Here is a 144,179-nt window from a genome sequence, read left to right on the forward strand (position 1 = left end):
CAGGGACACCAGGCACAGTAGATCTCTCCTGTTATTTGTAGATAAACAATTTAGCAGGGTGGGAATGTGCCTAGGAGTGCTCTGTGGGTCTTTCCAAGGAGAAGGGTCACACCCCCTTCCTTGGACAGGCTTTACTCTGAGATAGGGGATGGTTTTTTCACTTGGAACTCCTCCAGTAACAGATCAGTCTTGTGGGATTGAGCCTTTAATTGTAGGATCCGATACTAACTCCAGGTAGACAGTATCAGAATTTAACTGAATATCTGGTTCATTGGAGAATCAGAAAAGTGGCTGGTATTGGAAAAACAGTATACATTTTGTGTCAGGAAGAAAACATCCTCAGGAAAATGAGAAGGAAGGAAAAGCTTCATTGGCAAGCAGGGGGTCTCATGGTGTTGAGTTCAGACACTCCTTGGAGTTTTCTGAATCCCCACTCCTGTCCTTATTCCAGCTTTCAGAGCCTTGATTTTTCCTGATTCTACTTCCTAACTTTTAGTTATATGACTTGGGGACAAACTGATAAGAATAAGTCAGCAACCCTGAAGATAAAATTTAGATTTTTAGTTTATAGCCACTTTAGCCTTAGGGTTGGTTTGTTTGTTTAGTCTTGTTTCTATTTGTTTTTAGAAATCACAGAAGAAACAATATATAGTTGAAGACCCTAACAGCACATAAAATAAACTGAATACAAAAGGATGAGAAAGGATTGAAAAGGATGAAGAAAATCCTTATTAATGTGGGAGGCCGCCATGTCATGTGACCAGTGTTTTCCTCTCCTGATTGGTTGAGGCCTTGTTGGTCACTTCCAGCGATCTGGCCCCATCGTAAAAATGACACAAAAATGTCTTCATGCATGGGCATGCCTTCCTGTATCCCCAGGGATCGAGTTACCTTACCTGTCCTTGTAACCTGCCTCTCTCGACCTTTTTTGGATGGAAATTTCTAAGAACCAGAGTTCCCCCAATAAAAGACTACTTCTGAATGTTCTCATATTCATTCTCTCTCTCTCTCTCTCTCTCTCTCTCTCTCTCTCTCTCCAGCCTCTTGTGACATTAACCTCGCTCTCCCATTTGGGGAGCTTGAGGCCAGGGCAGAAGAGCGGCCCCCGGGGCTGAAATTAAAGGTAAATTGTATGTCTGTGTTTTATTTGATACCACAGGAAATTCACTGGAGCAACCTCTAGTTTAGCTGCCCAAACTGGCCACAAGCAGTATTTTAAGGAATGATTTATCATTTTAAAAGAAAATTAAAAGAATCCATAGACACAAAGTTAGAAATGGAAATAAAAGAGTTTCACAAGGTGGACAGGGATAAGGTTATTATACAAAAGTCAACTGTACTGCTTTACATCAGGTGAGAATCCAGACCAAGCATGTGATTTATGATAAAGGTGGCATCTCAAATTGTGGGTCCCAATAAACATATTAAGACAAAATGTTAGCTACTTGGAAAAAAATATACAAATGAATCTTACATAAATTGTTTTCAGAAATACAGTACTGAAGATTTAAAAAGAAATAAAATATAAAAGTAGTATAAGAAAAAAAGTTGAATATTTAGATGGTTAGAGTAAGAGGGGGCTTTAGAAATACGGCAGAAAACTCAGGTGCCATAGGGGATTTGACCATTTGATAACTTAAAACTTCTTTATAGCATACAAAAACCCTCCACAAATGTAAAAGATAAAAGACAATTAGGGAGATGGTGTATTAAAGTTTTTGATGTACTTTTATTGTCATTGAGGCCAATTTGAATGCCAGCTCAACCAACTGTGAATTTGGGCAAATTCTTCAACCTCTTGGAACCACAGTTTTCCTTCTAAGAAAAATAAGATTATCTACATTCTATAAGATTGATATGAGGATTGAGTGGGATAGAATATGTACAGTATTTGGTACAGAGCCTAGCATGTAGTACATATTCAATAAATGCAGGGGAAAAGATCTGTAATATTTGGTAAAAACACTTATAGTAACTAACAAAAAACTGCATGTTTTAAAAATAGGGCAAAGTATTATGAATAGTCAGCTTGAATAAATAGAAATAACAGTGATTAGTAATCATATGAAAAAATATATAACCTATTCATTAAAATAAGCAAACAATAAGATAGCTGTAGCTCTTTGTGTAGCTTATATCTGCTGGATCTTGACTATATCAAGAGGCCACTTCCAGGTTTTAGCCTTGACCCTGTAGGTATGTATGTGTGAGTACAACTCACAATGTTCAACAATGAAATTGCCTAACAAGGAATTCTCAGAAGGCATCTCCTTCATTAACTGATGAATGATTTCATAGGATTGAACCTATTAAACTGGCTAAGATTTTTTAAAAATTGATTATGTCCAAGCTAGTAAGAATACAGTGAAAGGGGCTGGGGATGTGGCTCAAGCGGTAGCCTGTGGGAAGCCAACCTTATGGGTGACTGAGTTACATTCCCCAGCTGGGTGCTGAGGCCCTCAGTCACAGAAATGGGTGTATCTTCCTACAGCCCCATGGGTGCAGCTATGCTCACCTGTTGCTTTGTAATATAACCCCTTGCCCTGTTTAGGATAGAATCTTCCATGGAAGTGCCTTGTGTGTCCCCTTCTCTTACTGTGCCCTTGGGTGTGGCCTACCCAGGTGTCAGTCAACCTGCTGACAGTGGACATCATGAAGATAGACTCAGCTCCTGAAACCTGACCCCTTGCCTCATTTGAATAGCTTCTCCTCAATAAAAGGGGTCAGCCCGTGCTCTAGCTCTCTCTCTTCCTGCGGACCCTTAAGGTCAGAGGAGCCGTCACAGCGACCCCAAAGAAAAAGGTATTTGTGTCTCTTGTGTGGTTATTTCGTGCAGCCCAGTTAGCCCAGTTTAACTAGAGTGACCCCTGAGGCTCTTAGTCGCGAGAACAGAAACCCGGCAGTAGCGCGCTCGCCTGGCATGCGTGCAGCCCGGGTTCGATCCTCAGCACCACATACCAACAAAGATGTTGTGTCTGCCGAAAACTAAAAAATAAACATTAAAATTCTCTCTCTCCCTCTTTCCCACTCTCTCACTCTTTCTTTTTTTTTTTTAATATTTATTTTTTAGTTCTCGGCGGACCATCTCTGTTTGTATGTGGTGCTGAGGATCGAACCCGGGCCGCACACATGCCAGACGAGCGCGCTACCGCTTGAGCCACATCCCCAGCCCTCTCTCACTCTTTCTTTAAAAACAACAACAAGAATACAGTGAAAGATTCACTCTCTTACATTTTACTGAGGGCATAAGTTGTTATACTTTTAAGGTAATTTGTGGGTATGTATTAAAATTTAAATTTCACAACTGTTTGTCCTCACAGTTTCTTGTCTAGATATTCATCCTACTGAAATACTTTTTCAAGGAACCAAAAAATATATATACCATCTCTAAGGACTGCTAATGTAGCAAATCAACATTACAAATAATGAAGTAAGTCTTTAAGTACTATCATGGAAATTCAAGATGTACACAAAGACAAGTTGTATGTACATATAGTGTGATTCTCTTTGGGTAAAAGAAGAGTAATTATAAATATATGTTAGTGTGTTCATCAAAAACTACCTATTTCTAGAAGTTAAGGGTATTGATTTTTTTTTCAAATTTAGTGTTATTTTGATTTAATCTTAAGCATTTATAAGTGGTAATTATATATTAATAATAATTGAAATATGTGGAGAAAGGGGAGGATACCAAAATATAAGAGGTAGTCTCTTAAGAAGAAAAGAGCATCTCAAGCAAAATGGAGGCCAATACCATCCTATAAAAATCATTATTGGACAAGCTGTGTACCAATAGTTAATATGCAAATTAGATCATCATATACTCATTGAGAAAAGTGGCACAGTCATCAAGTTCTTCATCTGCAGATTCAATCCATTGCAGATCAAAAAATGTTGTTAGGACTGAAAGTTTGGACCAGCCTGGACAACTTAGGGAGATCATCTCAAAGTAAAATTTGAAAAGGAGTGGGGATGTAGCTTAGTGGTAAGCTTCCCTGGCTTCAATCCCCCATACCAAAAAAAAAAAAAAAAAAAAAAAAAAGTCAGGTCCACAATGGTTATGTCTGTACTGAATGTTTTCTGGTCATTATTCCTTAAACAATACAGTATAGTAACTATTCACATGGCATTTATATTCTCTTAGGTATTATAAGTAATCTAGAGATGATTTAAAGTATAGGATAGAATGTACAGAGGTTCTATGCAAATATTATGGCATTTTATATAAGGAACTAGAGCATCTATGGATTTTGGTATTGTTGAAGATCCTGGAACCAATCCCCTGTGAAAAAAGAGGGATGACTGTATAAATTAACTACTACAATAACTTTAACAAATTGCACTGCAGTGTCATGTATATTTAAAGAGAAAAACTAAAAAATACTGCACTGCTTTTTCATAATTTAAACTTTCCATTAATCCTCAGGAGGTCCCTCTCTTACTCCCCCGTTTTACCTGAAATTAACTCGAGAGTATAAATTCAAACGTGTCTATGCAAATGCTTTGTAATGCTATGGAAGAAAAGCATATAGTAGATCGTGCATATCTTTCAAGTAGACTAGTGTGCAGCAGTAATAAGCATACAAGCTGTTTCAAGGAAAAGTGAGTTTTACTGCTCTGTGACAGTAAACGCACATATGCTTATTTTAATAATCCAACAAGAAGCTTTATATTTTAAATACTAAGCATCAAAACACTGTTTTAAAAAATACTATTTTTAAACCCAGTAGATTTTCTGAATGCAGTATTCTTCACACGTTTACTATCACTGCCTGAAGCTGCAATTTAGTTTTGCTCCCAACACAATCTCTCCCTTTATATACTATACCTCTATATTCATCCTTCATTGAGTTTAGGCCATTTACATAACATAGGCCATTCCCTGTTTAAGTTGCCAATCCAAGTCTTTTATTCCTAATGTTAAAAAATGCCTCATTTTAAAAAAGCAATGGAGGGGATAAATGCATGGAAATGGAACTTCCCCACAGTTTGGTAAGTAGGCAGATACAAAAGACATCTGTGTAGTAGTGATCCAGGAATCAGATTACTCTACTTGTCCTTGTTTTTTTCAAGGATGGCAGAAGGAAACGGTGTAACCATGGAAATGTTCCTTCCAAAAACACAAACCTTAAACAAAACCCCAAAGCCTACACACAGGAAAGCAGGAGCTCCAGCCTTCCAACAGATTCTAACAGAGAACTGGGCATTACCAGGTCAGTAGCCAAGGAGAACTATCCTTTCCAGAATTGAAAAAAAAGTGCTAAAAAGACACAACCTTTTGTCTTGCCCCAGGCAAGATTCTTTTATTTTGTAAACTAAAACACTTGTCAGCAACTGCAGAATTAACTATATGTCTAAAATTTTCTTGAGGACATTCTGAGGCTAGAATCAGTCACTTTCTGTAGATAATTGTGGTGTGGCATTTAAATCCTAAATTAAAGCTGGATGCTCCTTATCTACTGGTTGAAATAGGGGTGATCCTGTGGCAGGCACGGATCATTCTTGCACTAAACTTAATTGGAAACAACTAAAATTTGAACATAGTCATATGAAAACATCAAACAGCCAAACTGGCTAAAGTATAGACTAACAACATGGAAATTAAACAAATATTTGTCATATGCTAAGCACTGTCAAGTACTAGGCAAACAGCTGCCAAAAAAAAAAAAATAGACAGGATCATAGATTTTAGAGAATTTATATCTAATTGGTGACCAATTATTTAAGTGAAAGGGACAATCATATACTGCATAGTTTTAAGTAGTGAGAAGGAAGTAAAAGGGCATGAGACGAGGTCGACTTGGGAGCTAGAGGTGGGAGGCTACTTGAGACTGAAAGGTCCCAGAAAATGTTTCCGTTGAGCTAAAGTTTGGATGTCAGGAAAAGTGAACCATCACCGACGTGGAGGAAGAGAGTTCTAGGCAGAGGAACAACCCATGCAATGGTTTTGAGACAAAAAGATGCTCAGAGAACTTCGATAAAAGAAAAGGTGGCATGGCTGGAACTTCAAGAGTACAAGAGAGACTCAGGGAGGGACAACCATACCTGGCCTCAGAGGTCACGTAAGGAGTTTGATTTTAGTTTACACATAATAAGGAAACACTGATGGCTTTTTGCTCTGATTCATGTTTTGAAACTTCACTCTGCTCTTTCAGGGAAATGAACAGAAACAAAGAAACCAGATGGGACATTTTGGTAGCCTAGAATAGAGCAGCAGAAGTCAAGATAATACAAGAGAAAGTTTTATAACACATAGTGAACAGGCACTTGCCTTCTTTTAATCTAAATTAGTTGAGGAAAAGAACCAATTGCAGGAGTAGGAACAGGCTGACCTCGCTCAGCTCTTAGAGTTAATGTAAACTGGTGGCAACAGATCTCCCCAACCAAGAAGAAAACTCTACTTCTAGGGCCAAAAAGAAACAACTTAGGAAATTACAGTAAGAAATTCATAACCATTTCATAAATGCTTAAAGAGAAAGAGAGAAAGAAAGAAAGAAAGGAAGGAAGGAAGAAAGACAAACCCAACAACAAAAACACTTCTGGAGGTTTGAGAAAATAAAAAATTTGCAAGTGTTTTTCATTTTAATTTTTTAAATAATGCTTTCAACAAAGCTGCTTAGTGAAAGCCAGTAACTAGTATAAAGTAAAAAACCAGAAGGTCAGATTATAAAAAATTAGCCATTTAATGTGAGACTCTAGTCAAGACTGAATATGTAAAAGACAAAGCTCAGAAGATACATGTGTATTTTAGAAGTGAAGAAAGAACATAAAGAACTATGAAAACAGATTGGAAGACAATGCAGTCCAATATACTATTGCAACTTAAAAATCTTCATTTCAAAAGAGAAATGAGGGCTGGGGATGTGGCTGAAGCGGTAGCGCGCTCGCCTGGCATGCGTGCGGCCTGGGTTCGATCCTCAGCACCACATACAAACAAATATGTTGTGTCCGCTGAGAACTAAGAAAAAATAAATAAATGTTAAAATTCTGTCTCTCTGCCCCCCCCACTCTCTCTTTAAAAAAAAAAAAGAGAGAAATGAATTGAATGTCTAAATGTAAACAGATACAAACCAATGGATTCCACCTAAATGCCATGTTTTAGCCTATAGAAGGAAAAGTCTGTGTTCAGGTATGCTTTGTTTATAAATTAGACTGTTACATGTTCAAGCCTCTAGTCCAATAAGTGTATATTATTACATTAATTACAGTGATAATTCCAGAGACCTATTTCCCATGAAAACCTACAACCTCCTAAAGGCATCATAAAATTTCAAAGTAGTCTGTGTGTGTGTGTGTGTGTGTGCGCGCGTGTGTGTGTGTGTGTGTGTGTGTGTGTGTGTGTGTATATATATATATATATATATATATATATATATATATATATATGTTGTACCTCAGAGGTAGAGTGTTTGCCTAGGATGCACAAGACCCTGTGCATGTTTAATATCCAACATTGCAAAAAATAAAAATAAAAAATATACACATATTTAACAGAAAAACACTTTTTAATTAACAAATTTTTATTTAAAAAATTAAAATGAGGGCTAGGATCCTCAGCATCACATAAAAAATAAATTAATTAATTAAATAAAAATAAATAAAATAAAGATATTGTGTCCATCTATAATTAAAAAAATGAAAAACACTTGCAAATAAATACTTTTTAATAAATTACTAATAATATGGCAGATTATGATACATTCAAGGATGATATCCAAACTTTTAAAATCACTATTAGGAATGCTGATCAATCCGAAATCAGGTTTGCCACAGTACTGGAGTAGGATCTGGAGGCCCCTGATGGGCCAGATGTTAATACTTTAGCTGCTAGAAAGTAGAGGGGATGACCAATGAGAAGACATTTAGAGGGCTCAAGGCAGCAACATTTACCAAATAGTATGAATGTCTTTCCGTGTTTTAACAACCAGGATGGCTGTTCTAGCAGTGTGTAAGGTACTAGCAAAGCATCAGTCCTGAGCATGTCCACATAAGACTCTGCAGCCATTATATTCATTAATATTTAAATTTAATCACATTGACAGTCATCTGATAATACTTTATTCTACCTGAATAAGACAGATAAAGTGTGCCTATTCGGACCCTCTAAGTATGCTGGAATGTGTGTGTGCAACAAACTGAGATTTTATAGACTCTTGGAGGATTATGGGCAATTCTCTTTTCCTTCCTTCCACCCTTACCACTAAGGATTGAACGAACCCATGGGCAGCTACATCACCAGTCCCTTCTATTTTGAGACAGGGTCTTACTAACTTGCTTAGGGCCTCACTAAATTGCCTAGACTGACATCAGACTTGCAATCCTCCTGATTCAGCTTCCCAAATCACTGGGATTATAGGCATACTCCATCACACCTGACAGAACCATGGAGTTTTAAACCAAGAAAAACCCTAAGAAGTACATGGTCTCTGTGTTGATGTTGGGCAGGTTCAGGCATATTTGAAAGGAATTTATCCTACCCTCTGCTAGGTGTGTTAAAATTCAAGAATTTGCTGTTTACTGACAACATAAAATATTTCCTTACTGTAGGTTTTCAAAGAAAGAATAAAGGAATAAAGTTTTTCTATGCTTATCAAAGGTTTAGTCTCAAAACATACATTCCATGGAGCACTGCTCAGAAAACGTGGGGTCTGTCTGTTCATCTAATGTATAATCCATCCTTGGATCACACTATGCATCCAAAGGGTGACACATCACCATTACAGAACATTGGAGCCAGACACAGAGGCACATACCTATAATCTCAGCAGCTCAGGAGGCTGAGGCAGGAGTATTACAAGTTTGAGGCCAGCCTTAGTAATTTAGTGAAGCCCTAAGCAACCTAACAGGATCCTATCTCAAAAATTAAAACAAAAAGGATTGGGAATATGGCTCAGTGGTTAAGTTCCCAGGTTCAATCCCTGGTACCAAAAAAAAAAAAAAAAAAAAAAAAAAAGATATTGGCTCTGCATAGATTTCTCGTGTTAGAACAACAACAACAACAACAAAACAGCTTCATACTATTTACCGGAGGCTTGTTATGAAGTGTTCACAATATCACATGGCATCAACTTTATAAATATCTGAAGAAAAGAATTTTTCCCAGGCCTAACACCTGAGAAAGTTATACTTCTTCTAAGCAACTACTTTCTGTCCTGAAGGTCTTGCAAATAACCATGCTTTTTTTGACTTCTAGAAAACTCTAAAACATTTTGGAGCCTAATTTACAATGTGCATTTAAAAAAAAATTTTTTAGTTGTAAGTGGACACAATACCTTTATTTTATTTATTTATATGTGACTCTGAGGATCAAACCCACGCCCTCACACATGCTAGGCAAGGGCTCTACCACTGAGCCACAACCCCAGCCCACATGTGCATTTTGTGTATTAACCTTAATTGGTAGCTCTGATAATAATAGCACATTGATTCTGAGCATGAAATTCAGAGCTCTGACATTTACTAACGATGTGACCTTGGGCAAGTCACCTAACTTCAGTTTTCTTAATTGTGAAATGGGAATGTAAAACCTATCTCATAGAATTGTTTTGAGAACTAAATGAGTAAATACATATAAGCACATTCAACAGTGCCTAGCACACAGTAACTACTATTATAAATCCAGATTTTTTTCCTTTTTTTGCTCTGAAGAAATTGATAACCAGCCACATAGATCTTCTTTTTCAAATAAAATCAAGGTAATCACATATACAAATAAAACAAGAAGTTGCTTGGGGGAAGTGCAGAAAACAGAGTTAATTTCTTCCTTCATTTCCTTTCCTTCTCTCTCTCTCTTCCCTAGCATAAACGATAGGCACATATGAAAGCAACAGACCTACAAAAAGCACAAAAATAGAGCAGAGGAAAAGAAGCTGCTCTTGTTATCGATTTTATTAATCCACTGGGATTACAAGCATGCACCACTGCACCTGGCTCCAATATCTTCTGATTCTGATGTGTCACCCTTTGGTTGCAAGGTATGATCCAAGGTCTGATCAGATAACAGACAGACTCCCTGTCTTCTGAGCAATCCTCTATGAATGTGTGTTTGAGACTAAACTTTTGATAATGTTTTAGAACAAAAAGATGTTTTAGAATTCAAAGAAATAACCATCACAAGCCAAGCATGGTGGTGCACACCTGTAAAACTTAGGAGGCTGAGGCAGGCAGAGCGTAAGTTTGAGGTCAGCCTCAGCAATTTAGTGAGACCCTGTCTCAAAACAAAATATAAAGGGCTGGGGATGTAGCTCAGTGGTAGAGTGCTTATTAGCATGTGTGAGGATTCAATCCCAGTACCAAAGAAGAGAAGGAAAAAAGAAAAAAGGAAATAACCACTCAGAACTGAAGAAGTGCCAAAGAACTTGGAAAGGTTGATGATTTTTTCCCTTGGAAAGTTTGAAGAGGCACAGAAAAATATAATGAATGTTTCCTTCTTTTTCTTTCTTGGCATGTATGGATTTCTTTTAAAGCAGTGAAAACAATCTAATAAAAATCATATCTCCACGTTTCATATCATTAGCCAAATCTAAATGGAATTTGAGACAAAGAAGCTTGAAATTTTCTAGAAATTTCAATCATACTCAATGTGCAATTGAACATATTGCTGGAGACTTTGAGTCACATGTGACCACCAATTTGCTTTTGAATTTTAATGATTTTTGTACAGGTGGACAAAAACCAGCAACTGCTGGATAGCTTTGTCAAAAATCTTTGTCAAAAATTAATGAACAAGTCATGACAAAGAGTTATTAATCAGGAAGCTTCTTTAAAGTTTGGAATTATAATGAATTCTTGAATATTACCATAGATTTTAAATGTATTATTTCTCCTTCATTTTATTGTTAAGACAATTTATAGTTCTGATGGCCTTAAGAACAACTTCAATGATTTTAGATAAAAGGCCTGAGAACACCCATTTAAGAACAAAAGGAATGAAGAGAAGGGTTTACAAGGGACACAAGAACTGAACCCTGATAAACACCCAAGCACACTGCCATAGTTTGAAAATGTTCCCCAAAAGCATGGATTGGAAACTAAGCCTAATGAAACAGTATTGGGGAGTGGACCTATTGGGAGGTGTTTCAGTCATGAAAGCTGCTCTCTTATACATGGATTAATGAGGATTATAAAAGAGTATCAGGCTGCAAATTCTATCTCCTCCCTCTTGCTCCTCTTCTACTTCAAGCCTTCTTTGCTGAGTCTTGCCCCAACACAGCAAGACAGCAATAACCAGATGCAGCCCCTTGACCTTGGACTTCCCAGCCTCTAGAATTTATAAAGACTTCTGGTCTTTATAGATGACCTAATCTGTGGAATTCGGTTAGAGTAGGACAAAATAGACATGCTTAGATCCTCCTTCAAAAGACTGCCGGGAAGGAGTTCAGTTCTCAGAAACTTTGCTATGTACCTCACCCGCAGAAGCTATCTTGCTCAGGGCAGCCCCATCAGGTAACTAGGCAAGGCAAGGGTGTAAAGACCAATATGAACCCAAGAGAAATACTCCAGGGCCGGCATCATAGCTTCACTTCTTACACCTCACTTCTTCATTCCTCCTTTGAAAAATAGTGACATTGAAAACAAATCTTGTATTCCAAACTCAGTGTCTGCTTTTGGAAAACCTAAACTGTGTCAGTGATCCACCTTTTACTGTTAAGTGAGAAATATAAGTTCTCAAAGAGTATGTGTTGGATAGTATAATACCACTTAAATAAAAAAATGAACTTTGACATACAGTAGGAAAAAGTATTAGAAACTTACACACTAAATTGAACTGCAGTCATCACTGGAAGAGTGGAATTACAGGGGACTTTTTGCTTCTATTTTACACCTTTATAAAAGATCATACACATGTGAGATTTAGATATAGACAAGCTGGGCTTCAACATCCAGTCATAGATGTTAGCTCTATGAAAATATAGCACTAATTATTAAAGAATGATAAACTTTTTAAGAGAGAGAGAGAGAGAGAATTTTAATATTTATTTTTTAGTTTTCAGCGGACACAACATCTTTGTATGTGGTGCTGAGGATCAAACCCTGGCTGCACGCATGCCAGGCGAGCATGCTACCACTTGAGCCACATCCTCAGCCCAAGAATGATAAACTTGACTATTAAAATTAGGAACTTCTTCATCAAAAGATATTTACAAGATAGCAAAACAAGATAGTCACAAGTGAAGAGAATATTTAGAATTCACATGACTGATAATACCAAGAATACACAAAGAACTCCAGATCAATAAAAAATAGGCAAAAGATATTAATAGGTATTAAGGTGATACAACACATATGACCAACAAATAAGGGATGCTAAACTTTGTTGATAGCAGAAGAATTGCTAATCAAGTCTACAATAAGGTAATTTTTACCTTTATCAACTTGAGAATATCCAGTGTTAGAGAAGATCCTGATCACAGAATCTCATTCATTCCATGGATTCTAAATTGGTACAACCACTTGGGAGAATAGTACTATTTACAGACACTTAAACATTCATAAGAATTCTATTCCTTGCTTCAATCCCAAAGGAAATAATTATTGAGTATGACAGAAAGTAAGAAAAACCTTGAAACAAGTAAATGTCTACCAATAGAAGAATGGAAAATAAACAATCCAACACTGTCCAAAGAGCCCATGTAGTCCTGAGAGATTACATCAGCATGATTCTTTTTCAAAATAGAATTCAGGGTTGGGGTTGTGCTCGCCTAGCATGTGCCAGGCCCTGGGTTCGATCCTCAGCACCACATAAAAATAAATAAAGGTATTGTGTCCAACTACAACTAAAAAATTTTAAAAGAACAGAATTCAAAGTAATTATTTTCAATAATATTTTTAGGAAACAGACATAACTTGGATATGCCAAGTGCAGGGGAGCAAGGAAAGAGATGTGGGCTGATATAAAGATTCTGGCTGCTGAACTGACCAGCAGCTTCACAGATACTTAATCAGTATTAAAAGTAAATAAAAAGTAGCCAGGCATGGTGCCACATACCTATAATCTCAGCAACTTGGGATGCTGAGGTAGGATGATCACAAGTTCAAGATCAGTCTGAGCAATTTAGTGATACTCTGTCTCAATAAATAAATAAATAAATAAATAAATGGGAGCTGGTGATGTAGCTAGCAATTCCCAGCAACATACATACATACACAGTAAATAAAAAGTAAATGGAGGCTCTGACCACTAGTGACAATGTGTCATGAACTAGAGATTAGTCTGTTTCTGTGTACCACTTGAGGTACATTTTCAAAAGGTACAAATACAACAAACAAAAATTAATAACCTCAGAATAAAATTTTTATTTAGTAAAACACAGACATATCATAATGGAAGACTAGGAAAAAAAATCAAGCTAAGCTAAATATTTATCTCTTAATTGAGTGTTGCAGAAGATTAGATACTGATTAATTCTCACTATTGATAGAAAGGCATATTTCGAATTTAAGCACAAGACAGAAAAGAATCATTATCAATAATATTACGGACAAAGGGGGAAAAGAATCAAAAAAAGCTTAAGTGAAAAGTAACAAACATCAGAAGGAGAAACACATCAATTATCACAATAAATTTGTGAGAAGAGGAAGATACAAACTCAGTACCTTAAATATAATTATTTATTCATTTAGATAATAAGAATGACCAGGTTAAGATTTGCCATTTGAGACGGTAATTTTTCTTTTTGGTACCAAGGATTGAATTCAGGGGCACTTGACAACTAAGCCACATCCCCAGCCCCACATGGTGGCACACACCTGTAATCCCAGTGACTTGGGAAGCTAAGGCTTGTATCCAGGTAAGGAAGACAGAGAAGCCAGTTTAGTGGGGAGAGAGGATCACAGGTTTGAAGCCAGTCTGGGCAACTTAGAGAGACCCTTCTCAAGATAAAAAATAAAAAGGGATGGGAATGTAGCTTAGCGGTAGAGTACACCTGGGTTCAGTTCCCAGTAGCGTGCAATGCATACACAACCATCTATATAGTTTATTAAATATATGTGAAGTAGGCATTGTTATTCTCCCCCCAACACCCCCCTTTTTTAATAGATGAGGAAACTTTGGAAAGATAAAATAGTCTTTCCAGGTCAAAAACTAGCAAGCCATTTTCTTCACATATTCAAACTCTTGACAACTGACCCAGAGCCAACACTTAACAACCAGGCCATCACTAATTCTTCAGTCCCTGTCAGATATTCTATCATGCAGTACAAAGAAAAAAACATTTTAGACCATATAAGACAACTTAGAAACAAAGTAAAACTCTTTTCCCTTCTACCTGGAAGATTACACTGTGAGCCAATCTCTTCCATGACATTGCATAAGAACTAATTAGGATGGTCCTTTGCTGCCCTCTTATGGAAGATACACGCAGATACACAAATATCCCCAGCAAATAACTAGTCTGACTTTGCCATAACTGAATTATTTCAGGCATACCTAGCTTTACATGATAGAAGAGTTTCTGGAACAAAGCAATTTGTACCTAAGCAGTACACAATGAACAAAAATACACAACAAACTGAAAACTTTACCCACTGAATAATTGGTATGTATTAAGCTTGATTTTGTAAGAATCCTGTGCTTATTTATTTAGTTAAATAGCTAATCACCCTCCAGTTTAATCTTTTTGGTATACATATTTCTATATATTACATTTATTTAAATTATAAAATTACATCATGTAGTCTATTAACTCTCAATAAAGATATGAGTTGAAAAATATCATCATCAAAAATTTTCAGTTTAATCATCTGTTTCAAGCACTTTTGCCTTTTTTTAAACTGACATTTAACAAATAGTCAAAGTGAATGGTTAAAGTTCCTTCTAATTTCAGCCTTTTAATTTCTTGCTGGTTGGCCTTGACCATAATCTCTCTCAGGAAAGACTAAGTAACTTGAACTCTGCAGTAAATAGGGCCTGATCAGTTCTCAACAAAATCTGTAAGGAACAACATTGCTGAAAGTTTTAATGTTATCTTCCTAGTTGTTTCAGTTTTGACAAGGCTGTTAATAATTAAACATTAAAGCCCACAATCTTATGGACTCAAAACAGTGAGTTATTTTTATAGCTAAACAGTAACAGGAATTGTTTCACTAACTCACAGATGAGTGATCTTCCATGGATGATCTTATACAAGGAAACTTCTTCAGACTCTCTGCTGGAATGGAGTTTTTAGATCCTAGGAATTAGACTTCACCTGGCTCTCTTCACCAGAACTAGGAAAAGCTATGGATATCATGTGCATATCACGTGTGTTCTATGTCACTCCCAAATATTGGGTAGATACTACAAGTATCTCTTCCACATACTGGGAATAATTCAAATTAAAAACAAAAACAACAAAACAACAAGATTGCTGGTACATTGCCTAAAAGCATTTCCTGGATTCCCCCAGTAGCTCTATCACAACCCCACAACAACCCATGACTAATTCAGTTCTTCGAGGGCTTTGTTATTTATGTTTTCCTTCCTTTTTTTTATTAATATGTTAGTTCAAACATTCTTACATTTATTCATCAAATACTGAATTCACGAGTAAACACCTACTATTATGTGAAAGCAGTGTGTTAGGACCTAAGTCCAGAATGGTAATCAAAAGAGGATGGTCCTGGGCTGGGGATGTGGCTCAAGTGGTAGCGTGCTCGCCTGGCATGTGTGTGGCCCGGGTTCGATCCTCAGCACCACATACAAACAAAGATGTTGTGTCCGCCAAAATCTAAAGAATAAATACTAAAAAAATTCTCTCTCTCTTAAAAAAAAATAATAATAATAAAAAAGAGGATGGTCCAATCTCACGTAGTTTATAGAGTCTAGTGAGAGAAAACAGACACCAAATCAACGTGCCAATAAACACCCTGACAGTCTGACAAGGTTTTATTAGGGAAAATAAAGTTGCTTAAAAAAAAAAAAAAAGGTATGGGAAAGATAAGATATTAGGATCTATTTGCCTTTAACATATTTAAGATATTAGGACCAGAAGAATAAGTTGTAGTAATCAAGGTGACGAGTGAGAAAAGAGAAATCCAGACAACAGAAACAGCAAAAATCCCTTAAGCCTTAAGGTAGGAAAAAAGGAGAGCATTCTTTAGGATTAACATGAGGACTGTGTGGCTCAAAGATGAAACTTGAAAACAGGGCTTAAATCAAGACCTTACAGGCCATGTTAAGAAGTTTGACTTTCTTTGAAATGCTAAGCACCATTAACTGGTTTTAAACAGGGAAGTGACATGATCTAATTGTTTTCAAAAGCTTACTCCAGTTTTGGGGTGGAGAAAAGTTCTTGGAGTGTGACCAAGAAGCAGAGAAATCATAAAAAAGGCAACTACAGGAGTTCCAACAAAACAGAGGCTAGGATTAAGGTGGTTACAATGGAGTTGGGGGGGAAAAAGATGAAATATAGTAGATTAAATATATAATATAGTTGAAAGTTTAACATAACAGAGCTTGAGAGTCAACTAGACTGGCTTGTGCAACTGATAAAGGTGCCAATGTATCCAGGTAAGGAAGACAGAAGGAGCCAGTATAGTGGGGAGAGGACATGTTTAATTTAAGATTTCTATAAGGTTATCTCAGTAAATATGCCACATACTCACTCAGCACATAACTGACAAAATGATAAGATCACTTAAAGAGAACATAAAGTTAGAAAATGCTCAGCACTAAGACTTAAACGGGGAGAATACAGCAGGAAGAACCCCCAAGATCAACACAAGGAGAAAATTCATGGGAGTATTACACTATCTAAATTTATATTTAGTAACTGGAGCTGTTTACTTAATGTGTGAATAGTAGGTCAGTCTATTTGACCAGTTTTTCCCCATATTTTCATTGGTGCATTATAATAGTGGGATCCATGTTACATATTCATACATGCACATGATGCAACAGTATAATTTGGTCAGTCTCATTCCCCAGTACTCCTCCTTTCCCATGGTCCCTTTACTTTACTCCACTGGTTTTTCATGAGATTCTCCCTACTCCCACCCCTTTTCTTTCCTTTATGCTCTCTGACTTCCACATAAGAAAACATATGACCCTTGACTTTGTTTGGCTTATTTCACTTAACATAATGCTCTCAAGTTCCATTCATTTACCTGCAAATGACATATTTTCATTCTTCTTTGTATACTTATGCCACTTCGTCCATTCATTCACTGACAGACACCTAGGCTCATTCCATGGTTTGATTATTGTGAATTGTGCTGCTATAAACATAGGTTTACATATATGGCTATGGTATGCTGACTTTAATTCTTAGGATAAATACCAAGGAGTGGTATAGCTGAGTCACAGTGGTTCCATTCCTAGTTTTTTGAGGAAACTTCATACTGATTTCCATAGTGTTTGTACCAGTTTACAATTCCACCAAAAGTGTAAAAGTGTTCCTTTCCCCCCACATGCTCTCCAGCATGTACCGTTGACGGCTGTCATTCTAATTAGAATGAGGGGAAATCTCAGTTTTGACTTACATTTCCCTAATTACTAAAGATGTTGAGCATTTTTTCATGTATTTGTAGACATTTGTATTTCTTCTTTTGAGATATATCTATTAAATTCATTTACTCATTTATTACTTGAGTTATATCTTTTTGGGCAGTGAGTCTTTCTATATATTGTGGATATTAAACCTCTCAGAACAGTACCTAGCAAAGATTTTTTTTCTCTCATTCTGTAGGTTCTCTGTTCACATTCTCGTTTCATTTGCTGGGCAGAAGCTTTTTAATTTGATGTCATCCCACTTATTAATTTCTGGTATTATTGCCTGAGCTTTAGGAGTCTATTGAGAAAGTCATTGTCTGAGCCTGGATGTTGAAGTGTTGACCCTATGTTGTCTTCTATGGGTTGCAAACTTTCTGTTCTAATTCCTAGGTCTTTAATCCATTTTGAGTTGACTTTTGTGCAATGGTGAGGGACAGGAATATTGTCTCATTCTTCTACACACAGATAACCAGTTTTCCCAGCACCATTTGTTAAAAAGGCTACCTTTTTTCCAGTCTGTGTTTTTGGCACCTTTACATTTGACCAGTTTTCTTTTTTTAATATTTACTTTTTAGTTGTAGTGGGACACAATACCTTTATTTATTTTTATGTGGTGCTGAGGATTGAACCCAGGGCCTTGCATGTGCTAGGCAAGCGCTCTACCACTGAGCCCCAGCCCCAGCCCTTGACCAGTTTCTTATGATCAGAGCTTAAGGAAGAATTGTTTCAGATAGAAATAACAGGTATTCTGGAATTCTGAATGCCTGTTGAGCCTTATCTTTGTTCAGGTCAGGCCCCCCACAGTGTTTTCATACTGCACTCTTCCTGCTTCCTGCCTTGGGGTCACACTTCTATAGTAAACCTAGCATTTGCTGGGGCCCAACCCATGCCTGGTTATGACACCTAAACATGAAAATAAACTATCTTCTTTTTTATACATAATCACAATATTGATTGTACCAAGGAGTCGTGGATGCTCCAATCCTTCCCATGCCAAGAGCTAAAAAAATATTAATTCATCAAAATTTTGTGATAGATTATTTACAAACTGATGTATCACTTACTAAGGAAGAAATAACCTGTTCTCCAAAGAAAATTCTAATAAAAGTGAAATTGTCAACTAGACAGATACTGTTAGCAAAAACTATAAATGTATATAGTGCATACTTACAATTTTTAAAAAAATCGATATACATTTGTTCAGAAAACATTTCCTCTCTGTAAAAAATGAAAATAAGAAAAAGTACCAGAAGTCAGGTATATTGGCACACGACACAGGAGGATTACAAGTTTGAGGCCAACCTCAGCAATTTAGTGAGGCCCTAACCAACTTAGGGATGAGATGCTACCTCAAACATAAATAAATGAATAATAAATAAAAGAGCTGGTGATGTAGCTCAGTGGTTAAGTGCCCCTGGGTTCAATCCCCAGTACCAAATAATAATAACTACTACTATTAATTACTTTTTAAAAAAGGAAAAAGTACCAGAAAACATTTCCTAAAAACATACTTTATACATATTCTAAAACATACTCTACCCTGACAATCATCTACATATTTTTAGAACACAGAAACATACAGTGGAAAATAAAATTATTTTTCATAAAAAGTATAATTTATATTTATATAAAATTTTATAAAAAGAAAGCAATAATTTATATTGAATAATGGATTTTTTAAATATTTTAAATGAATTAATAACATTTAAAATTTCAATTTTAATGTTTATTAAAAGAAATATCAATGGATATAAGCCAAATATATAAAAGTTCTTGTGATATTTTATGTATCTGGGAGGTTTTGTCCATAGTTCCTCACTTATAACTCCCTTCCCAAGGCAGCAGGTCATAGAAACTCTTATCTCCTCCTGCCTTTCTGATGGGAACTGGCCATAAAAAAATTATCTGACCTACATTGTCTAATAGTAGGTTATAAAACCCCCATTTCAGAAAGAAGCTGCCCCACAGTTGGAAAGAAAGAATTTTACACAGAGAGGTCAAGAATCTAAACAGACAAGCCTTTCTGGGATGCGGTGTATTAGTGTTAGACCTGACCCTTTGTGTCCAGTCATATTTCTACATGGTTGTCTATGCTTTCATCACGTTTATACAACAAAGTCCTCAGAAAACTCCAAAAAGACAGGGTTCAGAGAGTTTTCAGATAGCTGAACACATGGATGTGGCTGGAGGCTGGTGCATCAGAGGGCCTGGAAACCCCACCCCTCTTCCCACATACCTCACCTTACACGTCTCTTCATCTGAATCCTTTGTAATACTCTTTATAATAAACCAGGACATACAACATCTCCCTGTGTTCTATGAACTACTAGAGTAAATTAATAAAACTCAAGGAGGGGGTTTGGGGAACCCCAATTTATAGTAGTTAGTCAGAAGCACAGGTTTTTACAACCTAGGGCTTGTGATTGGCATCTAAAGGAGACAGACTGTCTTGGGGACTGAGACTCAACCTGTGAGATCTGATGCTATCTCAAGATAGATTGTGTCAGAATTGAGTTGAATTAAAGGACACCCAGCTGGTGTCCACTGCAGAATTGACAAATCCACGTATATCTGGCGTCAGAAATTTTATGTATATAAAGGGATCCTCAGACCAAAATGTTTAAGAAGCACTGTCATTAGTTCAGGAAGAGAATAAAAACAGAAAAGTAGTATAGGAAGATGGTTTTGTCAATATGAACACCAGATTTAATATGAGGACTATAAAGGGAATGGGTTAAATCTGAGATAATATGGATTAAGGATATTAGTAGCTATGTAAGTCCATTTCATGCACTATAACAGAATATCATGGACTGGGTAATTTATAAAGAAGGGAGATTGGTTTTTTACAGTCCTAGAAGCTGGTAAGAACAAGATCAAAGGCCACATCTGGTGAGGACATTCTTTCTGCCATAACATGGTAGAAGACATCACAGTATAAGAGAGCAAGAAAGGTCTGACTCTGATTCTATAAGAAACACTCTTGCAATGATAAGCCTACCCCCATGAAGATAACATTAATCCATTCATGTGGGCAGAGTCCTCATGACTTAATCACCTTCTAAAGGTCCCATCTCTCAACATTGTTGCAAGGGGGATTAAGTGTCCAACACAGGAGCTTTGGGGAACACTTTCAAACCATAGCAGCTACTCCTATTATGTGTTCAAAATAAAACCATAATAAAATATGGAACGAATATTTAAGAAACCCAACAAATCTCTCGGATTTATCTTATTTCAATGATTTCTTCGAAATATCCAATAATAATATTTCCCGTCAATCCTCATATACTTTAGATACTCTTCCTTTGATGTTACCCAGAATATGTGCTTATTTTATATATTGAGCAATAAGTTCCTTGCCAATAATTGAGGCCACTAACCAGTAAGTAGCACCAGCATCTCCTGGGAACATGCTAGAATTGTAGAAAGTCAAGCCTCTATCCAGACCTATTAAATTAGAATACAAAATGAACAAAATATTCCCCAGAAGATTTTCATACATAGTAAACTTTGAAAAACGCTGGATTAATATTGATCCTAAGGAATTAGCTATTGATATTAGATTTGTAGAAAAAAAGAAAGTTCAAAGGACTAATAAAATGGACGGTGATTATAAAGTTAAATTGACCTTCTTTGGGGTCAATTTACTTCAACCTGGCATATAAATTTGGTACTTTGTGATTATATTAGTCAGCTTTTTGTTACCCTAGAGAAATATCTGAGATGAGCTTATAAAATAAAGAGGTGTATTTAGCTCACAGTTTTGGAGGCTGAAAGTCCAAATATCCTGGCACAGGTTCTGGTGAGGGCCCAATGACAATGGTGAGGCACATATTAGAAAAAGTATCAAATTTCAAACCAGGAAGCAGAGAAAGAGTGAGGAGCAGGCATGTGTGTTTTTATAACTACACTCTCTGGCAAATTACCAAGGAGTCACCAGAGAACGACTTTAATCCTTTTGGAGAGTTAAGTCCCCCAAAGAACCAAGGACCTCCTGCTTGGCCACACCTCTTAAAGATTTCACTATTTCCTAATACTGCCTTGTTGGGCCTTTCATGCATGAACACTTTAGGGACACTAAAATCATATCTAAATCATAGCAGTGACACACTTAAGAAAGCAAAATAAAGATATTCCTCCAACTACACAGAATGTACAACATAATGGATATGGATAATGGATAGATTTTCAGGATCTACATAATAAATGTTTAGAATCCATGCTTATGTCATTTAAAAAGTCATGAGAGTTTGTGCTTCTTGCTATATGGAATAACCAAATCTGAATTAATCTGCTATCTTAAGAACTAGAAAACTGGACAAAATACAGAACTATTTTCAGATGTTGGGCAACAGCACAGAATTGTTGGCCCTCGGAAAAGACAATCAAATGAAGAAAGTCCTATCATTGCCACAGCTTTTGATCTGAAAGCACATTAAGACTACAGGAAAGAGAGGGAGTTTCAAGTAGATCATAGAGGTCCTACTAAGTTGAGAAGCTGGTGTTTTGAAAGTCTGAAGCAACTGGGAATCACAGAGTAGGGTTCTGGAGAGCAGGGAGGTAGACAGAAAAAGAGTTCTAGAATCCTTCAGGGGGTCCCTGGACTCTGCTCTACACTATGATGCTCATGCATTATGTGAGTCTACAGGAGGCTGCACAAAGAGGAAGCGCCCAGCTGTGAGCTAGAGGGATGTGAGAGGATGGGCAAGATAAGGATACCTACACTGGCTCCTTCTACTCAACACAGTGCCAGAAATGCAAGCAAAGAGCAGTTAAGCAAGGAAAAGAAATAAAAGGCATCCAAATCATACATGAAAAAGTAATTTGGTTGTTGCCATATGACATGATCTTACATGTAAAAAACTCTAATTCTACCAATATTAGAAATAATAAATAAATTGAGCCAAGATGCAGGATTTAAAATTAAATATGCAAAAGTCAGCCGGTTTCTACATACTAACAACAAAGTATCTGGAAAAAAAAAAACTAATAAAAAAATCCAATTTACAATAGCATCAAAAAGAATAAAAAACTTAGGAATAGTTTTAAGTAGGGAGGGTAAAGATCTACATACTAAAAACATCTAGTACCTTGATGGAATTAATTCAAGACAAAAATAAATGGAAAGATATTCCATGTTCAGGATGGGAAGAATCAATATTGTCAAAAATGTTTATACTATCCAAAGCAATCAACAGGTACAATACAATGAGGTTTTTCACAGAAATAGAAAAAAATTTCTAAAACTCATGTGGAGTCACAAAAGACCCAGAATATCTAAAAATAACCTTGATTAAGAACAACAAAGCCAGAGGCATTGCACTTCCTTATTTCAAATTATATTATGAAGCCACAATAATCAAAACATTGTTACCCACACAAAACAGACACATAAACCAATGCAACAGAATAGAAAGCCCAGAAATAAATCTATTTTATTTTATCAGCTGACCCTTAATAAAGGTGCCAAAAATAAACAATGGAAAAAGGACAGTCTGTTCAATAACTGGTGTTGGGAAAGCTGGACATCCATATGTAAAAAGGTGAAATTGGATCCTAACCTTATATTTTACACAGTATCCACTTAAAATGGATTAACGACTTAAATGTAAAATATGAAATGGTGAAAATCTCAGAAGAAACATAGAAGGAAAGCTCCATGACATTAATCTTGACAATGATTTTTTTTTTTGATATGTGAACAAAAGCAAAAAAAGACAAGTGGGACTATATCAAACCAAGAAGCATCTATATAGGAAAAGAAACAATCAACAAAATGAAGATACAACCTACAGAAGGGGAGAAAATGTTGGCAAGCCATATGTCAGTTAATAATCAGCCAGGTGTGGTAGCACACATCTGTAATCCCAGCAACTCAGGATGTTGAGGCAGGAGTATCACAAGTTCAAGACCAGGCTAAGCGACTTAGAAAAGACCCTGTGTTAAAAGAAAAAAAAAAAAAAAAAACCTGGGGATGTAGCTCAGTGGTACAGCATGCCTGGGTTCAATCCCCAGAGCCACAAAAATATATTTTTTTAAAAAAGGTCAGTATCCAAAATATATAAGAAACTCATACAACTCAATAGTGAATAGTGAAAAATAACTATTTTTTTAAAATAGGCAGAGGACCTGAACAGACATTTCCCAAAGAAGATATACAAATGGCCAACATATATGAAGAGGTGCTTCGCTGTAATCATCAGAGAAATACTATAAAATCTATAATGAGATACCACCTCACACCTATTAGGATGGCTATAATCAGAACATCAAAAAAGTAACAAGTGTTTGTGAGATAACTCTTATACATTATTGGTGGGGATGTAAAATTGGTAAAACCATTATGGAAGACAATTTGGAGGTTCCTCAAAAAACTAAAAATAGAACTACCATATAATTCAACAATACCACTTCTGGACATATATCCAAAGAAAATAAAATTATTGTATCAAAGAGATACCAGTACTCCATGTTCAATGCAGCATTCCGTAGCTAACACACAAAATCAACCCAAGCATCTAGTGATACTCAAAGAAAGAAAATGTGATGCTCAGCGGTGAACATACTCCCACCCCATGCACACACACATACACACACTATAATATTATTCAGCCCTACAAAGGAAGTCCTGCCATTTGAATGAAACAGGAAGATATTTTTGCTACGTAAAATAAGGCAGAGACAAAAAGATAAATACCACATGATCTTATTGACATATGGATTCTAAAATAAAGTCAAAATCACAGAAATGCAGAGTAGAATGATGGTTAGCAGGGGTTAAAGGTAGGGTTAATGCAGGCATATTGGTCAAAGGGTAAAAACTTGCAGTTTTAAGAATAAGTCCTAGAGATCTAATGTACAGCAGGGTGACTACAGTCAATAACAATATATTTTCTAATGTTTTGCAAATGAAAGAGAGTAGATCTTAAGTACTCTCCTCTTCAAAAGAAAGGAATAGTCATAAAGACAAGAAAAAGGAAGCAGGGAATAGAGAAAGCAAGCAAGCAAGCAAATTAAGATGATGGATATGAATGATTCATTTTTGAAGCAATTATTTCACATATATTAAAATATCATATATTAAAATATCACATTATACATCTCATATATAATTTTGTCACTTATATATTAATAAAATTGGGGAAACTGGTGATAACTGACAAATACAAATTTGTTAAAAATCACTGAGATATATACTTAAATTGGATGATTTTATAAATTATACCTTGATAAAACTGTATAAAAATATATACCTAAATAAAAAGCAATTATAAAGCAATATTTATACAAATGTTTTGTTAGGCCTAAGACATAAAGAAATGTAACCCACTTTTTAAATAATAGCCTAAATGAGATGGGTAGGAGTGAAGCTGTATTGAGTTCAAGAAATGATTCAATATGGTAACCGAAGTCCCTAAAAACAAGAAATGAACAGAACTAAAATGATAAGTAAGAGAAATATAACAAAAACTTCAAATATACATTTGCTCTCCTTTGTTCTTTCATTGTCTTTAAAAAATATACAAAAATATAATAATGCATTGTTGGACTTGGAAGACTTATACCACAAAAAGCAGGAGCAACCATTAAGTCACAAGAGCAACCATAAAGTCAAAAACTAGGAAAAAAACATTGAAAAAAATCACTAAAGAAATTAAAATGCTACATTACAAAATATTCACTGGATGCAAAAGAAAGAATAAAGGAGGGACAGAGGAACAACAGCAAAAAAGACATAAAAACATACAGAAAACAAAACAAGGATGACAAACATAAAACCAACTATATAACAGTAATACTAAATGTGATTGGATCCAACAATCAAGTCAAAAGGCTAAGACTGTTAGGCTACGTTTTTTACAAAAAGCTAATATCAACATGACGATTTCTAAAGGAGACACACTTTTGAATCAACTGTACAAATCATTACAAAGGAAGCTGGAATGGCTGTAACTAGGTTCAGACAAACTAACTTTAAAATAAAAAAATATTATAGAGAAACATAGGTACATTTTATAATAAAAGGATCACCTCACAAGGAAGACATAACATTCATACGCATACACACACCTAATAACAGAGAATCAAGATACTGTATTTATAGCAAAAAAAAATTAAATGAAAAGACAAATAGATACCTCAGTAATAGTTGAAAGATCAAATTTTCAATTAGACTTCTAATAGATTCTGCAACACAAAACATGACTGAAGAACTCTTCAGTGTCCCCTCACCCAAAATGTTCTCTTTTAGTCTATCTCAGTTAAATAGCAATTGCATCCATCCAATTGCTCAGGCCAAAAATTAAAGTTGCAGCCAGGCATGGTGGCCCACACCTGTATTCCCAGCAACTTGGGAGGATGAGGCAGGAGGATTCCAAGTTGGAGGCCAGCCTCAGCAATTTAGCCAGGCCCTAAACAACAATTCTCTCAAAATAAAAAATTAAAAGAAACTGAGGATGTAGCTCAGTGATAAAGTGCTCCTGAATTCAATCCCCAGTGCTAAAAAAAGAATAAAAGACAAACTTTTAAGTTGCTTTCTCTGACATCCCACATACAATATAATAACCTATACCTTCAAAATACATAAGCATCAAAACATTTTTTCCTTTTTAGACACTGGTCTAAGTAAACATCATCTCTCACTGGAATTACTAAAATACTTTCTAATTGAATTCCTCCTTTCCTCCTCTGACCCTCCACAGTTTCTCTCCAGAAAGCAGCCAAGTGAACATTCTAAGACAAATTAAATCACATCCGTCACTCCTCCCCCTCAACTTACTGTCCAGCAATTTTTAATGCAATTCAAATTCCACAAGCTCTCTTTCTAGCTTTCCTACTCTCTTAATCACCCTACTGTCATTACACTGGACTATTTGCTGCCCTCAGCAAGAAGCCAAATTTAAAATATAAGCCTATTTTAAAAAAATCACTAATATATATGCATAACAGTGAGAAAGGGTAACTCCAAACGTGAATAAGAATATGCAATACTGCAAAACTGAAACAATCTGGAAATCTAATAATAAGGGAAATGGTGTAGATGTAAAAAAATGTTTTCCTGAAACCAGAATTACATAAAAGTTGACACTTTACACGAAAAAGCAGACTATCACGTTTTACATGAAAGCAAGACAATTTAATATTTCATACGAAAAAAAAGCCAAACAAGCGAACATATTAATGTTGGTTCAATGTGAGGAATGGAGGGTGGGTTTTTTCCTTTTGCTTTGTATAATCTTCATAATTGCACCAGACTTGCTTCAAAAACATAAAGCTAAATTACATCTTTATGGACTAAAGAAAAAAAAAAAAAAACCGTGTTAATATTTTGCAGCATGTCCACACAAATAGCTCCTAATTTTAGGACTAGGTCTAAACTAGACAGGTTAAGGTATTATCTAAATGGGGATCTACATTCTCTTAATTGACATCTGGAGACTAAAGATGGGCCAATACATTTCTTCAAAGGATTTTACGATATTCCTTATTTTAGTTTGTAGCCTTTGTTACAAACTAAATGAGCCTGCCGAGGGCTTATTGAAATTGATGATGGCAACGTATCTCAGAGGGTGCAAATTTAACCCCTTTCCACGCGAGGAACATAATTCAAAAATATTTTCAAATTATTTCTGTTATGCGCATCGTTTGGAATAATGCTTAAAAGGAAGCAAGCAAAGACGGTAGGGGAAAAAAATCGACATGTTCACAAATGCACGCTTGTCCCCAACACCTTATCTCCGAGCCAGTAAATTTTTTGTATTGCTTTCGACGACGGGGCGCCAAGTGCGGTGGTTTCCATGGTCTCTGTTAGCAAACAGGGCTGGTCTCGGCTTTATCACACAGGAGGCGGCGGGGTCCAGCCGAGCCTGCCAGACAGAACCCCGGGCCAGGGCTGTTACACCCACCTACTACTCGGTGCCGACAGGCGACTGCGGAAAAACAGCCTCACTGAGACGGTGGCAAGTGCGCCGCTGCCCTGAGGGGTAGAAGAGTACGGGCCGGGAGCTCCGCGCGCGCGAGAAAACGCATTGGGTAGGAGCGGGCCGCGCTGGCACCAACGGGAAGAAGCAGGAAGCGCTCCGCGACAGCAGGCAGGCACAGCCGGAACCGTAAGTCCGGTGGCACATCAGATCCGTCCACGCCGGCCCAAAGATGCTAGCACGCATGCGCCTCCCTAGACCTCCGAAGGCTTCCGGGGGTCTATTTCCGCCGCTGAGCTGTCGGTCCCTTCCTCGCCGGCCGGCTTAAACGGCGCCTGCTTTCGGGTACACGTGTTCCTGAGTTCCGAAAGAGATGCAAGAGTAGAATGCTGGGCATCAGTCTGTCGCTTGTAAACGTTTGATGAGTTAATTAAGTTGATGTTTACTGTGGCTTAAAAAAAAAAAAAACTTTTCCAAAACAAAAAGCAACGTAGTTTTGGGGGAGTCCCTGAAATCTTCGCATTTCGCTCGCCCAAGTGGTATTACCATGCAAGTATAGTTGGTGAGGAAGTTTTAAAGGAAGTTTTTGCCAGTATGTTCTTACATGTTTTTTCTTCTTTAAAAATTTGGTTTGCGGAAGTCTGGAAATGGCTTCAAAATCACAATCTAGCATCATATATAAACTTGTGTGCTTGTTCTTCTCCCCCACTTATCCTGTCCTATCAGGATGCTTAGTCTCCAAATTAAAGACCAAAAGGGGACCTGGGAGATAATTCACATCATGGTTGAGAAAAGTAAAACCGGCCTATGAGCCCTCCACTAATCAAACAGCAACAAGGAAGAGACAAAAATGTTATTTATTCACCCAACTCTGGGCCCATACTGAACTAGCTCTCAGAACTGCACACACGAAAAGAATAACCCACTCCCTTTGTTTCCCTCTCCAGCAAGTTCCGAGAACTGCTCCGTTACAACATTGAAGGTAGATCAAGCACCGCAAATCACTCGCCTTTAGTTTCAACGGACACCGCCCCCACGGGCCCGGAAGTTACGTCACGACGCTCCGTACTCCGTCCCCGGATGTAGGGTTTTATATCCGGATTCTTAGCGCGGAGTTAAGAGTACCGCTTTCCCCTTCGCGCGTTGCACATGCGCTACGGCTTTTTTTCACCCCCCCATTTCCACTTCCACTAGCTTCCACCGTCCGGGGAACCGCCGCTACTGCTGCCGAGGAGTCAGGAAGTTCAAGATGGCTGCCGCGGAGACTCAGTTGCTGCGGGAGCAGCCAGAGTAAGTAGTCTCTGTTAGTGGGCTGGAGGCCGGAACCCGGGGAGCCGCGGAGTGGGAAACCGTGGAGACCTGCACTGACCGGCGGGAAAGTTCAGGCCTAAACGGCGAGAGCCAAACTTTGCGTTTCTAGGAGTGATCCGTTGTGGGGCGGGAGGCGTGGAGAGCAAGGCTGGCGGCCTTCGAGCTTCGCTTTCCCAGAGGCCGCGGCTGTTGGGGCAAAGGCGGCCGCGGCCTGTCGCGCGTCGTTGCCCCGGGAGGCGAAGGCGCGAGCGGCCTCTACAGGTCCGGTGCGTGTGGCGGCTGCCCAGGCTCTGAGGTCGCGCCTTCCTACTCCTCTCCCTGGGACGGAGCCTAGCTCTCCTGTCTGAGCACTCGGCGGTATGGTGTTGGGGACTCGAGGGGCAGTGGAGTCAGGCGGGGCAAACCTTCAGTCTTTTCTTCCGCATATAGTTCCCCGCCTCGACCTACTACTTCTGTCAGTTTTAGGACCTAAAAGGATCGAGAAAGGGGTGCTAGGGTCGCACTCTTTGACCGTCCCAGAACTGGCCCTGTCTAGCCTTAAACCTTCTCTCTCTACCCAGAACTTTTATTGCAGCAGCCACCTCGGTTTTGTTTTTTTCTTCCCCTGCCTATTGGCAACTTGCAAACTTGAGGCAAAGTAAGATCGAGGCCTGCTTTTTGGTTTGGGGGTTTGTTTTTTGTTTTTGTTTTTGCCGGATTTTATAGACTCTCTTTAGGAGGACGAATGAAAGAAGAGTGGGAATTGCAGCTAACTGCTTACAAACCGAACTGTACTTCTGTAGTTAAGCTAGTGTTAAGAATCCTTGCAACCGTGTGAAAACATACTTAAGCAAATAGTTGCTTAACTAAAAGCAGTATTTTGTTTTTCATGTTTATACTGGGAAAACTTAAAACAAGAACCTAAAAGTGGATTTTAAAACAATATTCCTGTAGCAACCCTCTTTTGCGTCTATATTATTTGATTTGTTTCCAGCCATCTTAGGAAAGAGGTAGGTGTACCCTTCCAGCAACTTGCGAAGGGGGAAAGTTTTGCCACCAAACAATCTGACACTTCTTTGCTGTGCAGCCAGTTCTGGGCTCCTTAGTCATTTGATTTTCTCAGCTAGATGGAGAATTGAACCATTTTATTCTAGGCATTTGAAAATTGCATTTTCCCCCCATAATATGACTTAGCAGAGAAAAAACGGACTCTAAAAGTTTTAACTAGACTTACAGCTTCTTGTTGTTTTTCAACGAGTTAACTGTGGCAAAATTAGAATACAAATCTTATGCTGTATAGCATTTTGAGGAGTGAGTCAGCTATATTTCATTTACATATTTGAATAATACTTAATTTTAATAATATATACCCTTTGTTTAGTCCCTTGCATTGTAAATAAGCTGAGATAGTTTTGGGTTTCCCCTACCTTCTATACAGAATGCTTTGTGTAAATGAAATATTTAGTCTATGTGTCCTACTTTCACTAATTTGAAAATAGTTAAAATAACATTTTGATGTGAAAGCACCTACTATGCTTGGTGATCATGGTGAGTGTTCAGATATAGCATCTAAACAGTTTTATAGTTACATGAAATGTATTCAAAATGGAAAATTTAGAATGAATAAATAAAAAGAAGGGGTTAACTCCTCAAAGGTTTTTTAAGTAGTGGCTTTTACATTGTTAGACTCTTAAATTCAAGCTTTTTAAACTTATTTGCATAAACCAAAGATAAGATGTTCCTCAAAGCATTGAACAAACTTATTTAATTCATGTAAAACCTAAATGAGAGTAGATACTGTTATTTTCCATGTTTTTACAGATGATGAAACTGGAGCACAGAGTAACTTGCCCTAGGTCACACCAAGCAACAAACTCATTTAAACCTTGGCAGTCTGGTTCTAAAACACTGTTCCTAGTTATTGTATTGTCTGGCCTTCCATTATACATTGTGGCTCCTTTTAAAATTACCTTTAAGGTTTTCAAATCATTTTTACTTCTTGTCAGTGTCTCAGAAAGATCCATAGGAAAGGTGGCAGGTGGTGCTGGGCATTAAAAACAGGGTCTTGGTACCTATTAAACAATATCCTCCTCTACTGACCCCAAGCCAAAAATGATTTTTTGCTGTGACATTTCTAATTTAATGAAATTTAGATTCCCAAACTTGATTTGCAAGAGGTGTTTGTTTTAAGATTGGTCTTTGGGTTTACATCAGTATTGATTCTGAATCAGAGGTGTTTCATTTTGTCAGAGAAACAGACTTAATTACTTATTTTTTCTTTTTTTTAAGCTGTGGCCTTCACTTTGTTTACCATTAAAAACATTTTTAAGAAAAATTTTCAAGCTTAAAAACTGTTCCATTTATGCACAGAATTAATGAGTTCTGTGTGTTTCCAAAGCTAAATTGAATGCTTCCCAGATAATTCATTAACACTAATCTCTAGAAAATACATGTGAAAGGGGAAGTAAAAATAAAAACAATGATTGGTATTTGGTACTTTGTTATTTTGAAATTGTTCCATCACTGTTTTTATTGGATAAAGCTTAAATACTGTTAAAATACCCAATATTGTCTGCACTTCCAATTCATCTTTACTCTCAAATGATGTGATTCAAAGTATGTTACCTAGAACTTAATAAGTTCTCAAGAAGTATTTGTTTTATGCCAGACCTGTTGTGGACAGGTTGGTATGCACATCCACCTGCTAAGTGTTTAAAGTTAAATTGGAAAATGTAAATACAAAACAAAGCATAAATTTATATTTGTGGAATTTATATAGTGGATACTGTCAGTGTTAATGTCCAAGACCATCAGTTTTCTTAACAAGGGAACTTTTCCCAAGACTTTAGAAGAAAATTGTTGATAACGAGCCTGATTCAGCTGCCTTAGCACAAGCTTATTGTATATAATATGCCATGCCACTGTCATGCTGAATTCAGACTACCTTTTTTGTGGAGCTGAAAAAAGGAATGGAAACCAGGGCATTGTGCATTCTAGGCAAGCAAGCACTTAAACACAGAGTGTAATTCTTGTTTTCTATGAAATTTGCTTTAAGAGATCAAATGAGGAGTGCGACAGTTTGCCATATGCATAGGCCAATACAAGAGAATGCTAGGATTGATTATTATGGTTAACAAAGGTAGCCCTTCAACCTCCTGGAACTTGGAAACCTCATCTATCACATGGAGAGACATTTCATTATTTTTTGACATAATAATATTCAATAAATTACAGTAGAAACTGGAGTCATTGATGAAAATTGTTCTTTTGGAGAGGGGCATCATGATATAAATCCTGATTCCCAGAAGCACTAGGAACTAAATTTTTACCTTTCTCTCTATGGGCAAACTTTTTAAGAATTTTGAATTGAAATCAACTAAGACTTTTGTAAATTAATTGTAGAAAGCATTAAAAAAAAAGATCAAAAAGCAAACTTTTCTTTGGGGAAGGGGTGACTATATAAATCAGTTTAGTATTCTACATTAAATAGGTGAACATGTATTATGTCTGTGCATTCTGAGGTTGGGATTGGGCAGACTTGACTGAGAAATTGCTGATATAACTGAACAAGAGCAAAATCTTAGCTTTCAAGGAGTCTGTTAAAGTAAAAAAACAGCTTTAGTTTGGTGAATATAGCTTTTGCAGGTTGTTCTAGAGTACCTGCTGTAGATTAAATCATCTTCTAGGTTCTAGGGATAGAGCAATGAACTAAGTAGATCAAAAATTCTGAAGAAAAGAGTATCCATCAAGAAGTAGATTAGGAATGGTGGTGGTTATTGTAGGGAAAATTTAAGCACAGAAAGGGAGTATGTGTGGGATGGGAATTGCAACCAAAATGGAGTTGGGCAGACTTAACTGAGAAAGTAACATTTCAGCAGATACCTGGGTAGACAAAAGGAACAGGTCATACTTGTATCTGAGGAAAGCATTGCTGGAAGGAGACAACCACAAGTACAAGTACCAAGGCCCTGAGGTGAGAAAATACTTATTGTTCAAGTAAAGCAGTTTGACAGGATGAATGCATGAGGGGAGTAGTAGATTCAAGACTTGGGGAGGTGGGGCAGTAGGATAAGGCCTCACAAAGGATTTTAGTTTTACTGTGAATAAGATAAGCATTAAGTTATATGAAGAGTAGCAACATAATCTGACATTTTAAAAGCATTTTCAATCAATTGGTGGAGCTTCTGACTGGCAGAATAAGCCTTCTAACTGGGTTGTTGTATGTGTGACCTTAGACAAGTCCCTTAAACCTTCTCAAAACCTCAAAGTCACATCTGTCATGTGAAAAGACATTTCTTGAGTACTTAGTTTGACGACCTTTTATAGTGTGAATATTTCTTGTTGTTGCAGCAAACTTGATTTATCTGTAGTATTATTTCCCCAGTTTTCACAATTGAGGACAATGAAGCATAGAGAAGCAACTTACCTAAGGTTACAACAGTTATGTCATGTTAGAGCATTTTTAACCAGGTAGTTTGACTATAGAATCCATGTTCTTTGATAACTTATAACAATCAAAGTAACTGCCTTGTCTGCTCCACATAGTTATGTGAATAAATAAATGTATGTATCCAGTATCTACTCACTTATATCAGCTTGCTTTTGTAACACTTTGGAGTTCATATTAGGTAGGATTGTAAACCTCACAATACCATTTTAGATAGATACTGTTATTTTCTGCAATTCATAAATGAGATACCTAAGGATTGATCCTTACCAAAGCCTCACAATTAGTAAGTTGTAGAACTAAGATTTTAACCTAGGCATTTTGGCTCTAGAGACTGTTTAATCTTCTCAGCTATCTTTTATCTGGAGGACATTTGGAGAGTATCTAGGTAGTTTGATTTCAAGCTTAGTAACTAGAATTATGTGCTTTAGGTACTTAGATTTTATGTGCCTGACAACATTCTTGATCTCTCATAATTTGAATTACTCTAATATTTTTCAGACATTTCCCCTGTAAGTCAAGGTTTAGGAAAAAAGACATATACCCCATCTTCTGGATTGTAGGATAAGAGATTTCTGGGAAAAGGAGATGGATGGCTGTGTATCCTATATCAGGAACAAAGTTGAAATGTTTCTGGATCTTCTACTTATATCTTTGATTCTTTTTTCTTCTGTAAAAGAGCAGTGTTGGCGTTTTGTTGTTGTGTGTACAAAGATACTGCATTTTCTTTTTCCAGGTCTTTGAGGAAAAAATAATGATCCAGAGAACACTAGTATTTCTCCTTTATTTTCTCATACTCCATTAGAGTTGGCCCAGGTTAAAACCTGATGTTTTATCATAGGACACAGCTTCCTCTGCACATCTGTCACTACTGTTTGCTTTCCTATACTCTGGTACCAAAGATGGAGATTGGCAAAGAATAAAAGTTCTTTGCATTTGATGTCTGGTGGTGGCTATGTGTTCTCCACTGCACTCCCCCTTTGTCACCTAATAATTCTCAGTCATATCTCCATTTTCCACACCCTTACAGCCACCCCATGTTTATTGAAGACTGAGACCTGACTGGAGGACCACACTCTATACCTAACTCCTGCTGTAATTCTCAGAAATGTCAGTGCCTTAATAAACAATCCCACCAGCTGCCTAGTCTTGCAGTTCCTGGGCCTCTGTGACTCTAGAGAGCTTTTAGTTCTATCTCAACCTCTCACTCCCAAAATCAACTTATTTTGTCTCCTGGAATTGATCAACTTGGAGATCTTGGCTTCTCTTAGACCATGTTCTTCTACAAGTCTGATGTCCTAGTCACATGGTCTGTTTATAGTTTGCTGTGTATGATTAAGTTTTTTGCAACTTTTCTCTCTGAAATTCTTTTAAATTCACTTTTCTTTAGAACAGTCATACTTAGCTTTTATTTTTAAATCAACACTTCTTCTCAGTTAACAGCTTTTCTCTTTCTTCAAAGTCCCTACTTAATAAATCACTTTGGGTTTCTTTTCTGTGATCTACAAAATACACCCCTGACCATTTCTAAAAAAGTTTTAAGTGATCCTTCAGTGTTTCCCCACTAATGCCTTTATTTGTGCCTTCATCATTATCATTGCAGTCCCTCAGTGTATTATGGTTATGTCATGTAACTTTGTATTCCACTGAACTGTAATTTCCTTGAGGAAGGCAGATAATTGTTTTGTATATTATTGTTTACCTGATACCTAGCTTAATGCCTACTGTGGTGATCTTTTTTTTTTTTTTTAACTACAAGTTGGCTCAGTAGTGCATACCTTGTAATCCCAGCTTCTCAGCTGTCTGAGTTAAAAAGATCACAAGTTCAAGGCCAGAGTGGGCAACTTAGACACTGCCTAAATTTTCTTGAGACAGGGATATAGCTTGCCACTGGGTTCAATCCCCAGTATCACCTCCCATCCCGTGCCAAAAAAAAAACTCAAGGATTGCTGAATAAGCTTGTGAGCTCTTACAACAATTTTGGCTCATTGGTACAGAGTTTTCAGTCTGGAATCACTTGGCCTCTCCCTGTGACTTGGGATGGAGGGTGAGGTGGACAAACCTGCTTACCTTGAGGCTGCCAGGAGGGACAGAGAGTGGCTGGGGACAAAATAAACCCTTCAAAGGCATTCCCCCAGTGACCTAATTCCTCCAACTCAGCCTACCTCCCAAAGTTTCCCCTACCTCCCAGTAGCACCAGCAGCTGGGAACCAAATCTTCAACATGTGAGCCCTTGGAACACATTGCCAATTCAAACTATAACAGAATATATCATTTGAAGCCTTAACAAAATAATCCATATCTTCCTCTAAAAATAGTGTGATGTCCTGAATCCAGTTTAAAGTTTTGTTTTGGATCTTATTTTAGGATATGATTTATTATGAAATCACTTTAAAGGGGAAAATTAAGTATAGCATTTAGTAAGGTTGGTGTATAAGTTATATTTTATAAAAAGAATGTTTTGAATTTAGGGTGGGCTTATCAAGGCATAACCCCATCATAAGTCAAAGAGCATCTGTAATACTGTTGAACATGTAGTTAACCTGGAATTACTAAGCACTGTGGGCTTAATAAATTTAGAATCAAACTCTTAAACCCAGTACAACTCAAACATGTAAGCACACAACTTCCCTTGGCTTTGTTTTGGTTTTGCATAGCACCTGATAATATGAATATAGTTTGAGAAACCAATGTCTCATTTGGAAATCAGAAAGATTAAATAATTTGAACAAATATTGAGTCAAACCATATAAAATTGCTTAAACTAAAGTGTAGTTGATTTGTAAAATGTTCTTTAATGTCACATAGTTGCTTTGTGGCAGCTAAGGTCAAGAGTCCTCACTCCTGTTACTTTTCTTTGAAGTTTTAACCCTTGGGGATATTTTAATCTGCCAACATCAGCAGTGTACATTGATTGTTTATTTTGGGACCAGCTCATTATTGGCTCAAGATATTTTTTTCAGGGTGTGCAAGGGTTGATTGGGTGAAATATGCTCAAAACAAATGACCTGCTAGATTTATTATAGAGGAAGTTTTCTGAACTTCAAGTTGGAAAAGGAGATTTGTCTCCCAATCTACCCCATTATTTGTTTGCTCTAATACTTTGTGGGTGCAACCGTGAGCAACAAGTTAAAGAAAAAATAGAGAAATAAAATGTGTTTCCTGCATTTACAGGCTGGAAGATGCTGATAATTCTGAAAAGAGTATAAATGAAGAAAATGGAGAAGTATCAGAAGACCAATCTCAAAATAAGCACAGTCGTCACAAAAAAAAGAAACATAAACACAGAAGTAAACATAAGAAACATAAACATTCCTCAGAAGAAGACAAGGATAAAAAACATAAACATAAGCATAAACATAAGAAACACAAAAGAAAAGAAGTTATTGATGCTTCTGACAAAGAAGGTATGTCCCCAGCAAAAAGAACTAAACTTGATGATTTAGCTTTGCTTGAAGACTTGGAAAAACAGAGAGCCTTGATTAAAGCTGAACTTGACAATGAGTTAATGGAAGGAAAGGTCCAGTCTGGGATGGGGCTCATTTTACAAGGTTATGAGTCTGGCTCTGAAGAAGAAGGGGAGATTCATGAAAAGGCAAGAAATGGAAATAGATCTAGTACTAGATCTTCAAGTGCAAAGGGTAAACTTGAACTTGTGGACAATAAAAATAGTACAAAAAAAAGAAGTAAAAGCAGATCCAAAGAACGGACTAGACATAGGTCAGATAAAAAGAAAAGTAAGGGAGGTATTGAAATAGTTAAAGAGAAAATAACTAGGAGCAAGTCAAAGGAAAGGAAGAAGTCCAAAAGTCCATCCAAGAGAAGTAAGTCTCAAGATCAAGCAAGAAAATCAAAATCCCCTACCCTTAGAAGGCGATCTCAAGAGAAAATTGGGAAGGCCAGATCTCCTAATGATGAGAAGATTAAAATTGAAGATAAAAGTAAGACAAAAGATAGGAAAAAATCCCCAATTATAAATGAAAGTAGAAGTCGTGATCGAGGTAAAAAATCCAGATCCCCAGTTGACTTACGAGGTAAATCCAAAGACAGAAGGTCGCGGTCCAAAGACAGAAAATCAAAAAGGTCTGAAACTGATAAAGAAAAGAAGCCAATTAAATCTCCCTCTAAAGATGCTTCTTCTGGGAAAGAAAATAGGTCACCCAGTAGAAGACCTGGTCGTAGTCCTAAAAGAAGAAGTTTGTCTCCAAAACAACGTGAAAAATCAAGAAGAAGTAGATCTCCACTTCTAAATGATAGAAGATCTAAGCAAAGCAAATCACCTTCTCGAACTCTGTCTCCGGGTAGAAGAGCAAAGAGCCGATCCTTAGAAAGAAAACGAAGAGAACCCGAAAGAAGACGACTTTCTTCTCCAAGGTAATGTCTTTACAAAATATTAATGCTTTTTACTGATATGCTATATTTTAAATGGGAAGTAGAACTTAAGGATAGTTAAAAATGAGGAAATCGTGAGTTCACGATTTTATAATCTAGTCCTGTCGTTAACATTTATGCTTTTGACAGTGAGATTAGATGTTTTTTTTTTCCAAGTTCTTGGTTTAATTTAGTATCTAATTTGCTAGGTCATTCATTTAAATCCACGTAATTTAACTATTGAATCTTCATGAGATTATCTAAAACTCATGTGGTGGGGATGGAAGATTAGATCAAATTTTTAAATGATGTAGAATCAGAAGCTATGTGATTAGGATCATAGAACTAAATTTGGGGATGTGTGTAGGGAGATTCAGACCATTCTGAACTACTTTAGAAACTGGTTTTATTAATATCTGCTATATATTCAGTAATTGTATAAACTTGCCGGCAAAGATTTGCTTATTAGGAAAATGTTAGTTTATAAGAATATTAATTCCTAGCCATTTACTATATTCATATTAGTTTTTTATTGTATGGGTATCAGTATAATTTTAGAGTTTAAGTCATCACATTCTCAGAAATTTCAAGAGTTGTTTTTACAGTGCTTTTAGAGATAATTTTGATTCTTTGCTCTTCACTTCTAAGTGGTATGTTTTAATGAAATAGCCTCCCTTTAACTTTTTGTGTTGAAGCCCATATTAGTCTTGTTGATTGTCGATTGTCGAATTGAAAGTGTTTCTTAGTTATCCTGATAGTCTTTCAGTTTGAAGAGGCAATTCAATACCAGACCTGTGTATTTGAAACAAGACAAAATGCTTTTAATTATAAAAGTGGTATGTGCTAAAGAGAAATTCAAATAATGCAGAAACCCATAAGTTCTCTCCTCCATCCTTCTATAACCACTCCAACAATTTTGTGCCTTCTAACCCGTTTTCTATGCAAATGTAAGTGTTTTCTTATAAAAATGGAGTGATTATTTACATTAACATAGTATTCTTTTATGAATACTTCAGTGACATTACATATAGAATCTTTTTAATTCTTTATAACAACATGGTATGTATTTCACAGGGTATATGTACCAAAAGTATCCAGTTTTGTTGAAACTGATGAAAATTTAGATTGATTCACGATTTTCACTGTTGGGTGCAAAGATCTTCATAGCTTATGTGTGAGGCTTCAGCAAATGATTCTGAGAAGTTGACTTGCAAAATCTCCTAGTGTGTGCATTTACATTTTAGAAAGTCTTACTGCCAAATTTCCTTTCAGGAAAGTTAAACGACCTTCTGCTTCCAAGACTATGCAGACAGTCCTTTTCCCCAAACCCTTATTAACTAAGAAATCATATAATTACCAGTTTGTCACCTTAAAAAGGGGAGGGGACATTTTAAATTTGAATGCCCTATCAATAAAGGTTAAGCATTTTTATTTTCATTGCATTTAAGCAAATAATTCTCCCTGACTGCTACATTCTTATCCTATCATTTACAGTTTTTAACTGGTCTTTGAAAAGAGTGTGTAAACAGAATATATATGAAAAACAATTTTTCACAGATGGCCCTATCAAGAAGTACTGCATTTCTGAATCAAAGTCTACTTTGCTTATTTTGGCTAGATCAAAAAAAGATTCTTTTAGGTTCTGTATACCATGTCCAAACACATAAGGCAGGTTGTGTTTTCATGTTTTTATCCAGGGGGAAATACTATAATGTTATTATTTGTTAAGACAAACCTATTTACAAGTTGTCCTGATTGTTTGGATTGACTAGTTCTATGCAAATCTGAAAGAGCATCTGAAAGAAATGTTCAAAACCTAAAAAAATGAAGTTGCAGAAAGGCTTATAATAACATTGATATCATGTTGAACAGACTAAAACTTAGGGGAAAGTTGATTTTGGAGAGGCTGAGGTATTTCCTCAATTTTGAGGTTTACCATTGTAAGATACTATTATACAAAATTGATATTAAAGGTACAATTCTTAACTGCAGAAATGTCACGTTATAGAAATAAACTTCCAGCTGATGAAATGGAATGATATTACCCTTTTAGGAAACTTTTGTTTGAGTTGTTAATTTGAAATTGTAATCAATGGCTTTATGAATGTGGATAGGCTTTAACATTCTTCAAATTGTGAGGCCTAGCAAACAGACTTTTATTGAATGTTTCATAATACCAAAATGTCATTGTGGTCCTCAATTGAATTTAAGTTTTTATTTAAAACACATCAGTTTGTATCATTATCATTGGATTGATGTCTTAAGATATTCTTTATATGTAGAACAGATTCTTTTAGGTCGATTTGTTATTCTGTTAACTTGTATATTTTCCCCTTAAGAACACGACCTCGAGATGATATCCTCAGTAGACGTGAAAGATCAAAAGATGCCAGCCCTATTAATAGGTGGTCTCCAACCCGAAGAAGAACAAGTAGATCTCCCATTAGACGAAGGTCGCGCTCCCCACTTAGACGTAGCAGATCTCCAAGAAGAAGAAGCAGGTCTCCTCGGAGAAGGTAAATATAATTAATTACATATGTTATTACTGATTAATTAACCTTTGAATGTTTTTGAAGCTCCATTTAGCTTAGTTAAGTTTTCCTATAGAGCATTTTTCTCTGAAAATTTTTAGCTGAGATCCCGTATTTTGTGTTTGCCAAAATGTGATGTTTCATAAACATTAATTTGTCTTTAATATAGTTTCCCATCAAATCATTGTTCATTAAAAATTCAGTCTTTTAAGGGCTGAGGATATAGCTTGGTTGGTAAAGTGCTTGCCTTGCATGCACAATGTCCTGGGCTCAATCCCCAGCACTACCAAAATATATATATATTTTTTTTTTTTTTTAAGTAGGACTTCCCTTTTTTTAAAGAGAGCTAAATACTAAATGAGCTAAGTTTAAAGATCTTGGTGTTTTAGCTGACAGGCTCAGGGGGTGGTAAATAAGTAACTCAGTTTCTTTTTATAATTATTATGTATAATTGACTCCTGAGGAGTCTTGGTCAAAAACCTATGTAATTCACTGTTAGAAAACCATTTTTTTCTAACATACATGTAGTTAATCAAAAAGAATGTTTTTAAAGCAGGGAATCATGTTTTTAAATGCATATGTACATTAAACCGTAGATGAACATTCACTTGCCAATCTTATAATATTTTTGATTGAATATGATTTAAAGACAACATATCCAAGGCTTATATTTACATATCTGAAAATTTTTGTATACTATATTCCTGGATGTAGAAATACATGTTCTGAGAGTACTTTCGGACAGTGAGGGCTTTTTAATACCACCCTTACGCATAATTCTCTTCCACCCAATTTTATTGTATTTTGTATGCTTTAAGAGTCAGTGTAAGCATTATCCTGTGTTGGTTCACTGCTGAGCAAATAGTGGTGGGAGGAGAGAAGAGGGGACCTTTCTTCTAATTCTCGTTGTTGACTTCTCCACATCGTTCTCTATGACTGCTAATACAGTTATCCTTGTATTGCTTTCCTACTGCCATCCTCTTGGTATTCCCTCTTTATTTCATGTGATCTTTTTCTAATCATTCCTGTGTTTTGGTAACCCATCTTTAATAGCTATGTGAGCACATAGAAGGGACATTTTTTGGAGCCTTTCATCTCTAAAAAGTACCTTTTATTCTCATTGCTGATTTAGAAAGGAATAGAATTCCTGGTTGAAGTCATTCTTTGAGAATCTTTAAATCATTCTATTGATCTGTAGTTTTCAATATTGCCCTTGAGAGCCTAATTCTGATTCCTGGGTGCTTTTTTTCTTTCTTCATCTTTAAATTTATAATAAATGTCTTGTTTTATGTTTGTTTTGGGTTTGTTTTTGTTTTTTAACCTGGCATTTAACCATTAAGCCATATTGCCAGGTTTCTGTTCTCGCGACTAAAAGGCTCAGGGGTCACTCCAGATAAACTGGGCTAATTGAGCTGCGCAAAATAACCACACAAGAGACACAAATACCTTTTTCTTTGGGGTCGGTGTGACGGCTCCTCTGACCTTACAGGTCCGCAGGAAGAGAGAGAGCGAGAGCACGCGCTGACCCCTTTTATTGAGGAGAAGCTATTTAAATGAGACAAGGGGTCAGCTTTCAGGGGGCTGAGTCTATCTTCATGATGTCCGCTGTCAGCAGGTTGACTGACAACCTGGGTAGGTCACAACCAAGGGCACATTAAGAGAAGGAGACATACACAAGGCACTTCCATGGAAGATTCTATCCTAAACAGGGCAAGGGGTTATATTACATACAAAGGAACAGGTGAGCATAGCTCCACCCATGGGGCTGTAGCAAGACACACCCATGCATGAGACACAGACCCTCGAACCCCAGAAGGGTGGGGAAAGCTCTACCACATTTCTGTGACTAAGCGCCTTAGCACCCACCAGGGGAGGTGACTGAGTCACTTGCAAGGTTGGTCTCCCACACCATATTCCCAGCCCTTTTTAATATTTTGAGATAGGGTCACACTAAGTTGCTTTAGGGCCTTGCTAAGTAGCTGAGGCTGGCAGTTCTCCTGCCTCAGCCTTGGGATTACAGGCATGCACCACTGTGCCTGGCTCTCTCTCTTTCTCTCTTTTCTTGCTATTGTTTACATTTTTATTTGAAGACTTTCCTCAGAAAGCTGCATCAGTCAGCGTTTTTCTGTTCTAATTTCATAGTTAGACACTTAAAAAGCTGAATGGAAATTGTCTTCAGCTGGAGACTACCACTTCATGGTATCACTTTAGGAACTAGAGACTTTTTAAAATACCAGTCTTTTCTCTGGGCCTAGTAAGTTTTTCAGAATTCTCTGACATCCTATATATAAACCTGGTACAGTAGAGTTCTGATTCTTCATGATGTAAACTTTCCCTTCACCTCTGTTTTTGGTAAAGCACCACCAAGTGTCTTGTCAATTTTTATAACAACCTCAAAGTAAACTTTTTAAAAGTTTCTTTATTTTTTAGTGGTGGGGATTGAATCCAGGCCTTGTGTGTATTAGGCAAGTGCTCTACCACTGAGTATACCTAACCCTAACCCTATTACCAGCCCCAAGAAAATAAATCTCCCACCCCTGCTTTGGTACCAAGGATTGAACCCAGGGACACTGTACTAATAAGCTATACCCCCAGCCCTTTTGTTGTTGTTCTTGTTATTGCTGTTGTTTGTTTGAGACATGGTCTTGCTAAGTTATTGATAACTGATCTCATACTTGCAATCTTCTGCTTTAACCTCCCCGTCACTGGAATTAAAGGTACATGCCACTGTGCCCAGCAAGTATCTTTAAGTATTCTGTCACATTATGAAGGGAGTGTTTGGCATTTTCCACTGAAGTGGGGAGGGGAATATACAAGAGTCTGTTTCTATAGGCTTTCAACCAATTATTTCCAACTTTTACCTTATACTCCATCCTTTAGAGTTTACGGAGTTCCTGGCCTCTTTAGAGTGTTATGCTCAGATTTGTCTCTGTCCTACTTTGTGTGTTTGAACTCATGTTCAACTTTATTTGATTTGTTACTCTTCAATTCAGTTTGCACATTTCAAAGCTGGGCATGATGACACATACCTATAATCCCAGCTACTCAGGAGGCTGAAAAGGAAGGATCAAGAGTTCCAGGGTAACCTGGGCAACATAGTGGGACTCTATCTCCAAAACAGTAATGATGATGATAATAATAATACCTAATTTGCACATTTGATGATTTTTCTTGGCATCTCTGCAATCATGTATTCGCATTCTCTTTATATTGTGTTTATTGAAACGTAATTTTTTAATATGTAATTTTTAGGTGTAGTTGGTCACAATACCTTTATTTATTTTTATGTGGTGCTGAGGATCAAACCCATTGCCTTACACATGCTAGGCGAGTGCTCTACCGCTGAGCCACAACCCCATCCCCAAAACATAATTTGTATAAAATAAAAGTCACCTTCTTTTGTGTAGGTTGAGTATTGGCAGGCACATACAGTCACAGGGTAGAGAACATCTCCCTTAGTAGTCAGTCTCTTCCTTCATTCCAGCCCTGGGTAACCAGCTGTGTGTTTTCTGTTCCTATAGTTTCAACTTGGTTTTCCTAGAAAACCTTTTTTATATTTTTCATAAGCTTACATAATTAATCATGTAGTTAAAAATGAGTATGAATAATAGCGTAAACAGCTTAGAGAATGGGGTTGACTTTTGGTAATCATACAATTCAACTGATGAGACCAGAGGAAAACATTTTTACTGTATTCATTGGTATGGATTCATTAGCTTTCGGTGTACCACACAACCTTGGTACTATAAGAATACAAAGAAGGGCAGGGGAAGCCTCCGGTGGTCCTAGCGGGCTGGTACTCAGTGGGACACAGAGAGAAAAGCAGGTGAAGTTGGTGGTTGGCAGGAGCCTGGCACCCTACTGATGGCCACAGCAACACAGGGACCCTCTGATTGGGTAGACACAATGCACACAGCTTCCAGAGAGATCAAAAGCTGCAGGGCCTAAGAAGGTGGAGCGCCAGGATGGACTTGCGCCAAAAGCCAGCATGAGGCAGGCAAAGGTGCAAGCTGGGCAGCCACTGTGTGTACTCAGTACACACTCCCACCATGCAGCCAGGACAGCACTGCCACACCCTCAGCCTTGCAGCCACTGCTGGCACCTCTTCCACAGAGTGAGTTAGAAGATGTGCCCAGTTCTGCTGTGTGTTCCAGAGCCTTCCTGGAGAAGTGCCTCCTGTCGGGGTCACAGCAGCTGACAGCCCAACCCACTGGCCACCGATGGAGCACCTCCTGGACCAAAGGATTTTCATTTGAAAGAAAGGGAGGACAATTCCCAGCCTCCCTGTTCTGCCCTCTCTTCTCAGACGGCCAGGCCATGCCATGTCATGACCAAGAAGGCGGCAATGTCCAGAAGAAGAGACTTTTCCTGGCAGCTCCACAGTGAGGATCATGGACTGAGTTTGTTCTGCTGGGGTTCATGCTTCCTACAAGCTTTCTAGGAGGCCTTATGCCGCAGCTCTTCCTCAGGACCAGAAGAGCCTCCAGTGTTCTCTGTATTATAGGTTTGCTCCCACACTGCCCAGGCTCCATGCCACAGCCCAGTGCCTTCTGACCTTGATGGTGATGGCATTATGGTGTGGGGAAGGCACTAGGGCCAACTGAGTTACAGAGTTGGTAGTAGCAGATTCCCCAGTGGCATGCCAGTGCAACCCCATCCTCATCCCCACGTGATGGCTAGCGCCAGCGCTGGAAAACCCACCAACCAGGCTGTCTCTCCAGCACCTGAGAGCACCTTCATTAGGGCCAGCTCACAGCCACAGAAGCAGCTGGTGACTGCTACTACTATGAGGGCAAGTTACAACTGGTAGCTGACCTGCTTCTGCTGTCAAGCAAGGCTAATATAGTACTTTTCTAGGGCCCAGCCTCTTGTGCCGGTGCAAGTCCTTTGAGTAGTGCCAGGACACTATTGCATGTGTGAAGGGCTCTCCATTTTTACCCATGTGGTGCAGAAACAGCTTAACATGGCCACTTTGGAAAAGACCAAGACAGTCAAGTAGAGCTGGTCAACCTGTTGGTGTTGCTGACCGAATGGTCAGCCCACACAACCTATCTGGCTGTGATGGCCACAGCAGTCTGCTCAGCCAGGCCTGGTGGACCGCTACCGAATAATGACACACCGTTGCCATGGGGTGGAGCAGGTATTACTAAAGCTGCTGCTGGAGGTGTCACAGGGCCTGTCACTCAACCTCAAATTCTTGATGGACTCGTGCTCCATGGCAGTGGCTAGTGACAATTCACAGTACTACTGTTCACCTTCGAGGTGGGCGTCAAGTGCATGAGCACTAGCGCATTAGTACTGCTGGCCTATGAACGCTAGGGGAAGGTGGCACCCAGTTAACTACTAGGCAGTCGTTGTGCGCTCTTCAGTGGGCCCCTGGTGTAGGCAGGGAGAACACTGGTGGGCTTCACCAGTGAGCTGTAGTTCCTGGATCCGTGGCCGATGTAAGCACGGAGGCTAGGGTGGGGCAGACTGCCATCTTGGGTGGTTGATATTGACCTGAGTACTTCTAATCCAGTGCCTCAGGGATCTGACACTATACCCCAACGAGGTGCTAAGATGTGGGACCACAGTGTGAGGCTGAGGACTTCGGCCTGCACCGTGTCTGAAGGCTGTACCCTGCTGTCTCAGGCTTTAAGAGAGAGTATTTTCTCAGGACTCTACTGCCAGTGAATTCCAATTCTGTGAATTAGCAAATCCACAGCCCACATCCCTTCTTCCACCACCAGGCTAAAAGGAAGAATCTTATTTTCTGCCCCTCTCCATTTATACCTAAGAAATCATAGGTGAATACCCATCCCTGCCCCCATGTTAAATGCCCAAGAGGAATCTTCCAGAAGTCAGAGCCATGCACGCACACAGCTCACAAACCCAGAAGGCCCAGGTGTCAAGCAGCCCACATAGGAGTGGGGAACAGAAAACTGGTAATCTGCTGATTGTGGTTTAACCCCCTCCTTTCATCAACTGAATTTTGTTATTAATTGGGCAGGAGGGAGGTCATGTATTCATTTCTTTTTTTCTTATTCCTTTTTTGTTAATTTTTTTAAGCAGTCTCGTTAAATTAGGAGTATACTCAGTGTGGAAAGAATATTACTTTGCTGGGTGATTTAAAAATGGGGGAAAGCTACTGTGAGCATATTTTATATTAATTCTTTTTAATTATTATTTTCCTCTAACTTTTTAGTTTACACCACAGAGTGTTGTTACCCCAATGTCAGTTTCAAGTTTTTATTTTGCATGTATTAGAGTATTTCATCTTTTAAAATATTATGTTTCTCAACATCAAAAAAAAAGAATGCAAAGAGGGGCTGGGGATGTAGTTCAGTGCTAAAGTGCTTGCTTAGCATGCAAAAGGTCCTGGGTTCAATTCCTGGGGCGGGGGGGAGGAATGCAAAGAAACATATTTATTCCTCATAGAGCTTAACATACAAGTCTTTGTTCATGAGAAAAAAAAATTTAGTTTAAAATGTTTGCTGAGAACAGTAGCTAGTTCTGTTATGTTTAGTTACACTGTTGTGATATTGTTATTTTTCTTAAATTACCTTTTTTTTAAAGTAGATTATAAAGGAGTTTGGGGTTCATGATAAAATTGAGCAGGAAGTAAAGTTCTCTTATTTCTTCTCCCCACACATGTGCCTTCCCCCATTTTGACATTTTCAAAATGTGTATATATCTTCTTTACCTTCAAATAGAGACAGAGGTCGTAGGAGCAGATCACGCTTGAGAAGGAGGTCTCGTTCACGAGGTGGTCGCAGACGAAGAAGCAGAAGCAAAGTAAAGGAAGATAAATTTAAAGGAAGTCTTTCTGAAGGAATGAAGGTTGAGCAGGAGTCTTCATCTGATGATAAGTAAGAATAAAATTTAACCATAATTTTTCCTGTTTAGAGAAACTGTTTGACTAGAAAATTTAAGTGGCCACTTGATTACTTTAAGTGAATCAGTCATTTTTTCCTGAGTTAAAAGTTAACCTTTTGTAATGATTGGGCAAATTTATGGTGTAGGTGACGGTTTTCCAAATTTAGAAATGTCCACTTTGGCTGGTGTGAATTCTGGGCCATCATTTTATTGTGAGTCTTCCCTTTATTTTGCTTGGGAATAATAGACATATTTGTCCTGCCAATCTGAGTTACCAGTTTGGGGGAAGAAATTTATGACATTTCATTTTATGTTAAGTGTTGCCTGCTTGGTAGTTGGAGATAGCTGGTGGCAGGTAACAACCTTTTACAATGTAAAGATGGAGAAACTTTTCAATGACTAATAAAATAACAAACTAAGTTTTAAAACACACACTTGGTTGTCTAAATGGAATACCGTAAACATAAAACCAATTTAGTGCAGTAGTTTTCAAAAGGAGCTATTTACTTCCTTGGAGACATTTTGGCAATTGCTATCTAATGGCAGAAGGCATCCTCCAATGCACATGCTAATTCTCCACAAATTATTGTCCATACCAAAAACAATAGCACTAAGGTTGAGAGACCTTGATGAAAGTTTGATAATTAAGAAAGTTGGGTAGGGAATGGATGCTCAACATAGATCCTGATATCATCATAACAGTTGGCTTTTGTTTCTGCACAGCACATTTAGCAGTTAGGATAATAGAAAAGTTGCATTGAAAAGGATCAAAAAGCTGAGGAGGAGGTCTTTGGAGGGACAAGAAGGGAGGGACTGGGCCAGGGACAGTATTCAATAATTGAGTCACATTACCTTTCAGATTACAAACAAGTGTTTGCATGTGTATTTTTTATATGAAAGGGGCCAATACCTTTCATAAGCGTTGAAAAGGTTCTGTGACCCAGAATAGGTCCTAGACCTCTTTGTTATAGGTGATAAAATTGAGTATCAGTGAGGTAAAATAAACTTTCTAAAGCCCTGAAAGAGCCAGTGGTGCTTTTTCTAAATTAGGGATCTTTCTTGTTCCCAGTTTGGGTACCATGAAATAAGTGAGAAGAAAATAGACAGGAAATGTATATTACTAGCATTCCATATCAGAAAACTGACACAGTTGAAAAACAAGTAATGTGGCTTATGGCTTTTTTTGCTCTTACTTAATGACATTTTCCAGCTATAATATTAAGATGTAAAAGAGTTACAGTTATAGAATATCTTAAGGATGTTTGAAAAACGTTTTTGGTGTTTTTTTGGGTTTTTTTTTTTTTTTAAGTCTCGAAGATTTTGATGTAGAGGAAGAAGATGAAGAAGCTCTAATAGAACAGAGAAGAATACAAAGACAGGCAATTGTCCAGGTATGATATTTATTTATTTATTTTTAATCAGTTCTCTTGAGTAGTCACTGCTCTAGTGCAGATTTTTTACTTTAATAAAGAAATGACATCTGAAGAGGTCTTCAGAAAAGAAGCACACAAACTTAGTGAGACTTGAAGGAGTTACTTTAGTTATTAAAATAGATGTTTCTCTTTATTATACATGGAATTTTGATACAAACTTCCTTTGTAAGACATGAGAATTTGAGGTTTCATTTTCTAAAAATGAACATAAATTCTAAATAGATTAGAGGAATTTTATTTAGCAAAAATGTATGCCTTTAACTGTAAAAGCAAACATTTTAATGTTTATAAAGTAATGGCAAGCTTTCTAGTGCAAATGTGGTTGTTTATGAAACATTTGAAAAATAATTTTAAGACTAGAGTGACATAGGGTTGGGGATATAGCTCAGTTGGTACAGTGCTTGCCTTGCACACACAAGGCCCTGAATTCAATCCCCTGCACCACAAAGCAAAACAAAAAATTAAATGGAGGAAGACTGGAGTGATGGAGCAAATTGAATGGGAAAAGGGTGTTATACACAGATCGTGATAAAGTCCTTCATTGATGAGATTTGCTACCATAGAAAACTCTGTTTCTCCTTGGCTAGCCTTAGATAAAGCTATGTACAGTAGGTCATTTGTGGGCTTCAGTCCTTCTACAATGCCTTCTCTCATGACAGATGACAAAAAAAGAGCTACTATGATAGTCCTTATCTCCAGTCCTTGGGGCCAGAGGTGCTTCAGAACTTAGAAATTTTTGCATTTTAGGAAGGTAATATGGTGCATCTGTGTATATCATTTAGCACCTCAGTGACATCTGAAGTGACCCATGATTATTACATTAGTATTTCTAAAATGAGATGTACTGATGGTTACACTGAGGGAATAAATAAGATGATAAACAGCATCTCATCTGGTCTGGTCAGGTCAGGTTTTGCCACATGGTTAATGTGCACCAAACAGGCAGGGGGCAAACTTGAGAATTCTTTTGAATTTTGAAATTACATAAGGGATCGTGGATCTGATTAAACAAAGGTATAAATATTGTTGTTTTACATGGACACTGTTAACTTTTCAGTGCAACAACTCTTAACAAATTAAGTAGTAAATTCATTTAGCATCCAATTTCATGAAAATATGTCATATTGTTAATTACAGAAATATAAATACCTTGCTGAAGATAGCAATATGTCTGTACCATCTGAACCAAGCAGCCCCCAGAGCAGTACTAGAACACGATCACCTTCTCCAGATGACATCCTAGAGCGAGTAGCTGCTGATGTTAAAGAGTATGAACGGGAAAACGTTGATACATTTGAGGCATCAGTAAAAGCCAAGCATAATTTAATGACTGTTGAACAGAATAATGGTGAGTAAAATAGATTTTTGTCCTGGCCATGCATTTCTCTGAATTTTCAGCTGTATAACATTTTAGAGAGACCATACTTTCAATGAGATTTGGGGTTGAGGAAAAGTGAAAAGGAATAGAATTGTTGCTCCTGCTAACTATATCACAATAATATATTAGATATATTGTAATGAATGTTTTGTATAAATGTTTCTTTATTCATTCACATGTCCCAAAAAATAGTATAATGAACTCCCACATTTTCGCCACCTTCTGTTCTGCTTGCTGAGGCATTTTAAAACAGATTTTCAGGTGAATATGTATATGTAATGAAATGGATAATCTTTTAATATTTATTATCAGTATCTATTGACAGTTGGATGGTTTGACTCAAAATCCAATCATATGGGATAGATATCTCTTAAACCTTTCTTCAGCTTTAGTAGTTCTTTCTTTCTAATCCTGTTTTGTTTTTCTCCTCTTGCTACTACTCATCAGGGTACTGAGATTTCCTCTAACTCCAGTATTTCTTGAAAATTAATAGCTTACATTAGAAACCAGTAGATTTAGGTTTAATTTTTTTGGCAAAAATATTAGTAGTGTTGTACTGTTGTATCACATGTGGTGTATAGTTGTCCTGTTTTATTGCCATTGAAAGAACCACATCTATTTGATATAGTTTGCCTTTGGATGTTTACCTAATGATTTTAGCAGTCCTTGATCATTACTAAGGTACATTATTTCATTGGGGGTTCTAATATGGTGATTTTTTTTCTATCATTCTTTTTAATTGTTAAATTTTAGTTCTTCTATGAAAGAAACTTCCACTTTTGGTTATTCCAGAATATAGTTTGTACAGGAAAAGCAGGATGAATGTATGGTTATTTCTGTGTATTGACCAATTTTTATAATAAAAAACAGTGCCCTAGCAATCTCCAGAGAAAATTCATTAGTATTCATTCAGGTTTTTTTTTAATATTTATTTTTTAGTTTTAGGTGGACACAATATCTTTATTTTAATACTTCTTGATTTGGGGCCAGTATTATAGGTGAGAACTGATACCACATTGTAGTTTTAATTAATTCACATTTCTGTATAGTAACTGAAATTAGGTATATGTTCATATTCCAAAAGCTATTGCTTTTATTTATTTTATTATTTTTTTAAATACTGTGGATTGAACCTAGAGGCACTTCACTGAACCACCCCAGACCTTTTTTTAGTTTTTATTTTGGCCAGGTTCTCACTAAGTTGGTTAGGGCCTTGCTAAGTTGCTGAGGTTGGCTTTGAACTTGTGATCCTCCTGCCTCAGCCTCCTAAGGTCATGGGGTTTATTTTTGTGCAGTTTTCTGTGGAAATTTTTTTTTAACGTGTTGCCGAGAATCAAACCCAGTGCCTCACACATGCTAGGCAAGTGCTTTACACTGACCTACAACCCAGCCCCTTAAAATAGTTTTTGTTTGGTGGGGGTGGGGTGGGGACATGTATGTTTTTAAAAGAATACTTTCACTTTAATACAAAATTGTTCAGCTCTTTACTTGCTTACTTAAGCTTAACAGTGGCCAAAGTTAACTACTATTAACTGACTTTCCATTGACTTATATTTCAATTTGTATGTTTTCATCTTTCAAATACTAAGGCTTCTTTTTTTTTTTTTTTTTAAGGTTCATCTCAGAAAAAACTTTTAGCACCTGATATGTTTACAGAATCTGATGATATGTTTGCTGCATATTTTGATGTAAGTAATTTTTAAATCAACTACAGTAAAATTTATATAAGAAATACATGTGTGTATGAAGCAGGACATACCCGTAATTCCAGTGACTCAGGAGACTGAGGCAGAAGGATTACAAGTTTGAGGCCATCCTCAGCAGCCTAGCAAGAAAGAAGGTGTATAGCTCAGTGGTAGGGTACTCCTGGGTTCAATCTCCAGTGCCACAAAGTAAAAATATGTGTATGTCTGTTTACATACACGCAGAAGTGAGCATAACACTAATATAATAAATGTTAATATCTGAGTGAAGGGTACCTAGTTTGGTACCTTTCCTCTAAATCTGAATTTGTATCAAAATTTTAAAGCAAGCACAGCAGAGTAATTTGAGAGCTTCATGAAAGTCACGCATCAAACGACTACATGTATAATTATGTGCATATGTGTGTCTCAATACACATGTAAATAAGCGTACATTCATATATGTGGTGATTAGGTGAGATAAAGTGATGTCAGTATTTCCCAGGCCTTTTATTAGTCTACTTTTTGACTTCTGTGTTGTATGCAGTTGAGAACAACTATCAATACACTCAAAAGTGTGAGGCTATTTTCAATATAAATTTAAAAGGATATGAGAAATATAAGGTCTTAGTAAGAGGAAGTAGGGAGGATAAACACAATAGGGAAAATTAATGGTGTAGAAATAGTGTATGAACTCATTGGCAATTGCCTCCGGTAATCTGTGATGTATAAACTATAAGAGAGATACCAAAAAATGGATTAAGAGAGGATCAAATGAAGTATTGAACCAACTGAAGTATTGTTAGCCTTCATTTGCCTAGGTGATACTTGTGTCATTCAGCTTTCTGTTACTATAATGAAATACCTGAGATAACCAACTTAGAAAATGTTTAATTTTGCTGCCACTTTTGGGGAGTCCAAGGTCACATGGCCTCATTGCTATGGCCCTGTGTGTGGTTAGGCTATACAGCATGTACAAATACATGGTGGAACAGATTCTCTCACCTCATGGTCAGGAAGGGTGGAAGGGAGTGAAGAGGGCCTGGGATTCCGCATTTCCCTTCAAAGTCCTGTCATCAGTGACCTAAAGACTTCCTAATAGTGCTGCCCTGGGGACTAAGCCTTCAACACATGAGCCTTTTAGGGGACACTGAAGATCCAAACTATACCAGTATTAAAGAATCTTCTGGATATTTGTTCATATGCCAAAAGCTATTGCTTTTATTTGTTTTATTATTATTGAAGCAAAGTTCAAAAGAAGATTGATCCCAAGTAGTAGATTAATTTTCCAGATAGGCTCAACTGGTGCAGCCAACAACTGTCATACATTTCATGCATAAGTGAAAAGAACACAGTGTCTTCATGGAGAGGGCAGTGAAAGAAATGATTAAAGTTGGTAGGAAAGAGTTGGACATTATAACATCAGCTAAAGAAAGCCAGATCTGATTTTGAGTTTTTTTTTTTTTTTTAAATAATGAACTAATCATACTCATTAGTTTTTGGGGATTCTTTGTTATTTTTTTCTCCCCAGAGTGGTGTTGTAATATAAGACAATTTGGTAATCCTATTTTAGCTATATTGTATTTATTTAATTTGCGACAAAATGCTAGTTTTGTTGTTAGTTATAAAGAAAGTGCTTTGAATGTGTGATTAAGTGAGTAAATAATGTATGTCTCCTTAATTTCAGAGTGCTCGACTTAGGGCTGCTGGCATTGGAAAAGATTTCAAAGAGAATCCCAACCTCAGAGATAACTGGACTGATGCAGAAGGCTATTATCGTAAGTTCACGTTTCTTCTTAACTTAGGAGTTTATTGTAACCAAACACTGTGCCTGATGTAGTCACATATTGTTGGAGAACTTCAAAAAATCCCATCACAGTGCCATCACTTAAAAGTATGGCACATGCACCTATTGCATGAATCCCTGTTGTATTCTAGTAAGCAGCCAAGAAGCATTGCAAATTGAGGTGAGATATAAAGACTTGATATACAACCTAAATCTAATCAAAGTGATTTTCAGCCACAAAATAATGCCTTTGAAGGAAGAGGTCTATCACTTGCTTTTCTTGATCTGAAACCAAGAAAAATGACATAGAAAGAACTTTGAATGCCAGTAGTGCAGTATTTGATAGGCAAGAATACAATTTAAAATGTTTCATGGGACATTTCTTCCCTACTCAGTGTTAGAACAGAAACTCTTCTTGTAGTTATCTAAATGGGCATATAACTTCTAACTACATTTTTGAAAGAATGACTTTCAAATCCTGATTTTCCCTCTTGTAGAAAACCGCATAGTACAGTTTTTACACAATTTTTAAGTGATTGTTTTGTGTTTCCAGTTTTCTGTTCATTATTATAGTAAGACCTCTAAATTTTTAATTTGTTTTCTTAGGTGTGAACATAGGTGAAGTCCTAGATAAGCGTTACAATGTGTATGGCTACACTGGGCAAGGTGTATTCAGTAATGTTGTACGAGCCAGAGATAATGCAAGAGCCAACCAAGAAGTGGCTGTTAAGATCATCAGAAACAATGAGCTCATGTAAGTTCAGGAGACAAATGAGTTGGAGCCTTTAATATTAACACAGATATTTATGAATAAGCATTTTTTTCTAATATTTTTAAAAATGTGACACAATTTAAAATAAGTATTGCCTTTTTAAAGTAATGGAATCAGTTCTCTTTTACTGGATTTTTTAATTTGTTATGTGTAAAGTACTAGAACCATAGTAATAATTAATTTTTCAGTACCGTCTATTATGTAGTAATTATAATAATTAATTTTTCAGTACCTACTATGTGCACTAGTATAATTGTAGGCACATACCTTCTACTGCTTAATTTATATATAACTATCTTAACTCAAGACCAGAGGTGAGAAATGAAAAGATCATATCAAGTGTCACTGAATATATGGTGACAAAATAAAAACCGATTTATTAGGGGCTGGGGATGTGGCTCAAGCGGTAGCGCGCTCGCCTGGCATGCGTGCCGCCCGGGTTCTATCCTCAGCACCACATACAAACAAAGATGTTGTGTCCGCCGAGAACTAAAAAAAATAAATATTAAAAATTCTCTCTCTCTCCTCTCTCACTCTCTCTTTTAAAAAAAAAAACAAAAAACGATTTATTAGCAAATAGTGGGCATTATTGTATCTTATGTTTTTCCTTTAATAGAATAGATAATTGCCTTACTTGTGTTCAGTACATAATCTATACCACACTCTGAGCTGGGATTAATGTCAGCTTTCTGGTTTTGAAATATTACAAGTGTTGTGCATTTTTACTGATGTCTTAGAGGGTGTTTTGTTGGGAAGTCCCAACTTAAAAAATACAAAACTACTGGGCTGGGGATATGGCTCAGTTTGGTGGCTCAGCACCATTAAAAAAAAAAAAAAAACTACTTTTCCACATCACCAATGGTTGCACATGGTACATCAGATTGGGTCTAGCAAATGTTATTCTCATAAATTCTGTGTATGTTTAGTTTAGGCCTAACTTTCTTTTTCATTGCAGGCAAAAGACTGGTTTAAAAGAATTAGAGTTCTTGAAAAAACTTAATGATGCTGATCCAGATGACAAATTTCACTGTTTGCGACTCTTCAGGCACTTTTATCACAAGCAGCATCTCTGTCTCGTATTTGAGCCTCTCAGGTACAATGTCAAAGCCTATATATTAAATTTTTAAAAATGTAGCTTCTTCATCTCTACCAAACTCATTTTAGATCAATGCTGTGACAATTTTCTGGGTATTTGATTAGTGTTTTTCAGTCATTTCTTGTTTTTGTTTTTTTTAGCTTTGGTTAACTTCTTGACAATAATTAATATGTAAACTAATAGTTGACTATATACTATGTACCTGACACTAATCTCAGGTAGTCTGTAGGTCAGCGTCTTTGAAAACTAAATACTTCAAGGGAAGGATTAAGCCAGAATGAAAGAGTAAAAGTGATTGGGTAGAAATACAGTTTTTATCTTCAACTGTGGTTTCATTGTAGAGATTTTAAAGGTAAAAGCTCATTCTAAAAATATGAATTTTATCATGCATCTTTCCGTTTGTAGTGCTAGGGATTCAATCCAGAGGCGCTCTACCACTGAGCTGTATCCCCACTCCTTTTTCATTTTTGTGAGACAGGGTCTTGCTAAGTTGTTGGGGCTGACCTCAAACTTGCCATCCTTAGGCCTCAGCCTCCTGCATCACTGGGATTACAGGCATGTGTGCCACCATGCCCAGCTTCTATTTATTTTCAAAGTTGACTTTGAGAAGTTGTGTTGTGTATGCACAGTGTGACATGCTCTCATTTCAATGTAAAATAATTTTTGTCAAGGATTGGGAGGGGGATTCTGGAACAGAATATTTTAAATGTAAATCGTGTTTTGTACTTCATTTTAACTTACACTTGAAAATGTTTTACCTTTTATATTTCCAGTTTGCATTTTAATTCCTTTTGTTTTTGTTTTTTCTCTCCTAAAAGTATGAATTTACGGGAGGTATTAAAAAAATATGGTAAGGATGTTGGTCTTCATATTAAAGCTGTAAGATCCTATAGTCAGCAATTGTTCCTGGCACTGAAACTCCTTAAAAGGTGCAATATCCTACATGCAGATATCAAGCCAGACAATATCCTGGTAAGTCAAAACAACCAGGCTACTTTTTATATCCATTTTTTAAAATAGAAATATGATTATTACTATTTCAGAAAAGACATCTTTGAAATGTAAGTCAGAGTATTAATAACACCAATTATGAATGACTTGACCAAATTGTACCTTTTTTGGAAATTGGGCCCTGAAGTTTTACAGAAAATTATGAAGAAAGAGGAAATGGGTCTTTGTCCGTGCCCCCCCACACCTCTTCTGATTCATTGATTCAGAGTATACAATAACCCCGAGAATGCTTTTGTAGTAATAGTTTGTTTCTTCTGGTGTCTTTAAAAATTGCTATACATGTTGCTGTTTTGAAATAAGAAATTTTCACTTCTTTGTTCTTTAGTTTTTATAAATGGATGGAGTTAGGGATATTTAAGGGAATTACCCTCTCTTGAGCAGATATATGGTTCTGGGTTTAAAAGGTACCTAGAAGTAATCCCCCTCCCCGCTTTTTTATTATTTATTGCTCTAGAAACTGGCTCCTGGAGCCCAAACAGAAAAGCTCAGTTATGGTTTTAGGTGTAATATTGAGAGGCATCTCTTGAAGGTTTGACTTTCACTATTAGTGACTTCTGTTTTAACAACATGGGTTTCACAATGTTTGTAGTGTTTTTGAAATTTGAAAATACATCCTCATGGTACTGTGATTAATACTTTCACACACCTGTCCTTGGCCCCTTTTTTACCTTGCTCTATGGTGTTCACAGTTGTAAGCATATTCACAACTTGGAGAATTCCTGTATTCTCTGCCAGCAACATGTTCTGCTTTTCTGCCTCTCTTTCTTTCTCTTTCTTTCTTATTTTAATGCACACCTTAAATGCATCCAAGAGAGCCTTAGGAAAGGCCAAACATGTAAGGTGTCCTTTACTAGGAACTGTTTAAATTATGACACAGTAAACTCTTAAAAAATATGACTTTAACATTAAAGTTTCAGAACTCCTTAGGCTCTTTAGTTTAGGCTTCTTTTTCTTCTTTTTAATATCTTGATTATTCCTTCCAGATTGTTAATATTTATTCCTTTTTCACATGTGGTCTGAGCTTACATTGTGTTAATAATACTCTATCTAATTTAACTTGGGGTTAGAGTTGCTGAATAATTACAGTGAGATAGAAGGTACATTTTTTAAACAGATTGTAAAATTGAATTGCATAGCCAACTTCATAGTTGTTTTCTTTAAATGTTTCTTTCTGTTTAATTGTGAAATGTAGTATCCACATCAAAACATGTAATTTAGAAGATAATTATACAGTGAACACTCGTGGAGACTAAAGATTCAGACACTTGTCAATATCTTAAATGTTCTCGGTTTTAGTGCTTAGTTTTTCCTTGAATTAGTACTAAACTAGTATAGGGTTTTAGAAACTGAATACTTTTCCTTTTTTCTGAGGAAAAAATAGACCCAGAAAACACATGGAGCTCATGTTTGTTAATGAAAATCTCAATGTTTTAGCCTGTGGTTTTAGCCATCAGTGTGGGAAACTACCATATTCCTCCTGGAGGGAGTAGAAGTTGTATAGCTCACTTACATTCATATGAGGGGCTGTTGGTAGAGCCAGTGCTTAGTTAGCATGCTAAAGCCCTGGGTTCATTCCCTAGCACAAAATAAGCCCACAATATTAAAAAAGCTTCTTAAAAGAATTTTTCCATTTTTAAAATATCTATTTTCCTGATTCCCAAAATAAAGAAAATTGTAATTTATGGCAATTTAAAATAATCATTTGTTATAGTTTAGTTCTGAGGATATTGCTTACAATAGCCAAGTCTGTAAACCAAACATGCTTATGATACCTTCCTATAAAGTCCCTAGGGCTAAAGTGTTATGTTTCTTTGGGGTGGGAACAATAGGGCCAAGTTCAAGTCCCAACTCGGAATTTATGTGTGTCTCTTTTGAAGGGGGGAAGGGACTCTGGAATATGAATTATCTTCACTTGTTAATCCTGCACATGCTTCTGACTCATGAGTGGCAGCAGTCATGGGAGCAGCTCCAGCCTTTCTCAGCAGATGTCACTGTTACTGTGTATGTGAAAGTATTTACAAAGGAAACGAGAACAAATGACTAATATAGAGTTCGTGTTTATCAGTTTTGCCAAATATTTAACATTTCTTGACTAATATCTTCTTTATATTTTAAGGGATTTGATATTTTTAAACTTGACATGATTGCTAGATTGCTAAATCTAGACCAGCTTCATATAAAAAAAAAATTTTTTTTTCCAGTCCAAATTTAACCTGAATCACCCTTTTGCTTTCATTGCCATTGTAATTTTGTGGCAACTGAAAGTTAACTGAAATCAAAGTTATTAACAGATGTTTTCATGTTTCTTTAGAGAGCAACTTGACTACTCAGGTATTCAGGCTATTTCTAGAAGATGCTTTGTCTCCTGAAATTAGATATTTTTTTTCTCTCAATCCTACCCTTTTTTAAATGCTCTTTGTTAAAATTAAATATTTAGTTTTATCCCATGATTCCTCATTGAAAAAAGTTTTTTACTAATCATAATAAAATATTTGTGAGAGCTTAATTTTTCATATTTAGGAAAATTAAGTTATAAATAGAATAGGAATTTTTATAAATGGCTCTTGTTCACAGTATTGGAATTAATAAAACTTCTTAAAGCCATTTTAATTATTCATTTGTGTTTGTTTTTCCTGACATGAACTAAATTTTCTTTAAAAAATGTCTTGCAGGTTAATGAATCAAAAACGATTTTAAAGCTTTGTGATTTTGGATCGGCTTCACATGTTGCAGATAATGACATAACACCTTATCTTGTCAGTAGATTTTATCGTGCTCCTGAGATCAGTAAGTTTCTCAAAATGTTCTTTGACCTGGGCCATCATATGCGGTGGAAACAGCATATGTAATGTCTAAGCACTGTTTTCCATCACACTTCAGCAGCTGCTCGAGTTCATTCATGAGGAAGGGAACCATAGCAAGTTCATCCTCCTCAGGTGGAATGAAAGTAGTTGTGGCAGGAGTCTTGATCATGTCAAGCAAGAGTAGCAAAACAGGTGTGGAAAATCCTCGACTTTAGAAGACTGCTCTTGGTTATTCAAGGTCTGATTATTACATTTATGGATTGTATGGGACCTTTGTTTTTTCTCTTCCTGTTGCCTTGGTTGAGGTTGGTTAGCACCTCCACCAAAGGTGAAGTGAAAAAAAGAATATATATTTTCTTTTTGACCCTTCACTTCTCCCATACCCCTACTTTTGAAGTTTTAAGAGTCTTCGTTAAGAATTAGTTGGGAAGAACACAAAATTAATTGCCAAACTGACGTGTTCAAGTTATGATTATAATCAAAGTCAAGATAGTCCCCTGTTAATGGAAATAAAAAAATTAATTTAAGTGAGTCATTGATATATTAAAAACTTGCATTTTGTTTTCAGTTATAGGTAAAAGCTATGACTATGGTATAGATATGTGGTCTGTAGGTTGTACCTTATATGAACTCTACACTGGAAAAATTTTATTTCCTGGCAAAACCAACAACCATATGTTGAAACTCGCCATGGATCTCAAAGGAAAGATGCCAAATAAGGTAGGACATTAGCTTAATTTTTCAAGTTTTTGTATAGACTGATGGACATTTACCATTATAGCTGTGAAATAAAAAATTTTAGAGAGGTAGATAGATGTCTACCTTCATTCCTTAGCTCTTTTCAAGTTTCTGATGTTCAAATTAGTGGCTCTAATCACCCAAGAGCTATTAAATGAACTTTTTTTGTGTGTGTGTGGTGCTGGATGGAGATTGAAGCCAGGACCTTGTGCATGCAAGGTAAGCACTCTACCAACTGAGCTATATCCCCAGCCCTATCAAAAGAACATTTTCAGTGATGGGGAGAGGAGGAGTTCAGTCTTGTTATGTGTTTGGGAGATAAAATGAAAAAAGATGTAGACTGGTTTAGTTAAAATGAAAGAAGTGCTTGGTGGTTAGAGAAAGAATAGATGAACTTTGAGCTTAATAATTAGCTTGTTAAAGATTAGAAGTCATTGGGAAAGGAGGATACCAAGAAAATTCACTTATTAGAATATCTTTTGAACATAAAGCTCACCCTTAGTGCTTCAGCTATCCTACTAGTTTTCTGTTTAACATGAAGGAACAACTTTATTTATGAGAAAGATATTTATGAAAATATGAGAGGGCTTTCTGTATCTTAGCTGTTCTAAGATTTCAGCTTGTTTATTGAATTTCTGAAACATTTTAACAGATTTTTCTTATGGATCAGAATCCATTATTATTTTTAGAATTGTTCAAATTCTATTACATCAAACTTGTTTAGAATAAGTTGTACAAATTAGTTACGTTGACACTTGTTTTAATGAAATCTTACCTGTATCATAGCAATTGTTTGTCAGTAACTGTGAAAATGTCATTTCATATTATTAGTAATTTAGGTATAGCATTTGGATTAGTTATTGCAAAGATGTTAATAAGTTCTGAAAGCAAGAAACTAATACCAAGAGAGACTACATAATAAACTTATGTAAATATTGTTAGTAGGCCCAGGCTGCTTTATAATTTTAAGTTTAAAATCCAGATTTTTCTGTCTTGTTTTATAGATGATCCGGAAAGGTGTATTCAAAGACCAACATTTTGATCAAAATCTGAACTTCATGTATGTAGAAGTTGATAAAGTAACAGAGAGGGTAAGTGTTTTTAAGTGTGCTACATTAAATGAATTGAGTACTCTGTGGTACATGGAGCTGTGAATTAAAAAAAAATAAAATATTTTTAAATTTCCTTTTTCCTGTCAAACAGTTTCTCAATAAAATATGTCAGGTTATGAAAGGATGATTTTCAGTATCATCATGAGTTTCTTTTTGTGATAGGTCATATTCAGGCCTTCATTACCTATGCTCTTGGATCACTTCCTAGGTCTCGCTTCCCATTCAGCTTGTGTTCTGCTTCTAGAGTGATCTTTCTGAAAACAAATCTGATTATGCTAATTCTTATTGCTTAAAATACTTTGTTGGCTCCCTACTATCTATGATATTTGAGTTTTTCAGAATGACAAAGTTCTTTTTGGTATGAACTCCACTTTCAGCAGTTTCTTTTATCCCCACCATTTTACACTTGAATGATAGGGACATTGGTTCAGACTTCCCTGAGCTAATTTAATTTGCCTCCTCATCTCCTACAAAAAAATTTATTCAAGCCTTAGCAAAAGTACATGTTGTATACATGTACTGTGTGCATAACTTTGTCAAAGCACATGTTTGTTATCAGCTTGTTTACATGTCTGTTTCCTGCCACTTAAGAGTAGGGAAAGTACAGTTTGACCAGTTTTTACTCTTTGTCTTCATTGCTAACTTGGGGAGCTTTTCCATCTAAGATTTTTTTTTGGTTTTTTGTTTGTTTGGGTTTGTTTTGTTTTTGGTCGGCTTGTTTATTTGCGGTTTTTGTTTGGTTGGTTTTGGGGGAATTTTGTTTGGTTGGGTTTTTGTTGTTGTTTTTGATGGGGGTGTTTGTTTTTGTTTTTGATGCTAGGGATTAATCCTATGGACACTCAACCGCCAAGCCATATGTCCAGCCATTTTTATTTATTTTTTATTTTGAGACAGTATCTTACTAAGTTACCTAGTGCTTTGCTATGTTGCTGAGGCTGGCTTTGAACTTGAGATCCTCTTGCCTCAGTCTCCTGAATTGCTGGGGTTATAGATGTGAACCACCCACATGTCTAAGTTTTTTTATTACTTATTGAAAAGATGTAGAGGATAAAGAAAGCCACATAAATTTTAAAAGAGCAGTTGATTGTGATTGATATACATATTCTTAATATTTTTGTAGACAAAAAAACAGTCTGATGTAAGTCATTTTTGTTTAGTAATTTATTTAGAGATACGCATTGTAAAAATTATTTTTAGGAGAAAGTTACTGTCATGAGCACCATTAATCCAACTAAGGACCTGTTGGCTGACTTGATTGGGTGCCAGCGACTTCCTGAAGACCAACGTAAAAAAGTACACCAGCTAAAGGACTTGTTGGACCAGATCCTAATGTTGGACCCAGCTAAGCGAATTAGCATCAACCAGGCCCTACAGCATGCTTTCATCCAGGAAAAAATTTAAACGAGATGAAGAAACTCCAAGGGTTTGAGTAATTAAATACAAAGACTGAAGAAATTTCACAGCAGTTTATTATTAATGTATATAAACTTATAAATATTTCTCCAGCAAATTTGAGGAAGCATGATATATTTGAATTAACACCAAGGGTGATATTTCTTTTAGAAATGTTAGTTAATCTGTTTTGTGTCTTATGTGAAATTTCACTGTAGAACTGTTTTAATTGCCAAGACTGCACAAAATTACAGTGCTAATGTATATGGTTGCAGTTCACATAAAAGACAAAAGCATCTGTTATAAAATGAGTAGTAATATGGGTGGTTGATTCGTTTTTAGCAGAATTGGCTTCATTTTGGTCTTCAGATAAAATGGCCAGCATAAATGCTGTTTATATTCACGTTTTCCTAGGTGTGTGTGTGCAGGCCACAGCAGCATGCCCTTGGTGTAGTCAGTGCCGAAAGGGGTCTGTTCCTTCTTGAGCCTGCCTGCAGGGACGGTCTCCTCTTTTAAAGCAGGTTGTGTACAACATTCAGTACACTGAAGGTAAGCTAAACCATCAACATCACTGGTGTTTTAAGATGTTATTTTATTGGAATAATTGACAAATGAGGGATAATAGCTTTGTGGCAGAATTCCCTGCATGTGTGATAACTGATCTTGTTTTATTTTTTGGCATTGCAACTGTGGCATAGTTACAATTTCTGTTCTGTTCATCACATTTAAAATTTGAAGAGTACGCGCTTGATGGATAGAGCGCCTTCAGTGTACTGTTTCTTATTAACTTTACTTTTTTAAAATCAACTTGCTATAGACTTTATATACATTTTGTTAAATACAGTTCCTAGTGACATAGAAACGATGCATAGTTTTCATTTACTAATTACAAATGTTGAGGCCTAATTCTCAAAGTCCTCATATTTAAAGGTTAGATAGACAACATAATGAAATTTTTAACTATTTGTATGTCATTTTGAAAGTGTACTGCTTTATGGTAAAAGTGTTTTTTCATTTGTTCATTGTTTTCATTATTTGTGATCATGTTGTCTTTCAATACAGGCATAAACCTTCCACTCTTGAACAAAGCAGCTGCTTTTTAAAAGCGGTAATTGCTTCTTTACCTTTTATTTCTTTTGTAAATGAAGCTTTTCTTTAAGATTGTGACTTTAAAGTGTTGTCTATTGCATAAACAGTTGACACTCACTTATTGTAAAGTGAAGATTGTTCTACTGCATGTGAAGTGGACCATGCAGATTTCTGTATGTTCTCAGTATGCATCACTAGATAATAAAGTCTTTTGTGAACAAGGCATTTGTAGCCATTTTTAAAAGTTTTTGTCTTCAGTGCTGGTAAGTCAGGTAAACCATAAATAGTTAAAAGCAACCTTTCTTTTTATCCTGAAGTCTTTAATTGAGAGTATTGTTGAAAGAAGTAAATCTAGCCAAAAGTTTATCAATTTATTAATAATTAGGATTCTAATTATTTTTATCCCCCACCCCCCAAAAGCCCACAATATTGTCAGCTTTCAGTGTAGTGAGATTATTCCTGTAGGTTATGGGGTATAATGCAGGATTTAACTAATGTTTTTGCTATTTTCTCACTTTTCCTTTTGATGGTGCGGAAAGAGAAAAAGGAAAACGGGGCACAGGCCATTCAACGCCTTCTGCAAGGGGTCTGATTTGCTGAGACACCAGCTTCACCTTCTTAACAAGGTTATTTCTGACAGCATGTGTAGATAAACATTTAGCAACGATTTAAAACAAAATCATGTAAATCAGCTTGGTTTTGCAAAACAGAGGAATTCGTATTTGTAACTTGATACGATTTTCAAAAGCATATGTAATCTTTTTCTGTTTGGGGGGTAAAATTAATGCTTGTCTCCCTGAGGAATATGGAAAACAATCAGATTTTAGGGATTTAAATAGTATTTTAAAATTGTAAATGGGATTTTTTTATTCACCCAGGCACCTAATTACAACAAGCATGCACATTTTGGTGCATTCAAGAATGGAAAATCAGAATAGCAGCATTCTTCTGGTGGGTTTTGCTCCAATTAAAGACATGAAATGAACTGCACAGCCAGGAAGGTGATAGATGATATAATAAGCCAACTCTGAATCTACACCCCGACTCTTCATGGTTTAGACTTACTAAAATAAAAGCAAGGTGATTTTTCATCTTCAGGTAGAGTGAAGCCTTTTAAATAAGGCATCACATGCAGCTTTTCTACCTTAATAATATGGATAGTAATTTTCCCACCATTATGTACTTTATTTTGGTGACAGTATGCTGCATATTCAAGTCTTTTGTAGTTATTTTCACTCAAAATAGTTGACATTTTGATGCTTCTGGTGATTTTCATGACTTCATTTTATATAATTATTTAATAAGTAAGTTAATTTCCACTAGAAACAGTTCATCTTTTACCTTCAAAACTATTACCTGTTCTTTAAAAAACAAAGTTGCTTGTTACTTGTTCTTTGTGTTTTAGGTGCAGCTCAGTGGAAGATGATGACAACCAGAAGACATGAGCTAAGGTTTCTGTCCTATAAAAGATTAAAAAAAAAAAAGGCTCCATTTAGTTTTTGTCTAATTTTTTTAGTTTTCAGCATTATGATTTGGGTTTCATTGGTGTTTGGTATTTAGAATAGTAGTGCTATTGTGGTGTTCATCTTGTAAAGTGCTTGTTTTCTCATACTTCCTGCCTCTTCTCCCCTATACCCCTCCTCTAAAATAAAAATAGTACTTAAGTTTAGTGATATAAAAGGCTCTTGGGTGCTTAAGATCCCACATAACACATGGTTGTAAAAATTATATGCTAAGGATTATTAGAAAAACAGCAGCATACATCTAAAAGTAATCTTCAGCTTTAAGCAGGTACAGAAGAGTAGAAGCAGGAATTTTAAGAATGTATTTAACTCCTTTAGTTAATCTATTCTCTTACTTAACCTTTAATAACCTTGTTTTAACAAGTGCTCCAGTCATGGTCTTAAAATAGATTACTCAGAGCCATTGTCAGTTTTTCTTAAGGGAAATGAAAAAGGTGATAACTAGTTTTTCATGTTCCAAAATTTAGCATTCCTATTTTTATCTACTTGAAAAAAACCCTGTAAAAAACATCTTACATACATATACATGGTTTTATTTGAATTTGTAATTTTGCTGAGGCAGAAATTTGGAACTTTTTTTAAGACCTCTGTAACATTGAAGTCGTTTAGTTAATGATCTTATTTAACAAACCTGCATTCGTGTTTCAGAATAGCTTTATAATTTTCAAATAGAAGTATCTGTTATGAAGTTTCAGCTTTCTTATACTTTATGGCAAAAATAATATCAAGTACCTGAGAGTTCGTGAAAGTCTTAAACATAGTTCCAAAGATGTCGTAGTTCTTTCTAGGGCTGGAGGAGAACTGGAAAGCATATGAAGTTTAGGTACATTGTCTCTGGGTAGGTTATTCTCAAAGATCATCAGAAATAAGTGGATTTTGAGCAAGGGGAACATCTTGTCATAAATAAGATCCTCCTGATATTTGTGTTTATCTGTAAATCTGTATTGAAAACTATTTCTTCATTTCCCAATGGCTATCTCACTCTATTTGCTGGACTATTTTGTTGTATTTTTAACATAAGTAATATTTATCTTGACATTATAACTACCACATTTTCCTAACAAAAATAAACACTAAGGACATTTTTTTACAATACAAAATATGTAATGTTTTATAGTATGTGATAGAGGTATTGAAATGTTCTCAGTTTTGTTCCAGACTTGCATTCCTCTTTTCTGCTTTACCCATACTTTATCATCATTCATAAGCAGAACTCCCAGCTATATAGGTAGAGATAAAATCTCTGAAATTAAACAGGAATCACATTCATTAAAATTTAGGTTAAGCAATTAGGGAGTGTCCTCTTAAGTGTTGGAGATACAAAATAAGTCACATAATCAAATATGTAATACACCTTCTTCAGTTAAAATGACATCATTAACAGTGGGCTCCATAACTATGTTTTTTTAACAGTATGCTAGTTCCAAAATGAAATTCAACATATATTTTATATCCTTTATAAAAATGTCCCCCAGCAAATTCATTTGTGATTTTTGTTTTTATTTTTTACATGTCAAATGATGTACACTAATTTGACTTTAAGATATTTTCCAGTTATTTTGAGATACCATTGTAGCATCCTTAATTTTTCTTCTCCTTCTATATATAGGGTAAGGGACAGTTCTGAAGAACCTTTCCATTTAGCAATCAAGATATGGAAGCTGATCTCTGAAAATACTCAATGTGTATCCTAATTGTTCATGGTATTATTTGATTTGTAACTTGCATTTTAGCAGCATATGTCCCCAATTGACTTATTGGAAAACTTAATAAAATAATGCCTCTTGGTAGCATATTGTCTGCTGATTTTTTTCCCCCCCTTGGCTTAGGTTTGGCATTTTACATTTAGTTTAAAGTTACAAACATTCTTACCTGAGGTTTCTTAGCTGCCATTTCATTAAGGATAGATATGATTTGAAAAGTATTCTGGCTAGGTGTGGTGTTGCACACCTGCAATCCCAGTGACTTAGTTAGCTGAGGTAGGAGAATCACAAGTTCAAAGGTAGCCTCAGCAGCTTAGCAGGCCCTAAGTCACTTAGTGAGACTCTATTTCAAAGTGAAAAAAACAGAAATGGCTGGGGATGTGGCTCATTGGTGAATCGACTGTGGGTTCAACCCCAGACCAAAAAAATATATATATATTCTGTGCTCAAATATAATTAGGGACTGGTGGGCTGAAGCTATATAGAAATCCTAGAAAAATCTGAAGATTTTGATGTGCATCTCAATGACTGGAAAAGGTATGGGGATAAATGTGGCATATATCCTCAGATTCTGGAACCTGTACCTTGAAAACAACCAATGTGGTAAGATTTTCCTCACAAACAGCAATACAAAGTAATGAACTAACTTCCTTTTTTTCAAGTAACAAGTAAATCGGTTCACTGCCCGTTTAGAACACTGACATATCAGGCTCTTAGCCCTAGCCTATTCATTCCTTTCTTCCTTTAAGGAAATGTTTTCAGCTTTTAAGAATAAAATAAGGCCAGGCACAGTGGAGCATGCTTGTTAATCTCAGTAACTCAGACTGAGGCAGGAAGGTGGGAAGTTCAAAATCAGCCTCAGCTATTTAATGAGGCCCTAAGCATATTAGACTCTGTCTTAAAAAAAAAAAAAATGCTAAGGATATTGCTCAGTGGTTAAGTGCTCCTGGGTTCAATCCCCTTTACCAAACATAATAAGAACGACCAAAGAGGTTGTGTAAATCCCTAGTGCATGCAAAGTACGATTAGGTTATTCGGGCAAGGGTAGAAGTGTCTGGCTTTGTAGAATACATCCACCCCAGCTGGAGTTAATCATCTCCAAGTGGCAGGTAAAGACTGATTCTGGTTGCATCCTTTATAAGAAATGGGATGAATGTTAGTGTCTTAAAGGACCACATTCTAATTTGCTTGGGGTGTCAGGATAGAGCTACATAATTGTATACCACAAGTGGTCATGAGGTCATTGTTTCTGGTGCATTTGAGAGAATTATGCAGAGTGGAAGGTGGAAACCAGATCTTTCATATGTCCATCTGTGGCTCATTAAAAAAGCCAAGTCAACCTTGCTAAGATCCAATGAGCTGAGGAAAAAAGTGAATAATGGAGAGCAAAAAACCGGATTTCTGAGCAAGTTAAATTTTCTTGAACAAGAATACTTTCTTTTTTTATTTTTATTTAATTTTTTTAGTCATACATGACAGTTGAATGCATTTTGATATATAATACATACATGGAATGTACATACATCAATCATATTGTCTATTCTATTCTGCCCTTGAACAGGATTACTTTCGACAATAAACTTTGCCAAATACTTCCATCCAAAATAATGGCTAATGCATGACCAATGTGATTCTGCAACATGCACGATCAGAAAAATGAGAAATTATATCCAATTTAAGTATGATATATCAAAGTGCATAAATGTATTCTACTGTCATGTATAACTTAATATTAAAGTTCACCATGAAAAGTAATAATATTGGCAGAGATAGCTGGGTGGAGTGGTCGCTCATGCCTGTAATCCTAGCGACTGGAGGCTGAGGCAGGAGGAACATTACAAGTTCAAAGCCAACTTTAGCAACCTTGGCCCTAAGCAGCTTAAGTAGATCCTGTCTCAAAACAAAAAGGATTGGGGTGTGACTCAGTGGTTAAGTGCCCCTGGGTTCCATACCTAGTACCAAAAAACAGTGGTAGAGCAGGTGCAGTGGCACACCCTGATAATCCCAGCCACTTGGGAGGCTGAGGCAGGAGGTTCACAAGTTGGAGGTCAGTTTGAACAAGTTAAGAACCCTGCGTTACAAAGGGATGTAGCTCAGTGATAGATTACCCCTAAATTCAATCCCCAGTTAAGCAAAATTAATGATGGTAGAAGTTGGCTTTGAACACATCTGAAAAAATAGCCAAATGTTTCATAGTTGCTAGTTTCTTTTCACTTATTGACATGTATTACCTGTTTGATACAAGAATTTCCCTTTGTTAATCAATGGGATAAACTTGAGATGACTGCATGTATGGTTTCTACAAACTTGCCACTTCTGGTCTTATTCAAGGGACTCAAGCCTTAGGGAGGGTGGGGGTAGGAGCAGCACCTGTATTTTTAATAAGTGATGTTGACCTTAAAATTATTGATACCTTTGTCCCGTGATGGAAAATGGCAATACTTCTTGTCCAGATTTGATATTTATATTTAATAAAGCAGTGTTGGAAAACCATCTGATAGGTATTTCAGTATCTCCTTTATTTAGGTCTAATAGCATCCTAAATAAAATAGCCTGGTTGTTTACAATAAAAAAATTCACCCTTTGCCAGATGCAGTGGCACTTGCTTGTAATGCCAGCTACTCAGGAGGATAACAAATTAGAGGCCAATGTGGTCAACTTAGCAAGACCCTATCTCAAAAAGCACTGGAGGGGTTGGGGATATGGCTCAGTTGGTACAGTGCTTGCCTCGAATGCACAAGGCCCTGGGTTCAATTAAAAAAAAAAAAAAAGGACTGGGGATGTAGCTCAGTGGTTGTGCCCCCAAATTCAATCTAAGTACTAAAAAGAAAGAAATCACTCTTAGAAACCCTTGCTTCACTTTTTGCCACATATTTTCATCTGATGATCTAGCAGGTAAATTCATGTCCATAAAAGAAAATCATCCTTCATAGAGGACGTCAAAGCTCAGAATCAGTTTTTTCCCCCACACTGTAAGGGGCCAAAGCAGCCCTCCAATACAGGAATCAGTTCTGTGTTTCCCTGACAGCCTTAACCTTTGTGACCTCTACTTCCACATGCTCTTCCCTGCCATCTACTTCCATCTCCCATGCCACTGCAAACCTTGGCCTCACTGAAAGGGTTTGTGTCTGTTCCCACATACCATGTTCCTGAGCTTGCCTGGAACATTCCTTGCAAGAAGGAGAACATTAATTTGTTAAGAACTCACTCTCATTCCTCTGCTGACAGTAAAGTCAATGCTAAGTCAGTTTATTCTTGCACTAGGTCTGCCTTCCTGAGTCATTCTTATTTCCCTGTTACATTTTTTGAATATTTGCTATCACCAGGCAGCCAGCATCTCACCAGGGTAATTTTTCCTTCTCAAAAGAGGGTAAGCCACCTGAGGAAATAAAAGTCTGAATATGGGGCAGAGTCAGAAAAATAGGTTTTAAGGGATAGAGCGCCTGATAGATCCAGTCCACACAGGAGCTGGAGCTGGACAACTAGAAAATGGCTCCAGTCGTTTATTTGAGGGGGTACATCAAAGGCAAGGATAAAGTTTCAGCAGGAGGACTCTTGCTTCATGGTGTCTTGTCCTCAACAGGTTGATTGTCATCTTAGCAAGCCACACCCATCTCTGAGAGGCTGTATTGCTTTGTGGCTCCAGCAGGTAACCCCATCTCCAGTGCTCTGTGGAACCTGGCAGAACTAGGTAGAATGTCACATGTATTGGTGCAGTCTCACCAGCAGGAGTGCCGCTGGGAGTTCCCAGACACCAGACTTTCTTACTCAAAGGCTTCCATGCCGATTTGGTTCATGAATGGCTTCTGACAATTGCTGTATGCCAAACACTTTTAATCCTATTCATTTAATCCTCGTGATTATATGAAATAAAAGGCATTTCATTCATTTTACAAATCAGATAATGAAGCACAGAGAGGTTAAAGAAACTGCTTATGTAGACTAGAGCTGTTAAGTGACAGAGGCTGGTTTCTATTTCAGGTTATAGATCAATCAGTGCTTTTAACCATTCATGAATAACAATCCCAATGATGGTGGCACATGCCTATAATCCCAGCAACTCGGGAGGCTGAGGCAGGAAGATCATGAGTTAAAAGCCTCAGCAACTTAGTGAGGCCCTAAGCAACTTAATGAGACACTGTCTCAAAAAAAAATAAATAAAAAAGGGATGGGGATGTGGCTCAGTGGTTAAGGACCCCTGGGTTTAATCACATGTATATTATATTTATGCAATTATATATAATATGAAATATATATATATTTTTTTCTTTCTAAAGTCTTGTAAAACTTCACATCATTATGACCCTAAAGATGAAGGAATAAAATCCAGTTAAGTGATGAGAATGAACACAAAGCACTTGTTGTAAGGTTCAGTTCTCAAATTGAGGGAACTGAGAGTAAAGATAATTGACAGGAACCAAAGAAGGTCACTGAGAATTGAAGTGAATGAAAATAAAAGTCCACTTTTGCATTATAGTTCTGTGAAAAGAATATTATACCGGTTTTGATAATGAGAATTATTGGATGGAATACAGGTAAAATTCCATTACTTTTAGGGGAACTGACCAATTATTTTCTATTGTGGAAAATTATTTGATGTTAACTAAAAGCTAAGCATGCTCCCTGTGATTCCTGCCTCTTAGAAAACTATTTGAACCTTTTTTTAAAAAAACTAAAAGTAACAGAGAAAGCAAACTACATTTGCTCTCGTTAACATTTATTTGAATTACTCATTAATGCATCTCCCCATTCCTAATTCAAATATTCTGTCTCATTTGGGAGGATGATACACAGAAACTTAATAATATCTGGGTTTGTGCCTTGAATTGGTGGGAAGGAAGAGGCCTTTTATTTCATTTGGTACATTTGGGTAATGTTTTAAATTATATTCATTTGTTATTTTTTAATGTGGAAGAAAAACTAGCCAGGCAAGTGGCTCATGATTGTAATCCTAGCAGCTCAGAGGCTGAAGCAGAGGATCACAAGTTCCTCAGTAATTTAGTGAGGCCCAAAGCAATTTAGTGAGACCCTATCTCAAAAAACAAAAAGGGCTGGGGATATGCCTTAGTGGTAAAGCATTCCTGGGACCAATCCCCAGTACCAAAAAAAAAAAGAAAGAAAAGAAAAACTCACTTGAATTCATCAATCATCCGCTGAAACAGAAGCACACTATAGCCCAGGATACCCAGATCTTTGATTTATGCATGTTAAGGCTTTTCTTCATGTTTTCCAAAGTGTGATCCAAGAATCACCTGCACTAAAAATCGCTCAGGATGCTTGTTCATAGTGTCTATGGATCCCCCTCCCCAAAATTTTGTTTCAGTCAGCCAGAGGTAGAAGCCAGAATTCTATTGTTTTGTTTGTTTCCCTGATTCCTAGCAATAAAGTTTGTCAAAGTTTTTCACTTGTTAATGAATTAAGCTTCACGGAAAGACAACAATGTAGATCCTTGAAGAAAAAAAAAAAAATCCAGTAATGAGATTCTGACTTCGGACTACGACCTTATTAGATTTTTTCTTCAACTATCAGGTTAAAGTGGAAAAGGGTTATTGTATTCCTAAACCTGTAGTTGGGTTCAAAAGAGAATTGATAATTACTTTCACGTATATGACAAAGAAGGGCCTGGACAAATGGCAAGTTTCTAAGGACTGGGGAAAATCTGGAGGATCTCAGATATTCAATTAAGAGAACAGCAACTTCTTTAACTTTTAAGGGCCAATCAGTGTCCAAAGATCAGAATGACAGATGATTTGTGGAGGTTAAGAGGGAGAAGAAAAAGGTTGATACAGAGTGGGAAGATCTCTGAAGAATGTCACTGAGAAGTAACTACAAGTCTTACATGATTATAACACAGCACGATCCAAGAATAACTACAACAGCAATCTATCAATTATACCATTTATTGATGATAGAGTTATACTGGAAAACAATCACAACAAAAGAACAAGCTGCTGAAGAGAATACTTAGGTTTACTAAGTAAAACGTTTCTTTGAAACATAACATGAAGAATTGTCAGATGCAGCAATGTGTAAGCCCTTGGATCTGTATACAGATGGCTCAGCTGTGACGCACAGGCTGCACTCCATATCTCGCCAGGCAATCAATTTGTGTGGGTTTTCTTGTTAATTTGTTTTTGTTTTGTTTTTGTTTTTATGCCTGCATCTCAGAATGACAAACCATATGTTAGCTGAACTTCTTGGAATACATTTGCTCACATTGGGATGTATGAAAGAAAAGAGTTATTTTTGGTCAATGGGTGAGCATTTACCCTTATCCATAAACGAAGGTGAAAAACAGTTTAGTTTCTGAATATAGAATGGTCTATTCATTAGTATACTTTTTTGGTAAGGTTTCCTTTTGGTCCATTGTGATTTAATTTCTTCCCTGTGATTTTCAGGAAAAGACAGGGGTATAGGTGAAACTGGTATTGGAGACCTTGGTGGCAGGCATCTTGTTGAGCCTATTTTAACCAGTGATTGAGTAGTTTGGGTAGTGGAAGGCTTGGGTGAGAGTTCTTGGCATGAATTTGAAGTGAAACTTTTGGGATTCTTAAAATCATCATAAGTTGCAATACATTGTTTTGTGGTTGGTGAACTTTTTAGAGATGGTGATCTAGAATTCCATTTATATTTTCCATCACCACTCCAATTCCACTTTGAAGCATTTTGTTCAAGCTTACCACAACCAGAACTGTTTTTTCTCTTTTCTCGGCTTTTATCTACACAAGATGTCAGAAGACTCAAAGCGTCAGGAAGTTTGGGCTGCCTCGCTTTCAATGTACTTTTGGAGGAAGAGGGTCGCTCAGAAACTGCTGGAGAACAGAAAGCACTTGGTAGCCTAGACCGCTCCTTTTGTATAGTCATATGTTGTAATCGTTCCAGTTCTAGTAAACGAGTTATCAGCTGTTCAATGGAGCTTTCTGGAGAGTCCAATGTTGCTTTCCAATTTTCACATCTTGAAAAGGCAAATTTGTGCAAATCCAGAGTATTGAAAGGAGGGGGAAGAAAATCAGGATATAGAAATACTTCACTTGGTTCCTCAGTAAAAGATTCCTCAACATTTTCTATTGTTTCTGGCTTTAACTTCAAGTCCATCTTTTTAAAATAGCTGAGTAAAGTATCATTAGTGTTCTCGTTTTCTGATAAGTCACTTTCATCAGTTAAAATTTCTTCCACACTGCTGTTTCCATGTTTAAGGTTGCAGTTTGGAGCAGATAAAGTTTCTCCATTGCTGGTTTCTATAGGTGAACATGAATCAATTTGAAACTCACTTCTGTCCTTTAAAAAGTCTCCGTCAGCATAGGGCCAGTAGAGACCTATTGGCATCGGCAGTCCCAGTTTAGAACCAGCTTGCTGATCAGCTGGAGTACTTGTTAATGAGTGGTTTAGGGTAAAGAGCCTTATGGGATTATTGACTACATTAAAGCCAGTTTCCATTGTAGATTTTTTGAATTCCCTTTAAAAAATAATTTAATTAATGAGTGATTTGTTGACTATAATTAAAATGCTATTAAATGATACAAATAAATAACCTTTGTCAAAGATTGATTAACATTTAGTTCCCAATGGCACATATGTATATGTGTATCTAGCTATCTGCAACAAAAATATATTAATTTCAAAATATGCTTTAATTATATAAATTATACAGATTAAAATATTAATTAGATATCCCTTTGCACAAGTGCTTTCTCACAAAGTTAGCTTATCCAGCCGGTAGCAAGATACCTGAAATGAGACCTAAAAACAGCTAACTGTGGCTAGGAAGCCACAAGGTTAAAAGTGGCTAATTATATTCATTTACCTATATTGCACATGAAATTATGATGTCTGAAAATTAGGATATCCAACTCAAACTGAAATTATAGTGAAATGACTTAGAATCAGATAAAAGGAAACTTAACGAATGTACTTAGGTTACTTAACAAAGACTTCTGTTAATCACTGTAGTTTTAAAAAATTATTCTAACAAAAAAGTAAGAAATATCTATCAAACCAAAATTATTCCAGATATAGTCCCTAGTAATTTTCTTCTAATGGTGCCTTTTTACTTTAGGATTGATTCTTCTAGGCATTATATTAACATAATACTGTAAAACTACAACAATAATACTGAAAACTGCAAAAACACTAGGTCATAAAATACTGAGTTACTAGATTTTTTTTTTAAGATAGCTAGAAATACTGGGATTGAAAGATCAGATGCATTTAAGTTGACATGTGGTCTTAACATTGGTCTTGTTTCTATAAGTGGCCAGTTTACAGTAAAGATAAGGTAATCTAGGATTTTGAAAAATACTTTAATTACTACAGAAGGTGATAAAGGTTTATTCATTTAGCTAAGCACTATAGCTAAGCACTAGGAATGCTGCCTTGCCTTTGAAAAACTACAGGAAAATCCCTTTAAATCTGCAGTTGCTCAAAGACAGGAGCCCCTGCTGTATGGTAAAAAGAGCAGACAGGCTGGAGGAGGAAGGCCTAAGTGTGACCCCATACCAGCAGCAGTGAATAAGCAAAATGCAAAGGTCAATATCCACCTCAGGGGAGTTCTGAGGAGAACATGTTATATCACTGTACTTTGTGAAATGTTAAACACTAAATGCAAGTAATTTTCATCCTCCTTACTTGTTGATGGTACACTGAGGAGAAAAATTGTAATGAACTATTTCATTGACACCCAACTTCCATCTCTGTATCATCCTTAGGCCTAACCAGCATGAAGAGCAAATCCCTATCAAACACATGCTTCAGTTTAGTCCTCACAACATCCCCATGAGATGGGCTCTCTCCCTTTCCTCCTTTTATAGATAAGCACACTGAGATACACTGTGGCTAAGGTCACATATCTAGTAACTGGTGGGGCTGGGACTTGAACCCAGGAGGTAGAGATCATGGCTGTGATCCCAACCACTGCCTTCTTCTGCCTCCTTTAATGTTTGCTCCTCTGTTACTGTGATAAAAAAGTCAGTTCACTGTGTTTGACCTCTTACCTTGACATCCTTGTCCCTAGCTGAGTGCTTTCTCACAAAGTTAGCCTATCCAGCAGCACCAACATTCCCTTGTTAGCGCACACAATTCTCCTGGCACTTCTTGGTTCTCCCTTGAATTTTACATAAGAGCAGCTTTCCTCTGGGCCTCATGGAGTTGAAATCCTCTGACCAGAAGAGAGCTACTGTCAAGTGACGCACTCTGTTGTTACAGCTGGATGAGATGAATGGGACTTGGGATGCCCTTCACTATGTGTAAAAGTGTCACCGAGCAGTGTTCAAGAAGAGGTAATTTCCAAACACCTATGTTTTTAAGGGGCAGTCTAGCTGGTTCTAACCTATAGTAAAATCTAAGCACAAAACATGAGAATGCAAACCCAGGGAAATATGATATGACTATGCTACCTTCAAATCTCAGCTCCACCATCCATTAATTGTGTCACTTTGACAAGTTACAGAACTGGTCACCATGCCTCAGTGTCCTCATCTGTAAAACAGGGATAATGCTAACAGCACCTACCTTGTAACACTGGGCTCAGATTAAATGAGTTAATATGTATAGAGAATTCAAAGAGTTCCTGGAATAGTACTTCCCTATTATATTTCCTTTTCCTTTCAACGACAAGTCCAACTCTATCCATCTAATCCTCCATAGTAAGAGATGAAAATTACTACAACTTGAAGAGAACCCTAGTGTCATCTAAGCCTTCATAGCAAGGGCACAGTGAACTCACCTCTTACCTGCCTGCTGGCTAGTTTGTGGTGTCCACTACCACTTCCTATTTCAGGGTGGATTTCTGTAATTTCCACACAATTTTCTTTGGTTGTTTTTGGCTCTTGTATTTCAAGCAGCTAATTCATCTGTATTTAAAGTTATTTCAGTAATTTAGAGTATTACAAAAATATCTTCTTACCTGTTCTCCATGGTACTTCCTTCATTAAGAGGGTAACTCCATAACTGAAACAGCTCTTGTTTACTATTCTGATAATAGAAAGATCATGACAGTGTCTTAGAAAATACATGAATTTTTGAATGATAATTTAAGAGTATGATATGATGAATAAAATACCACCTGTGTTCTCCTGTGAGCATGCTCTGACATATTAAGTTCTAGCATCAGTTGCTCTACTGGAATTTCCAAATGGTTCTATGAAGCAGCAGAAGACTTAAACACAACATGCCTGTGTTTCCTGTTCATGTTCTAAGAAGGTATAGTTCTTGTTCTAACCACAGGATCTATCATAAGGTCCAATGTATTCCCTTTATGCATACAAAAATCATTTTGTTTTTACTGATTTCATCAGAAATCTATTATCAATACCAACTAAACATTGTTAACTAATGAACCTTCAGTATCATTAACATTATTTTACAGTGAAGCATTTAATATTTTGATCAAAAATTGTAAGTGAAAGATTAATTTTATGCCATTTCAAAACAGGATATTTACCATTTCAACCACTTTGATACATTGTAAGGGCTGAGACTACTTCCCTTTTGGCAATGACTAAAAAACACTATATTTACTACATGTCAATTTCCATGTCTAGTATTGTTTTATTAAAAATAGTTAAAATAAAAAAATATTAATTAAATGAACAATTTGCAGCCCTGTAAAACAGAAACACGTTGCCTTGGTTAAAGAACTGTGCAGAAATAAAATTTAAAGTTTAATTTTGAAGAAGAAAAAAATTTCAAGTATGCTTATCATTTTCAAACAATATGTTTGTGAATTATTTAAAACCAAACATCCTTACCTTATTAATTTTGCCTGAAAGAATGTGTATGAAAAAATGACAATTAATAGTTACATAAAACAGGTTGCTTTCAAACAAACCCCCTTTAACATAAGTAATTATTCCAGTATTAATATACACATCTAGGATTTCTTACCACCTGCTGCACTATCCCTTCCAGGTGGGAGGTTTTTATTTTCAAGAACAGGTACTTCGGAATCCAAACTCCAGGAAGATACATTCTAAAATAATATTTGGTTAGGATATACTTAAAATTAAGAAGATTTTTAAAAGCCCAAGTACACAATTTTACACGTTCTTTGGTTAAAGTATGACACAAGGCCCAAAGTCCTATGACCCCTCTGCCTCCAGGATGGATGCATTCAGTATCTTTGATGAAGACAATTCCTTTAATCAAACCTTTACCAGCTTGATAACACCTGACATCCAGGAAATGGAAGCACTCTTACCATAATTTATGATTCCCTTCTCATTTTATTAAAATGACACACAGGTTCTCAAAATTGATTTTAAAATATAATAAAAAGTCATGTTCCACTAGTGGTACACAATGGCATGTTCATCAGGTTTTCTGTGTCTGAGCACCAGATCGGAAAGCCTACAAAACCTTTCCACCAATCCTTGCATTATATCCAATGCTAACAAGTCTATAACTCTCAATCTAGATTTCAGATGTTGAGAAACACTCAGGAAATACTCAAAAAGAAAACAAAAAATGATTGAAAAGGGAAAGGTACTAATATCTACTAAGTATTTCTATTCCAGATGTTGTGCAGAGTGCTATAGGGGAGACCTGTGTGTGTGGGCAGGGAATGATTTTAATACTCTATTCTAGAAAGGGGAAGTGATAAGTTACGAAAGTAACTTGAGGAGTGAACCTAGTTGTTTTCTATCTCAGACAAAAAAAAATTTTATAAATGAATCTCTAAATGAATGAAATGTTAGGTATTATTAGGTATCAGCTCCACACTAAGGAGGAACAGGGAGAAATAAGCTTCAATACACACAGGGATTTAATTTATTCACAGCAGGGTATCTCCTGATAGGAAGGAAAGTGGGATATGGGAAAGGAGGGTGCCGATTATTTTTATTTGGAAACTTTTGAAAATAAAATTAATAAACTTCTGTTTCTGATATAACATATGTGAGGTCTAGTTGCTATATGAGAACCACCTGGGGAACTTTTTAAAAATGATAGTTGAGGGCTGGGATTGTAGTTTAGTGGTACAATGCTTGCCTAGCATGCGTGAGGCCCTGTGTTCCATCCTCAGCACTAAAAAGAAAAAAGTTGATAAAAAATACAGATTCTAATTCAGTAGAATGAGGGTGAAGTCAGATGTTTGCGTTTTAAAAACTTCCCCAATGGATTCACAAATTTCTTTCAGCTATATAATCCCAGGACACTAGTTAGTGTCTCAAATGTACATGTGAGAAACATCCTTACATTCATATGGTAAAAAGAAGTTGATAAAAACTGCTGTTTATACAAACAAATTAACAATCAAATGTGACATGGGTAAGGAAGGCTGGTCAGCTAAACATGAAATCAGTTAGTTTGCAAGTTTCTTAAGGCCTCAGACTTGGTTATTGCCTTGCTGATATTTTCCATGAAGTACACGTGAGAAAGCAAAATGGTGAGAATTGCCTGACTGATAACTGATAAATAGCATCTTTAACGAAATCTTCTGAGATTTGGAGAGAAGCTAACGTTTGATATCTCAAACGTGCAGAGGGAAAAACAGTACAAACAGCTCACAAACTGAAAGCAGTAAGGTTATCTCTGTAGTAAAAGTCAGTGGGAATTGTTTTAGCAATGAGAGCTCCTGCCCAAAGGCTCAAGTTCAGTAGCATCTGCCATACCTCCTGAGAAATGCTTGACAGATGGACTGTGGTGCCACAGTTCTCACCATTTCTTCTGCCCATTTTGTTGTAGCTGCTCCTCTGTTTCCTTAAAATCCTATACAGGTTGTGGGACAGGCACATTTATGGGTAAGATTCAACATTCATATAAAAAGAAAGTGGGAGCTTAGGGCACTTAACTGGTATACATGAGGCCCTGGGTTTGATCCCTCCCCCACCACACACACACACACACACACAAAAAAAAAAAGAAATAAAAGAAAATGTTTAGAAAGCAGAGTGGACTGTGAGGTTGGAGTAACCATATGAAATCAACCAGGATTAAAAAAAAAAAAAAAATGCGGGGCAAACCAGGACAAGAAAGGGCACAAACAAAAGCAAACTAGAAATTTAATTGACAGATGATTACAAAATTAAGACAGAGGTGAGAAAGGAGATATCAGATAAGAAAAATGAAATACAAATTGGAAAAAAAGGTGGGGGGTGAGTTATCTGGAAATTAACAAATAGGGCCATGATGTCTGTTTTGAATCATTCAAAACAAAAAGTGCTCCATTTGGGGCTGGCATTGTGGGTCAGTGGTAGCGCGCTCTCCTAGCAAGTGCAAGGCCCTGGGTTCGATCCTCAGCACCAAATACTAACAAATAAAGGTGTTGTGTCCAACTACAACTAAAAAAAAATAAAAAATAAATAAATAAAAAGTGCTCCATTTGGAAGCCAGGTCAACTTTACATATAAGCAAAACAAGAATCCTATGCATATTTCAGAGACATTAAAAGGCCCCCAAGACAGGGTGATATTTTCCACACTAAACTTTCCTGGTGTCCAAAAAGCCCACTACAATTTAAGGTAAAAGCATTGGAAAAATAGAAGATAACAAACCAATCACTGGGTTAAGACATAACTATTTGGAAAGAATTATAAATTAAAGCCGCGTAATACTATACACATCCGCTAACTGGTTTCAATTTTTTGTCTCCTAGACGTAAAGGTGAGCCTTGGAGAAATGGGAGACACAGATCCGTAGGGGATGGTCCACCTGCCCTGAGTCTGCGGCCACTGCTGGGGAGAATGGGGAAGGAAGGAGGCTCAGGAGTAGAGGCCCGCCTGGGGCCACGCAGGGTCCTGTCCTGGGGGAGAGCCCTGGCACCAGCAGGAGGAGCTTCAGACCAGGAAAGGGAGCTTCTGGAGTCCCAGAGCGGGAAGGCAGGTGTCTGAGGGGCTCCAGGCCCCTGGGCGGGCAGCTCCCTTTCGCTCCCAGGCTGTGGCTGGTCTCAGCGGGGAGCTCGGGCCAGGGCGGCAGGTGGGGCTCGCGGTCGCCCGGGGCTCGGGCTCTTACCCCACAGGGCCGCAGGCCCACGTGTCCTCCCCGGTGTCCTCTCCGAGGGCGAAGCCGCCCCGAGGCCCCGGCCGCTCCGCGCGCAGTGCGAACGGCCTGCCGAGCGCCCCTTCCGACTCGGCCTTCCTGTAGCGGGAGGACAAGGAGGGCAGCGGGCAGCGGGGGGCCTGGCCCTCGGCCGTGAAGGGCCGGCGGGGCCCGCAGGCCGGCGCCGGCACAGAGCTCAGGCCCAGGGCCCAGGCCGGGCTCCAGGAGGCCAGCCGTGGCAGGGGCTGCGGCTCCCGGGCCTGGCCCAGCGGCCGGGGCGCCCTAGGCGTCGCTGCGTTCCACCAGGGGCACAGGGACTCGGGGGCCGCGGGTCTGTTGGGGGCTGGCCGGAGGGGGAGCCGCTCGGGGGTCTCCAGACCGCCCGGCGTGTCGGGAGCGTCATGCCGCCCGCCGCCGGGCCTCGGGTGCGACCCCTGCGCGCCCCCCGACTCCGGCAGGGGCGTCGCTGCCCACTCGTCCATCGGGGCGCGGAGTGCTCCCAGGGCACCCCTCCGGCAAGGTCGCAGCCACTGCCGCCCCAGCGGCCCTCGAGGCGGCCTGCGCCTCCCCCGGCCTTCCCTGACCCTTCCAGGGCCTCCGCGGCCTCCCTGAAGCTTCCGGGACCCTCCCCGAGGCCTCCCGGCCCTCCCCTGCCTTTCCTGGGTCCTGGGGGGTCTTCCCCGGGCTTCCTCCGGCCTTCCGCGGCCCGGGGCTGAGGACTCCGCGTGGCGGCCAGTAGGCTCCAGGCCGATGGCCTGGGCACAGGCCTCCAGAAGCCTTGCCCCTCACTCTAGAGACTGGATCTGTGTGGTCCTGTGTGTGCCGCCCACACGTTAAGTGATTAAAATGCAAGAACAGTATCCCCCTGAGAGCAAGCGGGATGGTCCCCTTCAGGTCGGTCATCTGTCTTAGGACAGGAAGAACAAAAGTCCATGTCTTTCTTTCTGTCTGGGATACGTTTAGATTGAGCCCAATTTTGTACCCACAAATGCGTATCTCCTACCAAGCTCCATGAAATGAGAGAGGAGGAAAGGGAGGAATGAATGACTACACACCACACACACACACACACACACACACACACGCACGCACACACACACACTTTTCCATAACAGGTTAATATAGAAGAAAAAATTGAAACAAAACATATCTGACTACTAAAAAATGTTTCTTAGTCTTATTCTTTATAATAAAGAGTTTATATTTGAGAATTTTTTGCACTACTTTGCCAATGATACTACTGTATTCTGTTGGGTTGAAAACCAGGCTCTAGATTCAATCCCCAGATATTTCAATAAGCATCTTAATATACTGAGGAGGATGGAATCTTCTTAGAATAATGCACACACAGGTATATAACAAATGTTGACCACAGATTCCAGGGTGTCTTGGAGCTCTGATCCCAGCTCACAGGTGTCTTCCTCTGCATCTCCATTTTCCTCTCAGGCCTTACTACCTGCTTTATTCTACCTTTATTTAATCATTTGTATTCCTCAATTTTGTTTGTTTTTGTTTGTGTGGGGTACTAGGGATTGAACCCAGGGTCACTGAGCCACATCCCCAGAACTTTTTTTTATTTTTATTTTTTGAGACAGGATCTCACTAAGTTGCTTAGGGCCTCACTAAGATGCTGAGGCTGGCTTTTAGCTCATGATCCATTTGCCTGAGCCTCCAGAGTGGCTGGGATTATAGGTGTGTGCCACTATGCCTGGCTCCTCAATTTTATTTGTTAATTCCGTTGATTTGTTTGCTTTTTTTGTTATCTGTTTACCCCTAGTAGAAAAGGAGAGACTTGCCTGCATTCTGTGGGGTATCCCCCGACTTTAAAACTGGGCTGGGCCAAATCAGTGAAGGCCAATTAATAAGAGCAACAGAGGCCTCATTCCTGGCAGCTTCCTTGGAGGTCTCCCTACCAGGCTGTCCCCTCTCTAGTCTCTTTTCCATCCCACAGCTCTAACACATGGACCTCAGATGCTCTCCTAATTCATCAATGTTAAAAACAAGTTCTGGGTCTTCTAGGTATAGAATCATATCATCAGCAAATGGTGCTAATTAATTTAAGTTCTTCTTTTCCTATTTGTATCCCTTTAATTTATTTTGTCTAATTGCTCTGGCCAGTATTTCAAGGACTATGTTAAATAGAAGTGGTGAAGAGGGCATCCCTGTCTTGTTCCAGTTTTTAGAGGGAATGCCTTCAATTTTTCTCCATTTAGAATGATATTGGCCTGGGGCTTACTGTAGATAGCCTTTAGGATGTTGAGATCATGTTCCTGTTATCCCTAGTTTTTCTAGTGTTTTGAATATGAAGGGGTGCTATATTTTGTCAAATGCCTTTTCTGCATCTATTGAGATAATCATATGATTCTTATCTTTGAGACTATTGATGTGATGAACCACCAGAAAAACTTATAGAAATAGTAAATGAATTCAGCAAAGTAGCAGGATATAAAATCAACACCCATAAATCAAAGGCATTTCTGTATATCAATGACAAATCCTCTGAGAGGGAAATGAGGAAAACTACCCCATTTACAATAGCCTCAAAAAAATTAAAATACTTTTTGGGAATCAATTTAACGAAAGAGGTGAAAGATCTATACAATGAAAACTACAGAACCCTAAAGAAAAAAATCAAAGAAGACCTTAGAAGATGGAAAGATCTTCCTTGCTCTTGGATAGGCAGAATTAATATTATCAAAATGACCATACTACCAAAAGCACTATACAGATTTAATGCAATTACGATCAAAATCCCAATGACATTCCTCATAGAAATAGAAAAAGTGATCATGAAATCATCTGGAAAATTTAAGAGACCAGAATAGCTAAAGCAGTCTTTCACAAGAAGAGTGAAACAGGTGGCATCATTATACCAAACCTTAAACTATACTACAGAGCAATAGTAACAAAAACAGCATAGTATTGGCACCAAAACAGACTGGTAGACCAATGGTACAGAATAGAGGACACAGAGAAAACCCACAAAATTATAATTATCTTATATTAGACAAAGGCACCAAAAACATGCATTGGATAAAAGATAGCCTCCTTTTCAACAAATAGTGCTGGGAAAACTGGAAATCCATATGCAACAAAATGAAATTAAACCCCTATCTCTCACCACGCACTAAACACAACTCAAAGTAGATCAAGGACCTAGGAATTAAACCAGAGACTCTGCGTCTAATAGAATAAAAAGTAGGCCCTAATCTTCATCAGGTGGGATTAGACTCCAACTTACTTAATAAGACTCCTATAGTGCAAGAATTAAAACCAAGAATCAATAAATGAGATGGACTCAAACTAAAAATTTTCTTCTCGGCAAAAGAAACAATCTGCGAGGTGAATAGAGAGCCTACATCTTGGAAGCAAATTTTTACCCTTCACACATCAGATAGAGCACTAATTTCTGGGGTATATAAAGAACTCAAAAAGCTAAACATCAAAAAAACAAATAACCCAATCAAAAAATGGGCCAAGGACATGAACAAACACTTCTCAGAAGAGGATATTCAATCAATCAACAAATATATAAAAAAATGTTCATCATCTCTAGCAATTAGAGAAATGCAAATCAAAACTACTCTAAGATACCATTCTCTCTTCAGTCAGAACAGCTATTATGAAGACAAACAATAATAACTGTTGGCCAGGATGTGGGGAAAAAGGTACATTCATACAACTACTGGAGAGACTGCAAATTGGTGCAGCCAATATGGAAAGCAGTATGGAGATTCCTTGGAAAACTTGTAATGGAACCGCCATTTGACCCAGCTATCCCTCTCTTTGTTCTATACCCAAAAGTCCTTAAAAACAGCATACTGTAGGGACATAGCCACATCAATGTTTATAGCAGCACAATTCACAATAGCTAAACTATTGAACCAACCTAGATGTCCTTCAGTAGATGAATGGATTTTTAAAATGGGGCATATATACACAATGGAATATTACTCAGCAATAAATAAAAAAAATAAATCATGGCATTTGCAGGTAAATGGATGGAGTTAGAGAAGATAATGCTAAGTGAAGTTAGCCAATCCCCCCAAAACAAATGGTGAGTGATTTCTCTGATATAAAGTGACTGACTCATAGTGGGGTAGGGAGAGGGAGCGTGGGAGGAATAGACGAATTCTAGATAGGGCAGAGGGGTGGGGGAGGCAAAGGGAGGGCGCCGGGGGTTAGCAATGTTGGTGGAATATGATGGACATCAATTATCCAAATTACATATATGAAGACATGAATTGGTGTGAACATACTTTATTATACAGAGATATGAAAAATTGTGTTCTATATGTGTAATAAGAATTGTGATGCATTCTGCTGTTGTGTATTTAAAAAATAAAAGCAATTAAAAAAATAATAACAAAAAAAATTCTGCAGCCAGCCTTGAAGTATCTGCGTATCACCTTTCCTTCCCAGTGCCTACTATAGCACCTATTTCAGACACTTTACAATTTCCCAAACTTCTCTGTCCTCCAGGATGTACATCATTTTTACTTTTCCTACAATAATGCCTCCTTTAGAAAAAAAAAAAAACAACTTTAGTTTTAGTCTGCGAGGTTAACTCTAGTCATAGTCCTAGCTCAGAAGTATCTTTCCTGACTTCTCAGGAAGAATATACTACTACCCCTGCAAGACTTCTATCAAAACCCCTTCTTTGGGGTTCTGATTAAATGATTTACTTACAATTTCTTGCTCATGTGACATTATAATTATTCATTTGCAACAGGTCACTATCTTAGCAACATGAAGGTGAGACCTGCTCTTTTTATATTTAGCAAGTTGCCTGGAATATAGTGGGTACTCAGTAAAATTTGAATTAATTCAATTACTGAAAAAAAAATAGTATTTGCTAGAATATATGTTGTGGTTACAAGGTGCCAACATATTATTGAATATTCTAGATTGATTAATCAATCTAATACTACTAACCACCCCATGAAGCAAGTCTACTAGTTATTAATTTTAAAACAAGTAACCTGAACTTTAGATATATTAAGTAATTTTTTTCCAACTTACAATTACTTGAAAAGTAGTGAATTGAGGTCAACATTGGGGTCCATGTAGTCCCAGCTGATACTTTCCACAAGTATATGTGTCTGGGAAATTATCACCACCACCCCAGACAGAAGCTCTTTGTGCACACATGAGTTCATGTTCATCAGCGTGTGCAAATTTCCCAGATCAGGCTTATCCTCGCTCATCTCCCTTTCTTTCTATTTCTCTTTCTGCCTTCTCCTTTTGATTTTCAGGACTTGAACTGATTCCTGTTCCCTTGAGCACCTCTAAGATTTGTCATCCATCAATACAGTCTTCCACAATTCTTTTTTCCCTTGACAGAAATTATTCTTAAAAGCCTTTTTCTCCTATCATCATTCCTAATTAACTGTTCTTTCTTTCTCTGGCGACTTCTTCATGATTCGATATCAGCATCGAAATTGTGGCTGCCTCTTCTGTCATCACTAAATATGAAAGGTTTGGGGTGGTGTTAAAACTAAGAGAATGTACCTTCCCCAAGCCCTTGGGTATGGTTTGGCTTTAATACAGCTCTGACCACAATAGTTTAGGCTCAGGTTTAGCTTCAGTCCTTGGCCCAACAGAATGCACCTCCCTTCAATGACATCTCAAGGCCACACCCAGCACTTAGTTCCTAGTGGTAGCCTCAAGCATGCCTTAATTGACAGATGCACTTCTTTAGCTCTGAGTGAAACCAATCTTTCATAAACAAAGTGGGACAAGGTATATGCTGTCTCTTGGCATTTAGCTCACTCCTGCATTATTGACCATGAGATGGTCTAAATCAGAGGGAAAGAAGGCAAGCCTTGGACCAATCACTTCAGAGGACTCCAAAAAGCCTGCCTTGCCACCAAATTCTATGACCCAGGGAATTGACTACCAGATAACTATGGGGTGCAAGGCACCTGGACACATATGCCTTTTTATGTCCTAGATCATGCAACAAATGTCAGTAGCAGGTTTTCTTAGTTTCTATTTATCCTTCAGGAAAAGAATTCCATTTCAGTCTGCCTCCTGCAGTGCCTTCCATGTTTTGATATTGCCCATGCAATTGCCCTACCCACCTTTACTTTCCCTTTCAGTTTACTACGATCAGGGTTGGCAAGTACTACAGCAGAATCTTCTTCTGTGTAGTTATTTTCAGAAAGTCAGGACAATGTTTTCTAATGAGCAATAGTTAATTAGAATTATACTTTGTTGTTATCACTCTCAAATAAGATGCTCAACCAGTGTGAAACATTTCAAATGAATTATGGACAATTTGTATTTAGCATATAGTTTAGATAACTAATCCTTATTTATCTATTTATTTATTCCTAGCAACTGCTGTATCTTTTAGGAACGGTAGATTCTATTTATCCAGATTTAGGACCCTGTTTCTAAGAGAATTCATCTTAAATATCCTGACTTTCTTGTGTTTATATAATTACTTTTAAAGATGTATGTACATTTTTTCCCCTGCTTCGAAGTTGTTTTAGTTTTTCTTTTCTACTTTGAAATTTTATTTTAAATATCAACCTTCAATGCTTTGCTTCCTTAGGTCTTATTTGGGAGGCCAACCTTTTCTTGCAAAATTATAAGAAATCTTGTTTAAAACTACATAAATCTCTTTTTTTAAAAAAAATCTCTTTATTCCTAGAATGAAGGTGATAGTGATGTTTCTGTACATACATCCAAAAGGAAGAAAGATAAGCATGCACATCAGTACTTTCTACATCTGCATATGTTGTAGCTAGTACTTTGAAGTAAATTTTCAATCATGTGTTTCTTCCTTTATTTTGATTTTACTGCAGTATGATTTTCTGAATTTACTTTGCTTCCAAAGTCTTCCTATCTTTCAGATGCTATAGTCTTCCTATCCTCTGGAGTTATATGTTCCTAGCCTCACAGCAAAAACTCACTCCTCTCCCACTCCCTCCCCGAGTACTGGGATTGAACCTTGGGGGCTTTACCACTGAGCCACATTCCCAGCCCCCTCCCTTAAAAAAAAAAAAAAAAGACAGGGTTAAGTTGCTCAGGCTGGCCTCGAACTTACCACCCTCCTGCCTCCACCTCCTCAATCACTAGCATTATAGGTGTGTGGCACCAGGCTGGGCTCGCTTTCAATTTTGGTCTAAGTTATATCAGAACTTACTTTCTGGTGCCAGTAAAGGTGTAGCTGGGATCCTCTTTCTGGGAGTCGGTATCCTCCCTCTGCATCTGCTTTGATAGGAGTACTCGCTTCAGAACGTTTCCTTTGAGAAATTTGGAAATGATCTTCTTTCTCTGAACATTACTGAACACTCTGCCTTCGGGAAGCCAGCTGACCTTGTCACCTCCACCGTGGCCCGAGGGAAGGGAAAGGTATTCAGGAGACACAACAACCCTCTTTGAAACAAAAAAAGGAATTGCTGTTTACCTAAAGTTCATGAATAAAAGAGCCCGACTAGACAAACAACCCAGAGTTCTGCTCCCACTGCTGCGGCTACACTGCGGGATTAATTTAGTTAATAATGTGCTGCTAATCGCCTAAGCAGCCTGCTGCTCTGTCATAGCAACTGAACCTCACAGCAAGGAGAGGTGCCTGCCCTGGCTTAGGAGAATGCTCTCGAATCTGTTCTTGGCACAAAATAATTATACGTTAAAAATTTGGTTTTGACAAAGGTAAATATATTGGCCTTTGGAGAATAGGATTGTAAATAAGAGATTCACAAAGCAAGAGAGAAAATAGAAGCATTTGTTTTATCAAAGACTCTTTAGTACCCAAGGCTGAGACCTGGTTGGCTTGAACCTAGATCACACAGTCAGCCGCCCAGCATCTGTAGTGACTGTTACTCCCGCCCTAAAAAATGTGCTTTTCATCACTACAATTAGAAAATAGAGCCGTTTACTAGAAGTCTTTCTCATTGTAAAAAGCAAAATGTACCCATCTGACAGTTCATTTAAAAATAAAATTTATTTTATTTATGTGGTGGCACACACCTGTCATCCCAGCTATTTGAAGCCAGCCTCGACAATTTAGTGAAACCCTGAATCAAAATTTTAAAAAATAAATAATAAAAAAGCATTGGGACTATAGCTCAGTGGTAGAACACTCGGAGGTCAATCCCCAGTACCACAAAATACACAAATAAGTAGATTTATGGCTGAATAGTATTCCAGAGTATATTTATACCACATTTGTTTTTTTCATCCATTCATCCATTGATGGGCATTTAGGTTGATTTCATATCCCTGTTGTCATTTATAGAGTTGCAATGCCCATGTCAGGGCAAGTGACTCTTCAATGTACTTATTTAATTTCCTTCAGTATATACTGAGTAGTAGAATTGCTGGCTCTATGGTAGTTCTATTTTTAATTTCTTGTGGGACCCCCTCACTGTTTTCCATAATGACTGTGCAATTTACACTCCCACCACAATGTATTCCGTTTTCTCAGCATCCTTGACAGTATTTATTTTGTTTCGTTTTGATAAGTCACTCAAAAAAATATAATAATTGTGCTCTGATGGTTTTTCATCAGTCAACACGCTCCAGAAAGCTGCAAACATTCCATCCATAATGACTTACAGCAATGATTAAGAACATTGACATGGTATGTAAAAAGATCACATTTTAATGGATCATTTCCTTAGTACATTGAATGATTTAAAACATAGTTTGTTCTTATATATCTATAAAAATAAGGGTCAGAGTAACACACTCAACTTGCTTGGAAGAAAAACAAGGGCAATATGTCTTTCAGCTCCTAGAATATTCTACCTTTCTTACCCCCATCAAGTCCCTTTTCTGTTCCAAAACACCCAAACAATTATGAATCACATTGCATTCAAGTGGTTCGTGTTAGTTCTATAACAAATTTTAAATATGTTTGTTTTTAAATATAACTAGTTTATCTAATTTTTTTTTTTTTTGAGATGAAGGTCTTACTGTGTTACAGCCCAGGCTGGTCTCAAACTCTTGAGCTCATGTGATCTTTCCTGCCTCAGCCTCCTGAGCAGCTGGGACTACAGACATATACGCCCTGGATATGAATGGTGAATGCACCATATGGTACAGTCAGGATAATTTTAGAGTCCTGGCCGAAGGTTTTCACGTTTGGTAAAAAGCTGGCCAATATTAGCAGCTTCCCCATGGCATCTCTGCGCATCTTCCCCAACTCTGACCCTGTTGCACTGTGGTTCCTTGGCCGATTCATAATGACAGGGAACTTCACTGTAGGTGGAACATGCCTGAAATCAGGGAGTAGCTCCAAGAAACCCTGTTATTTGCATTTTTGTCCCAAACTGGGGAGTAGCTCTTAGAAGCTTCTAACTTGCTGAGTGTCACGGTGCAAAACTGTTACTGTGTCAGGTAAGGGAAGAAAGGCTAGGCTTTTATACTGGGGAGTCAGTCAAATTGGCAGGAAAACAGGTTGTACTCAAAGCCAGCTTTGAAGGAGGAGAGAGGAAACTTTTTCTGTTTCATACCAACATCTGCAGAGATCTCAGGGCCCAGGAGAACTTACAAGGGACGGAAAGCCAAATGGGACAAAAGGCAGGAAATAGAGATATGTAGATTTAGTTAGCAGAGAACCTGTCAGTCAATCCCTAGGCATCTGTCAGGCCAGAGTGGGCAGCCTTTCCACCTCCAGCCTTATTGTGAAGAAGTTTAGAAGTTAAAACAATGTGGAGCTTTTAATGTTCAACATGAGGAAGTTGCCCTTCACTTCAGAGGGAGTCTGTTTCCTTAGGGCTCACAATCAAGTGTGGTGTGTTCAAGATTATGTAATCTCTCTACTGTCCTTTACTCTTTGGTCTACCATGGCTTCTTATCAGTAAAGTTGAGCACTTTTATTTATTTACTTTGCTTCCTCAGTGTTCATTTGGATCAGAAAATAAGAAGCAGTTTGGCCTCTTACCTGTGTTAATCTGGACATTTCCTTGGTTTGGGACCATGAAGTTCTTTCCTCAGATCTGCTCAGGATTGTGATGATGTAATCACACTCCTTAGGGCCCCCGTCGGATTGTCTGTGGAGTCTTAATTCTCCTTGCACAGGGTGAAAGGCCTCTTCTAAGTGCCAGAGGGGAAAATGACCTCAGACAGAGATGCACATTGGCTTTCTCCTCCCTTCCTTTAGGAAGGTTCTATTTTTTTCCCCTCAGATCTTGTCCGTATCCAGAAAGTCAATTAGCATTTCTGTAGAAAATCCCTGAGAGACTTGACTGCTTTTCTCTGCTTTGAAGGTATAGGATGAGCACTCAGGGTTCTAGGTCAGTCCCTGGACCATTGTGACTCTCAGAATGTGAAGTAATCAGCAAAAAGTAAGTTCCATCGTCTCTTCTTGGGAATGGAGGGATTCCCAAGGAAGAGGAAGAACCATTGTCAGACACTCTTGGAGCTTTCTATTTGTCCTTCTCTGTAACTCCACGGGCCATCATGGGAACAGCCAGCAACAGCCCTTCTGACTTGAACATCATCGTCCCTGAGAAACTGGAGCATAAGGACTATACCCAGCCGGATGTCCTGTGTCATACCTTTGAGACTCTGTCTAACCTTCACAAACTGCTTCCAAACCATCTTGTGGAGCTGCTTCAATCCTACCAGAGCGAAGAGGATAAAAAAAAATGTATGTGGGTAGAGGGTGTTCATGAACTCTATTAGTAAGCACATACTTCATCTTGGTAAAACTGCCTCTTCTTTTAGCCACAAGTAAGAATTTTTCCTTGACATTGTAGGTGTGATCAGTTCCTTTTGTTTTGTACAATTTTTTTTGGTACTATGGATTGAACCCCTGGGTTCTGCACCCCATCCCCAGACCTTTTTATTTTTTTATTTTGAGCCAGGTTGCTGAGGCTGACCTTGAACTTGTGATCCTCCTGCCTCAGCCTCCTGAGCTGCTAGGATTATAGGCACTTGGTTTATCACTCTACTTTAGGCAAAGAATATCTGTTTGAAAGATGAATTGTACCAAGGTGGGAAGTACACTGAATTTACAAAGTAGGTTTTAGATTTTGCTTTACAATAGTGAGAGAACTTCCAAGTTGAAGGTTAGAGTTCAACCTTTGTTCCTTTGCTCTGTTTCATCCTCCTCCTCTTCTTGCCATGGAAGAAGCTGGATATTCCCCCCTGGGAATTATAAGTAACCTTCAATTTTTTATCATTATTATTATTTTGAGATGGGGACTTGGCTATGTTGCCCAGGCTGACCTTGAATTCCTGAACTCACTTAATCCTTCTGCCTCAGCTTCTTGAGTACTTTGGACTATTGGCATGTGCCACCACGCCTAGCTACTAACTGTGACATTTTGCAGTTTGGAGTGACCTGCTATTCCTGAAATTTGGTCAGGGCCATTGCTAATTTGATTGATTTGGAGAATTGAGTGGAGTCTATCTCCTGAATTTCTCATGACTAAGTGGAGGACACAGGTAGGTGGCAGCCACCTGTGCCTATGATCTTAGAAGACAAAATTAGAAGGTGCCACAGTGATTCAGACACAAACCAGAGAAGTAAGGTAGATATTGGCATAATGATTTTTAAACTACATGGTAAATCTGGCCCTTTGTATTCTGATTAATCTCTAGTCCCTCAGTCCAGGTATCTAGGCCACATTACAGATTACATTAAGAACACATAAATCATCAAGAAAAACAAAAACATCCTAATAAAATAGATAAATGTTTGCATCGGCAATCCGCATGATTAGCCATAAATCAATAAGATGAAAAGAAGTTTGAATTCTCTGGTCCTTAAGGAAGTAAAAGATATAACAAGGAGATCATTTTAGGCATCCTACTTTTCAAATTTAAAATGATTAATCATAATGAACTTGTGGGTAAATTAATATCCTCACATACTATGAATTGATTCAGGCTTTTTGAAGGATAATTTGAAAGTCTTTGTCAAAAGTTCAAATGTATGTCATTAGCTTATTGAAACTGAACTTGGTAGAAGGAGATTGTCTTTCTCATAACTCGATTTGACCCATTCTGTTAACTTCTTGTCCCTTAGCCTTGGGTGAAATTACAGGAAAATCTCATAGCTTTTCTGGTCGTGTTGATAATGAAAAGTCTTCTCTAATATCAAAGGACTAAATTCTCATCCAGTTTAAAACCTGTCTGCGCCTGTTTGGAAACCAGGAGGAGGCAGTAGGGGGCTTCTTTTCTTTCTGTTGCTCCAACTCTTCCCTTGCTGGCTTCTGTTAGGAGACACAAATGAGGGTGGAAGGTAGGAGAGGAGAGGAACTAAAAAGCTTTTTCTTGACTGGCAAAATATCAGATCACTGCCAAGCACGTGATCCCAGCTGCTCAGGAGGCTGAGGCAGGAGGATTGCAAATTCTTAGCAATTCCGTGAGGCTCTGAGAAACTTAGTGAGATCCTGTCTCAAAATCAAAAATAAGAGAGCCTGGGGATGTGGCTCTGTGGTTAAGTGCCTGTGTGTGTGTGTGTGTGTGTGTGTGTGTGTGTGTGATCGTGATCTGGTATGTACGCCCTCTCAGAGTGGCAGCTATGAAAAGCTGTTACTTTCTCTCCTGGGGCATCTGGGCGGGTTCTTTGGTGAGTTCCTATTGCTGGGTTCTCATTTGCACAGCCTCTGCCAGTATTTCTACCACGCAGCCTGCGCAGTGGTTTCATTAATGAGGTTCTAGGCATAAAGTTAGTTAGAAGAGATCGAAATAAAAACACAGACTCAGTTACCTTATTTCTATTGCTAGGTCCGAGACGGCTCACCTCTCTGGTTCCCTCGCCCAGCAGGGCAGCAAGGATTACTCAGGGCTAGCAGGAGAGAGAGAGAGCACGCCAGGGACTAGCCTTTTATTGGGGAACAAGAGATTCAGGGGAGAATTCCATCCAATGAAGGTTGAGGGGGGGCTGCACTCCAAGGTTAGGGTCAGTGATTGGGTCCCCGGGGTCAGTGGTCAGGCACACCCCCACACGGATGGGCTCTCTCATCAGGAAAGGGTCGGGAAAAACTTAGACTGAGCCAAAGTGCCTCAGGCCCTTAACGGGAGTCACCCAGTCACGTGTTAGAATGGCTTCCCACAAGTATTTCCCTTCCTTTATCTCCACCTGCCCTAGTTCCAGCCCTTGTAACAAAATACCACAGATCAGGGGACTTCTAAACAACAGAAATTCATTTCTCACGATTCTGGAGGCTGGGGTCGTCCAAGGTCAAAGCAGATTCAGTGTCTGCTGAGGATTTTCTGGCTGAGAGACCACAGCTTCTTGCCCTGCCCTTGCCTAGTGGTAGAAGCAGTGGGTCTCTCCAGGAACTAGTTTCTAAGGGCACTAATCCCATCAGGAAGGTCCCAGCCCCATGACCAGTCCCTTGGGGGTAGGATACCAACATGCATTGGAGGCGCACAAACACTCAATCAGAGCTCCACCCCCTTCCCAGCTTTTTATGGCACTGGTCTCTCCTGTTTCAACTAAGATTTCCTCATCCTTGGACAGAATCCCTCTTGTGATCCTAGTCGACATGGTTTCAAGCCAACTGCTTTCAAGGAGGTTTACATTTGGCTTGTAAAAAATTTAAGCCTTTAGGCTGGGGATGTGGCTCAAGCGGTAGCGCGCATGCCTAGCATGCTCAGGGCGCTGGGTTCGATCCTCAGCACCACATAAAAATGAAATAAAGATGTTGTGTCCATCGAAAACTAACTAACTAAATAAATATTAAAAAATTCTCTCTCTCTCTCTAAAACAAAAAAAAATTAAGCCCCCTTTCCCCATGTCTTCATCCAGAGATGAAGATGAAATGGTCTCAGAGGAAATGAGAATTTTTTTTTTTTATCATAGCAACCCTCCGTTTGGATATATTCATTTAATCATTCTGCTACTGAATGAAATTAGGCTGCTCACAAATGGCCCCAGCCATTCCCCAACGCATGTTTCCAAGTGTTAGGGGTTGAACTGTGGCCACACACCCCTCCCCTGCTGAATATATACTGAAGTCCTAACCCCAGTACTCCAGGACATGACCATATTTGGAAATGGGGCCTTTATAGGGTGCAAGTGTAATTAAGTTCAGATGAAGTCAAACTTGGAACAGAGTGGGTTCTTCATCCAATATGATTGATGTCTCTATGAGAAGAAAGAGATTCAGGAGGAGAAGGTGGCCATGTGACAATGGTGGCAGACAGGAAAGTGAAGCATCTATATGTCAAGGAAAGCCAAAGATCCCTGGGGAACAGCAGAATGGAGGAAGAGGCAAAGGAAAATCTCCCCTTGAGGTTTCAGAGGAAGCAGGACTCTGCGGACACCAGGGTTTCTGATTTCTAGCCTCCTGAACTGTGAGAAAACTAATTCACCAGGAGTTAGGGGAGTTAGTCCAACCCAGTTCTCTTAAATTACCTCTTAAAGCCAGGGAGAGAAGGGAAAATGCTGTAGTTCATAGGACCACAACTACTCTGTGCTAACGAAATCCTCAAGTGTCTTAAAGAATGCTTAGAAGACAGGTAAGCATTTTATGTACAGGATATCTGGCACCTGCTGAATTTTTGTTTGTTTGTTTGTTTTTTGGTTTTTAGAGCCTTGGGACACAACTGAGATAACAGAAAAAAATTCACACTATTCTGTTACATAGGCTTCTTCTTCAAATCAGCCATTCCTCTTCCACTTACTGTTCCACCCACACGCTCACACCTGTGCAGACAGCTGCATGGACATGGATATGCTCTGATCCGTTGTTATAACAGTGAAAAATTGTGAGCAGCCTAATTTCATTCAGTAGCAGAATGATTAAATGAATATATCCAAACTGAGGGCTTCTATGATAAAAAAAATCATGTTAACTTTCTGTTGTTATGACAAATACCTTAACTAAATCAACATAAGGAAGAAAGGTGTATTTTGGCTTTTTGTTTTAGAGGTTTCAGTTCATGGTCAGTTAGCTCTGTTGCTTTTGGTCCTGTGGTAAGACAGAGCGTCACAAGAGAGCAGTGGGGAGCAGAGCTTGGTGGCCAGATGAAGAAAGAGAGAGAGAGAGGGAGGGAGACAGGAAGGGACCTGGTCCCAATGTCCCCTTCAAGGGCACGCTCCCAGTGACCTAACTTCTTCCCGCTAGGTCCTGCTTTCTAAAGAGTCCACCGCCTCCCATTTGTGCCACAGAATGGGAACCCAGCCTTCAACATATGGGCTTTTAGGGGGAACGTTTTAGATTCAAACCACAACAAAGATTGGTAGACATCTACAAAACGTAATGTAGAGTTCTGATAAACAAGCTGCAAAAGAAGCACAACATGAGTCTGTTTATGCCAAAATAAAACTGGACTTTGTACATACAAAAACATATCAATGAATAAAAAAGTTTTGGAAGGTGACACATCAAATTCAGGACAAGATGAAGTAGGATTTTCTTTTCACTCTGTAGATATCTTGAAGTTGTTTAATTTTATTTATTTTGATGGAAGTCTTTTCATGTGTAAATTTGCAGTGAAAAGAAAAGAAGCGGGCTGGGGATGTGGCTCGGGCTGGGGATGTGGCTCAAGCGGTAGCGCGCTCGCCTGGCATGCGTGCGGCCCGGGGTTCGATCCTCAGAACCACATACCAACAAAGATGTTGTGTCCGCCGAGAACTAAAAAATAAATATTAAAAAAATTCTCTCTCTCTCACTCTCTCTTAAAAAAAAAAAAAGAAAAAAGAAAAGAAGCTTATTTATATGTTTGTTTGTTTATTTATTTATTTTTGATACCAGGGATTAAACCAAGGGGCCCTTAACTAATGAGCCACATCCCCAGCCCATTTCTATATTTTATTGAGGGTCTTGCTATAGTTCCTTATGGCCTCACTAAGTTGCTGAGTCTGGCTTCAAACTTACAATCCTCCTGCCTCAGACTCCCAAGCCACTGGGAATACAGGTGTGCTCTACCGTGCCTGGCAGAAAATGAAACTTAGCATTGAAAAGGTTGTGGGTAGTTACGTCAGGTTGGACAAGCAGGTTTCCATTTTCTAGTGATCCTCCAGCTGATGTTTATGTTTTCTGTTAGTCTCCCAACTTAGATGCTGTCAACACGGATGTAATTAGCACCTTGTAGTTCCTGCCAGGTAAAAATGGTCTGCTGAGAGGTGCCCTCATGTCAGAGGTGTTCTGCTATCTCGATCCTTGGCTCTGGTTGGAAGCCCATTTGAAGAAGTCCATGACACAGCTGAGGTTGTTGGCACTGAGGGAAGAGGGGTTTCTTCTGAGTTCTACTGTGTCTTCAGGATCTGGCCTAAGGCAAGGTCCAGCCATCAGGAGCACATTGGCCTTGGAGGCCCTGAATTCTTTATACAAGGCTGCTTCACTTTCAAAACGCAATTTCCAAGTGTATCATGATTGCTTCGAAAGACAATTCTAAGGAGATGATCCTGTCTCTCATATTCTTCTTCATCAGATTATGAATGTGATAATGAATTCTGATATCTCACTGCTATTGTGTATAAAGCTTCTGGGAAAAATTTCTTTTAACCTTAAAAATAGAGTTACTTCCCCTGCCAAAGCCCTCCTCATCCACAAGGAAGCTATGACTGTATTAGACTATACTGCTTACTCAAAAATGAAGGAAGGAAGGAAGGAAGGAAGGAAGGAAGGAAGGAAGGAAGGAAGGAAGGGAGGGAGGGAGGGAGGGAGGGAGGGAGGAAAATGTCTATCACAACACCCAAGTTTTTCTTTTATGTTTTAAATAATGACTTGGATCATAACAATGAGAAATGAAGGTCCTTTATACTATATGGATTCAGTTATACTGCTGTTTAGATAATTGTCTCCAAAACATAAACAGCTTCCATCTGCATCCACAGTCTCCTCAAGTGGTGCTCTTCCTCCTGATGCCCCCCATCCCCCACACAGGGGAGCAATATTGATGGTTACTGGTTTGATGCTGTGTGATATATTCTTGCAACCTGTTCCTTGTATATCTTACTTGTATCAAACTGAAAAGTAGGTAAGTGGAAGTTTAAGCTTTTGCTTGTTCATTGCTTTCAATTCCAAAGAAGTTACTTCTCTTGGATAATTTATTGCTTTTGCCCCCAAATATTTTCTGAGGCTGTTTAGCTAGTTGGTGGGGATATACTAGGAGAGGTGAGGCAGTAGGGAAGAGCTGTTCCCATAGAGTAGGTGGCCTTGGGGCGGAGACCTACAGGGCGACTACCAGAAGTATATGCAGTTCAGATACTAGTAGTCCTGGGGCAACTGTCAAATCTGTGATTTTAGGTACATGGGAAAATACAATTAGGTGCCAAAGTAACTTTCTGGTACAAACACATATAAATATATACATGGTGGCTTGGTGCACTGGTTATATACTTTGTCAGTGTTGATTTGTATTCAATGTGATTCTAATCTATCCGCTATCCTTCATCCATGCATTATCCATTCATCCATCCATCCATCCATCCACCCATCCATCCACCCATCCATCCAACACGCACTTAATTTCATGCTTTAAAATAAAAACAAAACCTTCAAGCAGTGTATAATCTAATATCTCCAAATCTTCACCTATAAATTTATAATCAATATTATTCTACTTCAAATAATGTCTTTTATAGTGTGAAGAATCAAACCAGGACCTCACACGTGCTAGGCAAGGGCTTTACCATTGAGCTATGCCCTCAGTTTTAAATAATTTCTTGAAGCATCATATGCTTATTGTATTTCATTTGAAAAACTAGAACACTTACTTAAGGCCCAATTAAATGTTCAAAGTGAGTTCTGAGTTTTTATCTTATCATGGTATACAGTACTAAAATATAATCACTCATACTGGAGAACATGATAATTTATCATTTTTGTTGAATATTCTTCTCTTTCTTTTTCTCTCATTTATCCATAGTTACTTACAGAGTATCTGAGATGTTTTAAAATATCAAAATATGTATATGTGTATTAGCTTCATGTGACTACAACAAAATACCTGAGGCAACTAATAAAGAGAAAAGATTTATTAAGCTCACAGTTTTGGAGTTTCAAAGACATGACACTTGCACTTTTTCAGTTCTGGTGAGGGTAGTGGATGGTAATATATCATGGTGGCAGTGCATGTAGAAGCAAGCAAATTATTACATTTTCAACTGGAGAGGGGGGAGGGAGAGGGAGGGAGAAAGAGAAGGAGAGACAAAGACCATAGTTCCACAATTGGCTTCAAGGGCACACCACCATTGACCTAAGGACCTTTTAAAGATACACAGCATCCAATAGTGGGGACCAAGACTTTGCAAATGGTCCTTTGGGGGAACACTCAGAAAAACCATAGGAGTATGTATGAAAATCATTTAAAATTTTTGTTTGATGAAAAAATATATAAAAGTATATAGATATAGATTTTAAGTGGATGTTACCAAATACCTGAATTGAATTAATTAAATTGAATATCAAACTCAACTAAGAAATCCTGATACTGGTACTGCCACTAAAGGCAGTAGGTAGAGGCTATCTAGCCCCACCCCCAGGCCTTAAACCACCAAGCAGGAGTCTCAGTTTCCTGTCCTGTGCTTGACCCATTTGAAGTGGTTCTGAGGCCTCTACTGATTAACCTACTCACCCAGCAATATACCATTTAGTCAGACTGCCAAGTTAAGATCCTTTGAGCCAATTCATGGTACTGTGGGGTTCTGCTTACTATCATGCTATGGGAGGGACCATCATGGTTCAGCCGGAGAAAAGAAAACTGGATCAGTTTGATCGTATTCCTAGGCAGGCTCACTCTGAACCTCTGTGAGGTCTGCTTCTCTTTCAGCATAACATTTTTGAGTGCTCTCTCATTTTCTAATTTGCTCCAATGGACCATTGAGTTACTCAAGGTGTGATCTTCAAAGTGGATGTTGGTTCTCAAATTGTTACAGCTGAAGAAGAGATAAAAAGTTTACCCTACAATATAAGTCAACTTTTCTCAATAAAAACACTATGTAGTCAGCTTAGCTGGTCTTCTCTTCCCCTTCCTTCTTTTCTTTTCTTTTTTCTTTTCATTCAGGAAGTTTGTCTTGATAAAGAAGCAGTATGCTTAATTATATTCTGGTGCAAGACAGAAAATAATTGTAGAAAGCTGAATTACACCTGGATAGATAGGAGTGACATTGGGAATATGGAATCCTATACTACCAATTATCACCTGCCTCAGATACCAAAACACTGGTCTTTTTCTCTTGGATTTCAGTGTGTCCATCCCAAAGCCTCATGAATAGCTTCCTACAGTGTTCAGATTTCCATAGTAGTAGTTGTGGCTATTTCTTTCAGCCCCTTGCTTACAGGTCCTAGTCCATAATGTTTGATGGAACATCTTCCCAACTCTCAGAGACACTCCCTGGATCCCCATTTCTTATAAGGTGTGACAGCTCAGAAAAGCTGCTCATTTGGATAAAGTCTTATCTGTGTGTGCTTATCACTCGCACCAGAGCTGAGGAATCTTGGAAAGCAGTCTACCCTGGGTGATATAACCCTGGTTATTTGAGTCATTGGGTGGGAGCATTAAAGGACATCTGGTTTATAGACAGGAGACTGGGCCAGACCAGGGTGTTCCAACCAGCTCTCCTTTATCTCAGGATGTGACATTCCCAGCCCATTCTGCCATTGTTCTTGAAAACTAAGTGAGCAATGGGGAAGCACTGGGCTCATCCACCGTCATCTGGAAGAACATCCCGGAGCACCTACCTCATGTGGAGCTGGGAAGGGTGACCTGGGAAGGGTGCGGTTCCATTTCTAACAAATAGGATGTGAACACCCGTGGTGTTGATGTCATCTTCTCAAAGCAGTTCCACCATGCTGTCATCATGCTTGTACCTCTGGCCACACAGAGATTTCTGGCAGTAGGCTGCAAAGGTCCAAACCCTGAGTCTCAAGACGGAAGACAGTTCCCACTGGCCTACCCGAAAAATGACAAGCTTAGAACAGAGTGAGAAAAGCCAGTCTATCTTTGGCCAGAAATAAATTTTATAGAAACAGAAATGATTGATAAAATACACTCCCAAGTTCTTCCTGATGAGGCATGCTATTATTTTAAGTTGATTTCTTATGTTGTAACCCTCTCTCAGGCAAAGTCACCAGTAATCTGAAGCCCCAAATTAAGAGCTGGACAGTAGGGTCAATATTCATCCCATTTCTTCTGAGAGGCTTCAAAATGTACATCTCTAAGTATGCAATAAAAGTGAAGATGAGAATTCTGATAATAATAATAATAATAATAATAATAATTGTAGGGTAACTTGCTATAAATTTGAGAATCATGCACAAGTAACCAACAGTATTCATGGTAGTCCCTTCATGCTTTGGTCATTCATTCCTGCATTTACAGTGCTTCCGTTTGATGTCCAGGACCAGGTTAAGGTCTAAATGGCACCAGCAATATTGTTGGAATAAAGAAATGACACAGCTGAAAAGGATTATGAGAAGGCTTGAGTGTCCATTCTTACTTTAATGCTAAGTTACTCTTGCTATGCAAAGATGGAAAGGAACATGGAATTGTAATAATGCTTATCTTATCACCAGGTGAGATAGCAGAATTTTCCTGTTTAGAAAGGATCTTGGCAAGACATGAATTGCCGAAAGAGATTAGTCTGACTCCTAAGCCGAGCAGAATGCACTCATGGCAAAGAAAAGCCATGAACAATGTGAGTGACGAGTGGAAGAAGTGCCGCTTATGGAGGAGGAACATAAAAGAGCCTCCGATGAGCACCGTGGTTGTCAGGTAGGTGCTGGGCACTTTTTGTCTAAATATGCAGACTTATTTAGAGATATTCAGAATTAATGTTGATAAGACATAGAATATTCTATGTAATTTGCCGCAGTCTGGCTGGGCACAAATCACCCAGCCGCCACAAAGCACTTGTATGTTCAAACAGGAAACTTTATTGCCTGAACTCCACCAGCACTCCACACACACTCCCCGGGAACTCTCCCCAAGGCCACCCACGCGGCCCTTCTCCTGCACACCACACCAACCGGAACTTCACCAACCAACTCGAACTCCCCAGGAGATCCCTGCTAGAACTCCAAAGTAGCGGGCGCCGGAGGCGGACAGTAGGGGTCTATATACAATTGAATCAATCCAGCATCACCTTAATGGCTCGCCTCTCAACCATTACTTCTGGCAAAATGCCAGGGGGCCATTCCGACTGGGCTGTGGCTCTCAACAGGGTCTCACTAAGTTGCCAAGAGACTTGCTAGGTTGCTGAGGCTGACCTCAGCCTCCTGTCTTGGCCTCCCAAGATGCTGGGATTACAGGCATGCGCCACCATGCCTGGCTACCATTTACTGTTGAAGTAACTAATTCAGTCCTGCAAGAATGTGACTTGAGCAAGTCCTATCAGAATGGCGTTGATTCCTCTTAATTACCTAAACACCTTGTAAAGCTCCCACCACCTCTCAACACCATTGCACTGGGAATTACGGTTCCGGCACATGAACTGTGGGGCACATATTCAGACCACAACTCCTGACAATTTCAATTTTAGGGTCAAACCCTACATGAGGCTTGGAGGCTTCTGGCAAAGTTCCTTCAATTCTATGCCTTGTAGATAAATAATAAATCAGCAGGCATAAAGGCCGGCAGTCCTGGGACACCAACTGGTAAACAGATTTTCTGAGCATCTAGAATTGCACACAGTGGTGTATTTATCCCTGTTGGAGAACTTGGTGGGATCCCAACTTTCAGTTTTATAATACTATAAAATCCCTACTGGATACTGCATGTAAATCATAATTACTTGTAAACTGTATTTATTGGCTCAATATGTCATATTTATGGGTTCTAGGGCTTCATTTTTCTTTTTCTTTTTTGGAAAGTGTGACAAATGCAGACTTGACCAGGAGAAGACTGGATGTTTCATGCAAGGATTCGGTTTAGATCCCAAATTTTTTTATTAAGTCAATGTGGTAGCAACTGAAGATAAGGGTTAGTAGTCAATAGGATTTATTCTGCCCACTCTCTGCCCATCCTAGACACTTGCCATTAAGCCTGACTTAGAGCCAGCTCTGAAGCCAGTCATCCCTTCCTAGTCATCCCTTCCTAGTCATCCCCACCACTCAGCTTGATTGCATTTACCATGTTGTGGTGTAGACACAATTGTTTGCTACCCCATCTAAGCTCTGCACCTGGATGCTGGGTAGACATTCAAGGAAAAAAAAAAAAAACGTCTAGGGCTGGGGATGTGGCTCAAGCGGTGGCGTGCTCGCCTGGCATGCGTGTGGCCCGGGTTCGATCCTCAGCACCACATACCAACAAAGATGTTGTGTCCGCCGATAACTAAAAAATAAATATTAAAAAACTCTCTCTCTCTCCCTCTCTCTTTAAAAAAAAACATTGAAAGTAGTCTACTGTAAACTAATACAAGGTGAATTTTCTTTCTTTTTTTTTTTTTTTTTTGCACCGGGGATTGAATCCAGGAGCACTTCACCACTCAGCTACATCCACAGTCCTTTTAATTTTTTGTTTTTAGGCAGGATCTTGCTAAATTGCTGAGGATGACCTTGAACTTGGGATCCTCCTGCCTCAGCCTCCTGTGTCACTGAGATTACAAACGTGGCCACCACACCCTGCCAAGATAAATTTAAAATACAACTGATTAATGTAGCTAAATGAAAGGTTCCCATCTCTCTCTCCCCCTCCCTTTATTACTTGTTCCTCCAACCCAGACAGGATCCATAGGGCATTAGAGCTGTAAATTCTCTAAAGCATAGTTATCTGGTCCTTGAGAGATGGGAAGGAAACTGAATCTAGGAGAGGCACAGCTAGTATAGAAGAGCAAGATCAAGGACTAAGCCACATTTGCACATGTTACATTTCTGTTTACTCTGATTTGCCCATGTAGGTATGTCCATCAATGTCCCTTGGTTCATCTGTACACCTCACTGACAAAATGCTGCTTATTTATTTATTTTTGAGACAGCGTCTCACCAGGCTGGCTCAAACTTCTGGGCTCAAGTGATTTTCCTGCCTTGGGTATTTTTCAGATGAAATTGACATTTCAATCAGCATGCTTTGAGATGCCCCTGCATCATGGGGGAGGCCTCATTCAGTCAGTTGAGAGCCTTAAGAGAAAAGACCAAGACCTCTTGAAGGGAAGGATTGTGCCCCCTGGCTGCCTTTGGGTTTCATACTGCAAGATAGACTCCTACGGGAATTTCCAGTCTGTTGGCCAATCCTAAAACTGTCCAAATGAACAGCCCCAACAGTTACATGAGACAATTCCTTAAAACCTTTCCCCCCTTTCTTTCCATATATGTATCTTTATTGGCACATCCTGTTTTTATTTATGGTCATGTGTCATTCAACTACAGGCATACCTTCTGAGGATTGTGTGTCAGGTCACAGGCAATCTGGTCATTGTGTACACATCCTGGAATGTGCTCCCCAAAACCTACGTGATCTTGTCAATCACTCCATGTGATGCCATCAAGATAGGTGATAAACACAGGAAGTGTGAGACTGGTTCACAGCAAACGTTATTAATAAGGACTGCATTCTAAAATAATGATAAAGGTAAATACGTAAACCAGCAACATTATCAAGTATTATGTGCTGCACATAATTACATATATTATACTTTTATACAAACCCTACGATATTAGAATGGTACAGCATCACTAGGAAGTTCCTAGCTCCATTATCATCTTCTGGGACCATTATTATATATGTCATCCATCCATAATGAAATGTCATCATATGGTGGGTGACTGTTTCTATGTACATATACGTACATAGATAGAGACATATCCTCTTGGATACCATATTCCACACATTCAGCATTTGGAATTCCAATGGGGCTTAAGTAGTAGGATTTTTTTTTTTTTTTGCACAGTCTAAGAATGGGCTCACGGTGGCAATTAATAGCATAAGCAGAATTGTCTGGGGGAAGTCTGAGGATTGGGGACTGTGCATTTCCTGAGGGAAGAGGGCAATCCTCGGCTGTCACACCTCCCTCTTCTTTCCCCTCCCTTGTTCTCCTGGAAACAGCTACAGTCTGTGGGAATGATGCTGGGATGCAAAGTAAGTAGAAGCCTCAGGATAAGAATTTTGTGATGAGATGGTACTGACCTGATTTGGGAGATGCACACAGAGCTCTGGGAGGAGGCAGCCATTCTCACCATTAACCTTCCAGCGGTTCTGAAGCCTCACTGCAGATTGGAATTGCCTGGTGCCTGCTGGGCCCATCCCAGACCACCTGAGCCATCATCTGAGGAGTGGAGGCCAGATCCTGCTAATTTTAGAATGCTCCCAGGTGATGATAGTGTTCGGCCAGGAATGAGAATAAGGGAACCTTTCCAAATCAGGAGGTGAGGACAAAGTCATTCTCCTGTGATGGGTAGAGCCTGCCATTTTCATTATTCCAAGGGCAATCACCAGGTATCTGCCAGATGCCAGCTGCCTGACTGCTTGTAGGGAAAGTAAGTCTTGAAAAAATGTTTTTCAGTCTGAAGTCATTAATGAGAAAAAGGGGTCACACACAAAGGGGAAAAACAACCCAACCCAAAGAAAAAACCCTAGAATTTAGTGTCAGAGTTTTGTTGTTGTTTGGTTTTTGTTTTACTTTTTTTGGTTACTGACAATTGAACTCAGTGGCACTTAACCACTGGGCCACATTCCCAGCCCTTTTTAATATTGTATTTAGAGACAAGGTCTTGCTGAGTTGCTTGGGGCCTCACTAAGTTGCTGGGGCTGGCTTTGAACTCGAGATCCTCCTGCCTTATCCTCCAAGTTTCTGGGATTGTAGGTGTGCACGAAGGCACCTGTTGTGTCATAATTTTTAGGGAAACAAAATTTACAAGCAATAACGGACTCTCTAAGACTTGAAAAAATAATGCTGTCTCAAGAGATGGGATAGAAAGCCTGGAGCAGAAACCGCAAACCACTCTACATGGAGAGGCAAGAAAATGGCCCTTGGGTGACCATGTGACAGGCAATTAAGGCAGGTATGGAGAGGGATGCTTCTGGTACTGGCAAGCCCCCCTTCTAAGGAATTTGCACGGAGTCTTATGAATGGACGGATCTGATTTGGCTGACCAGGGAAGTGTGCCATTATTTTTGGAATTTAGAGACAGGACCTGGGTTAATGCCTGAGACTTTGCACACCTGCCCATTCAAACGAGACATCAGCATCTCCTGAAAATGTTGAGTCACACGTCATGTTCCTACCAGCCATTCATAGCTTTTGTGAAGTGGCTGGTTCAAATCCACTTATTTTGAAGTTTCTGTCTTATGACTGAGTTGCAGGAGTCCTTTACGTATTCTCAATACAAACCCTATGTCTGATGGAATCACTGCCAATGTTTTCTCCTCGAGGCGGCTGCTCTTGCCTTTTTCATGGTATCTTTTGAAGAACAACGGTTAAATTTGTTGAAGACCAACTCACCAATTCATTTTCTTTTATAGTTTGTATATTTTCTGAGAATCCTTCACCTAGGCCCAAGGTCAAAAAGATTTCCTATATTTTCTTTCAGAACTTCGATCATTTTAAATTTGATTAGGCATTTTGAGTTTACTTTGATTGTTAAACTCAAAATGTTACTTGCTGCTCTTTTTAAATTTTGTTTGTTATTTTCACTCACTGCTGTTAGTTTGAAAAGTTTTTTTTCTTTCCCTACTGAATTCCCTTGGCAATTTTGTAAAAAAAAAAAATGTGCACAATCTGAGTATATTTCTGGACCCTATTTTGCTCCACTTATCTATATGTCTTTGCCAAAACCAAACTGTCTTACGTTTATTTATAGTAAGTCCTGAAATAAAGTAGGGCAAGTCATCCAACTTTGATCTTGTACTTTAAAAACTGGCTTTGATAATATTCTAGGTCCTGTGTGCTTCCATAAAAATGTGGAATCAGCCTGTCAATTTCTATAAAGTCTACCTAGGATTTGGTTGGAATTGAGTTGAGTCTGTAGATCAATAGAGGAGATTGTCCCCTTAATGAGAGTCTTCCAATTCATGGATAGAATATATCTGTCCATTCATTTAGGTCTTTAATTGCTGTAAACAAAGGTTTGTAGTTTTTTTCAAAGTAGACATCTTGGAATCTATTAATATATTTATTACTAGGTTTTTATGTCTTATAACACTACTATACATGGAAATTTTAAAAAAATAAGATCTTTATTAGAGCTTCATGGTTATACATGTGGTTGTGTTCATCGTGAAAAACTCATACGTGCACGGATATCGGTTTCAGTTCAGGATCCCCGCTTTCCCTCCCTCCTCCTGCTCCTTGTCTCCTTTCTTTACTAGATTTCCTGTAGCTTGTCTAGTAATTTATATTTAATTGGTTCTTTTTGTAATCTTATCCTTCCCTCCCCCTTTTCTTTATTTCACTCTAGCTTCCACATATGAGAGAAGACTTTAGACCTTTGGGTTTTGGGGTTTGATTAAATTCACTTAGCACAATATTCTCCATTTCCATCTGTTTACCAACAAATGCCATAATTTCATTCCTTTTTTTTTGGGGGGGGGTATTAGGGATTGAACTCAGGGCACTTACACACTGAGCCACATCCCCAGTCCTATTTTGTATTTTATTTAGAGACAGGGTTTCACTGATTTGCCTGGTGCCTTGCTTTTGCTGAGGCTGGCCTTGAACTCATGATCCTCCTGCCTCAGCCTCTCGAGCCACTGGGATCACAGGCCTGCGCCACCATGCCAGTGATCATAATTTTATTCTTTTTAACAGCTCCATTTTGTGTGTGTGTGTGTGTGTGTGTGTGTGTAACAATTTCTTCATCCATTCATCTATTGATGGGCATCTGGCTTGATTCCATAATTTAATTTAGTTATTGTGAATTATTCTGAAGTGGATGTATTTCTATAGTATGCCAATTTTAGATCTTTAAAAGAAAATGTGTAGGAATGGGATAGCTAGGTCATATGATAGTTCCATCCCTAGTTTTTTGAGAATTTCCAAATTACTTTCCAGAGTGGTTGTACTAGTCTACAGTCCCACCAACAATGTACAAGTGGTCCTTTATCCCCACAGCCTCACCAGCATTTATTGTTTGTTTACAATTGATTTTTATTACTATTGTATACTGCAAACTTGTAAATTAATTTATTAGTTCTAGTAGCTATTTTTAGATTTTTTGAGGGGGCTCCTTTTTCTTTTGGGGTACCAGGAATTGAACCCAGGGGCACTCAACCTCTGACCCACCTTCCCAGCCTTTTTAAAAAATTTTATTCAGAAACAGGGTCTCGCTAAGTTGCTTAGGGTCTCACTAGGTTGCTGAGGCTGGCTTTGAACTTGTGATCCGCCTGCCTCAGCCTCCCAAGCTGCTGGTGTACACCACTGTACCCAGGTCCTTTTTCTTTTATTGTGCTAAGACAATTAACATGAGGTCTACCCTCTTGACAAATTTTAGGTGCATCGTACATTATTATTGATGAACAGGTACAATGTTGTATATCTCCTGTATTGCGCTTATTCACCTTGCTTGACTGAACTGGTTGCCCACTGATTTCCCAATTCATCCTTCTGCCAGCTCCTGATAACCACCATTCTACTCTGATTCTATGAATTAGACTATTTTAGATGCCTCTTATAAGTGGAATCATGTACTCTTTCTGACTGGCTCATTTCACTTAGCATAATGTCCTTAAGATTTGTCCATGTCACACATGCACAATTCCATCTTTTTAAAGACTGTATATTGTATTCCTTTAACCATTCACCTGCCAGTGGACCTTTATATTTTTTTTTCTAAATCTTGTCTATTGTGACTTGTGCAGCAATGAATAAAGGTGTGCTAGTATCTCTTTGAGATCCTGATTTTAATTTTTTTGGAAAAATACTCACGAGTGAGATTGCAGGATTATATGACTCCCTGGGATTTTTCTATGCAAGTAATTATATATATTTTAAAGAGAGAGAGAGAGAGAGAATTTCAATATTTATTTTTTAGTATTTTCGGTGGACACAACATCTTTGTTTGTATGTGGTGATGAGGATCGAACCCGGGCTGCACACATGCCTGGCGAGCGCGCTACCGCTTGAGCCACATCCTCAGCCCTGCAAGTAATTATATAATCTGCAAATAAAAGGATGTTTTTACATCTTCCTTTCCAATCTTTACTCCTTTTATTTTCTTTGTCTTATTCAATGGCTCGGATTTCCAGCACAATGTTGAACAGAAGTGATAAAAGCAGGCATCTTGATTTGTTCTCAATCCCAGGCAGAGAACAAGTCAATACAATGTAGATTCCCTCTATCAGTTTGAGGAAGTTCCCTACTGTTGCTAGTGTGGATTGAGTTTTATCATGAATAGATGTTGAACTTTGTCAATTGCTTTTTTCTTTTCTTTTTTTTTTTTTTTTTTTGGTGGTGCTGGGGATTAGAACCCGGGGCCTTGTGCATACAAGGCAAGCATTCTACCACAACTGAGCCATATCCCTAACCCTGTCAATTGCTTTTTCTGAATGTGTTGAAAAATACTAATTCTTCATCTTGCTTATTGGTGAACCACATAAAATGTATATAGCACAAAATTTGCCATAGAAGGCATTTTAAAGGGCACAGTTCCGTGTCATTAAGTACATTCACACTGTTGTGTCACCATCATCACTAGCTATCTTCAGAATTTTGTATTATCCCCAACTGAAACTCTGTACCCATCAAACAACTCCATTCCCAAATCCCTACAGCACCTGGTGATTGCTATTCCACTCTGGATGCTGCCTTATGGGTGAGGAGTCCTGCTCCCTCACATGTTGAAGTATAACATTAGAGAAGCACGCTGAGGCAAGCACAGAAAACAGGGTTTACTTAAAAAGGAGGGAGAAGGGGGCCATAGCTGGTGTCCTGATACCCCAAGAAGTGAGGTGTCCTAGGCTTCCTTTGTTTTCCTGTTCTCTTTCCCATTATCTTTCTCCCTGCATTTGTGACTAGGCCCAGGAAATGCCAGGGATGACCAAAAGGGTGGGAAACAGGTGGGCTGAAGGGGAAAGGGCAGGATGGAGCATCCATCATTAATTAACAACTTTCACAACTCAATGTAGGGGGGGCAATTCCTGCAACAGGTTACCTTAGCAACAGGTTAGCTCAGGGGCAGATTCTTGATAGGGTGTAGGAAGGGCTCTGAAGACTTTTCACCCCCAAAGGGGGCAGTCTCCAATTTCCCCGACTCACTCAAATTGGCCTCCTTGATCTTACCTGACTCGATTTACCTCTTTATACCAACTGCCTTTCTAATTCTGGCTTCATTTTCTGATTCTAAGAACTTGCCTATTATGTCTATTTAAATAAGTGGGACCATATTTGTCCTTTTGTGCCTATTTCACTTGACATAATGTCTTCAAGGTTCATCCATGTCACAGAATGAGTCTGAATTTCCTTCTTTTTCAAGAGTGATATTTTCCATTCTATGTATAGACTACATGTTTTATACCAATTCATCTTATGATCCATGAATAGGGAATAACTTTCTATTATGTCTTCTGTGGTTTCTTTAAGCAATATTTTGTAGTTTTTACTGTACTTTTTTTTTTTTTTGTACCAGGGATTGAACCCAGGGGAACTTTACAGGGTCTCACTAAGTTGCTTAGGGCCTTGCTAAATTGCTGAGGCTGGTTTTGATCTCACAATCCTCCTGCCTCAGCCTAATGAGTCACTGGGATTACAGGCCTGTGCCATCATGCCCAGATTGTACAAGTCTTTGACTCTTTGGTTAAATTATTTTTGATTATGTTATAATTATGTTGAATTTTTAAAATATATTTGTTGACGGATTGTATATCTTCTTCTGAGAAGTGTCTGTTCAATTCCCTAGTCCATTTATTGATAGGGTTATTTGTTTTTTTTTGAGATCTTTATATATCCTGGAGATTAATGCTCTATCTGAGATGCATGGTGTAAATATTTTCTCCCATTCTGTAGGGTCTCTCTTCACATTATTGTTTCCTTTGCTGTGAAAAAGATTTTTAGTTTGATTCTATCCCATTTATTGGTTCTTGATTTTACTTCTTGCACTTTAGGAGTCTGGTTAAGGAAGTCAGTTTCTAAGCCGACCTGGTAGAGATTTGGGTCTACTGTTTCCAGTTTTGCCAGCACCATTTGTTGATAGTTTGAGTTCTTTTCCTATTTTGTTTGTTTGTTTGGTACTGGGGATTGAACTCAGGGGTGCTTGACCACTGAGCAATATCTCCAGCCCTATTTTGCATTGTATTTAGAGACAGGTCTCACTGAGTTGCTGAAGCTGGCTTTGAACTCATATGATTCTCCTGTCTCAGACTCCCAAGCCCCTGGGATCACAGGGATGCGCCACCATGCCCAGCTCTTTTCCTATTTGTGTTCTTTAAATTTCTTTCTTCTAATTGTGCTCTGGCTAGAGATTCTGTAGGAAAAATAAAAAGAGACACAGAGACAAGATGCAGAGGCAGGAAAGATGGCAGAATGGTAGAATGGCCAAGTTGCCAGCTTTATTTATAGCAATAGGTTATATTAAGTCATTGGCATCAGTAGTACATTATTGTTCATTGTGTCATTAGGCAGGTTCCAGAGTTAGCAACATTATGCAGCTTATTCCTCAGTTACATACTGTAGTTGCAGTGTCTCATGTTAGGAGCTTTGTGTAGTTCTCAAGAAAATCAATTGTCTGAAGTTATCATTAGGCATTAGGTGGTCAGGTCCAGGAGCACTGGGGCTTGGTGAAACATAATTATCTGGCAAGCAAGTTCCTTTATTCCCAGGAGCCATGTGCCTGAGATCAAGGTCGAGGCTAAGACTTTAGCATAGCGCCTCCTCATGCAGGGCACTGCCATAGCAGCTGGACATTGCACATGTATTAGTTATCTTGCTAAATCCTAGGAGAAACTCCAGAGCATCCTAAGCATGAGATACAGGGTGCCTGTTACTCCCTGGGAGTTTGCTCACCAGAGGAACACTTCCCTGTATATTCCCACAGTCAGAATCCCTACAAGTTTCAAGGATGATGTTTAATAAAAGTGGTGAAAGAGGGCATCCTTATCTTGTTCCAGTTCTTAGATAGAATGCTTTCAATTTTTCTTCATTTAGAATGATGTAGGCCTTGGGTTTAGTATAGGTAGCTTTTTACAACATTGAGATATGTTCCTACTATCCCTATTGTTTCCAGTGTTTTGAACACAAAGTGGTGCTCTACTTTGTCAAATGCTTTCTGCATCTATTGAGAAGATCATGTGATTCTTGTCTTTAAGTCTATTGATGTGACTAATTAAATTAATGGATTTCTGTATGTTGAACCAACCTTGCATCCCTGGGATGAACCCCACTTGATGCATACATCAAACAAACTCTTCTCAACTTCAAGAATCAAATAAACCACAACACAATAATACTTAGACACACCTCTAACACTACTGGATAGGTCTTCCAAACAAAAACTAAACAAAGAAACTATAGAACTTAATAATACAATTAATAATTTAGACTTAACAGACATATATAGTATATTTCACCCATCAATGAGCAATTATGGTGCACTATTGGTGAAGGTGCTCCTGCACCTGCTGTCTGACAGGGTCACAGTGTGGAGGATGCTGTGGCAGGGCCGCTCCATCTGGAAACCGGAACCATTAGGAATGTTAAATGTTTTGTTTGTGATACTCATGATATAGATAATAGGGCATATATCAATCAATAATAAAAGTACATATTGCCTGAAATTGCAGGAAAATTCCCAGAATGAGACTAAGGATACAGTTGAGACATGGCATAAGATGTGTTTCAATATCTCTCAGGATTCAAACAATGGTGTTATTCCTCAAGCTTAAACCACAAGAAATATTTATCCCATGGATAACAATTTATACTAGACCCCCTCAACCCCGTCCTAAAGCCACAACCTGTAAAACAGCCCAGGTACAGAAAAACAATTGCTGTGCCAACAGTACAAGGACCACTGTATGTAGCTTATGGTATCCCCTCAAGTACAAGAGGCTAAAATAAAAATACATTCCCCAACCAATAGACCCTCCTTTGCTTTACGCAGAAACTTATGATGAAAATGGAAAACACATAGTTAATATAAATGACAAATGGGTTGAGGTGTAAAGCCTGCCCTTTAGTTAAAGATTACAAAGACATAGGAATTGGTGTGCTTTGACCAAGGATCAAGGAAGTTCTTTAAGAAAGTAGTTGAATAGGTCATATGAAAAAAGAAAATTACCTTGGAAATTAAAAATAGAATAATGTAAAATTAACATATATTTTAGAGGCACTTCAGAATAGTAGGCTTTTAAATAATAGACTTTCACTACTTTACGTGTGTTTTACTGGGATTTTAGTTTAGAAGTAAGAAAGCTTACCAATAATCATAAGTATGCTTTAAGATTAAAGGTTAATAAAATAATTATAGATATGCTTTAAAGTTAGACGCAAATAATAGGTCAGGAGTCATGTAGTCTAGTTGCATCACCTAGCACCTAGTGATTGAGGTGAAAACCAAAAAGCTTAATCATGATTGACTAAGGTTACAGAAAAATACTTTGAACAATGTACTCAGTATCTTAGGTAATCAATATAGGTCAGAAAAGATTGTAACTCTTGAAAATTATGTAAATCAAAAAAGTTTCTGGCTTTGAAGCTATCCGTTAACTAAACACCTGTAAAAAAGGTATAAAAATAAAGATCCCTCCAGGGCCAGAGAGATTTCTTCTAGAGGTTGCTCCCAACTAGCAACCTGTCGTCCCAACTCTTCTTCAGGACACCACTCCTCCTTCAGGACCCCTGGAACGCCACTCCCCCCACCCCCGCCGGGGCTGGACCTCGGCACACTCTCTTTTTAATGTTTTTGTATGCGATTTGCCATAATTTTATTGAGAATTTTATCATCTATGTTCATCAGTGATATTGGTCTGAGTTTCCTTTCCTTGATGTGTCTTTGGTTAAGGTATTAGAGTGATACTAGCTTCATAGAGTTTGGAAGGGTTCCCTCCTTTTCTATCCTGTGGTATAATTTGAGAACTATTGGTGTTAATTCTTCTTTGAAGGTCTTGTAGAACCTGACTGAGAATCTGTCTGGTCCTGGGCTTTCCTTAGTTGGTAGCCCTTTGATGGTGTTCTGTTTCTGTTGAGAGCCACAGCCGAAGGGGCCCCAGCAAACTTGCAGCTGCCAGCAAACTTCCAGCTGCCAGCTGATGATTGGTTCACAGCGGCCCCAGCAAACTTCTAGCTGCCAACTGATTGGCTCTTCTGCGATGATGCTTATTGGGCTGTTTCCCCGCCCTTTCAGACCATGGAGCTGCTCATTGGGGGACTTTTTTTGCTCCGCCCACACGACCCAGCCAATTGGCCTCAAGAGCAGGAGGAGTGGGGGAGATTGAGAGGCTTGTGGGAAGCAGGTGGTGGCAGTTGGGCTCTGAAGGTTTTTCCTGAGGAGCTGTGTGGTTTGGTGTGTGTGTTCTAAAAATAAAGTTCATTTTTTTTTTTTGAGAGAGAGAGAGTGAGTGTGTGTGTGTGTGTGTGTGTGTGTGAGACAGAGAGAGAGAGAGAGAGAGAGAGAGAGAGAGAGAGAGAGAGAGAGAGAGAGAATTTTTTAATATTTATTTTTTAGTTTTTGGCGGACACAACATCTTTGTTTGTATGTGGTGCTGAGGATCGAACCTGGGCCACATGCATGCCAGGCGAGCATGCTACCGCTTGAGCCACATCCCCAGCCCCAAAGTTCATTTCTTTTGACAAGTGGCTCCTGAATTGTGCCCAGCCAGACTGCAGCATGTTTCATTGCTTGAGATTGACCTGTTCATATTGTGTATGCCTCCTGGGTCAGATGGGTAGGTCATGTCTTGAGAAGTTTGTTGATGTCTTCAAGATTTTCTATTTTATTGTAGTATAAATTTTTGAAATAGTTTCTAATTATCTTCTGTATTTCAGTAGTCTCTGTCTTTTTTTTTAAATTTTTTTTGAGAGAGATTTTTAATATTTATTTTTTAGTTTTTGGCGGACACAACATCTTTGTTGGTATGTGGTGCTGAGGATCGAGCCCGGGCCGCACGCATGCCAGGCGAGCGCGCTACCACTTGAGCCACATCCCCAGCCATGTCTTGATATTTCCTTTTTCATCATGAATTTTAGTAATTTGAGTCTTTTTGGCTTTCTCTTCATTAGGTGTGGCTAAGGGTTTATCAATTTTATTTATTTTTTACAAAGAACCAACTTTTTGTTCTGTCAGTTTTTTGGATTGTTTCTTTTGTTTCATTTTCCTTGATTTCGGCTCTAATTTTAATTATTTTCTGTCTTTCTACTGGCTTTGGTGTTAACTTCTTCTTTTTCTAGGGCTGAGATACAATGTTTTATTCATTGACTTATTATTTTGTTTTGTTTCCAGTACCTGGGACTGAACTCAGGGGCACTCACCCACTGAGCCACATCCCCAGCCCTATTTTGTATTTTATTTAGAGACGGGTCTCACTGAGTTGCTGAGCATCTTGCTTTTGCTGAGGCTGGCTTTGAAATCATGAGCTTCTGGGATTACAGGTGCTCATCATCGCACTCAGCAGACTTTCTATTGTTTTAATGAATGAGATCTATGCAATGATCTTTCCTCTTAGCACGGCCTTCATGGTATCCCAGAGATTTTGATATGTTGTATCACTATAATCACTTACCTCTAAGAATTTTTTAATTTCATTCCTGATTTCTTCTGTTATCCAGTCGTCATTCAATAGCATATTATTTAGTCTCCAGGTGTTAAGAGTATCTTCTATTTTTAATTCTATTGTTTATTTCTAATTTCATTCCATTATGATCTGATAGGATGCAGGGTATTATCTCTATTATTTTCTTTTTTTGTATTTGTTAAGAGCTGCTTTATGGCATCAGATATGGTCTATTTTAGAGAAGGATCCTTGGATGCTGAAAAGAAAGTGTATTTGCTCATTGATGGGTGAAATATACTATATATGTCTGTTAAGTCTAAATTATTAATTGTATTATTGAGTTCTATAGTTTCTTTGTTTAGTTTTTGTTTGGAAGACCTATCCAGTAGTGTTAGAGGTGTGTCAAAGTCACTAAGTATTATTGTGTTGTGGTTTATTTGATTCTTGAAGTTGAGAAGAGTTTGTTTGATGTATGTATCTGCTCCATTGTTTGGGGCACATATATTTATGATTGTTATGTCTTGTTGATGTATAATTCTCTTAAGCAGTATGAAATGGCTGGCATTGTCCCTTCTGATTAACTTTGGATTGAAGTCTACTTTAGTGATATGAGGAGAGAAACCCCTGCTTGTTTATGCAATCCATGTGAGTGATGTTTTCCCATCCTTTCACCTTCAGTCTGTGGAAGTCTTTGCCTATGAGGTGAGTCTATTGGAGACAGCATATTGTTGAGACTTTTTTTTTTTTAAATATTTTTTAGCTGTAGTTGGACACTACCTTTATTTTATGTATTCATATGTGGGGCTGAGGATCAAACCCAGTGCCTTGCGAGGTGAGCACTCTTATCACTGAGCCACAACCCCAGCCCCTGTTGAATCTTGTTTTTTAATCCAATCTTCCAGTGTATATCGTTTTAAAAATTTATTTATTTTAATTAGGCATATATGACAGCAAAATGCACTTTGATTCATTATTAACAATTGCAGCACAACTTTTAATTTTTCTAGCTGTACACCATGTAGCGTCACACCCTTTGTGCAGTCTTACATGTATCTAGGGTAATGGTATCCATCTCATCACACCATCTTTCCTGCCCTCATGCACCCTATCCACCCACCCTCCTCTTTGCCCAAAGTTCCTCCATTTTTCCCATATTTCCCCCCTCTCCATTTTGGATCAGCATCCACTTATCAGAGAAAACGTTCAACCTTTGGATTTTGGGCATTGGCTTACTTCAACTAGCATGAGATTCTTCAACTCCACCCATTTACCTGCATATGCCATGATTCTATTCTCTTTTAATGCTGAGTAATATTCCATTTGGTATATATGCCACACTTTCTTTATCCATTCATCTATTGAAGGGCATCTAGGTTGCTTCCACAGTTTAGCTACCGTGAATTGAGCTGCTATGAATATTGATGTGGCTGTGTTACTGTAGTATGCTGATTTTAAGTCTTTGGGGTATAGACTAAGGAGTGAGATAGCTGGGTCAAATGTTGGCTCCATTCCAAGTTTTCTAAGGAATCTCCATAGTGCATTACAGATTGGTTGGACTAATTTGCAGTCCCACCAGCAATGTATGAGTGTGCCTTTCCCCCCATATCCTCACCAACATTTACTGTTGTCTGTATTTTTGATAACTGCCATTCTGGCATGAGATGAAATGTAAGAGTAGTTTTGATTTGCATTTCTCTAATTACTGGAGATGTTGAATTTTTTCATATATTTGTTGATTGAATGTATATCTTCTTATGAGAAGTGTCTGTTTAGAACCTCCCCACATTTTTTTATTACACTATTCCAGAAGTGAACTTAAATCCCAGCTCCACCTGTGCTAGTATGTGACATAAGCTTTATAAGCCTTAATTTCTTCATCTATAAAATGCAAAATCAGTGCTAAATGGGGTGGTTACTGTAAGGATTAAATGAGATAATATGAAACATTTAACACTAGATGCTTTAATTATCAAGAAGAAAAATTATTCATATACTGACTGAAAGATGTATACAATTAATAGGTATATAGTCATGTAAAAAATAGTGAGCTCAGAACACTAGGACTCATCAGCAGTGCTCTGTCACTTTTAGGGTTTTATGAGCAATAACTTTGGGGAACTTTTCTTTAAATTATTATTCTAATTTGTTATACATGATGGCAGAATGCAATTCATTTCATATTACACATATAGAGCACAATTTTTCAAGTCACTGATTGTACACCAGGTATTTTCACACCATTCACGTCTTCATTCATCTACTTAGGGTAATGATGTCTAACTCATTCCACCATCATTCCTACCCCTTGCCTCCTCCCTCCCCTTTGCCCTAAGTATATGTATTTTGATCGATGAGTTTAGTCAATTAATGGTCAAGGTTATTATTGAGATATGATTTGTGTTCCTGGTCATTTTGGCTTATTTCTAGTTTTTAATTTGAATTAGTTTCTCCTTTGATTGACTATTCCTTTAGTGTAATTCCTCCCTTTACTGGTTTTCACTTTTTTTTTCCCCCACTTCATCTTCATGGAATATTTTTTTTTTTTTTGAGAATATTCTAAGTGCAGTCTTCTGGCTTCGAATCCTTTTAATTCTTGATTATCACGGAAAATTCTTATTTCATTTTCAAATATAAAGCTAAATTTTTGGAATATAGGATTCTTGGTTGGCATTCATTTTCTTTCAGAGCTTGGTATGTTATTCTAGGACCTCCTAGTTTTGAGGGTCTCAGTTGAGAAATCAGCTGTGATCTGTATTGGTTTCCTCCTATAAGTAATCTGACATTTTTCTCTTGTAGCCTTTAAAATTCTATCCTTATTCTGTATGCCAGTCATTTTCATTATTATGTGCCTTGAAGTGGGTCTATTGTAATTATGCACATTTGGGGTCCTGTAAGCCTCTTGCATTTGATTTTCCATTTCATTCTGTAGAATTGGCAAATTTTCTGATATTATTTCATCATGCATCCCATGTGTATCTCCACGCCTTCATCCACCTCAATAAATCTTAAATTTGGTCTTCTCATGTTATCCCATAATTCTTGGAAATTCTATTAATGGTTTCTTAACATCTTCTCTCCATGGTCAGCTCTGTTTTCAAGATTATATATTTTGTCTTCATTGCCTTAGGTTTTGTCTTCTAAGTGGTCTAGTCTCCTGGTGATGCTTTCTATTGATTTTTTTAGTTAGTTTTTTTTTTGTTATTGTTGTTGTTTCCTTCATTTCAAGAATTTGGTTTTTTCTCCTCAGACTCTCTCTTTATTGATCTTATTCTAGCTGTATTTGCTGTCTTACATCATCCTTTGTTACAGAGATCAGTTTAACCATGTACATTCTAAACTCCTTATCTGACATTTCTTCCACTGTGGTGTCAATGGAATCTGTTATTGGAGTATCTTGGTTTGTTTGGGGCGATTTGTTCCCTTGCCTTTTCATATTGTTTTGTGTGTCTACCCATCGAACAGTATGGATCTGAGGCAGTAGAATTTATACCCTGTGGACTTACAGTGTTCCTGAAGGTTTCCAGTACCTCACTTTTGGAGAAGCTGCCTTTCTGCTTTTTTGGTTTCACATCAAGGAGCAGCCAGGAACATGACCACCTCTATTCTGCCATCTCGGATCTCCTTTTTTTTTAGTTTCTTATAGGGCAGTTGTAGTGGTACTAAACGCCCCAGCTTTTGTCTGGGAATATCTTAATTTCTCCCTCATCTTTGAAGGAAAGTTCAAAGATATAAAATTCTCAGTTGACAGTTTTTCCCCCTTTAAACAGCATTTTAAGCATACTATCCTGATGCTTTTGGCCTGCAAGCCTTTTGCTGATAAAAATCCATGACAGTTTTATTGAGGCCTCATGAATGATGAGTTACTTTTCTCTTGCTACTTTCATGATCTTTGCTTCTATCCTTTCTCAGGTCTTATGTGTATTGGTGTGAGTCTTTGGGTTATTCACAGAGTTCCCTTAGGTTTTGGGTTTGTATATTCATGCCTTTCTTCAAATTTGGTTAAGTTTTCAACCATTATTTTGTCATCAAATAGTTTCTCTGCTCCTTTCTCTCCTTATTCAGGGACCCCCATTAAGCATTTATTGGTTGTTTAATAGTGTCCCACAAGTCCCTTAGCTCTGTTCTCTTTTTCCTTTTGAATTTCAAATGACCTGTCTTCAAGTTAGTTAGTTCTTTCTTCTGCTTGAGTTTGCTTTTATAAACTATAATGATTTCCTGTTGTATCAGTTGTTATGTTTTCAGGCCAAGAATTTCAATTTTTTTTTTTTTTTTACAATTTCTGTCTGTCTTTTTTGTCCATGTATTGATTTCCTGGTTTTCTTAATTCTTTGCATTTTCCTTTAATCTCTGAGCATAGTTAAGACAGTTGTTTGATCAGTCTTTTAAAAGTCTAGTATGCCTGATACTTAAGATAATATCTATATAATTATTTTGTTTATTTTTCCTACTTCTTTTTTTATTTTTAAATAATTTTTAATATTTATTATTTAGTTTTTGGCGGACACAACATCTTTGTTTGTATGTGGTGCTGAGGATCGAACCCAGGCCGCACGCATGCCAGGCAAGCGTGCTACTGCTTGAGCCACAACCGCAGCCCCTTTCCTACTTCTTTATAATCCTTATGACATTTTATTAAAAACTGGGCACTTGAAAAAATAGCCCCTCTCCCAGTCTTTGTAGACTGCAAGACCTTTGCTAGTTCATGGGACCATGAGCCCTTAAGATTAGTTCAGGATTTCCCAGGTCTTTTGTGGGCATGTTTCCTCTTTCTGGGTGTTTGTTTTAGCAACTTGGTTTGCTTTGGACAAATGGTCTTGATTTCCTCTGGGAGGTCATCCAAATCCCAGTTTGGTTCTCAAAGCTTTTGCTTTGTTGATTTGTGTGTCTCATTCCTCAACGTAAGATTTGGACTGGTTCATACAGAGAACTGGGGGAAGTTCCTTCTCTTTGCTCCGTGACTCTCTTCTTTCACTCTTGAGCTCCCAAGGAGTTCTTTTCTTGGCCAGAAAGTTGTTTTTGTTTCCCTCAATTTCTGCTTAGTTGGCCATACCATGGTTACCATAGTTCCACTTCACAATGAGGTTCTGCCTTGGATGTAGCATTCTCATGCTCAGGAGAAAACTCAGCCAACTATTTACTTCCTACAATCTGGGAAGATCATCTCTATGCAGTGGCTTTTCTGTATTTTGATGCTTTTCACAATCCACTTACTTTTGCTTAATCTCAGTATCCCTAAGTAGTCATTTTCCGTATTTTTCCCAGGTTTAGTTGTAATTAGCGGGCAGATAATAGTTAACACATACTGTCATAGTGGTATTGGAACTCTGCCTGGGTTTTTAATTTTTTCACTGGTATATGAAAACATAAAATTGTACATATTAATGGGATAATGTCATGTTTCATCACAATGAATATATTGTATAATGTTTACATAGGCTTAAACATATTCTATCTTTTTTCTGGGTTTTGTCTGCATAATTGGTATTTACTGGGAGTTTACCTCAGAAAGTATGTTAGTTAGCTTTTCATCATTGTGACACGGTACCTGAGAAAATCAACACAGAGAAGGAAAGATTTATTTGGGGTCACTGTTTCAGAGGTTTCAGTCTAAGGTTGACTGGTTCCACTGCTTGAGGGCTTGAAGCAAGGCATAAAGAATATCAAGGTGATGGGAGCATGTGGCAGTGGAGGTTGCTCATCTCATGGCACTCAGGAAGCAAAGAGACAGGAATGAGCTGAGGACAATACTTGCCTTTCTAGGCATGCCCAAAGTGACTTGCTTCCTTCAACCAAGCTCCACCTTGTGGAGTTTCCATCGCCTCCCAATAATGCCATCAAACTATCCATCAACGGATAAATCCACTGATGGGGTCAGAGCCCTCATGATCTAATCACATTCCCAATTTTAAGGTAACCCCATCTCTAAAAACTGCTATGTTGGGGACTAAGCCTTCAACACATCAGTCTCTGGGGGGCTTTCCAGATCCAAGCCATCTCTTCAATCTCTAGGTCTTAAGATCGCCAATTATAAAAGCAACAGTGCTTACCTCATGTTAGATTTCTGGCATCCTTTTTTTTTTTTTTTTTTTTTTTTGGTAGGGGATGATTAAATATAATGATGAGCATTAAGCACTAGTAAGTGCCCAACACAGACATAAATGGTTATTTCTAGTCATATATTTTCTATAGGACTGGACATTTTAAATACGATTAGTGGAACAAAAAAGAGAAATTAGAAATAAAAAGTTACAGGTTTGGTGGGTTATTTACCTGGAAGCTGATTCTGGAAGGAAAGGTCAAAAAGGAAAAAAAAAAGGTATTTAAAAAAGCAAAATATTCCATGCCAATTTTGTAGCCCTTGGAACTGCATCTCCAGTCCTTGTCAGGTCTCTCTTATAAAATACCACATTGAACAAAAATGAGGGCTCCATACCAATAAGGAGCACTGCTCTCCAATGAAACAACCCGTTTCCCCTCCATGCCTCTTTATTAAATTGGGGGGAAAAAAAGAAACTAAGATTCTTATTTGTTTTCTAGTAACTTGCTCCTTGCATTTGCTCCCTTGCTAGATGGTTGAAAAAGGACATGCAACCCACCGAGGATCTCAAGTCAGTAATTCAAAGGATGTCAATGTTCGGCCCGATTCAGTCAGTCACCACGTGTGGACGTCAAAGTGCTGTAGTGGTGTTCAAGAATGTAACTTCAGCGTGTAAAGCCGTGAACGCTTTCCAAAGCAGGATCCCAGGCACAATGTTCCACTGTTCCTGGCAGCATCGATTCATGTCAAAAGATGTAAGACTTTCTAGTTCCAATAACCTACGTGAATTCTTAAAGCTTGTTTCATAAGTTTTTATTCATTAGGGCTGTAAGTAAAATATTCTCATCATAATTGACATACAGCACTGGAAAAAGGCCCAGTGAAGTTTATTTAGTTAAAATCAGCACTAACCGCATAACCTTCCTTTGATGGTCTTAACTCTTCTCTAAGTGGCTGTCACAGTTTTGATTTTCTGGATACAAAGTTCATGAGAGCATTCATGCATTCCTCTGACAGCCATCTTCCCTGGAGGACAGTGCTTTCTTCAGCATTAACGGCATGTAGCTTTTCTTTCTCATTACTTCTGATCAACTCCTTTGAAATCCTCAAGGACTGATAAAACAAAACCAACAGGAAGGTTAAGAGTTCTTCTAACAGCAGTGGGATATTCAGTAATTCTGGTTCTTATTTCTCCCATGTTCACTTAACCAATCCTGTAAGACACATGTGTAATAATAAGACAGTGCTTCTCAACCTTTTATGTGCATATGAATCACCTTTGTAATTCTGGGGCAGGTCTATGATTATGTTTTCAAAAAGTTCCAGATGAATGCTAAAACTTCTGATTCCAGGATCACATTTTGAATAGCAAGAATAAAAGAGCAGTCAGTCATTTAACTACCCCATATAAAAAAAAGTAACAATCTCCTTATTGTGAAACCTCTCTGGTTTTTCATCTGAATTCCAAAGTAAAAAAACTCAGAAACTACTGCTTATAATCTAAAGTTATCTCCACAAAGAATTGCCCCTTGGCCCTGTACCATAGGAACGAAATATCTATTTCATAAGTTTTATAAAAATCAGTATTTCCAACATCATTAGTTATTTTTTTAAAGATTTTTTTTGTAGTTATAGATGGACATCATGCCTTTATTTTATTTGTTTATTTTTATGTGGTGGCAAGGATGGAAACCAGTGCCTCATACATGCTAGGCAAGACCTCTGCCACTGAGCTACAGCTCCAGCACTAACAGTAATCATTTTTAACCTCAAATTTAGATGTGCTTAAAATCAACTAAAGATAATGTCTTTTCTTTAAGATTTATTCCCTTAAGGTTTACACATTTTTCCCCTGGGGAAATTATTTTCAAGGTTTCTATAAGTAAAAGGTGAAGACTTACATTTGTGGGGAGCTTTGCATATGCTTTCAGCCTGGTCCAAACTTCTTTCTGGAAAGTGCTTTCAGGAAAAACTTCTGTAACGAGGCCTCGAGCACATGCCTCTCCTGCTGTTAACTTCTTCCCAAAAATAAGCATCTCAGCTGCCTGAAATAAAAAGCAAAGTTAAGATACTACCTTAATAAAAACAAAATTTAAGTTAACTGCAGAACTGACTGCTTTCAGAAGGCAAAGATTTGTTCATGGTCTTTTAAAGTTGCTTATATTCTCAATGAGGGAGAAGCTAATGACCTCAATGGGGCAACAGTTTTCAAACTGTGTGTGGAGACCACTGCAGGCTTCCATCTCTGTAAGGGCTAGATGGGCAACCATTTCTGTCCACCCAGGTTTGAAGAGGTAAGAACGGGCAAAGGCAGAAAGGACCTGAACCACGGCAGCTGAGCTAATGCTTTATAAACTATAATGATTACAAAAAAGGGTTAAATAACAACAACTCACAGTTATTGGGTCAAATGCTAGACATTTTCAAAATTCCATTACCTTGTGGTTTAGCTCTGATAAACCTGGTTTAGCTTTGACAGTTTTCTTTACCTATGTAGGCACTCAAATTATTCTACTTGACTTAAAGAAAGTAAAGATGACTCAAATTGCATTTCTTAAAAAAAAAATAAAAAGCCCATGAGATGATTAAGTGGATGTCCTTTCTCTGTTTGCAATTTGTCTTCCAGAAAAGCAAACACTATTCCAAGTGCTCTAAGCCTTCAAGTTGGTTCTGCTCCACTTTCCAAACCTGTATAATGATTTGGGGTATATGACAGCAAAATGAGATTAAAAGAAGAAATATTTTCATCAAAAACCTAGCAGCCAATGAATAGGCACAATCTCACCCCCGGCCTCTGAGATCAGGAAGCATGTTGGCTAAGCCTTTCCCTATGCCACGCTCTCCAGCTGTGTCACAATCCCTGGAGTCATGTACCAAGCATGGGTAACTAGGTTTCCATAACCACAGGGAAAGACCTGAGCAGCCACTTGGGAGTGGCTTGGGAGTCTCTTAATATCTTTCAAAACAGGCTGACGGAAAGGCTGTTGCTATTGGGAGTCACTTTGGAAACCTCCACGAAGCCCCACGTTTCCTAGTATTTCATATGACTCTGAAAGTGAAGATGCTGGTGAACCATGTTCAGTGGATGTGGCTCATCCATTTAGTAACTAAGTGGCCCTCAGCTGAGCAGACCTAGGGGGCTGGGCACAGTCCTTGTCCTCCCACTATGCCACAGCTGTGGAGAATCAGATCTTGTGCTGCTTGCAATCGAGATAGCATCAGGCAACTGGCTGAAAGGAGTGACCCAGTTTGGGAAGTTGCAGAAAATTTCCAATTTTCTTTAAGACCAGACACTTCCTAAAGCTTGGTTCCTCCACTTGTAAAACCCTTAGAGTTGGAGGTCAAATAGTTTCTATCTCTTTTGTACGTATCAGTAAGGGAAAGAAGAGAGAGTATGGGGTTATATTTGGAAGAGGAATGAAACATTAAACATTACTTTTAAGCTTCCCAGAAGTTACCTTGGCGGGGCCCATTATCTTCGGAAAAGTGTAAGAGGCACATCCCTCTGGGCTTTGGCCAAGTTCACTAAACGGAGTGTGAAATGTTGCCTATTTGGGGGGGGAAGAAAAGAAAACCATTTTTAAAAAATCACCACTTAATCATAATTTCAAAATGCTTAACAAAAAAAAATGTAGATTAGGATTATGCAGTGTGAAATCCACTCTTTTCAAGTCTTTATTCAATGACATAGTATATTTTTATCATGGCCTTTGGTGGTCAATCCCTTCCTTCTTGCCATCCCTGTGCAATCACTAATTGGCTCTCTGTCCCTGTAGTCTGGCTTTTCTAGCATGCTACATAAATGGAATCCTATGTTCCAAAGCCTTTGAGTCTCACTTCTGTCCCCTGGTCTAAAGCTTCTGGGAATCACCACACTGTTGCATATTAGCCTGCTTCTTGTTACTGTTGAATAGAAAGCCACTGTATGGATAATTTGTATAACTTGCTTACCCATTTGCCATTGGAAATGCCACTGGTATTGTTTCCAGTACTTTGTGCACAAAACTGTTCAGAAAAATATCAATTTGTTTTGATATACACAATTTCTATTTGTCAATTACTCCTCAATGAAGCTGAAGAAAAATTAAATATTTTTCAGATAATTCTAACAAAATAAGGTTGTTGTGAAAAGGTAGCTCTGGGTAAACATGTTTTCAGTACTTGTTGGTGAAGACCCACCAGTGTAATTGCTGGGTTACGCTGAACTTAAGAGAATAGCAGAGTCTGGACACTACTACCAGCCCCATTTGCTCCACCTCCTCACTATACTTTATTATCAAAAGTCCTTTTAATTTTAACCATATTTATGGGTGTGGAGCAGTCTCACCTTGTCCTAGTTTACATGTCGCTAATGATCATTGATGTTGAGCATCTTTTCATGTCTTATTAGTCATGTTCACATCTTTGGTGAAGAACTGCTTACGTATTTTTCTTGGTGTTTTTAAAGTTAGACTCTTAACCTTCTTTTTATTGATTTGTAAGTTGTCTTTTATATTCAGGTTATGAGTCTTACTGTAAATCTCATGCAAATAATAATATTCTGGTGTGGATTATCTCTCCATTTTCTTTTTTTTTTTAATTTATTTTTTAGTTGTAGTTGGACACAACACAATACCTTTATTTTAATGTGGTGCTGAGGCTTGAACCCAAGGCCTCATGCGTGCTAGGTGAACACTCTACCACTGAGCCACAACCCCAGCCCTCTCTCTCCATTTTCATAATGGGTGTTTCTCATATAGTTTCAAAAGTCATTTACTTTCTTTTCTGTGAAGGATTTATTCCTCTCTACTGCCCATTTTTATATTAGGTTGGTAATCTATATAGATATCTTAAAATATTAAGAGAGATTAGCCTGTTATGTGGGTTGAAAAATTGTTTCAATTTTCCCAATCTTTCATTTGTCTTGGTGACTTAAGAGTTTTTAATTCAACCCCCACCCCTGACTGGTGTTAGATACTAAATCAATCTTGATATTGCTTATTTGGAATATAAACATTTTTAATATTTTTCTAGATTTACTATTTTAAAATATTAAGTATTTTTCTATGTTCTTGATGACCAATAAATCTTTATGAAGGAGAATTAATTTATAACTGATAAGATATAAAAGAATATCTAGATTTTACTTCCTATAGTCAAACATGGTCTTTTTTAATGCATATTTCTCAGAAGATACAAATGTATAATGTATGCAACATATAAAGAAAAATATAAAAGAACATATCATTCATTAATATCATTCATCTTTTTCTCCCCTCATAAAGAAATATTATTCCAAGAATAAGTGAGGCTGGGTACAGGTACAGGCCTATAATCCTAGTGATTTGGGAGGCTGAGGCAGGAGGATCACCAGTCTGAGGCCAGCCTAAGCAACTTTTAGAGAGGCCCCAAGCAACTCAGCAAGACCCTGTCTCTAAATAAAATGTTAAAAAAGGCTGGGGATGTGGCTCAGTGGTTAAGTGCCCCTGGGTTCAATCTCTGGTACAAAAAAGAAAAAACAGTGAGATGACACAGCCTAAAAATATCACCTGAAAACTGAATGAAAATACCAACCAGACCTAAGGGGCCACAGACACATACAAACAAACTGATGATCAGCAGAAATTAGAATGTTTATATGATAAAGCAGCAGACGTAGTTAGGGTGTAAACTCTGGCATCAGACCGCTTGGTGCCTTTGGGATAGTCCCTTCCCCTTTCTGTGCCAGTTTCCCATCTGTAAAATGGGTATGAAAGTAACTATTTCACGGGCTGTTGGTGGAATATGTGAACGTGTGCGTGTGTGATGTGCACTAACAGAGTGCCTAGTACACAGTGAGCACTCAGATCCTTACTATTATGACATAACTTCTCCCTGTGCATTAACTCATTTGCTAACAGAAAAGCTTCCAAGCATTATTCACCACAGCTCATAAGGAAAAATGGCTAGAGTGAACTAATCACTGTTTGACTATGTGGGTTAAATATGGGCCCATGATTTAATGTGGTATTTATTCATGAAGCCAATGATGATAAATCCTAAGGAATTCCTTCAGTAGTGAAAAATCAGATGTCTCTCACAAGGTGGCAGATGAGAAAATTTTACCAGCACATAAACAAAGTCATTTGAAGAATCTGACAACTCTAGAGTCATTATTAGTTCTACAGTAAATATCCTAGGGTCGAAGTTCTGCGATAAATGTTATTGTGTCTTTCTTACAATGATGAAGTCTGGAAATGGATGTGGCTCCAGCAGTCAGGGACTGGTTACATTAGAGTAGTTATATAAACCAAACACTAGCACTGTTTAGCTCTGAAAGGTAAAATTAAAGACTACTTAAAAAAGACTGTGTATATGCAAGGTGCATATGACATGCTATAATAAAATACATATGTAGTGAAATAGTTGCTATTGTGAGCAAATTAACAATCTATCACCCTCACCTTTATCCCACCCTGACACATACATAACAGCACGTATAATTTACTCATTTAGCAAAGATCTTGATTACAATATGCTATTATTAACTATGGTCCTCACGTACACGGGGTCTTTTGATCCTACATATTTCCTACTCTGTATTCTTTGACCTATACTTTCCCATTTTCTGTCCCTGTGGAATTTTGAAAAATTTAGAAAAGTACACACACACACACACACACACACACTCTCTCTCTCTCTCTCTCTCTCTTTTTTTTTTTTTTTGGTACCAGGGATTGAACCCAGGGGCACTTAACCATCGAGCCATATTCCCAGTCCATTTTTATATTTTATTTTGAGCCAGGGTCTCACTACGTTGTTTAGAGCCTTGCCAAGCTGTTGAGGCTGACTTCAAACTTTGATCCTGCTGCCTCAGCTGCCCGAGTTGCTGGGATTACAGACTTGTGCCATCACACGCAGCTGCATGGAGTGATTTTTAACTTAACATTTTTCTTTGTACTTTTCTATAATTTTCAAAATCTTATTTTCCACGATGATAGAAACAAACTCTGGTAAGTACAAAAACTAAAATATTTAATTCAATGGTGAACATATGGCTATACTTTTTTAAAAAAATTTTTTTCAGTTGCAAAAGGACACAATATCTTTATATTGTTTGTTTATTTTTATGTGGTGCTGAGTATCTAACCCAAAGCCTCACACATGCAAGGCAAGTGCTCTACCCCTGAGCCAAAACCCCAGCCCTGGCTATACTTTGTTCTGGGGAAGGAACTTCTCAGAGATTCAGTTCTCTTATAAGAAAACCAAAGTATAGAGTATGTAATAACAACAATAATGAGCACATACAATAATCATCATTCTTATTCTAAAATTCTAAATACTAGGATTCATTTAGGGATCAAAGTCAACATGCACAACCTGAAATGATGCCATTTTCTTTTTGAAAACCAGCTTTTAAGTGTATCCTTAATCTTTCAGAGTAATATGAAAATGGAATGTTGAATAACTACTTTATCATTTGATCAGAATACAGAACCATCAGCACTGGACACTGTCAACCATAATACTGGTGTTTAGCAAAATTCAAGTTAATAATGAAGGAAAAATAAAATCTATCCAATTGAGCTAATTTTTTGGAGATTGATCTAAATACAGTCCATCCTACTACAGCCACGTGTAACCAGCTACTACCAACAACGATAAAACGATCCAGAGGATCTCACTTCATTCCAGTGGCCTGGCCTCCCATGTTTCTGGGAGCTGACTTACTTTGTCGGATGCATACACGACATCAAATAGCCCCAGAAGGGTGACCACGATTCCCACAGCTGGGCCATTTATCACTGCAACCAGAGGCTTAGGAAAATCTATAAAAGCATCTACAAACTCCCTATGAAAAAGGAAACAGAAAAGCATTAAATGTTCCAAGCGGGCAAGGAAGTTTGAATCTGAGAATAAATTTGAGACCCTGGCTCAAAATAAAATATACACACCAGCCAGCAGTGCTCCCTGCCTGGCCACTTCCTGGTCTTCCCCCCAGAATCACTAAGGACACCCCCCCTGTATGGCTCCTGATGGAAGCTCAGCAGTGAATCCTACAGGCCAAACCTCGTTCAGATCCTGTACCACGGGCAGTGAGCTCAAGAGATTACGACAGGTGACTGAGCACACGCTGTGCTATCCGGCATGGTGGGATTCAGACTCAGTGGGACAGAGAGGACAGGAAGAGCAAAGCTCTCACAGGGGTCTTCTGTGTCTTTCAAGACTACTTCAGTCTCCTGTCACCAGCGCTCATGGAAATCATCCACTGCCCTGACCTGAGGAGAATGTGCTAAGTTCCCCTGCCTCAATACGAGAGAATTTTATTTCCAATTCTAGTTCACCTCCTGCCTTCTAGTCAATCTCATGTAGAGTGGCCGGATGGACAGGGGACAGAAGTCAAGGTGATAGAACGATAGAATGAATGTCCACCTACTATCAGAGACTTGGAGAAATAAGCTTGTTCAAAGTCACAGTTAACTGCATCAGCAGAGAAGTAGGCATTTCACTTTTGCTCAAGTAAATACCACTTTGATATATAAAAATGAACCCCAGGAGGCTGGGCTGTAGCTCAGTGGTTGAATGTGTGCCTTGTGAGGCACTGGGTTCAATCCTCAGCATCACATAAAAATAAATAAAGATATAAATATAAATAAACCCCATGATCAGACAAATGTCACTCTTACCTCAGTAAAATGCTAGCATTTTTAGCTGTCTCCTCTATTGAATTGGGGGGAACATCTGTGAAGTTAGTCAGATCATTCCCACTACTGTAATAATCACCATTTCCTGTAAACAAGAAAACCAACCACCATTCATTTATGTATGCATTCGCTCTGTAATACCCAAGAATCTACCATGTGCCAGGCTCTAGGTGCCAGTCACTGAAAATACACTGGTGAACCAGCTATGGTTCTTGTCCTAATTTATAGACCAGCAAATTAGCTGGACATTGGTTTTAAAACACAATAATAAATTAGGCACAGAGGTGCAGGCCTGTAATCCCAGCAGCTTGGGAGGCTGAGGTAGGAGGATCTCAAGTTTGAGGTCAGTTTGGTCAAGTCAGTGAGATCCTATCTTGAAATAAAAAATGACAAGGACTAGGGTTGTAGCTCAGTGGTAAAGGGCCCCTGGGTTCAATTCCCAATAATGGCAAAACCAAAACCACTCCCCCACAAATGTACAGAAGGTAACTAAGAGACAAAAGAGAAGTGTCTGGTGATATGAATAAGGATCATGAGTTTGGTCTAGTCAGGGAGTTAATGGAGGGACTTTCCTAAGAAAAGGGAAAATTGAATTGAGATCTGGAGGAGTGGCAAGGCTAGAGAGGGAGAGAATAGGAAATAAATTCACACAGAGGGAACTAATGTGCTGAGGGTCTACACAGGGGTGTACCCCATGCGTACGATGGGCTGGAAAAAATAACCATGGCTGATGTAGAAATAGCCAGGGGAAGACGACAAAAAATGAAGATGAGTAGGACAAGACTGTTGGGCTTTCTAAATCCTACTAAGAAGTCCTGTCTTTATTTTAAGATATATTGAAGATGTGTGTGTGCCTGAGTGTGTATTTTTTTTTGTACAGGGGATTGAATCCAGGGGCTTCACCACTGAGTCACATGCCCAGCCCTTTTAATTTCTTATTTTGAGACAGGGTTTAAGTTGCTAAGTCTGGCCTTGAACTTGTGATCCTCCTGCCTCAGCTTCCCAAGTTACTGGGATTACAAGTGTACATTACCACCCTAGTATTAGTATAATCTACATACAATAAAATGATCAGTTCTTAAATGTTCGGTTTAATGAGTTCTGATCACTGTATTTACCTGCATGATCACCATCCAAAACAAGACACAGTGATCCCCACTCCTTATCCTCCAATGTTCCACAGATGCCTCAAACCTTGCAACAGAACCAAACTAGTATATAATATTTTGTTCCTCAGTCAGCCCTCCATATCTGTGGGTTTCACATCTGTGGATTCACCAACCGAAAATTTATGCCTAGGTACTGAACACGTACCAACTCTTTTTCCTTAATATAGTATGACAATTATGTCAGCACTGACATTTTATTAGGCACTATAAATAATCTAGTGATAATTTAAAGTTTACAGGCAGATGTGTATACGTTCTATGCATATAATGTGCCATTTTATATAAGGAACTTAAGCATCTGCAGATTTTGGTATTACTTGGGGTATACCATCATTCCGAAATGTTCCCAGGGGTTTTTCTGTAGTTACATTATCCCACCTGCCTCAAGGCAGTCACTTTAGGACATCAACCACTTTAGACTAGAACCTTTGTCTATTGCAAACCTTTATATAAAGTGAATGATACAATATGTACTCTTGTAATTGGCTTATTTTGTTGAAATATGCTTTAAAGACTGATCCATGTTCTTGTGCAGTTATGTGTTACTTTCTATTGCCGAGTAGCATTCCATTGCATGAATAGTCAACAATTTATTTATCCAGCTGGTTTAAGACAGCTTTTGCTTTGGCTACTGTGAATCAGGCCATCATGATGGTTCTTGTTCAAGCCATGTTGGGATACATGCTTATCCTTGAATTATTAAGGAGTGGGTAGCCCATGTCTATTATATGGTTATATATTTATAAATTAAAACATTGCAATACTGGAAAACATCTTCACACTTTTTCACTTAATTTCCTATTTAGTGGAAGACTCTCCAAAATAGAAATTTAATTAAGAAAATGTCTTACCTGTAAAAACAGTTATGGCTGAGTTATCCGTGCTTGCAGCTTTAAGTGCATGAATAATTTCTTTATACATCTATGTGAAGGGGAAGACGAGGAAAAGAACACTGAAAATAAGAACTCTCAGTCAATGGACTCACTCTGTCAATGTACAAGTCTGCTCTCACCAAACCTTTATATTGATTATATTTTAATAGCCAAAAAATGGACCAATATGCGGGGCATGGTGCCGCACTACTGTAATCCCAGTGGCTCGGGAGGCTGAGGCAGGAGGATCATGAGTTCAAAGCCAGCCTCAGCAACAGCGAGGTGCTAAGCAACTCAGTGAGACCCTCTTGAATTAAAAAATATAAAAAAGGGCTGGGGATGTGGCTTAGTGATTGAGTGCCCTGAATTCAATCCTTGGTACCTGCTCCCCCACTCCAAAAAAAGTGGACCACGATACCTAAAAGGATTTTCATTTGTTTTTTAATTATTTGATGCATATAATATACCAGACACTTTGGTAGATGCAGAGGAGCTAAAACCACTTTGTTTTTAAAGTGAGCAAAAAGGATGCAGACCTTATGCTTTTAGAATTAATACAGGAGATTACTATGCTCAAATGGAGCCACAGGTCTAAAGCATGAAGCAGCGTGAAGCTCATGGGAGGTGCTGAGGTTTGTTGAGGATGGCTGACGTAGGAGATGGTCAGAGAAAACTTTCCACAAAGCAATATCTTGCTGTGACCTCAAGAAAGAATAGGTGTCCTGGACAGTCTGGGAAGTGGTAAAGAATGCCACAGGCTAAGATTTCCAAGACACTGTAATAGTATTCAAGGACAATGCTCTCTAAATTTTAAATCAGCAACACATCTAAAAATCTTGGACATGTTGCTATTGCTATTAATGCATTTAAAATAGGTACATCGAGCTGGGGTTGTGGCTCAGTGGCAGAGCACTTGCCTAGCATTTGTGAGGCACTGGGTTTGATCCTCAGCACCATATGCAAATAAAATAAAAAAAATAAAGGTACATCAACAACTAAAAAATATTAACAAAAATAAAGTAGGTGCAGTCTCTATCGTAGATGACATTTCCATGTGGGAAAGAATGATGAAGAGGGCTGATATTTATGGATATAATAACACTGAAAAAGTTAAGGTATAGACTTTACATAATGCATGAACAAAGATGTAGTCATTTCCACTGAGGGAGGGAACAGAAAATAATTCCTTTACTATAGTAATGACACAGCATGGAAAGGTCAGTGGCATAAGCCAGATTTAGAATAAGTATATATAGATTTTCTTGCTGATTAGCTATGTGAACTTAAGTGTCTTCTTGTCTATTTTATTGTTAAATAACAGTAATAGGCTTCTTTTAAAAAATACAGCTCTGTGCAGAAAGTACTAACTCTTATTAGGCACCTGGGAAGACTAGCTATTAGTGTCAGGGTTACATAGAAACGAGTTAGGGTAAACGGAAATACAATTTTGAAAATTAAATGCCTTATCAACTATATGACCATCATGAAATGCTTACTTAAGAATATTTCAGATCAGTATGTTCTCTGTTCCACACTGCAATCGTTATAATCCCACTGAGCACTGGATAAATTCCCAGTAATTTATTTCATGTGGGAAAGGGCTGAAGTCCTTATTTTGTTATCTTTCTAGTTCAGGGACAAATTCAAAGTTGTCCTGGTAGAGCACAGTGGGGTTATGGTTTACTGAAGACAAAGTCCTTTGTCCTTTTCTCCTCTATTCATATAAAATAAAACTCCGTAAGAGCAGAAAAGTCCAACTGACAGTCAGACACTTTTGAGGGGCAGTTTACACTAATCTTAGAGTGCCTCTCTGCATATTCTCTTGTATCAACACATATTTCATTTATATTAACTTAACTGATTTGTGCTTCTATTCATAGGAAAATCTCAGTGCCCTTTGGATACATTGCTCCGACTCAAAACTCACAAATCCTAAACAAAACATGGCCAACCCGAAGAAAACAGTGGCCACTATTAATGATCTTGAACAAACCAAACCAGAGACATTTTTAAAATAGAAATAATGTTGAAGCTCAAAAGTTTCTTTTTCTTTCTTTCTTTCTTTTTTTTTTTGAGTGGAACAAAGAAAAGAAGAGGAGAAGAAAAACAGGACACACTCGCAAGGCGGGGAACATTACCGAAGTGGTGATGGCGTTTTTTTTGGTGGGCCGGTTAAACATGATCTTTGTGATGCCATCTTGAGAGGTCACTATGATGTTTTCAGATCCTGGTTGTTTCTCGTTGGCTGCTGCAGGCTTCACTTGGCTAGAAGACTCAGACGAAGGACTCAAACTGGACACCAAATCCACATAGTTCTGCCTAGCAGTTTCCTGAGGAGTAGATGACAAAGAGGTTCAGCTGACAGTCAATGAATAAGCACTTTGAGAAACATAATATGCTAACGATTAGCAGGCTGCAATAAATAAAAGAGTTCAAAGGCTCTGTTGATAATGGCTTGGTGAGAAGCACCAAGCTTCATTAGATGTCTGGCAAAGAAAATACAAGGCAACTGGGTGTAGTGGCACATGTCTGTAATCTCAGTGGCTTGGGAGGCTGAGGCAGGAGGATCATAAGTTCAAGGCCAGCCTCAGCAACTTATCGAGGTCCTAAGCAATTTGTGAGACCCTGTCTCAAAAAACAAAAACAAAAACAAAACAAAACCCTCACAGAGTATAACAAGTAAATTCACCTTGGGCAGGCTGCCAAGGGCATTCCATGCATCCCATTTGGCTTTATTGATGAAGTCCAACATGCTTGGTTTGGGTGTGTTACAAGGTCCTTCAGTGGCCTATGAAGAGGAGAGGGGTGATTAACGGCCAAATGTCCATGAAAATTGGAGCCCTAAATATTTAAGATCCATAAAATCCACAGATAGCATGAATGTCTCCCCCCATATAAATATAAAATATATATTTTATATAGAATCACCTGAACTCTCCTCTCACCCCCCCTTTTTTTTTAACATTGTTGCTGAAAACACACACAAAAAAAGATTGGAGAGAGAAAAGGTGCCATTGGATTAGTCCCTAAAATAAGTTATAACTACCTGCATATGGAAATAATGCAAGAGAAAGGCTCTGGGAAAGTGCTATCTGAAAAATTCTAATAGTTCCTTATTTTTACACTGATGATCATATATTTCACAAAAACATTCAAACCAACCATTTTCAAAAGAACTAGCCAACAAACATTTGGAAACCCACAGTATATTCTGAAAGCCCATCTATAGGAGCAAAAACCACACTGCTTGGGTGGCAGATTTCTGGTAACTGGACAACAGAATTGTAGCTGGTGGAGGGAGGGGTGTGGGCTGTCAGAACCACTAGCTCTCAGGAAACTTCACTGAAGGACATGTCAGTGAAAAGCAAAGAGCAACTATAGTTTATTTACTTGAGGTTAGGTGGAGTGGGTGTCTTGAGATAAATAAAACATTCTGTTCAGCTACTTCTTAGCATGGCAATTTAAAACTCCATGTAAAAATTTCTAAATTTTGTAATACAGTAAAAGAGGAAAGGGAGTAAAGGATGATGACTGAGTCATCCTGCAAGTGAGCCATCTGAAAAGTTGGACGGAACAGAATCCATAAGATAAGGGTTTGACCTTACTGGCTGACCACTCTCACTTCTGACACCAGTTTTTGAGGTATGAGGGGCGGGTATTCCCAAGACTACCCTCAGGTTCAATAATTCACTAGAAACAGTCACAGAACCCACTGCAAGCTGTTATACTCATGGTTACAGTTTTTTACAGAAAAGGATACAGATTAAAATCAGTCAAGGGAAAAAGCACACAGGACAGAGTTCATAGCAGAAGCAAATGTGGCAATTCTGTTGTCCTCTCCCCAGGGAGTCAGGACAGTGTAACTCAGAATCTATGTGTGACAATATTCACAGAGTCTTGCCAACCAGAGAAGCTCATTTCAGCTTTTATGTCCAGAGTTTTTACCAGGTCTGTATCATGCAAGCCTTATCAGAGAAACTGAAGCCTCCACCCTGTATTGTTTATACCTGGTGAGGCCCTACCACAATGCGAGACTGTCCAGGCACACAAAGGCATGCCAATCAAGAATACATACTTCAAGGGTTTAGAGATTATCTCCCCAAATCGGAGGGGGCAAAACCTTGTGTGGCAAAGTTCATGCCAATCATCTAACAGAAAAAACATAGGAGACCAGAGTGGCAGACGTGCCAGGGAAGTCTTTGGCATTATACCTTCAAAGCTTTGGTTTTTTCAATTTGCTATACAAAATTTCAAACACAAACCAAAGTATAATATTAAAATGAGTCCCTAATACTCCACTGCTCAAATTGAACAATTTTCAAATTTTTCTTCATCTATTTTCTTTCTTTTTGGCTATTTTTAATGAATCCCAAACATCAGGCTACCTCACCCCTCCACATTGAGTATACATTTCTTAAAAAACAGTTACATTTTCTTAGATAACCATGACATCATTAACAATAAATCCTATATAGTTTCTAAAACTCGGTCCATATTCAAATCTCCCCAGCTGTCTCAAAATAACTTTTCAGTTGATTTATTCTAATCAGGAGTCAAATAAGGTCTACACATTTGAATGTTATATTTTTAAAATCTCTTATGCTTTGGAGTGACCCTGAGGTGTTACATTATGCCCTACTAGTATTTCAAGTCCCAAAACACACACACACACACACACACACACACACAAACAGCCCTTCTATACTCTTCAGACAAAAGGCATCCATACACTCAAAATATTCAATTGCATTTTAGTAGACCTACAGCAAATGTATTTAAGGAGTCATTTGCTCAAAATGTCTCTAAATGTCAGACTTTAGGCATTTACCTGCTTATACAGGGCATAGAGTTTTAGCTTCACTTCATTTCCTGGATCCTTCGTCAAGAGTTTCAATTGATTCCTTGCATTTTCAAAGTCCTTCTCACTGGCTCTCATTGCTGTTCTGCTCATGTGCAGCTGAACTACTGGGAAGCGAAGGACCTGCAGAAGACTACAAATAGCCTGATTCTATTTATTTCCAGTCATACTTCTGCAGCCTTATATCTTACTGTTCTCACCACATCACCACATACACATGCCAAAATGCTGTGTAAATATTTTCTCTATACTTGTCCCAGGAAGAGAAACCAACATAGAAGCTAATCGTGGTAATTTTAAGATCACAGAGTTTTTTTTTTTTTTGAGGGGGGTGGCGATGCTGGGTATTGTACTCAGGGGCACTTGACCACTGAGCCACATCCCCAGCCCATAATTTTAAAATAATGGAAAAAAAATCTGCAATTCAGCGAGGCATTTGTATGCAATTCAAAACCACCAGCAGGAAAGTTTGTCCATGTAAATTTTGTTACAGGCAAGAAATAAATGAAATGCACTCAAGACAGAAGCCAGCAGAACAAGGGATTAGGATGCACAGAACTTAGTGGTGAGTCCTAAGGTCCTGAAACAGCCTCTGCACTCACTGATTAGTCATATGTAACTATTATCAGGTCAATTCTAGGCGACAAAACACTTGTCCCAACATACACACAGTGGAAGGAGGAAGACACAAGAAATGTCCAAAAGGACAGATGAACAGTTGGCATTCCACACACCTCTTCTCAGGAAGGTAGGAAGGAATCTACCTGTGCAGGAAAGTAGTCAGTGAAGCAGGCTCAGCAAGTGTACTCCATCCTCACAGGATACAAGACAGACAGGCGCAGAGCAGAAACAGCAAGCAAGGCAGGGGGTTAAGTTTTTAAGCACCCAAGTGAGATGGTGAACTTCAAAGCACAGTACTGAGGCCATAAGCAAAAAATTGGACGTTCACAATGATGACCCTGAATAATAAAGTTAAGGGCATTAAAAATAATTAAAACAATGGATACAAATAAAGCCCAAACCTAGCAATCATCATCACCTTCTTTGCATTTATGTTACTTGCAAATGGTACAATGACCTCAAGGTTTAAATCCTGGGATATCAGGAATTCTGTAAAATCCGCTTACAATAATTCCCCCCACCCCCCACAAAAAAGTGGTGGTGGGGGGCTCAATTTACCTGAATTTGGCACGGGGAAAATTTCAAGTAGAAAATAAAAAACAATTTAAAATGTCTTCAATGGGCTTAAATATGCAACTTCCCATCAAATGTGGTGTCAACTTAGCTATTTTAAAATGAAGCCTGGGTCTTAAAAACATATTGCAAAATTACGACCATTTAAGATAATAAAATCGCTCATAATTCCACCACTTCAAAGCAATCACCAAGTTCCAGGTTTTGTTTCGTACACAGATTCTTTTTGGGTGGTTTACAGTCAGGACATGTAACATTACTTGTTTGACTTAACATTATAACTCGTGTGTTCTCCAAAAGAAGCAGTTTCCAGCCCACTTTGGTGACAAGGGCTTTTCTACAGCGCTCAGCAAACAAGCAAACCCGTGTTTAATCGCTCTACTCAGTTTATCAAAAGACACTGTGCACCCTACAAGTTGCCAGGGTGAGCTGGCAGGCCGGGTACCCGGGTAAGTACCCGGGCAGCGGGGGCGGCTCTCCCACCGGGAACCAGAGGATGCATCCGGACTCTCCTGGGCCCAGCGGAGGAGGAAGGCACGCTGTGAAGGTCACCCTCTCGCTGGAAAACCACGAAGGCAAAACCCTGCAGCCGCCCAGACCAGATAACAGCGCGGCTCCCGCGAGACTGGCGGGAGGCAACCCCGCAAGGGCAGCGGTGTCCGGCGGGCGGACTTTGGACCGGGCGCCCGAGGCGTCAACCTTACCTCGGACTCCAGCAACGGGTCAGCCTCCCTGCCATGGTACTATCGCGAGCCGCGGCGAGGACGGAACGGGACGGGACGGGACAGGGGCGGAGTCAGGATGTAGCAGGCGACGTGGGCGGGGCCGAGGCTGGGGGCGTGGCCCGGGCTTGGGGCGGGGCCGAGGCGCGGGAAAGCTGCCAGGAAAGGAGGGACCGCGGGGCGCACGGGTAGGACTGGCTGACCTGTGCAGCTCGAGGGTCCCCGGCGCGTGACAGAGGCGCCCCTGGGCACTGGGCGACGGTGCTCGGGCCGGGGAGGCGTGAATGGGTGCAGCACGCGCTGTCCCCGGGCGCCCTAGCGCTCAGGAGAAGAGGACGTTGTCTACCGAACACCCGACCCTGCGAACGCTGCGACCGCCAGGGCACCGGGCGCCCTGCTAGGGTTCAGTCCGAGTGTCCTGCGGAGACTGGCAAGGAGGGGCCACTTCCCCCTGTGGTCCAGCCATGAGCTCTGATGGGCAGCCCCAGCCTTAGATATAGGAAGTGGGGGTCGCAGTTGAGGGGTTAAAAATAACCTCGTTATTCACCCCCAAGCAGGAGAGATTTACAGACCTGGAATATTGCCTGAGGATCAGGAGTGGCCTCTGAAATATTTTAAATCAACATTTTCATGTCAAATCTGTGCCTATTTTTGAGTTCTGCCGAATCTCTTACAAAGTATTTTCTTTAGGGAAAAATTAAAAAAAAAAAATCACGAATGCCCTTTAAATCTGGTGCTCAAGCTATGGGATCCAAGTAAGACTGGTGTTTGATTGTTTGTTTTTAAGATTTTTGTAGCTGACACATGTGAACTACCAGCTGATTGCGATTTTTTTTTTCAACAATCCTGCAAGTAAAATGATATCGCTTTGTTGTGCTGATGTGGATACTGAGATCCAGAAGAATTAACTAGTTGAGGACTTTCCCAAAGACCTGAGGGTTGCAAGTGAGCAGAGTCCTATCTTTAACTTATGATTCCAGGTCTATGGCCCTATAGTTTCATCAGGCAGATGTGAGTAATAGTGTAAGTGGGGACAAGATTGGAAGCCAGGTAGAACAATCTGGGCTTATTCTAAACTTTCTTTCGGATTCGATAAAGTGGAGGTTGGTTGTTTGAGCTGAGTCTCTCAAAGATCCTGACTTACACCAGTCTGAAGTGACCCTGGTAGGTCAGGAAAATGCTCTCAGAAATTGCAGATACTGGGAGAGCTGCATCTCTTGTGGAAACATTGTAAAAGTCTCTTGCTGATAAGCATTTTGGAGTTAAAACTTTGCACTGTCTTAACGAACTCTTCTCAGGCCTATTTTTACCATGCTTTCATATAGAAATGTGGTATGTAGGAAGTTAGCTTTTTGCCAAACTATAACTTAAAAAATAGAGTTCATCAAAGATTTATAAGATGGTAAAGAAAAATTTGAAAGATCTGTTTATATATTCAATGTAAAAAAGGACATTAGAATAGATTGCAAAATTAGATATAAACCTGATTAATAGCCACAGATCAATAAAACCATAACCTGTGGAGCAGTTTTTTCTTGACACATCATTTGCACCTATGCCCACTGTCCTTTACTAAAGCTTCATTTTATCTCAGTATTTGAGGGACGGGAGATGGTTGAGGTGACAAATATTCCTGGCAGAGGGTCACATTGGAACCACCTTTGGTCTACCAAACTCTTACCTGGAGCCCATGCTAAGCCATATTAACATGCTGCCATGGCTGGGGTTGGTAGGGAGCAGTTCTCAGTGTAAAGGAGCCATTTTGAGTTGGGTAGTGCTCCATGCCAAGGATTTTGGATTCTGCGTTGAGAGCAGTGGAGAGCCACTGAAGATACAACTTGCATACCTGGCTACACAGTGTTCAGTACAACCATAGGCTCCCAGTACATTCTCAGAGTATATAATGCTTCTAAATATATGAATAAGAACTATGGGGCTGAGGTTGTGGCTCAGTGGCAGAGTGCTCACCTAGCATGAGGCACTGGGTTCAATCCTTAGCAACACATAAAAATAAAATAAAGATATCTGTATCTATATCTATATATCTATATCTATATATATATCTTTAGCAACACATAAAAATAAAATAAAGATATATATATATATAAAAACTACAGTAGCTCAGTCAAGACCTCATTCAAAACTCTAATCTCCATTCTATGTTAGGTTCTCCTGGCTTTTGTGAAGATCTTGGAGAAGGGAATGTATAGTTTGTTGGATCCTACCTTCTATTGTCTATAATTTACTCAGTTTGTGATATTTTATTATAGCAACATAAAATGGACTAAGACACACACTCATGATTCTCTGATCTCCCCCCATGACTGAAAATGTCATCATGGGTCCCCTTTGCCTTTTGAACAAAGATAAACTTCTTAGCTTGGCATATAAGACCCCCAAGATTAGACCCTTGCCTACCTGCCTAGTCATCTCTCTTCAACCCCATGTGTGCACTTTCTATTTCAGATGAATCTGGGTAGCTCAGTTTCTGAGTCTCCACGTTGCCGTATTTTCTCACTGTGTACCCTAGCTGATCCAGGAAGTCTCTGAACCGCCCTCTGGCTGCATTTTTTCCCTCTGAGATCCTACAGTCTTGCCAGGCTTGTCTTTCTCCAAGCACCTGTGTCACTATTTTATTTCTGATTAGCAATTTGTCTCACTCCTCACCCCAGGGCACACCCTGGGAGGACTTCTACCCTATGTTAAGCTCCATTTCTTGTCTCTTGACAACACACTTGACCTTGAAAGTTTCTGCCTAGCTTATGTCTCCACATGTGATGATAGCTTCTGGGCCAAGTGCTATGTTTCTATTAAGCTGTCAGAAAATGTTGACATGAGTGTTCTGGTATTTTGAAGTTTTTCTTTTTCAGTGAGTAGTAGCTGGAAGCAAAGAATTTGACAGGTTCCTGTGTTGAATTGAATAAGGAAAAGTGGGGTGCCAAGAAAAGTGATGTCTAATGCTATAAACTGCAGGAGGGGAGAATCTATTATAGCTTCTTCTATGAGTCATTAAATATTATCAGTACCTATTCTTTGTTCTGCATCATAATTATTTCCTGGTTTAGTTTGATGACATTGCTGTTATGCTTTCTTTACAAAATAGTATTTTTTTCTAAATAATTTTGATATCATCTTCCCACACAAATGTATATGTTTATGTCAGAGATTTAAATAATAATAAGCTAGAATTTTACTTATGAGTGTTCTTTCTTGTTTCCAATTATTATAATTCAGAAAAGAAAGATATTTCAGATGTAAACATTTGGCTCATTTTTTATCACTTCTGCCTGATTCGCTTATACCTGTATAATTTGTTCATTCACCTAAGGCTCTTTTTGAGTATTGCAAAATCATTAACCCAACCTGGTACTCAAAGATTACTTTTCAATTACTTTTCTCTAAGAAGGAAATATTCCTCAGGTGTTCCCCTCTGAGAAAGATTGGAACTGATAGATATTTCTGGAAAAGAAATGGCTATTTTTTCTAGTCATTCCACTTTTTCCTGTTTACACCAAAGTTTAATTTATAGTTTGTTCAAACGCATAGGTCAGCTAAAATAAAATCAGCCAAGGAGGGCCACAAAGAGAATCATAAGATATGTATTAATTCCAGTGTTATCCGATTTTTCATTCATTCAGGGACTGAGAAAGATGATAAAGAATGGCATCCGTGGTTGGTGGGAGCAGGTGACATCCTGGTTGACTAAGCAAAGGTGATATAGCCTCCTCCCTGGTGTACTTGAAAGAAGAAAATTCTATTCAAATGTTGCCAGCTCAAGACTAAAATTTATTAAGAAGACACATTCATTCCTCATTATTCCCAAATTCTTTATTTACAAACTTGCCTACTTGCTAAAATATATTTATAATCTCAAAATCAATACAGGGTTTTCATGGTCATTCACAAACATGTCCAGAATGGTGGAAAATTTGACTTAGTGCAAGTACATGTTCACAGCTAAGGTCCTACAAGGTAATATATTGATTTCTTGTTTCAGCTGCTAAGCTCTAAACAAATGTCTAACAAGCTCTAAACAAATTGTGGACTATTTAGTGCCACTTTTTTTTCCAAATTTATGTGCTTTCTGTCAGTGATTTTGATATGTAAGGTGGTCATCAATCTGGGCATGGTGGTGCACATTTGTAATCCCATCTACTTAGGAGGCTGAGGCAGGAGCATCTCAAGTTCAAGGCCAGCCTAGACATTTAGTGAGACCCTGTCTCAAAATAAATAAAAAATAAATAAAAAATGTTGCAGATGTAGCTTAGTGATAGAGCTTCCTTCATTTGATCTCCAGTACTAGAAAAAAAAAAAAAAGGTAGGGTCCCCAAGCACAAAGCCAAAGTTCTGTGTATCTAGTGTTCCTACCATGAGAAGGCTGTGATGTGCCTTAGACATGATTTATAGTGCTGTTGGTGAGTTCATTGTTGACAAATCAATAGCATATCTTAATTAAGTTGACTTGAAATAGAAAACATATAGTATCACTATTATGATAACGCAAGATCACATATTGATTGGTGGATTAAAATGTTGTAACCGAAGACTCAAAGGAATCTAACCCTGTATTCCCACTAGGATTATTGGTTCAGTACAGTTTGTCCCTTGACATCCATGGGGAATAGGTTCCAAGACCCCTCACTAATACCATGGGTGCTCAAGCCCCTTATATAAAATGACATAGTGTTTTCATATAACCCAAGAACATCCTCCTTTGTACTTTAAATCATCTCTAGCTTGCTTATGATACCTAAGTTAATATCTATGCTATGTAAATAGTGATACTGTATGTTTTTTATTTGTATTGTTTTTTCTTGTCATATGGCTATTTATTTATTTATCTTAGAGTTTTTTTGATCTCACTTGGTTGAGTTTGCAGACGTACAACCCATGGATGTTCAGGGCTGACTGTGTACACGCCATGGGTGCGCAGGGTTCCCTGAATAATGACACATAACTATATATGAAGGTGACTTAGCTTGGGTTCTCCCAGAAGTAGAAAAAAAAATAAGAAAGGAATTTATTTGGAAAATGATCCCATATTCATGTGAGAGTGGGGAAGGAAGGAAAGTCAAGGAAAGCAGGAAATAAAGGCTGAATTATCAAGTCTGTTACTTCTGTGGACACCTGAAATTCAGTCCTGCTGGGAACCCGGGAGCCACTGAAGACCAGGTGCTTCAGAGTTATGTTTGTGAGGGAAAAGGGAGGAAACCTGTTTCCAAGAATTGGGGGATTATTCATACATCTTTCTCCTAGGGATTTCTATTTCCTTATTCTAAGAACATTTTTGTACGAATTCAGTTGTCTTAAATTTCTTAAAGTGTGTTGTGTGGCCCCAGTCTGGGTGAATATTTCCTGTGCCTTCAAAAAATGTATATTCTGTTTTCAATGGATGAATTTAAATAGCACTTCCCGGTATTCTGTCTTCTACTTTGGTGGATTACTGAGAGGAATGTTGATGTCTCCAAGTGTGATTGTGAACATTGACTGTGAACAAATGTTCTTATTTCCCATTCAGTTCTATCAATTCTTGCTTCATGTATTTGGAGCTCAGTTGTTAGGTAGACACACATTGATGGTTGTATGTGTTTTTGATGAATTGATCTTTTTTTAAAAAATATATTTTTTAGTTGTCAATGGACTTTTATTTTTATTTATATGTGGTGCTGAGAATCAAAACCAGGGTTCACACGTGCTAGGCAAGCACTCTACCGCTGAGCCACAACCCCAGCCCCCTAATTGATCTTTGTATCATTATGTACTATCCCTTATTCCTTGATATGAATCTAA

The 144,179-nt window shown here is 38.3% G+C and overlaps 4 protein-coding genes and 1 pseudogene across 19 annotated transcripts; 3 read left to right on the top strand and 2 right to left on the bottom strand.

Annotated features, from left to right (window-relative positions):
* The first annotated feature begins 27,731 nt into the window (after window positions 1-27,731).
* Prp4k (pre-mRNA processing factor kinase PRP4K) lies at window positions 27,732-66,473 on the top strand. Of its 12 annotated transcripts, none has more exons than XM_077801627.1 (18): window positions 27,732-28,683; window positions 36,305-37,504; window positions 39,841-40,017; window positions 46,725-46,880; window positions 48,197-48,278; window positions 49,458-49,668; window positions 51,313-51,386; window positions 53,068-53,158; window positions 53,773-53,920; window positions 54,894-55,031; window positions 55,853-56,006; window positions 58,718-58,832; window positions 59,418-59,569; window positions 60,592-60,678; window positions 61,897-63,806; window positions 64,059-64,131; window positions 64,586-64,631; window positions 66,313-66,473. In XM_077801627.1, exons 1-15 carry the CDS (start codon window positions 28,643-28,645, stop codon window positions 62,098-62,100), a joined length of 3,030 nt encoding a protein of 1,009 aa, XP_077657753.1. In that variant the 5' UTR covers window positions 27,732-28,642; the 3' UTR covers window positions 62,101-63,806; window positions 64,059-64,131; window positions 64,586-64,631; window positions 66,313-66,473. The 12 variants fall into 12 exon arrangements, with proteins under 12 accessions (XP_077657753.1, XP_077657756.1, XP_077657750.1 ...); XM_077801630.1 differs by lacking the exon at window positions 64,059-64,131 and having other exon boundaries at window positions 61,897-62,640; window positions 63,154-63,199; window positions 63,720-63,806; window positions 64,586-66,473; XM_077801624.1 differs by lacking the exon at window positions 64,059-64,131.
* LOC113195543 (talin rod domain-containing protein 1-like) lies at window positions 44,705-45,725 on the top strand (annotated as a pseudogene).
* A 6,173-nt stretch (window positions 66,474-72,646) lies between the features above and the next one.
* Window positions 72,647-79,074, bottom strand: Fam217a (family with sequence similarity 217 member A). Its single transcript, XM_026407107.1, has 6 exons — window positions 79,012-79,074; window positions 77,288-77,372; window positions 77,152-77,165; window positions 76,467-76,541; window positions 76,308-76,375; window positions 72,647-73,862 (listed from the first exon to the last, which is right to left on the bottom strand). The coding sequence occupies exons 1-6, from the start codon at window positions 79,072-79,074 to the stop codon at window positions 72,647-72,649; spliced, it is 1,521 nt and encodes a 506-aa protein (XP_026262892.1).
* An 11,719-nt stretch (window positions 79,075-90,793) lies between these two features.
* LOC113195538 (testis expressed protein 56) lies at window positions 90,794-121,724 on the top strand. The gene is made up of 3 exons (XM_026407111.2): window positions 90,794-90,983; window positions 100,816-101,014; window positions 121,444-121,724. The coding sequence occupies exons 1-3, from the start codon at window positions 90,794-90,796 to the stop codon at window positions 121,718-121,720; spliced, it is 666 nt and encodes a 221-aa protein (XP_026262896.2). The 3' UTR covers window positions 121,721-121,724.
* Window positions 121,709-138,479, bottom strand: Eci2 (enoyl-CoA delta isomerase 2). 5 transcript variants are annotated; one of them, XM_026407113.2, is made up of 10 exons: window positions 138,372-138,479; window positions 136,444-136,606; window positions 134,305-134,403; window positions 133,754-133,945; window positions 131,595-131,664; window positions 129,557-129,659; window positions 128,601-128,721; window positions 124,370-124,459; window positions 122,813-122,956; window positions 121,709-122,024 (listed from the first exon to the last, which is right to left on the bottom strand). In XM_026407113.2, the coding sequence occupies exons 1-10, from the start codon at window positions 138,404-138,406 to the stop codon at window positions 121,869-121,871; spliced, it is 1,173 nt and encodes a 390-aa protein (XP_026262898.2). In that variant the 5' UTR covers window positions 138,407-138,479; the 3' UTR covers window positions 121,709-121,868. The 5 variants fall into 5 exon arrangements, with proteins under 5 accessions (XP_026262898.2, XP_026262899.1, XP_026262901.1 ...); XM_026407114.2 differs by having other exon boundaries at window positions 136,444-136,617; window positions 138,372-138,460; XM_026407116.2 differs by having other exon boundaries at window positions 136,444-136,596; window positions 138,372-138,456.
* Between the last annotated feature and the right edge of the window lie 5,700 nt (window positions 138,480-144,179).

Source organism: Urocitellus parryii, chromosome 8 (genome assembly GCF_045843805.1).
Source record: "Urocitellus parryii isolate mUroPar1 chromosome 8, mUroPar1.hap1, whole genome shotgun sequence".
Classification (NCBI taxonomy): domain Eukaryota; kingdom Metazoa; phylum Chordata; class Mammalia; order Rodentia; family Sciuridae; genus Urocitellus; species Urocitellus parryii.

Coding starts and splice junctions, on each gene's coding strand:
- Fam217a (XM_026407107.1), bottom strand. CDS start 79,074: ATGGGCAGAAGAAATGGTGAGAACTGTGGCACCACAGTCCATCTGTCA. Junction 77,373..79,011: donor TGTCAAGCATTTCTCAGGAG/GTATGGCAGATG, acceptor ATATTATTTTAG/AATGTATCTTCCTGGAGTTT. Junction 73,863..76,307: donor GGAAGTACCATGGAGAACAG/GTAAGAAGATAT, acceptor TATTTTTTAAAG/GGAATTCAAAAAATCTACAA.
- Prp4k (XM_077801627.1), top strand. CDS start 28,643: ATGGCTGCCGCGGAGACTCAGTTGCTGCGGGAGCAGCCAGA. Junction 51,387..53,067: donor TGTTTGCTGCATATTTTGAT/GTAAGTAATTTT, acceptor CCTTAATTTCAG/AGTGCTCGACTTAGGGCTGC. Junction 53,159..53,772: donor TGATGCAGAAGGCTATTATC/GTAAGTTCACGT, acceptor TTGTTTTCTTAG/GTGTGAACATAGGTGAAGTC.
- LOC113195538 (XM_026407111.2), top strand. CDS start 90,794: ATGGGAACAGCCAGCAACAGCCCTTCTGACTTGAACATCATCGTCCCT. Junction 90,984..100,815: donor CGAAGAGGATAAAAAAAAAT/GTATGTGGGTAG, acceptor TCTTATCACCAG/GTGAGATAGCAGAATTTTCC. Junction 101,015..121,443: donor ATGAGCACCGTGGTTGTCAG/GTAGGTGCTGGG, acceptor CTCCCTTGCTAG/ATGGTTGAAAAAGGACATGC.
- Eci2 (XM_026407113.2), bottom strand. CDS start 138,406: ATGGCAGGGAGGCTGACCCGTTGCTGGAGTCCGAG. Junction 136,607..138,371: donor ACCCGTTGCTGGAGTCCGAG/GTAAGGTTGACG, acceptor GGCTATTTGTAG/TCTTCTGCAGGTCCTTCGCT. Junction 134,404..136,443: donor TCTATGCCCTGTATAAGCAG/GTAAATGCCTAA, acceptor TCCTCTTCATAG/GCCACTGAAGGACCTTGTAA.